Here is a 127059-nt window from a genome sequence, read left to right as displayed (position 1 = left end):
AATTCTATTGTGGCGAGCGTTTCAAGCTTTGCTAAACTCAAGCCCCGTGCAGCATCTGCAGCTAGCTTAAAAGGGAAAAAGTTTTAAGGGAAAAGCTGTACTGTTGTGCGAGATTATCGTAGGGCATATGCCGGCTTCTAGTAAGACGAAGGAAGAATTACAAATGCCATACAGAAGTAGGTTTCATTTTGAACGTTTCGAAGAAATCTTTATTCATTTTCAACGTAGTCCTGTGCTTTCAAGGCTTATTCGAAACGTTCAAAATGATACCTTCTTCTATATGGGCTTTAATATTCTTCTTACTACGTCTGCCGTTTAGCTTTGTAACATTTTGTCAATAAAATGTTTACAGTCCGCATCTGTTTTTTAACAGTTTGCAGGCGAGTTAGTTTCCGGGTAATGATCATTATGATAAAATCCTTTTTTTTTCACTACCGGTACATATCTTGTTTTATGATAAAATCATCGACTCGGATTTTATGTTTAAAGGAAAAGGGCGCCATCGCGCGGAATTACCCCAAGACACTGAGCAAGGTGCTCCCGGGGATTCCCCGCGATCTGGACGCCGCCTTCTCCGACCCTACCGACCCGGATCAAGCGGTCTACTTCCTAAAAGGCGAAACATGCTGGAGACTGAACGACCGCGATTTCACCGTTTCTGACATGACAATAGGGGAGAGGTGGTTCGGGTGCCCCCCTGTCAGCTCCGGGGGGCAACAGGGACCCAAGGGGGCCGGGAAATCCCCCCCAGCGCGCTCGGGGCCCCTTGTGTACGCATGCGCAGTTTTCGCCTGCCTTTTCTCCTTTGTTCAGCTCGCGATTTTTTCCGAAGCGGCGCCGTAGTGTTTACATTGTTGTTGCGTCGGTGGCGATTTGGGAATTTCCCTGATTTTAGGGGGCTCGAAATTGGGACAAGGGTGGAAAGAAACTTGACCCCTACTTCCTCCAGTCTCTGTAGAACATTTTTCATCATAATCCTCCCAAATTTCACCTGTTTGCATCAAAATGGATATTCAACAAAAAGTGGATTTAATTTTATCCCAATATTGAACAGAAAAATTCCACACATTTTTTTGACACTTTAAATTTTAAGAAAATGGAACAACCCAACCAAGTTTGATTTGCTTAAAATCTAATACATTGAAATGGAATCCCAATCGATTAACTTTGAAGCATATTGGTTGGATGTCGTTGTAACATCAAAGCCCATACATAAGTAGGTTGCTTTTTGTGAACGTTTCGAATATATTTTTATTTATTTTCAACATCTGTTACCAAACGCAACTGACTTAAAAAAGCAAACGTAGCTGACTTATTCAAAATTTGACGACGATAGCCAACAAATTTAACTGTTTAAAACCACACTAAAAATCACAAAAATGCCAACAAATATATGCTAAATCAGTGTTTCTAAACTATGGGTCGCGACCAAAATTGTGACGCCGTTTAATTTTATTAGGTCGCCGACTTCGCATGGTTACAATGATTGGGATTAGTGCAAAATTTCTCCAAAAATTTGAAAAAACTATGGAAAAATACCTGGCTCATACTAACCAAATTTGGGTTTGTTTATGCTTTGTTCTCTTACATAGCGTTTAGTGAAGAGAATTAGATCGCCAAAGATTCACTGTTACATTTACTCTGGGTCAAGGGTTCTTAAACTGGGGTCCATGGACCCCTTGGGGGTACGTGAACTAATTTCAGGGGGTCCATGAAGGCCAAATTGAAATATTAGTGTACGTTTAAAAAGTTATCAAATTAAAAAAAATAGTTTAATTAAAAATAAAACGATTTACCACTGAATGTATTTAGACTCCGTTTTACTTAAATCATCAGCATATTTCTGAAAGTATATTTGTATTGTGACAAAAATTTATGAAATATCAGCATATTTCTGAAGTCTATTTGATTGTGACGTCAATTCATGACGTCATTTTTGAAAATTTATTGCCTACCGGGGTCCACGCGAAGCAAAAAAAATTAGGGGTCCAAGGTAAAAAAGTTTAAGAACCCCGGCTCTAGGTATTCGGGTCATCGAGAAAAAAGTTTGCGACACACTGGGTTAATTAAAGAGAAAACTCCCAGAAGGTTTAACCTGTTAAAATTTTGACATGAAATAGAACAATCTTCCGTTTGAAGTTCCGACTATGGCGCAGCTGTTTTTTTCCAATTGCGATCGCAAGTATTTGTTGAATTATCCGCCACCTATCGTCGTTGGTTTCTTGCCGGGTTTTACCAACGTGAAACGTTTATTTATTATTCCTTGCGTTAAACTTTTGTAACGTTAAACACCTGAAAGCTTTCGGGTTCTTTTTTCGCCACACAAGTTTTCTTGTCACACGACTCACACCGATTGGGACGATTAAAATGTGGATGTGATAATTTCATTAGGAGCAAGTTTTGTTTTTAATGTTATCTGTTTGGTTGTCCAAGAAAGCTTTCGATCGGACTCAGTGCTTTTCCTGCAGCTTTACCAACGAAATAAAAAAACAAACGACAGCAAACCATGCTCTTATATTTCGTTTATTATTTCAGTTAAACAACGAAGATGGTTTCAGGTTATTTAAAGAATGTAATTTTTGCAACAAATAGAACTCTTTCAATAAGTCAATAAACGCAGCATTATAAACACAATAACCCGAAACGAAAAATAACACAGTGAACTTATATCGTACTTAAGGTTCACTAGAAAAATCCGAATCATTAAATTTTAAGAACGATAGTTTTATCAGCACAACATCAGGCCAAACTGATTTTGTTTAAAGCAGGAGTGTCCAACACGCGGCCTACTAAAAAATAGCACGCAAGCCCGAGCCAAAATACTTAATTTGTTATTTAGCCAATTGTCAAAATTTTCTAATATTATCAAAAAATTATATTAGAAACAAAAAAAAATAATACGCTTTTAATATTATAAATAAGTTACTAAACTTTGGCACGGGAAGAATTCATAAACTAAAAACTGGCACCTCGGCATGTTTGAGTTGGACATCCCTAGTTTAAAGCAACAATTTGACAAAATAGAGTTTAACACATTTTCCCCTCATTTTAACTGCGAACGAAATAGGATTGATTTTATAAGAAAAACACAAAAGTCGACTACAAGAGAACACTGAAGCAATTTTACAACAACATTAAACCATAGGTTGCTTCATGGCTTTTCATTTGTGGGAAAAACATAATTGAGTTTAGCAAAAAATCGTTTTCTGGCACAAAATTAACTATACAAAACGCTGCAGTAGTTCTTATAACAGACGGATATGCTAGCATAGGATTGCCATTCGTTCGGCCTCGACACCCCTTAAACATATAACGTACTCTAGTTATAAAACTGCATGGTATCGGTTATCGGCTACGATACACTATTATCGGACAAGCCTTGCACTTAAACAGTCTTGCTGAGAGCCGACAAAGAAAGGTAATAATCCCAATAAGTGCAGACATAATGTTATAGTTAAAACAACGATTATGAGAGACATTGTATTTCATGTGATAGATAAGATTTCACATTGCAAACTTTGGTAAAAATCATAAACTTAACCAGTAAAGCATATAAGGTTCAGCAAAATAAAATAATGGCTTAAAATAAATATTCAAAGCTAAAACAAAAGAAGACAGCATTTGTAACGTTATAAATTAATCTCATGATAATGAGTTGATGTTGTACTTAAGGCTTAGATGACTATGAAAGGTAATAGCATTTTGTCAACGTTTAAACAACTGTTCAATTCATTTCAACAAGTTCACAATATATTAGGCTACATAAGCAACTTCTGAATGGGCTATGATATTCAATTTACGTCTAACTACAACCTACATAGCGGCTAGCCATTATGCTCCAAAGAATAGGACTAAATCATATTTTTATAATTGTTAACACTATTTTTGCAATGCAAATTTGCGAGTTAAGAAAAAAGAAAAATAGCAGTTATTTATTAAACGTTCTTCATGCTTAGGGTACAATTGAGTGAGAGTAAAAACAATAAATACGCTGGGATTGCATTACATACAGGGACGCCGGAGAGGGGGGGGGGGCGCGGGGGGGGGGGGCAAGTGCCCCTCCTGCCCTTTGCTAAGGGGGGCAAGGGGGCGGGGTAAAAGTGCTCTTTTCATGAAAAATGATAAATGCTTCCACAACGTTAAATGGGAAAAAAATGCAAAAAAAATTCGTAAAATGCCATGGTTGACATTTGTTAAAACATTTTTGATACCATTTTAAGCCAATCTAGAGGGCGTGGCCGCAAATTGTTTCTCGGGGGAGTACCCCGGGACCCCCAAATATTTCGGCTGGCTACGCTCGCCTGCGGTCTATGCTGCCCTTACCAAATAAGTCGCCCCCCTTGCCCTTAAATCGCTCCGGCGTCCCTAATGACATAAGTAAACAAGAGGGAAGGTAAACAATTATTTTGCTAGTACGTCTTTAAGTTGGCTTTTAGAAAGCAATCAAGACAAGTAACGTTTTATAAGTAAACTTTTTAAAGTAAATCTCGCTCGTTTTTCGCAATGCGGAACGAATTGCTGTTAAACAATAAGTTTTGTGTAGGCAAACTGAAATGTTTTTAGGAAAATCAACTTTACAAATGCTCTTTAGCCAAGTATTTTATGTATCCAGCGGGGTACATAAAGAGGGCCACAGAATATATAAAAGAAAATATATTGATAAAGTTGTGACACAAATTAGGCTACACAAGGTTACGTAAAGAAAATAGGCAAACTTAAGACAACAAATTACAAAGTAAAATAGAAGTACGAAAGGTTTCTTGGATAAATAATGATAAAATTAGAATAGTCGAGTAAATTAAAAAAAACGTTTAATGTAGTTTTAATCGCATTTCAGTTCGTCGTTTAATCATTTACTACGCAATCAAAACGACGTCATTCGAGGAAAAGACCAAAAAATTAAAAAAGTTCTTGTTTAAATGTAAGCTCGGGCATGATGAGTTCAACAATATAGGTCAAAGGTAACGATCAAAGTTCAATAAGTAACTTCAAAAAAGTTCAGAAAAAAAAACAGAATCGGTAGCACGATACTTTGGAAGAAGGTAAAACAAGAAAAAATCATACCTTTGCATTTTACACCTTGTCTTGAATGCAATACCTTATATATCCGGCCGCCCGCGATTGCAACAAGAATTGGAAGTCGCCGGCCGGATATATAAGGTATTGTAATAGCAATTATAACATTTTCTGTCAAACTGCATTCATTTGATGATTGTTAAATGAAGGAAATATAAATAGCTATGAAAATAAAATTGTAGTGAGTTTAATAAAGTCATCGTTCAGTTTAAATTTCATAAAAAATAAAGGCCTACTTTATTTCCATTCGGGAAATATGTCACTAGCCGTGGTTTGGGGACCTCAGGTTTAAACCAAATAAATGATTATGTCCTGCATAGCAAACCGTAGAAGAAGAAACGACGTAAATAACAATTGTGGAATATCACTTGAAATGCGTTAGCGCAGGTTTCACGAAAGCGTAGTCTTAATTTTTCGACCCGCAGCACATTTACTAAAACACAACTAAATTTTGATTACCTTTAAAACTAATCGACAAATTTATAAAGCTAACTATTTTTTTATTTCATTTGTTTTGTTTGTATCGTTTGATAAAATTTATGACAACAATTTTTAGACACAATATTATATCCGTGCCGCCATTCCTTTTCCTTTACCAAAGTATAACCTGTGCGTTATCTTTTTTAAACTGAGTTTCTAGTCTTTTCGCGATTTGGATGTGAAATGCAGCAGATTGGGAAAAATTGTTCAATAGAAAAAGGGTAAAAAAAATGCCCTGAAATAAACCAAGCAGCCGAAACACTGAGAGAAATATGACCTTGACAACCAAGGGAACTACAAGATAAGTAGGAAGGAACAATTTAAATAACTTCCGACAAAAACTTTTCCCACTGGAAGATAATATGTGTTCGTTGTCCGCACCGCACTTTAATAAGTTGTTCGCAAGCTGCGCTGCACCGCAAATTATTTTCAAAATATAAGACTGCGCTGCCCCCGCTAAATTTGAGCACTAAGCAGTATATTCCAACACTTCAAAAAAACAACAACAAAAAAACACTATAAACCTATTTCAAATGTAAAAGTACGGACAACAGCCTACGTTTTAGGATGAAACATCCAAGTGTAAACTGCTATTTTATTTTTAAGTCAACTTTGACATGGCGCCCGCGGTATGCGGCACGGCGCGGCAAAATGTTTAGTTTTAGTTACGCTAAACTGTGCGGTAATTTGGCCAAACCTCGCAAGCGGAAGCAAACGCGCCATCTATACCACTGAGGTTATTGCTAAGTGCCCAACATTGCGTCACGTTGCAACGTACGTGACGTCATTCGTGTTACGTGCAAATGACGTCATCAGGGTAGATGTGACAGTGAAGCGAGAGCATCCTTGTGGGGTCAAAGGTCACGTTGAACCGAGGTCGAATCGGATCCAAGTTGAGAACATTTCCGCTTCTGTAGCTTAAGCAGATCTAAACATAGAGAATAGACAATTAAATGGCTTCGGGGGTTGTGACGTCATCATCAAGTGTTTGTGACGTTGATGTGGTAGGCATGTGACATCATTCTGCTAGGATTGTGACGCCAAGATCGCAAAGTTGTGGCGTTAGTGCGTTAGTGGTCGCTTATTGACCAACGATTACGGCTTACATATCATTAGTACACCGAAAGCCATCGTAGACTCTTCACCGAATCTGTCGATCCATGATGCAAGCATGGCAGGTTAGGAAAATAACTAGCCTGCAGTCAGGTTCGATCTCACGACCTCCGGTCATTCTAGAACCGTCGGGCTACCTAATGAGCTACACATTGTGGTAAAGCAAGGTAATAATTAACTATAGCACCACTGCCTTCTGCATCCTGTTCGTAAAACTAGCCTGCAGTGAGGTTCGAACTCACGACCTCGGTCATACCGGGACCGTCGCTCTACCAACTACACAGGCTTAGTTAGAGGGGAGCAAGTCGAGAAACAACCATGGCACCATTACTTGCATCCTGTTAATACAAACAATTCCGTATTGTAGGGGCTTGACAGTTTCGCGTTACGTCATTTTGTGAACGATTTTTTTTACTATTTTTCATTTTATTGACGTCACCAATAACCAGTAATTTACCAGGAAATACTCACTTGGTCTTTTAACGTTGTCGCGTCCAAGTCCGCCAGGTGCTCAATGTGAGAGTGGAAGAAAAGGGACTCGGTCATCGCAATCCGGAGCAGTGCAGTCACAATAAACCCGACAGTACAGTCGTCTGCGTAGTTGATCCAAGTGCACATTCGCGCCATGTGCTCACTGCAAAATAGAAATAACAGTTGGTACTTAACCTAGTGTTCAATTGTTGACAACATAGAACATAATTCTAAAAGAATATTTTTTTCATTGAAATGTTACTCTTAGTCAGGGTTTCTCAACCAGGGTTGCGAGAACTGTTCCATTTCTTTGCTCAGTCAAATGTAAAACTCACATTTTGGCATTGTGTTACTGTGTTGTTAGTTACTTGTACAAAAATAAAATTACAATGGTTTGGTTATTTAAGCAATTGTAGAAGGGGTTGCGAGAATTGGTTGGTGATTTGAAAGGCAAGCAAAAAGGTTAACAAACACCGAATTAGAAGAAGTGTTAGAATAATACATTCGACGTAAAATGTTTTATCGTAGTGTTAAGTCTTTATCAGTGTATATTTGTATTCTTCCTATTTGAACTGATTTTTGTAGATACCACGCATTTTGAACCTTAATTTCAACAAAAGTTCGACTTTTTACAAACTTACCCAGTCCATTCCTTCATCTTTTCCGCTAGAGGACGTGATATACACACTCCAGCGCCCCCAGTGGCAAAATTAAAGTTGTATTTTTGAAACTTGTACTGGCCCTGCCAAAAATAGTGATGAAATATTGGTGACTTGAATCCCTTGTGTAATAACTTGTGCTATTTTAAAAACAAATAGCAGCATTTTGCGGACTTGAAAATAAATAACAAGGACTTTACTGAATAAAAAATAAACTAAATACGTTGTTCGATTATCGCAGATTGCGAACGAAGATACTAGAAAAATACCAACGTGAAATTAAAAAATACAGAATATTCTTTAAACCATAAATTGAATAAATACTGTTTTAAATCTAAAAATAAGTAAATTAAGGGAGCCTACGAATGGAATCAATAAGTTCGTGGTTGAACGACAGTGTTGTAATGATTTATGTCAATGACTTGATGTGGAATTAAGTCAGTTTACAATTTTTTAATAGTTTAACGTTTTATTTCGTTTGAGTATGACTTGACTAGGACTTAACTGAAAATGTATTTAAAAATGACTTGACTTGGGCTTTAGTTTTTTACAAATGTCCTGACTTGGACTTCAGTTAGTTTAAAATGACTTATTTACAACACTGCTTTACGGATTTAAACCTAGATTCTACTGAACAAAAAATAAATAAATATTCAACACTCATTTTAGTGACCGGAAAATTGTTAGAGTAATTGTTAGTACTCTAATGAACATGGACTAATAAATTAACTTAATTGTTTACAAAATAATAAATAATTAAGGCTCTACTGACCTCGAAATGATCAACGAAATGACCATGGACTAATAAATTAACCTAATTGTTTACAAAATAATAAATTATAGCACTCTACCTGGAAATGATCAACACTTCTTCGTCCGATATAATGCGGAATTCTAGGGTCGAATTTATTCAAGAAGGTTACGAGATTTTCAACATTGACGTAATCGTCGTCGTCAAAATGACACCACCACCTGAAAAATATAAGGGCCTAGTTAGATGTGAATCGAACCCGAAACGTTATTTTTCTAACATTTAAAAAAAATTAAAATAATGTAAAGTCAATGTGACGTTGCTTCTACTAAAAGAATGTATCCAGCATTGGCGCATGGTTGTTTCTCGACTTGCTCCCCTCCGAGCCTGTGTAGCTCAGTTGGTAGGGCGACGGCCCCGGCTTGACCGGAGGTCGTGAGTTCGAACCTCACTGCAGGCTAGTTTAACGAACAGGATTCAGCAGGCCACAGGGCTATGGGTGTTTCTCGCCCCCCTCTGACCCAGTATAGCTCAGTTGGTAGAGCGACGATCCCGGTGCCATCTGACAATACCCGGTAACTACTTCATACAACCTTAAAACCCACTATGACGTTGATAATACACATTGTTTAATTGGAACGAATACACAATACTGTTTGTCCTATATTGAAAATATTTTGTACTTTGGAGGGAATATCAATACAAAAACATGGTAATTTGGATTTGGAAGAGCTATTATTGTGCTGAACCTAATTTAAATTTTGATCAAACATTCTGTCAGCAGCGTGTATACATTATTTATGTAACGTTGTAAGCCATAGTTTATCTTTTAATTGTTGACATATGTGTGAATATTGTTACTGGAAGACTGACTTGTGTTTTCTAGAGTTCTTACGTTTTCTTGGTCGCCATAAAAGTGTCAAATTCCATTCCATTCTTGCAGCAAAGCGCTCTCCTGTTGTAAAACGAAATATATTCAATGAAAAAAAGCATTATGAATCATAATAAGACAACAAATATTAGGTACAGATATAAAAGCGAGCAAGGCTAATCTTTAGATAACATTAAGTTATTCAGAAGATATTTTAAAAACTTTCTGGGACTACCAGTGTTGTAAATTGTAATGACTTAAGTCAGTACATTTAAGTCACTCTTTACAAAAGACTTGACGTTGAAATGAAATGCTTTCATTATAAAAATTCGGTTATTTATCTTAAATTTTGCATATAAAACGATTTGCTGGCTATAGGTTGCGTTTTGTGTTATTTTTGGTTAAATAGCTGCTTATAATCAGACTGGTTTGCCAATATTAATAGTTTAACGTTTACTTTTATGACAAAACTTGACTAAAAATTGACTTGCTCTAATTATGACTTGACTGGGACTTGACTTGAAAATTGACTAGTTATTTATTCAAAAAAACCTTGACTTAATTTCGTGCAAAAATGACTTGACATGGACTTAATTTTTTTACAAATAACTCGACTGCGACCTAAGTCATTTAATAATGACTTGTGTACAACATTGGGGTCTATAGATAGACATTTATGCGTATTTTTTACTTTCACCAGCACTCACAGTCCGTGGGTCTTGCCGCATTGTGAGACCACCATCTTGCCACCTGGAGTTGCAAAGCAAGTGTTAGGAGAACAAGTAATAACAATATAGATTCCTCTAGTAATAAACAAGGGTTATCAAAACGGCGACGGTACGCCCGGAGGTCGTGAGTTCGAACCTCACCACAAGCTAGATGTTTTTCTAGTCTTGCTTGCATGAATATTCCTAATTCATCGACTGATTCGGTTAATCCGTTAAAGAATTACGGCGAACAATTGTTATTACCAATATTATTGGTATTAGGGATGTGTGATACTTTGTGTTGCATTCCTGGTATCTTAAGTTTGCATATTTGAGGGCCATGGAATTATTTGCAGGTCACAAAGTTATTTGAACCACCGCGGGCCACAGAGCCTGGGTTTGGACCATCTTGTTCTGTGATTCAGCAAGAAGGGTGATGGTCCGATATAATAGTTTAGCAGCAAGACACTTTGTAAATCTTTCGTTGTTAAACTACTTGATACAAAAGCAATTACTTTTCAAAACGGATATCGGCCATGCGCCATGCGTCTCATCGCACCTTTGGAAAAATATTTTTTTTGGAAAGTTAAACTATTTAGCAGTTTTTTTGCTTTATGCAAAACGATAAAATTTAAGTAATGAACCTTAAACTAAAACAAATTACCAAAATAAACGATTTGTGTGGCGCTCTTAAAGTTACTTCTCTATGACGCCGCGTTTAGATACAACTTTGTGACGTCACATTAAGGCGAAGCTTTGTGACAGAATTTCTAAAAAAAGTATGACCCAAAAAATATGAGGTCCTCAAAATGTTTGTGAAAAATGTGCGGTCCCCCAAAAAGTAAAATTACCAGTGAAAACTAATTTGAGATAACAATACTACAAAGCTTTACAATAGCACAACGTTTAACGAAATGCTATTTTTACATTTTTTTCACATTTTACCTGTTTTTTGTTGATATTCTGCGTCGTCATCATCAGTGATAAAAAACACCTGGAAAAGTAAATATAAACACAAGCTGAAGAAACAGGAAACATATTGTCACGGTCTGTGCTAAACCAGCATTTATTTAAAGCGTAACGTTACATTATATATATGCGATTGAAAAGAATGCTTTCTATGTGTGAGACTTCAGGAAATTGCTTGATTTAGTTGTTTCTTTTAACCAACCAAACAAACGAATGGCTGCATTAGGGCGTGGATAAAGTTAGACGCCAATGACCGTAAACTGTAATTGGCTGTAGTAATGTCTTGAACTGTCATCATATCCTAAACAAGGGGTCGGCAACCTACAGCCCGCCAATCTAAATCATCGGGCTCGTCGCCTCTTTAACAAACTGGATACGATTCCATTTTAAATACTTTTTGACTATTTTAACTACGTAAACGCAAACAATTTTGGCGCTTCGCGCGAATAAGGTTTGTTTACGTTTTGATGCTGTCTGTTGAACTAGATCAGCGCTTTTTTACCGTTGCGCAGTCGAAAGCTGCCAAATGCGTCGCGGACAGTCGGAAAACTTATTCAAAAATATTGGACATATGATTTTTTACTATGTTATTTTTTTTATATTTGGTAATGTAATACCTTGCAAGAAACATAAAATAAATGCCATTATACTAAAAAATGCTCGCTTTGCTCGCCAGGTGCGCCCTGACATATAAGGTTAACAAACACTGAACTAGATTAACTATTGAAGTTATCGCGTTTTTTTAACACTTTTCATTGGTAGTATGGATGGCGACGTGTGAACTCGAATTTAAAACCAACAAACGCTTTTTTATCGCGTTTTGTGCCAATACTTCACTGCCTCCTTTAATGTAATTAAACCAGTTTTTAAGTGAAATAAAAGATTGCAGGCCCGCCTGATTCACAGTTTTTCTAACATTAATAACAAAATTCTTAGTTTTGCCGACCCCTATCCTAAACGATGAATGGTTATGTATAAGTTGATGACAGTAAAACTTTTTGGAAATGAGTTGTTACAACACTACTATAGAGCTTACTGCTTTTTATTAATATTAAACTCCTAAAGCGCCCATCTAAGCGCGATAAACAAACACTTGTTAACATAAATCAGTGGTTCTTAAACTTGGTTCCATGGACCCCTCGGGGGTCCGTGAACTAGTTTAAGGGGGTAAAAGTAAAAGGCCCAATAGAAATATTAGTGTATATTTAAGAAGTAATCACATTTTAAAGAAAACGCTTTGATTAGAAATAAAACGTTTTCGCACTGAATCCTATTTAGACACCGTATTTCACTTTCACATTTTTGGACAGAAATCTGCAGATTGACGAAGTCTGTTTGTACTGTGACGTCAACATATGACGTCATTTTTTTAATTTTTTGCTTACCGTGGAACACGCGAGACAAAATAAAATTTAGGGTGCGCGGTGAAAAAAGTTGAACAACCATTCTGCCTTAAATCAACTACAACAATCCAAACCTGTCCATTCGCTTTCTTAAACCAAGTCTTCAAAATCAAGTCAACCCTGTCAGTGTGAAACTTCTTGCTTGTTTTGATCGTTAAAGCCACGTCATCAACCGTGACGTTTACACCTCGCTTTGTGACGTCATCGGCCGGCACGAGATCACCGTTGATGACGTCAAGCGGTTCGATGACGTAGGTTGTCGGATGTGTGAGCTTGAAAACGACAATGCTTGAGAGTGTTGCTAGAGAAAGAACGATGATTGCTTTTTTTGGGGTGATTCTGGTCCAAGTGTGGATTCCAGAGGATTTTGAAGCTTTGAAAGTTGATAGCAAGGCATCGCTGTCCGATGGGGAATCCTTCATCACGAAATTACAAATATTTACAAGTTATTTTGTCCAACTTAAAACCTTTAACCTATATTTAAACCTACTCGAACATCTGTATACGAACAAGTTTTTTGGGGGGCGTCAAGTCGTTTTTTACCAGTTTTACCAATAATATGATAACTATTTGACCGACATTTGGTCTTATTTACCTCGTTTTGACTTTACTAGGTCGTTCATTAAAAATACGTACGCCCGTTTTGTGTTCCAGGACGTCAGGTCAACAATCTTGCTGCTGCTATCACTAAAGTTAAAGCTATAAGCAGTTTTGATCTTACAAGTACAACTTCGTCGTAAGATCAAACACGCCAATTAAATTAAAATCAGCAAAATACAGTCAAAGGCTAATCTTGTCTGCGGCAAAAGTTTTGTATCAGAAAATCGCAAAATATCGCGGTAACTTTGTATCTAATATATCACGGTTCTGTTTAACTCGTTCCACTATGTTATGCGTTTGTATAACTCGACCAGTTCAATCCCCATAATATTTTCATGATGTTTCTGAAGATGATTAACTATTTCCTATCACGTCTTTTAAACGATTAACAAAATGCTAACACGCCTTGTCCTTCTGCAATGAAAAGTTATTTTGTTTTGCAAAAAAGTGTTTAGAGTTGATTTTATCCCAATGCATATAATTGCTAATCGCTGAATTTCAAGGTTAAGGCATAATGACAAGGCGCGGATCAAGGAATTTTGTTTGGGGTGCATGAATTTTTTCATTCGTGACGTCACAAATTTACGTCATACGGTGACGTCACACAGTTACGTAAAACCGTCACGTCATAAAGAAGTAACTTTAAAAACACAATACAGTTCATTTTGTTAAAGTTTTAGGTTGTAGAGTTGCTACTTTAAATACAAAAGCTACAATATAAAGATTTTATCGATTCGCGCAAAGCGCAAATTTTCGGGGGGTCTACGACCACGTGCCCCCCTAGATCAGTCCCTGATAACCACAAAAAACTCAGTTTGTATGAAAATTACCAAAAAAAGTTAACCTTGCAGTAATAAAAGTACTGGTCTTGTTAGAATGTGGTACGTTTTTTAAAGATCTGTAATCAATATCGAAAGCACCGGAATTCAAAATTCAAACAGAAACGTCAAAAACTGATTTGTCCTTTCAACGCAAACGTAGATAGTATCGGCTTAAGGCGTTGCTCGCGAACATACTCGCTTTTTTCCAATGGATTAACCGACGTTAAAGCTAATTCGACTCGACTGATTGGTCTGCATTCTTACGTGACTTATAATAAAACCACGTGCTGTTTTACGTTTTTTTTTCACAAGGCGCGTTTCTTTAGTATTACATTTTTAATATTTAATCTTAACGGTCGAATTTTGTGGCAAATACAGCATCAAATATAAAAGTGACGCATCAAAATATTTCCTTGAAGATTTATATCTGTAGGTTAGTTCAAATATTTATAAACTTATTTCATGTTTTTCCATGGATTTTACGCCATTTTTTTACTTATGTTAAAACATTCCCCTCAACAAACCCAACAAACACTCTTATGCCAATGGCTCCCAAATTTTTTTACAGCGCAGAACCTTTTCAATAAAACGAACTCAAAAAAAAACCTCATTACACACATACTGATACAAAAAAGCAAAAAACAATATTTAAAGCAAATTAAAAAGTTTCGAAATGCTTTCAAACTTTTGCATGACTTGACTGTTTCAGCAAGTTAAGGCTAACTTAAAAAGCATACCTTATTTTATACTAATACTTGATTGTGTCTCTTGTTGTATATTTGTTTAGCTCATTTAAGGTCTTATAGTTTCTAGTTGCACGTTCTTAAATTTAGTTTAAGCCCACTCTTTTGCTGTTTTCTAAAATAAGTTTTGAATCACTCTAGCCTGTTGGTCAGTTTATGGCTAACTGAAAGGGACTGTCTTCTCTTTTAATAATACTTGTATCTTATGTGGTTATTTATTTAAGACCGCGTAGGTTCCCGTTGCTAGTCGTTTTCCAAATGAAAACACGCAGCTTGCGAAGCGTTTAATCCATGGCTTTGTCAACATTTCAGAACTAGTGTATCCTTAAACTAACACCATAAACTAATACTTAAGGTTTACTAACAAATAAAATAAAAATTGCATGTGAACTCCTGAAGGCTGCACGATGCCCCTTTCCTTGTTGACAAAAAAACAACGATTTAGAACTGTTCCAAGGGGGTGCGGGGATGCTGAATTAGACACAGAAAATATATTAGTGTAATTTATTTTGTGCTCAGTTCAATGTAAAACTTTATATTTTGGTATTGTGTCACAGTGTTATTAGTTAGCCTACTTGTATGAAAATTAAATTACAAATATTTTGTTATTGTAGAAATTCTAGAAGGGGGTGCGAGAATTAGTTGGTGATTTGAAAGGGGTGCAATGCAAAGGTTAAGAACCACTAATTTAAAAGTGTTGGGCCAATACATTAGACGTAACACGTTTTAGCTCATTGCTAAGGTATGCTATACTTGAATATCGTAGTAGAAAAGACGGCATTAGGAATTAACAGCACACAAACGACCTACATCACAACCCATGCCGTTTCATAATACAGCAGCACGACCAGCTACCCTTCTGCTTTACATGCATTATTTATAGGCGTCAAGGAAGCGCGTTGTTTATATGATAAACTATGGCAAAGGTTTTATACGGGTAGATTCAACAAAATATGCTGAAAATGCAAGCTCGAAATAACTTGAGACGTGTAAAATAAACCGCAGGGGCGGTAAACTAAACCTACTCTTTCCTGTGAAATAACACGGCTTTGCACTGCTTGCCTTACTAACCAAAACCAAACGGACAGAACTGTAATGACAGTTTACCTTATAAACTAGTAAACCTGTTCTTTAACGCAGTGGTTTTCGCCCTTATCTAAAATGTTCACATATGGCCGTCTATCTTTTTCGATGATTTACGGCCCATTTTAGGGCAACCACAACAACAAAAAGGTTATTTTAAAACCATAATTTGTTCCCAAAATCAGACAGTTGTAAGTATGTTCCTACTTCCTTCCATAAACTGCTGTTCCATATAGTCTGATATCGTTAAATCATTCGTTTGTCGTTCGTAAAAGTATTTATCTTTAAAAAAAAACCAACGCCATTATATTCGATAAAATCGACATTTCGGTGTTTACAAACATTTCCGCGATACCTCATGCCATCCTCAGTGTTAAAATTTAAGTAAAAATAAATGCGAAAAAAACACAAAACCGAACAAAAGTAACAAGGGAAGAAGGTTATGTTACAGGGAAAGGTCAATTTAGGTGAAGAAAACCTGTGTAATATGGTCCAAAATCTTCATCTGTGTTTATTGGACAGGCGTGGTTCTTTTTAAAGCGTTTTGGGGCGGCGAGTCCAAGGTTAAGAACCACTGCTGTAACACAATGGTCTGCCAACGCTCATCAACAGTTAAATATAATTTGTCAATCAGCGCCACTTGGGTTCAGTTTTCGAATAAGATAAATACTGCATGAGAAAGAATTGTAAAGCCAAAAAGACCGAGCAGATCGAAACCATCTTAATAAAGACCTTTCGATGATAACTTGTATCAGCTTCAGTTATTAGTTTTTACCTGATGATGATGATACAAGTGCGTATCGAAAAACGTCTTAATCAGGATGATGTCGATCTACTTAACCTTTTCGGCTTTATAATTCATTATTATCAAGCAACATTCCAGATCCGTGCATAACGTGCCTAAACAAATATAGCAACCAACGTAAAAAGGCCTGTTAGTTGGTATTGTCAGAACTAGCTTAAAACTGTAGCATTTATCATGTAATATAACTAGATATTGCCTAATTTGACGTCACTCTACACGTGACCGTTGTTCACTGACGCGTGACAAACGACGAACTGCGCGCTTTCAGCGGTTAGCCTATTTTTCTATTTTATACGTGTTATAGACTAGCGGATTGAATCCCCGCGTTACCTTATCGTATGTACTGCTGAGATTTGTGAATATACTCCACGGGCAATTATCTACTGAGTGGATTGTCTTTGCCTAGAGTACAAGAAGTTAAGGACAGGTATTCTAGCGGCCTGCTCATTTGGAGTCGGATTAAGAACTTGTGAGGGACTTAGGCAGCCGTCGACTCTCGTATACAGGGTCAGCGCCTGCTTACCCCTAGCTACACACCTCCTCTTCGCTACAACACAACCCATTACTTTCTGCTTATGAAACACGAAGTGTTACAAAACATGCGTTCCATTGGTGCGAAAATAAGCGAACGCTTCGACCAAACCGTTGCTTGCTTCCTGCCTGCCATAGGCTAAAATATAATTAATCAATATGACACCATCCGGCATATATCAACTCTTCGATACCAGTGCACTGCTGGTAAAAGGAACTATCTTGGAGCATAATAGATGGAGGTTGTAGTAAGACGTAGTAAGAATATCAAATCTATACAGAACGTTTCGCGAAACGTTGAAAACGCTACTTTCATCATTATCGGCTTTGATAATCTTAAAAGTACTTTTAACTATGATATGTTTTTTATATGTTTTTTTACTATGTTGAAAATGAATAAACAAACCTTCGAAACCTACTGCTTCCTACTTCTGTATGGCTCATTATTCTTACTACAACCTCAAGCCATTATGTGTCTTATGTTTTATCTTTCTCTATAGGCCCAGCTTGCCGATCTTGCAAAACTTTGAAATACGCAACTTTAAAACCTACACAGTAAACCCCGCAAGCAATTCAAGAGAAATACCGGAAAATATTTGCCATCAATTGGCTCACTAGGTGCGCCAACACGTTTATTGTGCGCCTGAAGTACAAAAAGGTTAGGAAATACTGCTATAACGGTTTAACAACTTTGCTTACCTGCGTGGTTTGCCTGTTATACGTCAACTGGTCAGCAGCTATCTTTAACCAATATAATTTACCTATTATTACCAGTACCTACCACTAATACTGGTCAACATTATTTATATTAATCCATTTGGTGTTACTTGTAACATTGCTGCTACAGTTATATATTTATCTTAACAAAAACATTTAACTATAACCCAATCACTAAAGTTTAGTGTTTATATTAACTCGTATTGTTAAACTCTCGCCTTAACTACTATGGGCTCTTTTAAGCTTTACACTTAGACTGAATAAACACAAATATGTCATATTTTATTTAACCCTAATCAATATATCAGTTTAGAAAGTAAAAGCTATGCCTAACAATAAGGCTGTTAGCTTAAAGCAGTGTTTCTCAACCTTTTTCACCCCAGGGCGCACTTGTAAACCTTTCAAAACGTGACGAGCGAGTCGACTGCAAACTTTGTTTGGATATTTTGTTTTTTGCTGGCAATTTTTATTACATCAGGCTCCCAATTCTATTATCTATTAAGCAGCTTGCGGAGTCGGTTAAAAATAACCCGACTCCAACTCCCGAGTCCGACTCCGGCCAAATGTGTGATTTCGTCAAATTCCGAGTGCTTCTGCCACCCTACAGCATTTAATTTTCCCATTTACGTAACTAAATTAAGGTGGATTTTCAACAATCCCCTCATAGTGGTGTCATATATCTCATCCAACCACAATACATTGCTGGAAAATATCCACCATATGCTATTTCGCCTTTTTAATTTGCATTTGGCGGCATAATTAATTTTAAAATTGGTACTGCGCACGTCGGACTCGGGACTCCATCAGTCCGATTTCAGCAAAATAAATCGATTACGGTACGCCGAGTCCCAAATATGACTCCCGACTCCACAGACCTGCTATAAAATACGATGTGCTCAATAAGACATGCCTAAACAGAAAGAAAATAAATGAAATAGGCCTTTCATGTTGTAAATTATGAAAACACACGGTATGTTAGCTAGAGTTCGATGGAAACACAGAATAAGCCCTAAGAGCAACAATATCTAACTCGGAATAAATCAAAAATGTAACGGAAAAAACCTAAATGGACTAAATAACGCCCAAAACTGTTAAAAAAGGGTATGGGACGATTAAAGGACATATTCTTGGCATCGGCCGGGGCTACGAATCCAGTCATATTGCTCAGTGTTTATTCACAGAAAATAGTGACTAGAGTTTATTCTAAAATTATTCGCAAATTCTACAAATAGGCCTAATACAGAATTTTTGCAACATTTTTTCCCCATTTTCTCGCGGCGCACCTGGCCACCTTCCACGGCGCGCAGGTTGAGAAACGCTGGCTTAAAGGCTCTTCAACCACATCCAATTGCTATTTTTTTATGATATTGATGCATAAATGTTACGTAGGGTAACGCAATAATTTCCGGATATAATAGAAAACTGCAACATTTAGAAACTCTTCGTGACCAAATGGTTGCGAAACGTGTGTTAAAATACATGAGCAAACACGCCATCAGCAGCGACGCTTAACGCATGTTTTGATATTCGTGCCAGACTGTGACGTCATTATCGCTAGCCTCCAGTTGTATCACGTGACCTGTGCGTAGTACTGGCTGGAACTCTCTGTTGAATTAAGAAAGTACACACATTTGCCCATATTTTACGTTGATTAAACACGTTGGTTACAAGCTAAGAGCTATCTGTAGACGACTAGCATCTTATACAAAAAGCGCTTTTTCGTTTACGCTTCTAAATGTATACAGAGCCTAATATCAATTAAAACTACGCCAACATTTGTTTTTATAAGCCGTAGAAATGTAAACGGAGCCAGCCTTCGACAATTCGGAAATACTACAGCAATGACGTGGAATGATAAAACAGAGCTCAGAATTAAATACGCACAGCTTGTAACTAACTAATCTCTACTAAAGGGTTGGCAGCTTAACTACAGCTCTTACTTACTAGCTTAATAAGTCCTTAGTCTATTTAGACAAAGTGATCTAAACTTTAACCTTAAAATGTCACTTAAAGTCCACAGACTAACAGCATTTAACTTACATTGTACAACAAGCCTTTTTGGCAGTTAACATATTTGGAAACACAAAGAAACGCTGTCCCTATTATTTTGCCGCAAAAATAATTTCGACAGTTGTAAGATGGCAGATACAGAACCAGCAGTAGGCCCCACTTCTGTACAAGTTCTGAAAATACTTTTACAGACAAAATATTTGGACAGTTAAAACCTATCAGTTACAGAAATAACAATGCAATTGTAAAAAACTCTGATGATATTTTCAAAGGAAAAGTACTTCGCAGTTCACCTTCAAAAATACAAGTAAACGGCACCAAAACGCCTGCTCTACTGACAACCAGTCAATTCCAGCCTTCAGAAAAACACGCAGGCGAGTAAACAGCCCAGACAAATCACATTTTGTGCGCTCAACCATATCGCTAGTATAGTGACTGATTTGTCAAGCAGATGTTCTCAAACAGTGATTTAAGACGTCCTGGTGCGTCGTTTTTACCTTTCCTAGTGCGTCGCATATTGATTCAGTTTGGCAACTCGATTTACAGTTTTAAAAACCTTTCAAATATTATTAACAACTAACACGTACATGCCTTTGCTAGCGAAATGTAGGCTATATTTATTTTTATGTATATTTATATTTTTTTGTATTTGAAATGTATAGTTACATTTTTTTAGTGTTTTAAAAGTGTCTGACCGGAATTGCTAGCTTTGCTAGAGTATTTTGACATGTATATTCGAGCTCTTCGTTACGAAGAACTGCAGAAATGCAATTATGAGTTTCATAAAACAAAAAATTCAGTTAATATTCGTAAATTTCTTTCTCTGGGTTCGTCGGAAGTCCAACTCAGAAGTGAGAACTATTGCACTAAGTCTTGCCTGTCCACTTCAAGTGAAAGGACCAAGACTGCCCGACTTAGGACCCACAACCGTGTGAAGTAGCCCGAGAAGCAATCATATTATTTTTCGAAGCCTGTGTGGGTTTTATCCACAATGGAAGATTATTATTTATTGCGTAAGACACGCGATAAATCAGTAATTACGATACGTTCAAAAATCAGGTACTTACGATGCGTTCAAAATTATACCTTCATAAGCGATCAGAGCTCCACGAGTGAATATGTGTATGTGAAAATGATTTTCACATAAACTGCCATCACTTTAATACTTTATACCCGACTGCTGTAATTAAATTTCGTGACAACATGCTTAAAACATCGATACAAAAATACAGCAAATTGTAAACTCTGACAAAGCGCTTTCAGCGACATACTGACAATTTGATAAACACCCACAGGCTGGCGTGACAATGCAACCGGCCAGACTGTTTGAATTGAATAACCGGGGTTTCGGTTATAAGGAAGTCGCTTTGAGAACGCTACACTTCTATTTTATTATTTTATTGTAATAAACGGGAATACTAGCTAACTAAATTTCACTTTGAAACGCCATTTATTTTTAACTTAACTGTAAACATAGCAAACCAGTGGTGCGCAAACGTTTAACAAACCAGATTTTTTCGCATCTTAATACAGAAAAATAATTTTGTTCTGTATTTGCAGCGCTATATTTAGTGGCCCTCTAATAAACAAAATCGTATTTTTGCAAGTAGAAAACATAAAACTAAGATAACATTTAACGATTGTTAAGCAGAACAGATAACTTTACTTTTTAATCTAAAATCCAACATTTTCATAGTTCATCTACACAAAGCCGATATTTCGCAAAAGGAAATGTAGCTTAAAATGTCCTTACATCGTTCAAGTACATCGGTAAGTTCAACTTGGTTACAGACCAACTAAACAAAGACGATTTTTTCACTGTAAGCAATACTAACTCCGCCCAACTGACTGTTATAAGCAAATCAAGTCAATGCAAGCCTTTACCAGCAGTAAGTAAGCCAATTAATCCCCGGGAAGCTAGTTAGGAAACGGATGAAAGCGTGAAAGCGTGGTATAACGTGGTCGAGATGCAATGTAGCTTAATAATTAATCTCAAAGCCAAAAAGGTCGAGTAAATCAACAACATCTTAATGTTTCACTGCTTTGAATTGCAAATGTTCCAGCATAGTAATCAAAGCTTCCGTGCTTTAACGTAATTGACACCATCATACCTATGGACACTATTCACGGATTTGTAATGTAACTTAATAATGAACAAAGCCAAAAAGGGGAAGTAAATCGACATCATCTTGAAGATGTTTCACAATTAAGCTACACTATCTACATAGTGTGAATGTAGGTTTCTATGTGTCTAACTATACTATGTTTTAAACCAGTGTTACTTAACCTATGAGTCGCATCCCGAAATTTGGTTGCTGTTAGATTTGGTTGGGTCGCCAATTGTAGTAGTTTTATGTGGTTAAATTTATTAATATTGGATCTGAACAATATTGTGTTAAAACACGGAAAAAATTGCGAAAGTATTATGAAAACATGGCCTATATCAAAATAAGCTATTGTTGCCAGGCATAATGTATAACCGGGTGTTGCCTGTCAAGCAGTTTTATTATAATCAATCGACGTCTCGACGTTCTATACAAGACGCCTTCATCAGGATAATATGGCATATCATGCAGGACAGAATCTGTCTTTGTTTATATCAAACTGCTGGATGAGCAACACTCGGTTGTATGGCTTATATTAATTAAATTCAAAGTTATTTATGCTACTGTCTTATTTGTGTTTTGATAACTTTCAGTTAAAAGAAATAGAGAGCTAAGGCTTCGATGTTACTCTTTGGCTGGCACTTCCTATTTGGGTCGCCACAAAAAAGGTTAAGAAACACCGCTTTGAAGCACGGTAAAGCATTTAAATAACTAGAACTTTCTAATCTAAACAACCATGAACTTTGACCAATTACCATATTTCTCGCCTTTATATTACATGGTAAACGATATACACAAACATGAATTGTTTATGAAAGGTAATGTGTTATACTATCAATTTTTGTTAAGGTTAATAAGCGCTATAGTCCAGCGGTTCTCAACCAGTGGGCCATGGCTCACTAGTGGGTCATGGGAACATTTTGAGTGGGCCACAGACCAATTTGATAAAGCTAGATTTAAAGAAGAATTAAGTTTTATTTATGTCACTACACTTAATTTTACAGAAATAATGGCTTGGGAAGGAATTTAGAAGGAATGTAAATTTATTTTTCAGCCGCAAGTATTTCACTAATGCACGGTTAAATAAATAATCTGTTTTGAAACATGTTGTGCTATTTTTGTTTTAAACCTATTTTACAGTTGTTTCTTTCATGAAAATTTATTGGGTCACAGAATTTTTGTGCAACGAAAATGGGCCACGAAAGAAAAAAAGGTTGAGAACCACTGCGCTAGTCACACAAATTACATAAAAATTTAAATTAAGGCACTTCAAAAATAAAATACTATCCCAATAACCATGAAACATAAAGTGGTTTAAGCGCATTGAAGACGGAAACCAGCAATCAGCTTTTCGGCGACTATTACTGTCTTGTAAACATCAGGAAAGCTTCTTGTTATGTATTTAAGCAATCCACTAAAGAACACAGCGGTTTCTTTGGTGCCGCATCGGCTCTGGTAAGCGGTGGAAATTTTGTCCATAATACCATTGAACAACCTTTAAAACATAATGGGTGAATACATTTAAGTAAAAGTATTTTAAAGCAGAGGTCACCAAGCTACGGAATAGGAGGTAAAGTCTGCAGGGTTAACCAAACCACAGCTTGGTAAATAAATATGCCAGCCTGCGTCATATTGTCCTAATCAACATAAAGTATGGTGCGTTTAGGCAGGTTATTAAAATAGAGGCTGGCGTTTTGTTATTTCTGTTACAGTTTGCTGGTTGAATCGTTGTGAACTTACGTGCACACTTGTTTTTGCGTTCTTGCCTTGAAGAACTGCTTGGCTGCTTGGAGAGACCACGTGTACACATCGTTCAACATATCCTTGTCGCACAGTTCAATGCCATAATCGCTTGGGACTGCAACAAAAATACTTGTTTAAAATGAAATATCAATGTATGACTATATGGTACCATCGATGCTGTTAAAAAAATCGAATTAATTGCTATATTGTTTGCAATCCAAAGGAAAATATATTTAAGAGCAAGTTTCTGAGAAAATATTACTAAAATAGAAGGTAAATTGAATTCCTAACGTTCCTAGCATTAGCATTACGCATTTTCATTTAATCAACTTTTTAATCTAATCAATTAAAATCATTTACTTTATTCACGTTAAATAAAAAAATTCGGACGCGAGACTTAACGGAATCGGTTTATTTTACTGCAGTCGGACTCGGGACTCGAGTAAGATTACGTAGAAAAAGAGTCCCGAGTCTGACAGGCGCATGTAAAGTACCAAATTTCAATAATGAGCAACCGAGGTTTAGTAAGCTGCAAAAATGCCGAAAATGTGAATTATACAGATAAAATAGCATGTGTACAATATTTTCCAACCACGTATTGTGGGGGGTTAATTATATGATGCATCTATGAGTGGTTTGCTGAATATCCACCTTAATTTATCTACGTAAATGTGTGAAATACAGGCTGTAGACTCGAAGCCGGGTTAAATGTTTTGGACAGAATCGGACGAGAGTTGTCATTAACCTACTACACAGCCCTGTTATTCAAGTACATGACATCCCTAGGTACCTACAAAAGGTAAAACTTGATGGTGCTTGATCCAGCATCTTTATGGCTTTCCGAGCCATATGACTATCTACAACTAGGCACAGGGACTCGGTCCAAGTCAGTGCCACGTAATAAGCTTCAGGTCCTCTATTGTAGTATTCCTCAAGAGCTGTTACGTTTGATGAAATCTTGAAGGCTGACACCAGATCCTGTAATAAACAACATTGGAATGTAGCATTGGCGTTTGGTTGTTTCTCGACTTCTGAGCCTGTGTAGCTCAATTGGTAGAGCGGCGGTCCCGGAAGGACCGGAGGTCGTGAGTTCGAACCTCACCACAGGCTAGTTTTCCAAACAGGATGCAGCAGGAAACGGTGCTATGGTTCTTTCTTAACTCGCTCACCTCTGAGCCTGAGTAGTTTAATTGTTAGAGCGACGTGCTGGCATAACCGGAGGTCATGAGTTCGAACCTCACCGCAGGATAGTTGTTTATTAGCCTGCCTTGCTTGCATCATTGACATCCCTAGATGCAATGTGTATTTTTATTACTTGTGTTACCGACTTTAGAAAACCGAACTTTAGAAAAACATATCACAGTTGTTCAATCATTAAGGCTGTGGTCGTTTTCTAACTAATAATGTCTCCTTAACACGTAAAGTTTTAAGTGTTTTTTAAGTCCCAAGCGCTGCGTTGTTTCAATAATTTTTGGGCAAAATTTCCAATACGAAAAAAAATATCACCAATGAATAAGATGCCAACATATGTAAAGCTGTTATTGGGAGCAAATACAAAGTAATACCCGGTAAACGTCATAAGTTGAATCTGAAGAACTGAATACATCCCAGCAATCAACCCTTGAGTAGCAGTCCAAGGCAATGTTGCGGACACAGTTAAAGGGCTCAGCCATTTTCGCCTTGCAAGTGTTCAAGTCAGAGAAGGGATAGGCTTGTAGCAGTGGTTTTACACAGGATAAAACTGCGTCGAGTTTGGACTCGAGAGTGCACATTGGTGTAATTTGGACTTCTGCAAATATCAAATGTTATTAGATTTAAATCTTAGCTTGACATTCGACAAAATAAAACTTAAAAATTTGATTCTTACAGAAATTCTCTCATCTCATAACATTGTCAATAAGGTATTTGAAAAAGTTGCTCGTTGGTTTTTAATAAATCAGATTTGTTAAATTTTTTTTATTTTTTTAGCTCATTGGCTGTGTTTACTTTTAAGCTAGGTTTACTTTTAAGCTAGGTTATATTAACCGAAACATTTAACAGTTACCAGTTTTTTTTTCAGATTTAAAATCATTTGAAGTTACCAGTAATGGTCGGGCCTCAACGTAGCAACAAGTTGTAAATTTTACATGTAAATAGCCTACATCATGAAAATCTTATTTGTTTAGCACGACAACAGTTCATTTTTCGTTTTTTTTTCATTAGAATGCAATACTTTTAACGTATCAGCGATAATTACTGCCCAATGGAAAGTTTTTTAATAGGAATTAATTAAATGTTTAAATTATATTGTGTTTGAATTCATTGAAGAAGCCTTTGCATATTGTTTTTCTTATAGTGATATTTCAAAGATCTTCTTATTAAAAGTTGTTTTTACAAAATCTGTTTGAGCACAGCGGTTCATATCTATTGTTTTACTACAATTTAACCCAAACAATACTTCAAAAACAAAAAATAAATTTTAGCCTAAACCTAAAGACCAAATTTTACCGTCAAGTAAAAAGACCAAATTTTACCATCGAGTAGAAAGAGAAAATTTTACCGTTAAGTAACACACCAAATTTTACCGTCAAGTTGAAAGACCAAATTTTACCATCGAGTAGAAAGAGTAAATTTTACCGTCAAGTAAAAGACCAAATTTCACCGCCAAGTTAAAAGACCAATTTCAACATCGAGTAGAAAGAGTAAATTTCACCGCCAAGTTAAAAGACCAATTTTACCATATAGTGAAAAGGGTAAATTTTACCCAAAAGGTAAAAGAGAAAATTTTAGCATCAAGTAAAAGACCAAATTTCACCGTAAACTGAAAACAGTAAATTTTACCATCAAGTGAAATGACCAATTTTTACCGTCTGGTTTAAGTAGGGGGCAGTCATAGTGACTTAGAGGTTGATTACACATTTCACGCGAGCAAGTGGTTGAAGTGCAATTGACCAAGTTGTTTCTGTTCCCTTTAGTGTTGGTCACGGGGATTGGACAGACGTCAATCATACGACCAGAGCTCACGCAACCTCGATGTGTGGTGGTGCCTGAGGAAAAATTAAACATGGATTTCATTTGGATTTATTCAAGAAGGGTTTTTTACTGTAAATTGGATAAAAAGGCAGTTTTGTTTAAACAAACAAAATAAGCCTCATGAATAAAAAAATTAGTGAAAGCTGTAGAAATGTTTTACTTTAACTTCTCACAAAAGCGATTTGAAACTTTTTTTTTCTGAATATAAACACGGCGGCTTTGAAAGCTCTAACAAGAACAGAAAATTAAGGTGTATTTAACGAGAAAAAAGTGTATCTTTGTCACAATAAAAGAAGATAAGTTTTATAAGTAAAACGCATCTATTTACCAGGAAAATAACGTATGTATCAGTTTATCAAACCAATACGTTTTCCACCAAAAACGTAAAAGTCTTCCACATACTTTGTAGATTGGACTCTTCATAGGCGACTCCACACTGGCCGTTTATAGGGCAATACTCTGCGCTGTGTCCTCCATATATTCTAATTTCGTCGGCCGTTATGGTTCCACTGAAACATATCTTGCTCTTCATGACTGGCGGGAGTTTTCCTGGGAAATATAAAGACCAAAAGGTCAATAATATCAATACCATCATCAGTCAGCAAGGTTTAAACTAGCGTTTATCAACCGTGGCCCTTGGCCCACATGGGGGTCCACGGAGTGGTCCTCGGGGGGCATAAACATGGCTTAGTTTACTAATAAGCCTTTCAAAACTATTTTTTGGTTTTCGCCATGTCTTTAGAGACCTCTTTTACAATGTTCTAAAAAGTGTTTTTCGAATTCGTGTACAAGGGGTACCACAGAGTGTTTAGTGCTAATGGAAAGGGCCCACGACTTTTGAAAGGTTGAGAACCACTGGATAAACCTTATATAGCAGTCAACATTAACCTTAAAGTTAAAAATAAAAGTTTAATTTCTATTAATAACCGTGTTTGATAATTCGAACTAAGCTTTATGGCAAAAGCATTTAAAAGTCTATTGATGTTTACATGTGGGTGGTAGTTTGCCTAGGAAGCAAACTGGGATCTGTGTAACGCTTGTAGGTCCGTGGACTATAGTTTTAGGGGATCCATAAAGGTTAAATGGAATGATAGTGTATTAGCTTCGGCGCCTTCTACTTGAATATATTTAGACTCCATTCCAATTACACAGTTTTTGACCGACCACTGAAGTTTTTTAACGTTTACTTGTTTGATGACGTCATCTCTAAGAACTTTATGCCGACCATGTTCCACCCGAACTAAAATATTATTTTGGGGGTCCTCGTTAGAAAAGATTTAGGATAACTTGATCCAACCTACAAAGTCTTTGCAATTTATAATTCTGAAAATCGGGGATATAAGATAAAGTAACATTAGGAGTAACCTAGTTGAACAAATCGTTTTAAGCAAAACAATCGTTTTTTCGTTGCTAATAGGTGCGCTGAATTATTAAATTATCGTTTTTTGACAATTCTAATTCACTGCAAACTAAAACAAATAAGAAGGAGAGACAATTATTCTTCGTACAATGATATTTGTATGTCTTTAATCCAGCCTTTTATAAATTTTTTCCTCGTCTTAAGGCCCGTTTTCACTTCAGCTGCGCTGGGCGTGAAATTGTTTTCACTTCAGCTGCACTGAGCGGAGCAGAGCTGCGCTTGGCGTAAAATTTGTAACAAAACGTAATGTGTTTCAATAGCTGCACTGGGCTTGAGTTTAGCAAAGCGTGAAAATCGCCCCAAAGCGTAACTTTAAGCTAGCTGCAGCTGCAGAACGGGGTTTGAGTTTAGCAAAGCGTGAAACGCTCGCCACAATAGAATTTAAATGCAAATAACGCCCAGCGCAGCTCAGTGCAGCTGTAGTGGAAACGGGCCTTTAGGGGATAAATCCAATGATATGTAGTAAAGACTGAATATTCTGGTTCCGTTTTCTTTAACTATAACCTATGTAAAACGGCTTCTCTGCATTGTTTACTATCAAATCTAAAACCGACTTAACATGTTGAATCTGATATTTTGTTGTGCATAATTTACTACTTTACCAGACATTGAACAACTTGTTTCCACAATTAAAGGGCAGCCGTCGCACTGAATATAACTGATGTAATTTGCTACTTTTGTTTTTTTAATGAATTAGGACTACTTTACATATTGGAGGTAAATTTGATATTTCATTTTTTTTTTAAACATACAAAAAAGGTTAAGAACCCCTGCTTTATTCCAAAAAACTAATAAATCTCAAAAAGGCTAAATTGTTAAATCATATGTAATATTTCGTTTTTTGTTTGACAATTTTCGTTTTAAAAAGGCTTTACCTTCCTTCTTTCCACACAAAACTGCTGGAATTGTGTTCCAATTTTTCTCCAGGAAGTCAACCCCCTTCATAACAGCTCCTGCCAAGCCTGGATCATATCTGTCCAAGATGGATCTCAAGAAGCCCGCCAGCGTTTTTTTACTGCACCGTGCATCCCAAGCGTGCATCGCGTATTCCATGCTGTCTTCAACAAACCTACAAGAGAGTCCTTTAATCAGCGCTAATAGTGGAGTACTATGTTACCGGAACACATGAAAATTTTAGAGATTACAAAAATTAAGTAACATTACAAAAAAAAGTCACAAAAATGAGTAACGTTCGGAATTCTGAGGTTATAGTACGATCTCGTGCGCAAATATAGGAAAATCTTTATCTAAATACATCTATTTAGTCCAGTATTCTCAATCTTGTATGGCTTACGGCACCCCTCAAAAATAAATAATAGATTTTCGGTACCCCGACTGGCCAAATTGGCAACTAAATAATTTAAAGTAAATGTAAAAAAACACTGTTTACAAGAAATAATTAGTTATCGGTACACTGTTACGGACGTTCCCGTCCTAAACAAATATTTACCTTTTTTCAGATTTTTGTACCACCATTAACTCTTTGCAAAAATCAAAAGTGCTAATAGCGGAAAATAAAACATAAGTACGATTTATTAGATAACCTGAGAACAACCGTACAGAGAATATTTCAGGAAAATCAACTACAAAAATCAATAATTCTGTCGTGTTTTTCCAAAATTCATTTCTATACACATAAAATCATTTTCTATAAACGAGTTAACTAAAAGCATTACAATTTATAAAAGAGCAGAAAGTCAATTAGCATTCAAGAAGCTGAAGTGCATAGAGTTTGATAGCACTTAAAAACCTAAAAAAATGTAGCGAAGAAAGGATTTCAAAATGACATGCACGCAGGTGCGTAATTACCAAAAAGCCTGACTTGCAAATTAACAATAAACTCGCAAATTAACAATAAACACTTACTCGCAAATTTCTTGTTGCGAAGTGAGCGTGAAGTATTTCTTCACCAAGTTGATTGCGACGTTTGTGATGTCATAAACAAATCTCGCGTCGCAAGCCGGAAAATATGTCCCCATACCGTAAAACATTTGGTCGCTGTACGCGCAGATCTCTATGGCATTCTTTATCTCCCTTTCTTCAGGACTCCCCTTAACATGACAAGCATAGCCGAGTATTTGTTGAATGTTGGCTTCTGTGAGTCCAAAGGCTTTCAACAAAGAAGTAACGTTTGTGTGTTGATTCGAAACGATCATCTGCGATCAAACAAAACAAGATACTGAGGTAAAATCAAGGTATTCATTAAAAAATGAAAGTCAGGGGGAATGTTGAACGACAAGTTGCATTGTTATCAGGTATGTCTGATACTTGGCATTTTATTCCGGTGCCGATACTAAATGACGTCATTACCATGCTTAAACAACTAAAATCAATAAAATTGCAACACTTGAAGGTAATTTTTACAGTTTCAAATTGTTAAACTATATATATTTTTTTTAAAGATAAAAAGTCATGAGTCTGATCGCAAAATATTACCAAAATTCCTACAATAATTTGTTTAAGAATCGGCACCGATACTACAACTTGGCATCAGGTATCGGCTGCGGACCGATATTACCGGACATGCCTTATTGTAATGTTGACAAGTTATCGGAAAACCGTATTTAATCAGGTCGAAGTAGCAGGTGGGTTGTCAACATTACAAACAATTTGTAGTTCAACAGTACCACCTGATTTCTAGGTTAAGAATAAGGCAGTGAACTAAGATTAATGAAAATATGTCAACAAGTGAAAATGCTAATTCACTACGCAAAATGGCGTGGATTATGTTAAAAAGCTATAAATTAAAAAAATGGATATTGAATTAAAATTTGAAGCACTATGTCTCAAATTAAGGGTCTACGTAAAACATAAAGGAAGGGAGTAAAAAACATGGTATTACATTACAAAATGTAAAGCGCTATTTTTTTTCCTGAACTTACTATAAGCTCATTAATAGCAGCTGATATACGTTGCATACAAACTTACCTTGTAATATTGTCGCAAACCAATACTTGTGAATATGTCAAGGCAGTTTCCCGCTAAACAGTGATCGGTGAAGTTACGAATGCAAGAATACACCTGATCAATGTTCGACCTGTGCAAATTAAAAATAAACACCTACAGTAAACCTTATAGTATTTTGTTCTTTGCAAAGAGCTATACTAGATTAATTCATGCACACATTTCGCAAAGCACAGTCCCATGTTTAATAATATTTGCCCTTTTACCCATTTTGCCGTTTTAAATACCCGCTTTAAAAACATTATATTTCAATCAGCGTACAATAAAGCCCCCAAACGATCGAAATCTCGCCAGCTTTTTTAAGTGCTGTTAAAATTTATTTATCGTATCAATTAATTTTTTTTTCAATAAATGCAGTTTATTTACATATAAGCAAGCGTCAACAAGGCGTGGGTCTAGGATTTTGTTTGGGGGGCGATGAAAATTAATTCAATGACGTAACAATTTTACGTAAAAACGTAACGTCATAAAGTTAATTCTAAACATTGAAAACACCACGCAGATCGTTTTGTTTAATTTCAAGGTTGGAGAGGTGTTGCTTTCAGTGCAATAAAAAAACTCCTTTGCCAAGATATTTTTGATTCACACTAATCGACAAAAGAACGCCTTTATATCGTTTAAGTTCCCGAAACTTTTATTCTCGATGCTGCGATGAAACGCACGATTGGGCTAAAAAAATTTATATATACATACTGGTAACAAAATTCAGATTAAAAAAATGACTGCATTTATGTGGTTAAAAGACAAAAATAATTTTTTTGATTTAATAATAAAAGTCAATACAGAGGGAAGTACCATTTTAAAAGTTTTGAATATCACTTTATTCATTTTCAACATAATGTGATGTTCGAAATTTCCACAAAACGTTACCTACTTTCTGTAGCCTAGGCTTTTTATTCTTACTACATCTTACTACAAACTCCAACTATTAGGCTCTTAAGATTTAATGATCTCCAATTTTATAAAGATTAACACCCTACATATTCTTGTTGAGTATTGTTTGGACTTACATGCAAGTGGATAGGCTTGTGTAGGGGTAACCAACTGCAAGAGGTGTCAAGCACCGCAAGATGGGCCAGGACTCTTTCATGCTGCATTTAGGCGACAGCTGGAAGTCTGCGTATAACCGTATATGTAGAAAAGATACAGTTACGAAGAGATATTGTTATGAAAACTGCAATATGCAGGGAAATTACAGTCAAGCCTGAAGCTATATTGTTTAGTTAAGGGTTATTTTAATTAAGTCTAGTATTTTATTATTATTCTAGAATGTTTATTAGCTTTCGTACTAGATTTAATAGGTCCAATTGTCCAGGAAACAAATATTTTGCGTAAGAAATACAAAATAATAGAAAGAGTTAAAGGAAATACTTGTATCTGATTAGACGGCTCATTTGTCTTGAGGTTTGTAAACGTCAAATAAACTCACAACAGTGTGAAAAACAATTGTTTTTTCTACTATAACCAAACAAATTCTGCTACCTTTTAAAAAAACTTGCAATTATCATATAGAGCTTAAACCCCTTGCTAAATATCTGGAAACAGACATCTTATGTTGCGCTTTTAAAGGCTACGCAATTAATTACTCAAAAATTAAGGAAAAAAATTATCGAAGAGCAAAATATTGTGCGTGAGAAATACCAAAAAATCCAAAGAATACAGGTTAAACTTTTATCTCATTAGACGGCAAATTTACTTTCGGACGATATAAGTTCACATAAACTTAATTACAACAGTGTGAAAAAGAATTGTCTGTTCTACTATAACCAAACTGTGCTACCTTTGATAAAAACGTGTAGCCCCACCACTTGGTAAATCTCTGAAAACTCTATTTGTATTATGAACTATCAATGTTCGCCATTTAATTTTGTCCACCATATATCCATATACAGCCCCTAATCCAGTGGTTCCCAAACTTTTTTTAGCTAGCTGCACACTAAAAAAATCTTAAAAATTTTGCGGCACACTTTTAACAGCACAAAGTAATTTTACAATCGCCGTCAACACGACAAACTGTATGTAAATATCTCAACATTATTACTTTTTAATGGAAAGTGCGTAAGTCTTAAATGCTTGCGTGTATGCTTATTGATGATACAAATTAACTTATTTTCCACAATTACAAAAAGGTTTCCAAAATTACAAAACGCGGCACACATTAGAATCTCTCGAGGAACACTAGTGTGCTGCGGAACACAGTTTGGGAATTACTGCCCTAATCCCTGTTATCTCACCGTCGGGATCAAGCTTGGGGCAGGTCTCGAGTTGTGAGAAGGAGTTGCAGTTTGAAGTGTTGCACTGGCTCATTGTACACTTGGCCCGCTCGTCCAGTCCATGTAACTTGGCCAGCGATAAACAATCCTGCATCGAGCTGTTCATGCACATCCGGTACTGAGACACGGCTGGAAAGAAATCAAGATTTAAATTACTTATAAAATTATGTTTATACACATTCGGTACTGGGTAATGGCTGAAAAACATTAAGATTAACTTAGTTAAACAAACTTGATTTATTTGCAGAATGGATAATACGTTGCTGCATATTCTGTATGGGACATGGCTCAAAAAAATCTACCATAAATAGGAGTTAACATTAAAAAAAGTTTTTTATATACATCATTTAATTTTCGAACGAAAACTTCTCTACTATAACTTTTCGTCGCGGCTTATGGTTTTCAAAACCAATTTCTTTGTATATCAAATTGTTAAATAAACATTGGCTAATTGGTTAAGCAATATCGGTATATAAATATTAAATTCATCAGCTAAAATTTTATTTCTCCAACCTGTTATTCACATAACTAAAACAGAAATGCTTGATTCGCTTTTAAGTAAGGTTTAACTCGCCTGCATAATGTATTTGTAATTTCTAAAAGTACATGTAACGCTGGTAAAAAAGCTTTTATTATTAAGCAAGATAGACATGAGATAAATAGGTTTTTTTTAAGAAGAAAGGATATTTTGTTGCTGCACATTCGGTAGCAAGACATGGCTATAAAATATCAAGATTTCAATACCACATAAATTTTGTTGCTGTACATTCGGTAATGAGACACGGCTATAAAGAAGGACCTAGTTTTAGTTACCTCTACACTAGTATATTTATACAATAGTATAACGACAAACTTAGTTGTATTTAACACCTATTTTACACACAATAGGCTACTAACCTGAAACTCCATTTTGTATTGGGAATTCCACGTCGAAAGACACACAAGTGCAGTTTGTAGTTTCATCGCAGTAAGAGGTCGCGATTTTCTCCTCCAAAATAACTCCGCCAATAGATAATCGCTTACCAGAGAGACATTGGTGCGACGAGCATGTGTGACGGTATGGGTCGTTGTCAGGAACGTAATACTGCAGGTAGTCGGGCGGGGGTGCGCCGCCCATCATTTCATAGTAATGGCCTTGGGAGGGAGCCACGCCTAAAAAGGACCAATGTTTTGTAAATGTGTGACCAAGGACTGGTCGAGTTTGTTAGTTAGACGGTCAGGAAATGTTTGATCTTGTATTTTATGGCGAATATCATTATTGAATAATAATATATTTTTTAATTCATAAAGTATAGGCCAGTGCAAGTGTGTTGGTATTTTTTGTTTTGAAAAAATATGTAAATTTTGTGGTTTAAATTGAGGAGATATAGTAGGTAGATTAGTTCTTGGTCTGAAAAGGTTTTCAGTTTATGTTATTGGTTGGTTTTTGTCGAAATTATTTAAATGGCGGCATTCTCACATAAAAACACTTGCATCTTGGACTTTTAAGAAATTCTAACCATCAACTTTAAAAAATGTGTGGCAAGGAAAGAAAACATTTTAAACTACTTCTTGTTTTAAATTGCTATCAGTAAATTTTTAATAATAATTTTGTTAAGGTTGGTAATAAAGATAAATTTAAGTGATGTATAACAAATTAAAATAAAACAGATTCGCATAAAACTTAATATAATGGTAATAGTTTTTTTGTCAAAAACATATTTCTTTGTAATCTTTTTTTTACAATCGTTTTTTTCAATTTCAGAAGGACTAGATCACAATTGTTGAACACTTATGTGTCACTTTCTATTGCAATTAAGAAACAGTTCAACTCACCAATCAAGCAAATGCATGCGGCGATCGCTAGGTTGATTGCAGAATACATGTTGAAGTTTGCTGAAGAACCTCTCGAATGTTTGCTCGTCTTAGAAGAGACGCATAAATATATTGCTTCGCTTAAACCCTACTAGCTTGGGGCGCATTCCTGACTTGGTATCAACTGTATATCTCGCTTATCTTCTTCAGTAGCTGCATGATGTGACTGCGTGCAAGTTGCATGACAAGGAACATTGCTAAGTACAGATCACTTTAAATATACAGCCGTGCATGCGAGTGTTTGGCATTGACTTTAGTTAATATAATAATATCTTTGCTAACCTTAACCGAATTGTTACATACATAGCAGCCCTTAAAATAATATTTCAAAACAATTTGACAATAAAAGAGTCAAACCAACTTTTTTTTTACTAATAAAAATTCCAATGAGAGTTTTACCAGAATGTAGTTATAACAAGGCACTTCTTTAAACGAATTTTATTTCAGGTACATCATGATTGAAGATATATTTATAGCGGTGTAACTTATTGTTCTTTTATTATAGACATGCTCTGGGATTATTCCGCTCTATTTTTAAAGTTTGTATTATATATTTCTTGCTTAAAATGTTCTTAAAGAAAAGTAGGCGTATTAGCCTTCTTTTGTTATCCTGGAAAGTTGGATTACAAATACATTTAACCAAAAAGCGTATGAAAGTAAATAATTATAATTAGGATTAATATATTTTAAGTTTTTTCGGGGACGGGTATTAATTATGAATTATTCAAATCGATCTGATAAGATTTAACCACACAGAACCTTTTAGTACAAACGCGGGTAAGCTATTGCGTGAGTTCCATAATTTTGCCTTCTTGTGTTTATTGAAGGAACGCACAATCAGCAACTTTGCCGAAATATTTAAGCGTGGAATTATGCTTGCGGTCAAAATTTCCTGGGCTTTTGATTCTTGTTTAAGATCCACAACCACGAGACAGCACAGCATGCGGTTTGGTGCCGTGCGCAAAATATCGTGCCGGGTGCAAAATTGAACTTTTTTTGACTTTTGAAAAACAACATTCGGTCAATTGCTTGTTAATTCCCGGGGTTTCTGTTGTAAAACGACAAAACAACATACTGAAAATTCACATCCCTACATATTCATAAAATACCAAAAATTTTTCAACAAAAACACTTATTCGCTGAGTGTGTTATTTCTGCAATATCTTTAAAAATTGAGGCGTTAAAGCAATGTTTTTTAAAAAAATAAAAAAGTAAGAACCATTAGTTTTTGATCGCTTTACTCAGATTGTTTGAAAGTAGCTGTATCTTGCTGCAAACTGAGATTATAAAAAGGTTATTAGATCTGCCGCAACATTCTTGCTAAAGCAGGGCGGTCTACAATTACAAGGAACTCAGTACAAAGAACACCTTTGTCGGTTTATCTCGTCACACATAACTTTGTTGCGTCACACTCTTCTTATTCCAATCGACAATGGCGATCTACCAAAAATGCTGCTAGCAACCCTTCTAGATAGATTCATCTCATGCAATCACATCACTAATGATGATAAATTAGGTTCGTTTTTCTTGTAAATATCTCGATGCACGATTTACTTTTTTAAATGATGATAAAACCTTTATTGCCTGCTTAAAATTTGGAATTAAAATACGGTTAGGCCACCAATTTTATTTAAACGTAACAGCAAACGCACCCTAGGCCAGTGGAGCTTAGACGTTTCTGGTTTCGAAACATCTTTTCGCTGCGTACCACCTCGTTACAAACGAAGCCACTTTGCTGGAAATTACGTGCAGTTTGAAAGCCTTCGCAGACTCACCGAATTTGTCGATCAATGATGCAAGCAGAGCAGACTAGAAAAACAACTTGCCTGCAGTGAGGTTCGAACTCACGACCTCGGTCATACCGACCGTCGCTTAACCAACTACGCTGGCTAAGAGGGTTGCAAGTCGAGAAACAACCGCAGCACCTTTGCCTGGTGCATCCTGTTAATACAAACAACTTCATATGAAGAAGATCTACAGTAGCATATCATCATTCAACAAAAGATACACAAATCTATGTGTTCAACAACTCTGATCTAGCCATTTCTGAACATGCTCTCGAGGAACCAGGTGTAGACAGGTTTAAAACCACTGCTGTATGCAAACGGGATGCGTATTGTTGATGAAAGATCTGTACTTTGGTATTTATCGTTTCAAGTGAACACATTTAATATTGACTTTAAAACAAACCTCATAAACACAAACACGAGGCAAAAATGACAGCGTTTGGTTTATTTTGACGAAAATGACGGCAGCACATTGCACGTTTGTTGACACAACTACAAGGATAAACCGATAATGCGTGAAGGAAAAGCAACAAGCTACATAAAGCAGAAATGCGGTTTATGTGAACGGTGGCCGTACTAAGCAATGTTAATCTAATATTAGGGCGTTAAATGCACTAGACGTCTTATAATAAACGTACATGAAAACCATAAATAATATAATTATGCATCAAATTGTGTGTGGAAGGTATTATCGGCAAGATAAACTAATGTTGTAATGTTAATTCTGCCATGCTGTTTTTTTTAGAAACTAATTACCAAGTTGATTTTAAATAAAATTATGACTTTAAAGTTTTAACAGCAAACATAATTTTAAATGCGGCTATTTTTCAAAATTCTGTTAAATTTCATGATCGGTTGTTCAATAATATAAAATATTGCAAACCCAAGCGAAAAGCTTACAAGTGTGTTCCTAGTTGAAGTTCGCTCTTGTGTTTCTATTAAAGTTCTAGCAAAGTTTATTGTGCATTCAGTGCTTAAACCTTGAGTCGTTAGTTCATTAATAAGTTCTGTTCAGTAAATAATTGGCAGACAACTCCTAGTAATAGTTGGTAGAAGTTTTGTGTAACTTGTTCGTAAATGCGGCGTTGTACAAAAAAGGGGTCTTCGATCGGATAGGAGACATTGCACATGTGCTGTACTTTTATATTTAACCCTAGTTATTACTTTAATAATGACTTCAACCTTTTCTACCGTTGTTATTACTTTCATAATGACTTTCAAATGTACTTTGTCTTACAGAAACTGATGATGTTACTTAAACAAACATTTCATGTTGTGGTATACCAGTGTTTTAAACGTTAGTTTGTACTGCACCAGCATTTCTCAACCTTTTTTCGTGGCGACCCAAAAAAGCTTGGTTATAACAGCAGAGCTTTGGCGAACCAATTATCTTCACTGAATTTTTTGCAGGTAAATAAAAAAAAGACAAAGCCTAAATAAATTCGAATTTAACAAAAATGAGCCATGCCTTCGCATTTGTCCCACAATTTGGAGAAATCTTTCTTATAACCAATCTCAATAAGTCTAACCATGTGAAACTATAGTAGCCGACCTTATCAAATCAAACTCATCCAATTTTGCGTCGCGACCACTATAGGTTAAGAAGTTCCGAGATAAACCAAATATAAACATTACTGAAACGATTTATAGCAACCTGGTGTGTGTTTTAGAGCAGCGGTCTCCAACCTTTTTATTAACCGACCAAAATTTATATAAAATGAAATCAGCATGTGCAATTGTACATGCAGCCCCAGTTTGTTTTGCGATAAGTAATTTTTAAACATATTACACTAGCGATTAAATATTACGCTTAAGATATATACCAGTTTAGAAAACAGTTGCTAGAAATGTGTATCGAAATGAGAAGTTTAAATTAACACGTGGATTTAACATTTCTGATGTACTTATTACGTTCGTTTAAACCACAAGCGAAATAAAACCACGAAAACTGCAGGAATTGATGAATGATGGGGTACCCATAAAATGTTTAGGCGACCCCACATGGGGTAGCGACCCATAGGCTGGAGACCACTGTTTTAGAGTTAACAAATCCACCAAAACGCAAACCCGACATAAACTACATCCACAACACCATACATATCTTGGTAAACGGCCGTATTTGTCTAATTCCAAATAGAGTAATCAAGTTCACTATATGAACAAAATTGTGTTGAAATCTCGACAAGCTTTTGCACAACTGTGCTTCACAACATAGCGGTTTATACACTGTTGCTGCCAGGCTTTGTATCTATTTTTGATGGCATTACGGATGAAAAATCTGTGGTTGAAAATTATTGTTTAGTTGTTGTAATTTTCGTTAAAAAAAATAATGTATACTAAAATAGCACAAAAAATAAATGAGGTTACGACCATGCGAAAAATTCATCCACTGCACTAAAACAACGAAAAAGGTTCTAATTCAATACAATTTGTCTTTATGTAAATGTCCGTATTTGTCTAATTCTAAATAGGGTAATCAGGTGGCTGATGAAGCACGGTTGTGCAAAAACTTGTTAAGATTTCAATAAAATTTATTTTTATATAGTGTTACCTGATTAACCTATTTAGAATTGGAAAAATACGGCCATTTACAAAGATCTCTGATGAAGCACGGCTATGTAAAATCGAGGTTTCAATACAAGTTGTTTTTATATAGTGGCACCTGATTACCCTGACACTCTACATATTCTCCACAAGTCGGTCAGTTCTTTCCTAGTGCTTCCTTGATTTGTTTGAACACGATCGAACACACGACCATCTTGTCGCAATTCACGCACAGCTGGGTATTCCCCTCGTCACCCACCTGTAGGGACACGAGGAGGTACGAGCCCCCGTGCGCTGTCTTGCCCGAAAACCTGGGTGAAAATAGGGGTAAATGTTTAATTACGTCACACTAACTTTACGTAATTACGCCACAGTAACTATACGTAATTACGTCACAATAACTATACGTAATTACGTCATACTAACTTTACGTAATTACGTCACACTAACTTTACGTAATTACGTCACATTAACTATACGTAATTACGTCACACTAACTTTACGTAATTACGTCACACTAACTTTACATAATTACGTCACACTAACTTTACGTAATTACGTCACATTAACTATACGTAATTACGTCACAATAACTATATATTCTGTGATTACACAAGAATACACATAGTGACAAACCTGTATAATACATAAGAACGTAATTAGCAACCGGTGATAATTTTGTAGTGCTAATTAAGCACGTAACACGAGTGCTAAAGTTAAGTTTTAAGAATTCTAAAAACGACTATACTTCTCAAATTACACCGCCCTACAATCACATACACACAGAGCCACAGAGCAACAAACCGCACTTTGCCGTTTGGACGCTTTGCTTTATAATGTTAACCTTAAAATGTTTCTGTATTCAGGCTAGCAAAACAACTATCCTGTAGTGAGGTTCGAACTCACGACTTTCGTCACACCGGGACCGTCGCACTACCAACTGAGCTACAAAGGCCCAGAGAGGAGCAATTCGAGAAACAACCTTAGAACCGTTGCCTGCTGCACCCTGTTCGTAAAACTAGTCTGTGGTGAGGTTCGAACTCTCGACCTCGATCATACCGTGACGTTCGCTCAACTGAAATACACAAGCTCAGAGAGGAGCAAGTCGAGAAACGACCACAGAACCATTGCCTGCTGCATCCTGTTCGTAAAACTAGCCTGCAGTGAGGTTCGAAATCGCGACCTCGATCATACCGGGGCCGTCGCTCTACCAACTGAGCTAAACAGGCTTAGAGAGGAACAAGTAGAAAAAGAATCATAACACCGTTACTTGTATCGTAGCCTAGCCTTGCCTATTTAAAAGTCTTAAATTGATCGACTGGTACGGTTAGTCAGTTAAAGGCCTCCAGTGCATTATAATATGTAAGTTACTATTTTATGACGTCAGTATCCATTGACGTCAGACGAAAAACAGGGGAATTCCCTAAGTTAATAATTCGGGACCCCCATTTTTGATTTTCTGAAAACGTCCCTGTTGTATACATATGTTTGTGTTTCTTTTATAGTTTAAAGCTATTCATACACATAGACATCTTATACCTGTAGGCATTGTCTTGTGTGGATGGAACACGTGCCACGTTCACCACCTCCGTGACCTTGGAACAAATGACCTTCACGCTTCGGTTGTCTTCCGGCAAAAGCACCTTGCCACGATTCTCGTTCATTCCTCCAAGTTTGCCTAAAAAACGATTTCTTTTACTATTTTACGATTTTGATAAATTGAGGGGAGGAATTTACCAAGCATTTTTTTATCCAAATTTATTGCAAAGAAAATAAAGATTTAGCTACAAACTTGTAAAGTTGTAGGAATCACGTTTTCGGTTTAAAAAACAAAATAATACGCTAAAACTCCACTGCCTGTATTTATCTACAAAGTAAGGTATTTCCAGCTTTATTTAATTTCGATTCTAACGAGAGAAAATAACCAACCAAAATCCCACAGTTAGCAACTGAAATATCCTTGGGGCATTACATGTATTTAGATTACAGTAATTATATTTACGGGTCGACGAAACAGTTTGGCCTGTTGTCAATTGAGTATATTCAGAATTGATTTGTTATCAACAAAGTCTAAATAAAATAGGAGTCATTTGGAAATATTCTTTGCAATTAGAAGTCTGTTGAAAGCTGCAGTAAGAATCCTTGGAAATCTGCAGATCCAAGAATATTCGGCAATTTAAATCGTTAAACTTTTGATTTCGGTGATGAGCAAACATAAATAGCCAAGATTTTAAATCATAACAAATGAAACAAAGGCTATTGTTTATTTGTTTGTTACCTTGTTGCTTCACAAACTCGTCTTGTGGCATCACAATGGGTTTTACGAGTTCGCCGACTGGAACCTTGACGCTCACGTTGAACTTGCGTTTCGTGGTGCTGTGTGGAAAAAAATAAAACATCGTATCAATGCTAATCGGCACAATTTTTACATGCAAGTGTGAACCAATTTCACAATAAAAAGTGTTTACTATAGAACACAAAGAAAAAAGAAACAAAAAAGAAGTTGTATTTTGTTATGGGGCACAAATCGTCGATCTTAATCTAAAAAATACTTAAAAACAATCAATATTCATGTTTTAATTGCCTGAAAAAATTAGGTTTTGTTTTACTACCCGCGTAACGTTTCCTAACTGCATTGCCATAAGTTCACAACTGGTAAAAAGTCTCACCGCAAATAAATATTTAGAATGCCAATTAGAATAAATTTAAAATTAAACAGTATTTGGTTGTAGTTCATTATATTGAAGACGATAACTGTGTGTCATATGAAACATAAAACCAACACTGTCAAATACCAACAATAACTCACAGGACAACTGCGTGCACAAAGCTGTTAAGCCGCATGGTGGCGACAAAGCATAGTAATTCGTATAACGTAAATTATTTATAATGTGCTAGGAAAAAGACCTTATAATGTGATACGAGATGAAATCATAAAGTGCTATATATATTTAGCATATAAAAGGTGGAAAACATGAAACAGTCTATAACAAACATGTACAGAGAAAAAGCGATAACAGAAAGTTAACACTAAAAACATAAAAAAAAATGTTTTTTTCTTTTTATGTTTCTTACGGCCCGCCGGGTAAATTAATGCGGCCCGCGTTTTTTTTTTGGATAAAGATAGTCTTTAATAAAGATAGATAGTCTTTAATATTTTTTTTAATAAAGATAGAGTGCAGTTGAAATATTGTCGCATACAATTTAAAACTAAATTTTTTGAAATTTTCAACTTTAAGAAAAGTTATTAAGGCCCGCTACAGTTCTTGTTGCTTAGTTATTTAGATTTCCTTCGTATAATGGTATTCATGTTCATAAAGTTCGAATGTAAATCCTAATAGTTATCCTGTCTTTTATGAAAAAAAATTGGTGGTTCCTGCAGGTTTATACCATAATTCTCCATATAAGCTTTTTAAATCAACTGACCAAAGATCGAACAGCAGAGGTTGTGTTGTGTCGCAGAAATCCACGCCCAGGTTCACGGTGCTTGCACAACCAGGCTCCAACACACCTGCACAAATAATAGCGGGTTAAGAAAGTTTGCAAACTAACTCCAACAAAGCAACGAACCATAAGGGCCACAATGGTGTGGAACATAAATATGAAAAAAATATTGAAGTTAGTAAAATTAGGTCACAAAATGTAAGAAGTACAAAAAAGCATTATTTTTCGAAATTAGATTAAAAAGAAGGTTTAGGGGATCTCGTTAGGGGAACCCCCGGTTAAATATCGGTTTCCTAGTTGGCGTTTAATAAACATAATGCATTTTTTTTAAAGTCAGAGTTATGTCTTTGAACTAAATGTAATCTGCGGGCAAAATAAAAACCCCCGTCAGAGAAGGGTTTTGCAAATTTGGTGTGCGCCAAACGCATTTTATTTGCCCATAAAAAATGAACATATTGTGTTTTTAATTAATATTTACTAATTTACAAAATAATCAAAAGTACGAAACAAAACAAAATTGGTCACGGCCACAAAAAAGTTTTCAAAACCGAGTTCAACTGTGGCGGTAGATAGCCACAAAAATAACACCTTCCACAGAATTATTCCAAGCAAGAAACCTATTCCCAAGGCAAGCTTAAATGCAGTTTAAGTGTAATGTTTACACAACTTACCGATAGGACTGAAGTCGTGGACCCTCAGGCCAGCTTGCAGTTTCTAGAAAAATGCAGGGACAGAATTAGTCGCGTGTCGCGTACCGCCTTGCACCGACGCCACAGGCTGCAAATGAAGCTACACCACATATAGCAAGCTTGCAGCAATGCAAAGCCCAAGGCATACGAAATTAGCGAAATTAGCAGCAAAAATGCGAACAACGAAAATGCCCGGCGGATATGATTAAGTCTCACAAAGCAACAGATATAGCAGCACAAGCTTAAGCCAATAAGCCATGCACATTTCAATGCAGCAACAGAAAGCGGCATTTGTAAAGCATTTTTGCACCACAGCAATCCAAATACGAAATATAAAGCGTTAAAATGCGCGATAGTTTTAAGATTTTAGTCTGGTGTATAATTTACTAAAAGAAGGTTATGCTGAACTTCGCTTAATTATTTATTATTATGACAACTTGCAAACTAAAAAGTAAAATTCTTCTACAAATAATTGTGCTATATTTTATTTTTTCTGAACTTTGAGGAGATGGTCGCTTCATAAAAATAGGTTTTATAAAGAATAAAACATATTTTTCGTTTTCCTAGTTAAACAGAATTTTCATACACGCTTCACTGATCGAAAAAGGCGAACTAGACAACGAGTAGAAATACTTTTAGCCAAAATTAGAGTAAATATTTATCGTTTAATTATAATGTGGGAAACAACGTTATCTTGCACAAGCAAAATGCAAGTTAATCGCAAAAGTCGCATTATTGTGGTAAAACATTACTTTCCACTAAACTAAAAAGGAGTATACGAGGTGTAATTTTTTCGGGTAAAAGGTGTAAGTAAGCAAAATATTACTCATTCAAAAAATAGTTGTCTTATATTGGGAAACGTTTTTTACTGTGAACAACGTTCGTTAATTTATTTATTTTGTTCACTAATTGACGAGATTAAAACAAAAAACGTGACCATTTATCTGCAAAAAAAAACGTTTTAAAAATATCTAAAAACTCAGGAGCTTTAACAGAAAAAAAAACGCATTTTCCTAAAACTTGGATCAATATACATTTCGCCCTAATAATAATAAAAATACATATTTAGTTTCTACAAAATGTATTTTCTATCGCGGGAAGCAGGAATTGGAAATGGAACTAAAATAAAAAGAGAGCGGTCGGAAGAAAGAGAACTAAAAGAGATTCATCGAATGGCCCCGGGCGGCCATGTTGGTCACGTTGAGAGGCCGGGCCTGTCCGTGTGTGACGTCACAGTTTGGCATAATGACGACATAGACAGAGATCGCGCGGTTTTTCATGCAACGGGAACTTACGTCCAAGTACTTGGTTTTGGTGGAAAAGCCCAAGAGATGCGAAAAGATAAGAAGTGAATAAAGTGGTTTTCGCGGTTCGAACTCGAACCAATTTAGCTCTGGTTTGGAAAGTTGCGGCTAAATTACATGAAAAGTGGTTTGTTTCGATTTTCTGGGTTTTTCTTGATTTAAATCTTGCGCGAGTAATTTTGGTTTTACGTTTCGAGAAAAACGTGGGGAACCACAGTAATGGGATAAAATTTTGGGACTTTTTTTCAGAAAATACCACACTGTGATAAATAAAAGCCATTGTAGTTGTAATTTGGGAAAGTTTGGTTCATTTTGAAGTTTGAAGTGCTGCTGTACTAAGTGCTATTATATTTTATTATAAAAATGTTGCTTACTCTAGAAGCGCGCACCAAATAAATCTGTATTTTATATAGGCTGATATCCATTTATGGGCATTGATTGAGGACACATTTAAAAACGAAAGATTGTGTTGGAAATGTACGCTTTAAATCTGCATTTTGTTTACCGTAATACAAAAACTCAAATAAGTAATCATTGGCGTCATTTAAAGATAAATCAAATCGTTTAGCTGGTTGAAACCGGTTCCGACCTGCCTATGACGCTACACAAGAATAGAATGAGGAACCAAAAGTCACGTGACTTTTGTGATACTCGCCGCGACGGCGGTTTCAGCCAATCACAAAGCAGCTTCGCTGTGACGCAATAAAGACGCACATAAGGCAAGTACCACGAAGGTCACGTGATTTTCAGCTCCTTGGGATTTTCCGTATGTTCAACTTTTAAATATTATTTTTCCAGATGTTTTTTTTGTTTTAATTTGGTAAAATGGATGAAATTGAATCAGGCCAGGACTGAATACTTAGGCAAAAACGGCTTTAGATGTGATTTGCTTCTTAAAAGCAACAAATTTCCTTCTAACTCACCTTATCTCCTATGTGGATGTTCTCAACTGGGGAATCCCCGGTGTTGTTAAACTCGATGGCGACGTTTACCATTCTGTCGTCATAAATGCAAGGCGAGCGCGGGAAGCTAAACAGGGGAGACATCGTTTTTAGAGTTGATTAAAATTAACACTTTTAGAACGGATAAAGCATTTCGCATTTTTTACCGCTGTTTATTGCATTAGGGGGATACATACTTTTTATAAAGAGACATATATCTAAATATTACTAATTTTATTAGTTTAATAAAAGGAGACCTAATTTAATAATATTACTATTTTAAACAATCTTAAAGAGAGTAGATTTACCTTTAATTAGTTTTTTTATTTTATTTTACGGTCAATGTCTAAAAGTTTTAATTTTTTTAACCGAAAGATACGATAAGTCGTTATATGATTTCACAAAACTCGCTTTAGGAGGGATTCTTAAACTGGGGTCCGTAGATTGCCGGGGGATAATTGGGCTAGTTTTAGGGGGTCCATGACGGCCTAACTGAAACTCAGTAGAAATTAAAAATACAATGGCTTTTTCAAAAAAAAAAAAAATTAATTAAATATACGCTTTGACCTCTTCTTAAATGTATTTAGACTTAATTTAATTTCTCGTGAATGTAACCGAAAACAGCAAGTCTACTTGTCTTATGTGTTATGACCTCATGAAATGAAAATGTTTTTTGGAGGTGCGCGAAATAACAGTTTAAGAAACCTTACTGTAGCGTCATTTTAGAGTCAAATGTGGGAAAAAATGCGAGCTGCTCACTACAGCAACTAGTAGTCTTTATACCAGGAAAATGGAAACGAAGATTTTTACACGGGGAGGGTTGTTTAAGGCAAGGTCGTTGTGGCCTCTTAAAATATAGCCTACTGGTGGAACTACAGCAGATAATTAGTCTTAGTAAGTGGGTTGTTGCGGTCTTTTGAAATTTCTCAGCGCTCACCAAGGTAAAACTAAAACAAAAAAAAAACCTTTGGGCATTCCCAATCCTATAGAACCCACTTATAGTAGTTAAATACTCCGATAAAAATACTTAAACCAACCTGTACTTGACCGCCAGTCCTCCGCCAGTAACGCGGTGCAACAGCTCGAATGACTGCGACGTCGGCACGCCCGTTGCCATGGAGAAGTCACCGGACTGCGTCTCGACCAATGAGAGGCCACGAAGGTCGGCGGCAAGCATCGGAGTCATGATCCCGACGCTGCCATTGGTCGGCGCTGCCGGTGACGTCATAGACGGGGTGGAGACTGTAAAAATCGGCGGCGTGAAAAAATGCGATGCATCAATAAGCAAAATATTAAAACACTCGACACATTTTTACAGTACAGTGATTGTACTGTTATCACGCGGCACACAAATACATGACGAAATTGAAATATTAAAAAAAAATAGCCAGCGGTTCACAGTTTGCCGACCATAATGTTAATAGATAAATTTACCATAATGTTAATAGATAAATTTCTCTTTCCTAACGCACCTGCGTCACCAATTTTTTACCCTTTGTGACCCAAACTTTGAGTAAGATATCGCGGAAAAAAAAATTACACACACTTAAAAGACTTTCAGTTTAACAGAAATCGTAGCAACTTACAGTCGTCTAAATCGAGCAGGTTTACTTCGTGTTTTTGAGTTTTCTTTTTCGTTGTTTTTTTGACAGGTTTAACCGGCTCCGGCTCCGACTCAGAGGAACTTTCTTCATCTTCAGAAGAAGAGTCCTCTTCACTCGAGGATTCTGATGCTGACGAAATAAATTAGGTTGTCTTGTTATTTATTTTAAATTACTTTTACCGCTTACCACAAAAACCTTTTTGAATTATTTTTCTTGTTCTGCTTACCACTTTCAGGTTCGTCCTTAACTTCGGGCGTCTTCACTTCGATCTTCTTCTTTCCTCTCTTGGGAGCTTGAACTTCATCTGATTCACTCACCCTTGAATCCGGACCCTCAGTGTCGGTCGTATCACCTTCAGATGAATCCGAGTCAGTTTCTGAATAAAAATATACAAAAATCACCGTTAGGTGTTTCTTAGTTGTGGTATGGCATGCAAGAGCTTCAAAAAGGTTCGTGAGTCGTGAAATGTGAAAGGGTTCGTGAGTCGAAAATGTGAAACGATTCGTGATTTGGAAATATAAAAGATATGTGAGTCGTGAAACGTGAAATATTTTCGAGTCGGAAATGTGAAAAGGTTCGTGAGTCGTGGAATGTGAAACGGTACGTGAGACGTGAAAAGTAGAAGGCTTCGTAAGTCGTGAAATGTGAAACGGTTCGTGAGTCCTGAAATGTGAAAAAGTTCGTGATTCATGAAAATAAGTAAATATAAGACGTAAATTTACAACCCTGTAAAGTGTGAGAGGCGTAACGTCACTGAATCGGTCACAGCCAGAGCATATAAATACAAAATAGAATAAACTACACAAACCTGAATCTTCGCTCCCTGAGGAGGACTCTTCTTCTCCGCTCCCATCCTCTTCACTTTCCTCTTCTTCCTCCGACTCCTCCTCATCCGAGTAAAAGGATTTCTTCACCGGAGGTTTCTTCTTTGACCTTGCTCCCTTTTTGCCATCCACCACCGAGTCGGTTTCTGGCAACTAAACTCAGGAAAGTGAAGAGTAAAAAATTAATTTGTCAAAAAGAAGGTTTTCCACTCCGCACATTATAGTCTATGCTGGGAATGTCCGATAATATCGGATCAGAGCCGATACCCGATACCAAGTGGTAGTATCGGTACTTGTCCGATAATATCGGATCGGAGCCGATACCCGATACCAAGTGGTAGTATCGGTACTTGTCCGATAATATCGGATCGGAGCCGATACCCGATACCAAGTGGTAGTATCGGTACTTGTCCGATAATATCGGATCGGAGCCGATACCCGATACCAAGTGGTAGTATCGGTACTTGTCCGATAATATCGGATCGGAGCCGATACCCGATACCAAGTGGTAGTATCGGTACTCGTCCGATAATATCGGATCGGAGCCGATACCTGATACCAAGTGGTACTATCGGTACTTGTCCGATAATATCGGAAATAAAATTATTGACGATCCGATACTAATGACGTCATTACCATATCGGCTTTTGGCAACAAGAGCAGGGAAAACGAAACGTGAGAGATGAATTTACAAGATAAGACGATTTTCCGCGCGCTAACATTCATGCTAAGGATGTCCGATAATTGGTAGTTTATTACGATTCCGATCCTCGATAACTTTGGCAAACAGTAAGCCAATCTCGATCCAATATGACGATATTATTATGATCAAAAAAGATTAGCCTTCTGATGAAATTTGAAACGCCGAGCCGGTTTTTGGCAACTAAAGCCGGGAAAGTGAAATGTGAGAGATGAATTTGTAAGACGAGAATGCTTTTTGTGGCTCCATACACCTTGTATTTTCCGATCGAATGTTAAATGACAACATTACTATGGTCAAATAAAACAAATTGATCAACTTGCAATGGGTAATGTTTTCAATTTTTTTAATTGATTAAAATGAAACGCTTTAGGTCTAGGATAATCATGCATTTATTTAACAAAAAAAGGTTTTATATTGTTAATTACCTTTAGTTTTCCGATATTATTGGACATTACAATGGTATAGGCCGGCATGATTTTTTAAGACACCGTTTTAATGCCATTTAGTTATTAGAATAATCTCTGAACAAAACATTTTACTTTTAAAATATTTGCTTTAAAACCTAAAAGGGGACAGTTTATTTTTGTTTTTATCTTAATTTTAGCGCAAGTTTTAGTCTGTTACCTTAATATTCCTGCAAGTGGGGTCAGGTTGTTCAGAGGGAAAGTCCGGTAATCGCTGGTACCCGGTCGCTTCGGCGCTGATGGAGTGCGACAGCGACCCCAACTGGTAGATGTCACGACCTTAAGAAATAATAGAAATATAATACAACGATCACAATGGCTACTTTTGTACCTGGCGACCGAAAGCGAGTGTTCGGGTTCCTGTTAAGGTGTTTAGCTTGGGTAACGGTAATAAAACAACTTTAAACAATAAAGTTCAAATTAAACTCAGCAAATCCATATTTGATATATTAAATCCGACTCTATTAGGTGTAAGGTAAACATACAGATACAGATCTTTGTTTATGTAAACTAGTTATTTTGCGATTCATAAAGGCAAGCAAAAAATTAATTAATTATTATAAAGTAAGTCAGTTGTGTGAAAAACTGTAAACCTTAAGGCTCGACCTTTTAATTAAGGAACCAAGCCTTTCATTTCAATATACTAAGATTTAATTAAAATCAATTTACAACCTCGTTTTAAATAGACTGTCTATAGCGCAAGTTTAGATACAGGGATGCCACAGTGTTCTATGAAATAAATTCAAAGACTTTTTCAAGAAAATTGACGGTTTTTAAAACTTAAATTTGAATATCCACTTGATTTTAATATAATTAGAAAACAAACAACATAAATGCCATGATCAACATACCAATTAATAGTTCAAAAAAGATGTTTTACTACACAATCTTCGAAATATATCACTTAAGGTGCATACAAAATTAAAAGATTATTCAATGGCATTTAGAAAAACATAGGGTTTTCCAAAAACTTTTATATGTAAATTATTCAGAAGACCACCAAAGAGATTTAAAGATTTAAGGACGCTGGAGACAAAAGCTTAAGAGGAAAATCTGCTTAGAACAGCAAGAAAGTAATGAGATAATAATCGCAACTGTCAAAGTTTCAGATTAACAGATCCACAATCGCGTGTGAAAAGTTCTACAAAACTGGTTTTGTAAACCTCAAAGATACGATAAGGAGATTATAAAAATTTAACGTCCGTCAATTTGCTTTCATCCCAAACAATCATCTATACATATTGGCCCCGAAGGCTTACGAATATACAACAGCTAATTGTGTTTCTGTGTAGCAACATCAAACAAAGACGCAGGATTTACTTTATTCTATAAAAAGGACGTATCTTTGTGGAATCCAAAACCACTGGCAGCAGGTTTCTGCTTGTCGATCACTGTTCCGCTGACGCGTATATTAACAATAAACCCAGGTAAAACCAGGATCAGACAATTGTTTAAACAATGTACACGTATATTACTTTATTTATAGAAACTGACGATGCCAGTATATGCGAAATATATATTCCTCTAAACAATGGCTGAATGTGGTTTTACTCAGTTTTTAAACTGTGAGATTAACAGATGCTTAATTGTACGAACGTCATGTCGCTTTGCCCTGTTTTATTCAGCTTTAGGCTATTTCAGTTCACTTTAAACTTGACCAAAAACCTGCACAGCCACTTTTAGTAGAATTTCGAGCTTCTGCAATGCTGCAAATAACAAACACCACTCCTGGTTTGAGATGCATTTATTGCAAATAATCTTATTAAGTTATGCTCTTACCATACCAATGACGATTAATTTGGGTTGGTGTCTAGACTTAAGGCTTGTTGGACGGTGTGTTATATACAAGCACGCTAATCGTTTTAAACGAATTCTTTCAGACAAGCCTGTGAAAACAGCTAATGCGGATAAATAGTGCTACCTTGTAAACAAGTCAAATACAAAATAATATCTCCATGCGAACTGGACTTTTAAGATCGGGAATTAAACTTCCATTTCGACTAAAGTTCAAAACGGTTCGGAGCTTGCCTTGAAAGACGGTTGTTTTATGAATTGACCTGCAACTCTATTTTTTTTGTATGTTTTTTTTCTAGTAGAGTTAAATTAAAGATAGCAGTGTTGACAAAAAAAAATAAACGGGAAACTATTTGTTGAAATACACTTTTGCCTTTAAATTGAAAACATCTGTTCACTCAAAAAATATCCAATATGGGAATATAAGGGATAACTAAGCAAAGTTGTCTACACCCTGTAAGTAAAACTAGTCTGAGGTGAGGTTCGAACTCACAACCTCGGTCATACCGGGACCGTCATTCTTTTAACTGGTTTATACGCAGGCTAACTTCAGAGATATTGGGACAATCGATCTACCAACTAAGCTGCGTAGGCTCAGTGAGAAAGCAAGCAGATGTCCAGCACAACCCAGATGCACCTATTGTAATTAAGCCCCAAAAATATAAAAGCCATACACATGTCATTTTAGGTCTCTGCTGTTTAAGTTTTTTCGGGGGTTCCCGGTGTAAGTAAGGTTTTAAATAGACCTACCTTTAAAGGGTGATTCTAGAACTGGGGCCGGTTTAGGGGCCAGTAGTATCTTCTTTGCGTGCTTTTGTAGGGCCCCAGGGGTTATGTTGGCACCAGGCATTATAAGATGACGTATAAAGCGAGCTCTGTCCCGGATGTCGTAGTTCTGGTCGTACTTTGCGAGTTGCAGGATGTACTGGGCAAGTAGCTTGGTCTGCGAAGGAACAAGGTTAAAATATTGCCGGTATTTAATTTTACTTGCAGCTATAGGTGAAATTACGCGCTCTGTGCGACGTAACTTATAAAGGCCTCGGCGGTATGATTTTTTACAGAAGCTTTTAGGCCAAAGGAAACCCAATAAGATATCAAAGAGTTTTTTGCTTTTATAGGTACACCTTTGAGTATGTTAAAACAGGTTGACTTTTTGCAAAGGGCTGCAGAGTCGGAGTCGGTCTATTTCGTTCGACTCGGACTCAAGTCAGACTACAGAGTCCCGAGTCCGACGTGCACATGCGAAGTACCAAATTTACAAACTGATGTGGCCGCAAACTTGAAATTGTAAAGATGGAATTTCAAACTGTGAAATATTTTCCAACAATGTATTGTGAACGGATGAGTTGTATTAACGGGTAGGATGCAGGCTTTAAATTTGGAACTGGCTTGAGACTCTAGGGATTGGTAAATTTGGCAGGAGTCTGACTCGGGACTCTAACCGAGCCCTGGTTTATTAATCTAAGTTTTTAAAGGTTTGGCATTGGCGCATAAATAAAAAAAAAATAAAAAAGAAAGAGTTTAAAACGACCAATTCCGCCGTAAAAATACCACCCCCTAATTTTAGTCAGTTCATTATCTCAGTCAAAAAAAGCCAGACGCTGGGATTGAATATTTATCGAGATAATTGAAACGTTCGAGTAACGATATTTAAACAGTTACTTGCCGGTACTTAGCAACAGCTGATGAACAAGACTTGAAAGAAAAATTGTGGCTCTGACAGGCGGCGGTTTACATAAACGAGAGAAAGGCCGTTTTCATAATGATTACGATCCAAAAATGACGATTTTAAACAGTATGGCTGATACTTGAATTCCAAAATAGGCTTCTATTCTTATTAGACTTGATTATACAGTTATACACTCTGTCAAATTTACGTTTTGTTTTCAGTACGCACTTGCTGGAAATATGAGCGAAGCTATGTATGAAGTTCACCAAAAGACAGATCACGCCGCAGATCCATTTTTATGTAAGTTAATGCACAACCCGAGTCCGAGTAGTAGGGTTCTCAAACCACCTCACAGCCAGCATTCTAACCCCACCTGCTTCGGGTTTGTGACGAACAGCTTTGCAGCGAGGCTTATGATCTGCATCTTAACGATATCTTCCTGGGATACGAAGCTCTTGGCAACTTTACGGAGCACGTCTGGGGCGATCCTGGGAACGAACTCGCTGTACTCGCCGATCAACCAAAGGATACTCGCACGCGCCATCGGAACCTGACGAGTAGAAAGGGTGAGTTAACAGTAAGGCGAGTAGAAAGGGTGAGTTAACAGTAGGGCTAGTAGAAAGGGTGAGTTAACAGTAGGGCTAGTAAATGTAGATTTCGCTCTACCAACTGAGCTACACAGGCTTAGAGCAGTGTTGTAAGTCAATTACTCAACAGTAGTAAGTAAACGTAGTACTGACGGGTAAATTATCGACTTAACACTATAGTACGGGTAGAAATGATGAGTTAGTATTAGTGCGAGTAATGTAGGACCGACGATTAAACTAGCGAGTTAACACTAGTACGAGTAGAAAGGGTGGGTTAACATTAGCAGTAGAGTAGCTGTAGCATTGTCGAGTAGCAGGACGAGTAAACAGGTTAATAACAGTGCGTATTACCGAGTAGAAAGAACGAGTATGCAGTTTTAAACGAGTAGAATGAACGAGTTTGCAGAAATGGCGAGTGTATTTTATTTCCCTTTTTTAAGTCAATTATCGTCTCATTCGTTTAATGACAAAATCGTTCAACTTCCCCTGTTTACGCACTTAGTAAAAAGGTAAGTTGAGTTTTTGTGCAGAGCATAGGGTTGTTTTGACAAAAATCGAGTAGCTCAGATGTTGTGTTAGCAAAAAACAAGGCCTAGAGAGTACAACAGTGAGTTAGCAGGATGGCGAGTAACTTTGGACTTCTGAGTACAACATATTTTCATAAAGTTGGGAAGAGTAACTCGTACCTCCCGAACAGAGAGTGTTTTAATTAACAACAGCGAACGCGAGTTAACACTAAGTAAAAGAAGGTAATGTTCTTTTAACTTCCACGTTGCCAAAATTTTAGAAGCAGAAGTACAAAAGTTGTACGAAGGTTTTACGCGTTGTTTTTGAAATGATATAAACCAAAGGTAGATGAGCCAATGAGAAGCAGAGTTATGCAAATAAGTCAATTTAGAAATAAGGTATGCACGGGAAATTCCCCAGACATTTAAACTCGCTCAAAAAATGTCACTAGCGTTTACTATTTGCGTTAATTGAGCCTGTGGCTAAAGATTGCGCGACATTAGGGGGGTATTTAATGGGGATTAGGGGATTATTTAGCTCTGTAGTTTTCGCCGTCCGGCAAATTAAAATACCTTTCTCACGACTGAATTGAAGTTCTGATGATACAGATTTAGGTTCGGCCAAGTAAGAAAAAGCGTGATACTGGTATTGCATTTTTTGTGCGTAGTGAAACCATTCGGTAGTGTGAAAATTATAATTAAATTTGATGTATAGCAAACTTAATGTGTAAAATAAGAAGATATCTCGTCGCCCTTAAAGGTAAAGGGCTTCAAATTGGAGCAAATAATTTGGACTTTTCTGCCTTAATCGAAGTAAAAATAAATAAAATGACTGACTTTGATTAAGACAGGACAGTCCAAAGAATATTTCCATTTGACGTAGTAAGAATATCATAACCCATAGAGAAGTAGGTGACATATTAAACGTTTCGAATATTTCCTTTTTTTACCTTCAAATGAAGACATATTCGGAACGTTCAAAAAATAATTACATTACTAAGTGATTCGTTACAAATTTCTTACCTCTTCAAGTTGGTGAATTCAACGGAAATGTTATTTAATCGCGTTATTTCACTTTCTTCGTTGATATCAATAATAATCGAAAAGTGAATTTCCCCACAGTTTTTAAAACTAGATTCAATTGCAATTTTTTCATTTTTTACTGATATCGGCAATCGGAAAGTTAATTGACTCTTCGTCAATAGTTTCCGTTAAAAGCAATGTTTTCAGACTGGTGTGGGCAGCTTGCCAGGGGAGAAAATAGCGCTTTAATCGTCTATACTTTGGCAGCCATTACGTCCAACTTCAGGCAATTTGAAGTTCTTCCCGCAACTAATCTGCTCCTGATTGCATTGAATGCCATTTAAACTCCGGCAACTTACTGGGAATCGAAAATGAGGGGTGCTGCCATAAGTGCCCATCGTAAAATTTTATTATTTAAATCACCTCGACTGAGTAGAGCACAAACGTGGATAAATATTAGGAATTCACGATACTTGAAAAATTAAATTACATAAACTGCAGATTGACAGCACATCACGAGATTTGAAATGCGAGGTAATTATTGCAAAGGCTTATAATGGCAAAATTAAACTAGCAATTTTAAATCATAATGGAAATAACAATATCGATTATATATTAACGGGTGTCATATTAAGGTAACGATACTTGAAAAATCGAATTACATCTAGAGATTAAGAACACATTACGAGATTTCAAACTTGGAGGTGAACATAGTCTTATAATGGCAAGACCAACAACTTGAAATCATAATAGAAATGACAATATTGATTTTATATTAACGAGTATTGTATTAAGGTAATATGGGTTAACCGCATCGACAAAAACCCCAAAGTATTACCTTTGTTATCGAATTGGAACCAACATTTACGAGGCATTAATATTAAAAGGTATCTTACTTAGATATCTGTCAAGGGTAACGCTGCAAATCCTCATACAGTTTGATTAGAAGGCAGACGATGATTTGGACAACATTTATCTAAACTATTTGGTTGTCAAAGATAGGCTGTGTTTCTTGCAAAATGAAACATCGATTCGAATCCAATTCACATTTTACGATTTTTTTTAATTAAAATTGAAAATTGTTTAAAGCAAGGTAGACAGGTTACGGCGGTGGGCTCTAACCTATGGGTCGCCAAAACCATTTATTGGTGTCGTCATTACTCACTAATTTCTGCAGTTTTAGATTTAAATCCAAGAGTTAATTTAAACTTCTCATTTCGTTACACATATGTCGTTACAGTTCTCTGGACTTGTATAATTTAAGCCAAACAATCACTGTGTTATTTATTTTAAGCATTACTTATCTGAAACAAACTGGGGTCGCATGTAAATGTCGATTTCAGTTTATTTAAATTGGGGTCGGGTGATAAAAGGTTGGAGACCCCTGGGTAACGGTGTACTACAGGTATGACAATGCACTACGACAGTGCATGCCAACCTTATTTCGGGAAATTTCCATCCGCATGAAACAAGAATTGGAAATTTGCAACCTTTAGTTTTCCCTGTTTGAGAAATAACAATGAAAGGATTTGTGTAATAAAACCGTGAATGATAGCTTGAACTCCAATGAACCACTGACAGACTATATTACTGTACCAGTATCGATTAAGTGGGCGCACCAGATTGGAATATTGTATTACACATAGTAAAAAATAGTAAAATTCCGCGCATTCATCCGCACGACGTTTGTCATCCGCATTACAATTTATTTCATTCACACAAGTGCGTACCCTCCCACCGGTTTAACAACACTGCACTACGCTATAAAAAAAATTGCTTATAATAGCGTTTTCCACTTAGCTAATACAATCTACTTACAATAAATCCTAATTATCAATTGTAATTTATTAAATCATTAAGTGCAATTTGGGTTAGAATTCTTGCGCAAATAGGATAATATCGTTTATTAGGGCGTGCCAAGCAACGTCAATCAAATTATGAACTTGTTATGCCTATCATCATGACTGGCTTTGTCTTGGGATTGAGCTTATTGCCCCTTGCGCACAAACAAAGTGCGCAGTTGTACTATGACGTCATCATACACGTTGCCTAGACGCGATCATTTTACCATTCATATAAAAGTGTAAGCTGCAGAATAATAATTTAGCTTTTTATGTAGTAATGTCCCACACTTGGTGTTTTTTCACGATACGCAATGTTCGGTAATTTACTTTAACCGTATCTTTCTGGTTCGGTATAGCCTTGTAATGTTATTGTAATGTTATTAATAAGCTTTACACCTATGCTAAGTTTATAAATTTTGCACTAATACCCAATACGTTGGGCAGAAATTACGGCTGTACGGTCCAACTAAATTTAATTCCATTTTAAAATTAGGGACATTTCATATATTTGACGCTATATATTTCAGGCAAATTCTAGATTAATAGTTATACGTCAAAAAATGCTGAGCCTATTTCTAGTTTAATAGTTACACGTCAGAAAACGTTGAGCATGTTTCTATAGTTTAATAGTTATATGTCAGAAAATGTTGAGTCTATTTCTAGTTTAATAGTTATACGTCAGAAAAATTTTAGCATGTTCGCAATTGGGAGTGAAGAAATAATTTTAGGATAGCAGAGAAAATCTCGCCAACGGACATAACCAAGCACTTAAGAGTTAATAATGTTGTAACTTCGCGGAAAATCAAGTTTCTAATCCCAGGTTAAGCACACGCGAGGAGGCGAGTGTGGACACCTTTCAAGTGAGACAACCAACACTTAAACCGCAATCATGTGATTAGCGGCTGCTAGAAGGTCGACGTGATTATCCACTACTGACCGATATTTGATTTTAAAGCAGCAAAATACTTTGCGATGACTCACACGTTTCCAAAGCGTCGTTTCAACACCCAATAAAGTAATATTTAAATACATTTTTAAAAGGCTTTCGTCTTGCGCAATTTTGATTTCACCAGAACTTAGTGAGGGTGACTGCCACATAAAAGTACAACCTCATAAAAAGATACCTTTAATTTTGAGCAATTTAAATTTCACCAGGTCTGAAGAGTGTAACTGTAGCATGCGAGGGAACACTCTCATAAAAAGATACCAAAATAGGCGACATGTGATTGTATTCTACGTGGATTTTTTGTAACCTTTGGTTTTGCGCAATTTAATTCCACCTGATCTTAGTGAGGGTGTCTGCCACATACATGGAAATTACATACTCATAAAAAGATCAAATAAGTACATGCGATTGTACAGCAGCGACTTTGCAAGTGAATGACATGTTTATGCATTTCCAACACCCATTAACGTTATGTGCAAAGCTATTTACTGTAACCTTTCGTTTTGAGCAATTCAAGTTCTATCAGATCTCAGTGAGGGTATAGCTGTAACAATCGAGCTCTCATAAAAAAATATCAAATAGGCGACACGTGATGGTTCAACAGCGAAATACTTTTCTGGTAGATCATGAGGTCTCAAACACCAACTACAATTGCGTTTTAGATCGGCCATTAAGCGATATGCGAAACGTTATTTTTCAAACTCGTTGTTTCAGCGTATCTTAAATTCCATGAGGTCACGGCATCGGCACCGGCCTAAAAACTAGAGTGGTACTCTCTCACTCTCTCGCTTTACTAATAAAGATGGAAGTAAATTGTCAAATTTAAAAACGAAATAAAGTTCAGAAACAGGTCTAGGGTTGTACCTGTCACGTAATATGGCGGTAAACTTATTAAAACGATCGCAGAATCGACTTTTGTCAATCCTGGGCGGATGGACGCGACATGGCCACAAGTTGGTATCAGGTCACTTGTGACGTAACACGCGACCATTCTTCCCCCTTTGTGTCGTAATTAACCGAGCGATTATTACCGACATTTTAAACAAGTTGGGAGGTTTATAATAGTAATTAATCGTTTTACCGAATCTGATAAAATGTGCGACTTGATTCGCTAAATGCGGTTACTAATAACAATGCGTCAAGGTTTGTATATATTGTTTAAGATTCCGGAAAATAAATTTTCCTCAAAAAAATTCTCAGCTATATATCGTCTACATGCACATTGATACAAGTGAAGTTAAAATCCTATAAATTCTAAAAAAAACGTTTTTTGTGATAGGAGATCTTGAAATTGACTTGCTATGTCAATGAATAGGTCTTGGGCTTGACTTAAGTTAGTTTGCAAATCATTGCCATTTAAAAATGGCTACTGTATATTTCTAAAAACGAGAACTACAAGACCAGAAATAGGCGTGATAGTCGTAATATTTATTGAATCCAACAATAAACCAGGCGTGTCTTAATCCTGGTATTTACCCACACCAAGGTGTGACTAGCCTTAACACAGTAAGTGTCACCACTCTTTACATGTAACAATAAAATCGTGTTCTGGGGCGTTTCTTTGCGTGGATAGCGCGTTATACGACTGACGCCAATTTATTGCGCCATATTTTCGCAGCTTTAGCTATTCCGGGAGCTCTAAAATGTCAACTTGAACGTCACTCGGATAATTTGAGCTTGATTGATTGAATAAATGCACAAGTCGTGCAATGGTATTCAATTAAAACTCCCTTTTTTAGAATGTCACAAGACATAAATAAACGAGCTTTAAACAATCAAACTGCCTTTTAAATCATAATTAAACGAAAATTAAATTAAAAGACAAACATTAAAGATATGAAAACTGTCTTGTTTTCAACACGCTAAAAAATAAAAAATTAAACGCTTTTAAACTTAATAAGCTACTTTTATTAGATGGTTACAAGACATATTGCTAAAAACGTAAAGAAAACTCAAACGTAAAATATGTGCTTCCACAATCGCATTCTGTCCTCCAACATAACAAAAAATGCCGACAAAAAAAAAAAATTTGTTAGTTTCTAATTTTTCTAAACGGAAAGAAAAGCACCTTTAAAGAAAGCCAATATTAAAGAAAAAGAAAAAAGTAGATGTAACAATAAACAACGTCATGAACATTGCCTTCTTAACTTATCCTTCGCAATAATAATAAAACCCTATTTATTTTTTCACTTAAATATTTCGCGACTACAATCGATTACTAGAAAGGGAAATCACCTGAATGTTGTCGACCAGCTTTGCCATGTGCTTTATGATGTCACTATGCTGTGACGGGTTCATCTGGAGAAGCTTCTTTATGACGACAACACTTTCGGCAACAACCTCCTCTGCAAGTCAGGGAATCACCGGATAAGGACAAAAACATTTGTATTTTTTAAAATATAGAAACAAAGTAGTTCGACGTAATAAGAATATCAAAGCCCATACAAGAAGTAGGTGTCTTAGATTTTGAAAATGAATAAAAATTCAAAATACTATCTATTCATATGGGCTTTGATATACTCTTTCTACAACTAACTACAACCTCCAGCCAATAGGCTCCAAAGTAGTTTGTAGAATTTACATAAAACCGTTAAGGTTTGATAATAATTGTAAAAGTTAAACCTTTTTTACGAGGCAATAAACACCAGATAGATAGTTCATAGTCTTTGGCGCCTTTAGGAATGGCGTTGGTAAAGTGAGCGGTCGGGAATTCTTTTTAATAAAAACCTAGCGGTTCATAAAAGAAGTAAACCAGCCAAATAAAAAAAAAAATTGGGTTAAAAAGTCAAAAATGTGTTTTCTTGTTCTTAGAACGTTCGATATAATCAAGTAGCAGCTATGGAGTGGCCATGCAAATAACGTCGGACGTGTAAGCAAAACGCCCATCGTTTAAAGAGGACGTAAAAAAGTGAAAAAAGTCACACGGCCTTTACAAAACGGCGATTTAAATTGATAAGATACAATTATTTAATGTGCTAAAAAAGGATGAAAAAGTTGTAGAAAGTGAACTTTATAAACAGCCAGTGTTCTGGGCGAAAAATAATATACAACAAATGGAAAAACGTTTGTAACGGCGTTTATAATGGTAACGAAAATCTTACCATCTCTGTTGGATAGTAGACTGACAAGTCCAGACAAACAAGTGTCAGTAACCTCCTTAATGTTGGTGGCGCATCGGGCGATTGCTTGGATAGTGTGGGCGACAAATTGCTTGTCTGAACTGCGAACGTATGTCTGTGGAATAAAGGCAAAAAGGTAATGTTCAGGGGAATGCATAAACAATGCAAGGCAAAAGATAAAATTTTTAAATCATAGCAATAGATGTATTTATTTGCAACTGAAATGTAAGTATAAACACTGTGTATTCTGTGATTAAGCCCTTCTAGAGTTGTGCTAGCCAGCAAAAACAGCATACACTATATCAGTGGTTCTCAACCGCCGGTCCGCGTCAACTTTCTTGCCGGTCCGCCAAATATATTATAAATTTATTTCTCAATTGCAAAAAGCAAGATGTTGAAATCTTGTCCATCAAATGTAGAACTTCGCCAGTTCCGTAATTTGCTGCATTGTGACGCAACATTGAGTTAATGGTCTACTTTGGACTTTATTCGTCACGATGGTGCAAGTGTTGTAGTAGGCTACAACTCGTTTAAGTCTTAAGCTTTAAAAACAGTTCTAGGTGAAAAACTTCAATGAACCACGCAAAACACGTATGACATCAAACAGACAGAAGCAAATTGCTTATTAAATTGACGTTTCCATTCTTTGCTTTTAAGTTGCATATACTTTTGTCGTAATAACATTTTGGGTTAATTTTGATTTTTGAAGGTCCACACGTCCGCAAAACTTGTTTTTAAATTTTACCGGTCCGTCTGTGACGTAACAGCGGTGTTTTGTTATTCACGGACTTTTCCTGGTCATTAGCAAACTACAAGAAACAGCACTACTGAGATGTGACACCACGCCCTCATTGTGAAATCGTTTCGTTTAGTTTAATTGTGTATGAAATAAAACGCTACAATATCGCTAAAAAGGTAGAGAACCACTGCATTATATAATACAAACGACCTCGAAACATTATACCATTACACTTTTCAATTTGATCGATTCGGCCTATTTGACTAACGGTGATAATGTGATTAGGTACCGTATAGGACAGGTATACATTTAGCTCAAACCACAGGGCCCACAATCACAGCAATAAATCGCCCAAACAATTTGCTAACATACGTATATTATGATAATAAAAAAATCTCCCATATGTTTAACATTCTTAACAAGTGTCATTTGAAGCAGTTTTGTAAACTGTAATATGTCAACTGTCGAGGTGGTTGTCAAAACTTCTTTAGCAATTCGGTCCTGTTTTTTAAAGCATTGTTGGGTCTTAGTGCTTTTTTGACTAATATGATCTGTTATGCAGTCAAATGATGTACTGCAAAGAATACAAAGTTATTATTGACATAACGAATTCTTGACAATTACGTTGTGCATAACTCCATAACGCTGAATATTGGCCTAAAGTTGAACTTAAGTAACCCTATAGCGCATTTTGTGGACGGTCAGCACTTGCAACTTAACGCATTGCCAACTCCATACCAGACATTACACGTTAGTCGCTCGCCCAATAACGCTTGATTGACATCTAATTATTAGACGAACGTTATCGCGAGACGCGGTAATTAGTCGCCCGAAAAAACGCTGACACTGCACTACATCGTTACATTTAAAGCAAGCGCCATAAATTGGTCGCCGCAGCGACATGCCAACTTACCACACACGTATCTACAATTAGGCGCAACAATCGGCGGTAAAACTTTAAATTATATCGGTTCCAATTACCCGAAATAAACGGCAGAATTGGATTCGAATCCCATCTGGATTCGAATCCAAGGATTCGATATTCTACTTTGAACATCCCTAATCCCTAATGTACGAAGGATTGAAAAAATAGAATTTTGATAGTCTGGAAAATTCACCTTCAATTTCTATAATTTAATGTTGGATGCTGTTTATTCGCGAGATGCCCTGAAATTTTGTTTATTCACATAGTAGGTACAATTTTAAACGTTTCGAATAATTATATATTTATTTTTAACATCCTTTTTAACAAACTATGAGTGACTATGACAGATGTTGAAAATGAATTAGGAGTTATTCCAAACTTTGACAATTCTCGCTATATACTTTTGTATGAGCTTTGATATTCTTATTACTTCTTACTACAACCTTCAACCATTATGCTCTAAAGTTTGTTTATACACTTTTGCAATAATCGACCATTAATTATAAACACAACACAATTTGACAGATTGTGGGCAAAATAGTCCACAATGCGAAAAAAAAGTAATATTCAATGGTAGTAATTTACATATAATTGCCCTTGGTCAAGGCTCTTATTGTTCTGAAACGTTTAAGGTATTACGACCTCAAATGATAAATAAGCACCTTTTCTAAAATATATTTGCGTGTGTTTAGGTTTGGTGATTTAAGTATTAATTATCTTCTTTTCAGTAAGCGCCGCTAAGTACTTCATTTAAGCAATCGCCATCCGTTCTTACAACTGCTGACCGCAACAATGTTAAACTATCAAGCAAAACTAGTTGTTAAATAGCTAACATTTAAGGCTTTCCGCGGAAGATAGACAGTGAGTCTCCAAGTCGGCAAATTATTTCTTGCTTTATCAAACTTTTATGAGACCAAAGAAAATCCTAACGAACGCACCAAAAAATGGTAACATTGTAGCAAAATAATAATATATATAGTACACAAGACCAGCCTATAAACAACTTTTAGGAAGATTTAACTTATAAAAAATATCATGCAAAAACGTACGATAAAAAAAAATACTTTAAATTTCATTGAAAATTTCTTAAAACAGTTGTAAAAATTGTTGTTCGCTATTTTTTTTTTGATTTATTAACCTAAAAATTCTTTTAAAAAATGTAAATAGTTTGTTTGACCATTAAGAGTTAAGCACCTTTCTTCTCAAACCGGATCCCTAAAACCACAAAAAACAAACAATACAGTTACTCAATCAAAACCCCAGAAACAAATAGGGCAAGTATTTACCTGGAATTCCCTCAGAATAACTGAGATGTTTGTCTCACAAGCGAGGTTGGTGAGAACTTCAAGCTTGAGAACTCTTATGTGGGTCGGGTCGGTTGAACGGACGTAGAAGGTCTTCAGGAAAGGTTCAAACACTCCCTGCAAATAACAAGGAAAGGTTTTTGAATAGGAATAATATATAGATCAGCGCTTTTAACCGATGCACCGCGGCATACTGGCGCGCCATGAAGGTAGTTAGTAAGCGTCGGGCAAACGGAAACGAAATTTAAATATATTAAACATTGTTTTATTTTTTTTAAGCTCAGCTCATTGTGCATAGAGTAGTATAAAAAAATGCAGCCTGTGAAATAAAAACTGGCAAGAGATCGAAAATAAATACAGGTATACCAAAAAAAAATTGCTCGCCAGGCAAATAACAAGAAAGGTTTTTAATTTCATAATAGAGTTTTTACTAAATTTACAGCAAATTTGGTCTTGATAAAGTCATACTTCGCCTAATAAGCAGCAGGATCAAAACGTTAAAATATTAAATTTGAATTCGGCTGACAATTGACATTAGGTTTTTAAGGAAATTATAGCATCCAGAACCAGGCACGTACATACTTTCGCAAAATCATGAATCAAAAAATAGAAATTGGCTAAAAATAAATATATATCACATAATTTTATAATAAAAAATTAATTTCTTCTTATAGGAATGGAAAGGTGAAACATAGTACACCAAGATTAGCACCTTTCGGGATTAGTAATTCTCCTGTATAGCTAAAAACCTGTCCCAAATGATAAACTGCATTCCGATAAAGTCGTAAACTAGATTGAAACTAGAAGGGAGCTCGAGCAATTTACAATTTCGAATTAAAATGAAATTAGCAGCAAATCAAATTATCTAGTTAACCATATCTGTTTAATAAAATCTAGTGACGCATTTAGGGCAAGTTTTTAAGGAAGGGTCTCCATTAATAGGCTAATAGTTCGGGTGGTGTCTGCTGAAAGACGCAGGCAAAATCGGTAAGTCTAAACAAGACGGCGACAATTATACTTTGACCTGGCACTCATTAATCGCTTGGTAGTGCTTGGTTAAAGCTTGCACCATCAGATACCACACACATAACATCCAGCAATTACAAGGGAACACCCACACAATAAGCGAGTATAAGCCCAGCGAGAGTGCGCTAAGTATTTGGCAATCTTATCCAGGTAAAGCGGAAACAGTTATGAAGTTATGACGGCTACTTGCGTTCCAATATAAAGGTCAGGGGAACTCAAAGGGGATGTTTAGACTCCCGGGAGGTCATCCTGTGAGTCCGAAGCTCAACTGGTCAATGTCCAGTGACCAACTTGCAAAACTTACGCAATAATTGGCGCGGTAAAGAGCGGTTATTGCGCGCTCAATCAAATTCGCTCGCTTATCGCTCACTTAAAACCAAGCCTTGTAACTATGTAGCTTCTTCAGGTAAAGCGACCTGACTTAAATTGGGGGCTGGTTAGGCGTTATTAAGCTGCCTTGCGTCCTGTGATTAGTGAAGGCTGCTTGGGCAAACGCCGCCTTGCTGTGGAGGTAATTAATGCCCGGTGGGAGTTAATTAAACGCTATGGTGGACACGGGATACGGATAAGGCAATATCCATGTATTTGAGGGCGATGAAGGAAAAACTACGGTTGTCGGTGACTTATAAAATCGACTGGATTCAGGTTTTCAATTATTAGGTTTAAGGGAAGTCGAGGCGAACATAGAGCAGATGGTCAGGTTTAAGATTTAAGCTTTATGTCGGAACATATTAGAAAGCACAAACCCACATGTGTCCTTTGGCATTACTGGAATGGCACACTTGAGAGAATCATATTTTAAAAGTGCTAATATTGTAGCATGAAGTGCTAACAGAAAAGAGTTCAAAGTTTGATGCAAAGATAAAGCATTTTAACGTAAAATACCACACATGTAGAAAATCAAATGTGCCAGGCCTGGGAATATTTATTTTATTCATATTGTGCGCGACATGACAAAGCAGGAATACTAAGAGTTTTAGCACTGGGCACCTTGTTTTAATTTTAGGTCCGATATTAAGCCTTACAATTTAGCAACGTATATTTATGAAAAATAGAGTAATAAGGTGGCATAGGGACAACTAAAAGATGGAACGAGGTTTTGCCAAAGTGCTAAAGCGTTCATCCCTTTGCGATAAGGGATCAACTGTGAAAAATATATGATTTGTGTTACTATCTTTGAGAACAAATGCGCTTTATAAAACCACGTGGCTTTTACAAAGCACTTAAAAGAGAGAATGAAAATGTTTTACACAGAAGAAGCTTATCATAACACATAGTTGTAACAAATCAGTTGCTGAGATTGTTGGGTAGCAAGTGTAACTTTTTCGAAAGAAAATCGCGAAAAGTATTTCTTCTGCGGCTTTCAAGCATAATAGCGCGCTGCGGTTTGTATTTCGTTACAAAATCTAGAAGATATCTTCATGTAGTCTATAATACTTGCTCAGCGCGGGGTTGATAGGTGAAGAAAATTACCTTTAAGTTAATCAAGTCGATATTAAAGCCAAAATGACAATTTACTAAACTGAAAGTATTCTATCCGGTCTAGATAATTTGACCAAAAAATACTACTGAAGTTTTTACCAATTCAAGTACGAAGTTATAAGATCAAAATCATAGAAACAGAAAATAGGTAAACAGTTTCCACGGCAAATTGTCCTACAAACCCGTCCGAATTGACTGGTATTTTACCTCGAGAATAGGTGTGTCTTTACTAATTGGTTTTCTGCTTTGTAATTAACCACGTTAAAATTGCGTTTTTTTAAGTTCAGGAATAGGTGCTTTGTTTGTTCTTTTAACATTGAAGCCCATAGTATAGACGTCTGCTATAATGGGGGTAAGTTAAGCACTGTTTCCTTATTATAAATTGAATGAAGTTTGTATACTGACGATTGTAAAACTATTTTTAAACCCCCGAGGAATGTTAACTTTATCAAGCAAAACAATTTTTCTATGCTTAACATAGTTACGTTTAAATAGACAATTCAAAAGGTCAATTGAAGTATGACATTATTTTAATTGCTTTTGAAATAAATATATTTATTGTACAATATGTCTTTGAACCAACAGTTATTTACCAGAATTTAAGTAAGACAAATAAAATTTGACCCCATACTCGTTATTTTAGACAAAACTGCAATTGCAATTAAACAATATTTTAAACTTGACAAAATTAGGAAACATTTAATCTTTGGGTGCACCCACGGGTCTGTAATGCAGCCTTATAATGAATTGCAAAGCCCAAAAGATCGAGTAGATCGACATCATCTTGATTAAGCGTTTCGATACGAACTTGTATCATCGTCAAATTAAATGAATATGGTACAAGTTCGTATCGAAACGAGATAATGTCGATTTACTACAGTACTATACCTTTTTGATTTGGAATTCATTATCATGTATTCTTTGAATTTACTAATTTCCTGCTTAATATATTATTTACAGCTGGGTTATCCAATTGGGATCGTGCTGCTTATTTGCGCCCCCTTGACATTGAGTTATCTTATTTTGGGGATTCCGACAGTATATTACGCCCACCAGTACACAACCTGGGGCATGTGCTCACTACAACCCATTTCTCAAGAGTGGTCGACTGACAATTACTGGCAGAAAGTCTCGCTGAGTTTGGACAGAATGGTGAGTAAGGTGTGTAAGTTATTTCCTGCACATATATTTCTTTAACCAACGTTTCGGCTTACTATAATGACGGATACATCCACAATTCTGCTTCATAGCATGTTTAATTGTTAGCGAAATAATTTATCTTTTAAAGGATATAATGCGAATAAGGTTGGAGAGAATTTGCCTAGTATGAGGTTTGAACTCACGACCTCGGAATAATCGGAATCAGTGTCTGTTATCGTTCATCAGTGTGACCAGATCACAGAAAACACAAATCTATAAATTTATCTTCAGAGATTGAACTCATTAAAAGGCAGTTTTAATGGAAAAATAAACTTTCAATAGATTAGGTATATCTGCCCAATAATTATTTTTTTAGCTGCCAGTTTTAGCAGCAAATTTAAATTTTATTATATCACCGCTGGAGTCAGCTAATAGTACACAAACTGTCATAAAAACAGCAAGTATGAATTACCGAAACTTAATATTTCTGCCCAAACAACTTAAAATCGCAACATCAAAAACAGCAAGAAAAGTTACAGAGCGAAATATAACAGCGTCTTATTTCTGCAGGAAATAAAACCCACTCTCAGTCAGGACTACTGTTCAACGGCCACCGGTATGAATACAAAAGCCTGCTTCCTAAAGGCATATTGCCCACAAATTTCACTCAACCTGGCAAAAACCCACAACCTGCAGCCATTCAAGGAGGCCATTGCCCCCTACAGAGCCCCCAGTAACTCTACGAGGAAGAAGCGAGCGGCCCCCGGCAACCCATGTTCTGTGGCAACACCCCGAAGTGTGGTTGTGAGCCATGCTATGAAGGTTGCTAATGGAGTGGTACATGAAGTCGTACAAGACCCGGGTAAGATGTTGTGATTCAGCATGTCGGGCAAATAGCCAATTATAACTTTTATTGTTGTTTACTTTTATTTTTTATACTGTTTACCACGAAGAATTTATTTTTTATGATTGTTTAACACAATTGTGTTACGTTAATAACACAGCAAGATTTTACAAACAGAAATTTGCAAAAATAAGATTTGTGATCGGGGTTGTGTACAGGGATGCCTGGGTTTTACAAACCGAAAATAAAAATGCCGAAATACGGAAGAAACTTACAGCAAAGATTGTAATATTATCTGACAAACGTAGAAAATATCGAATTATCTGACAAACGTAGAAAATATCGAATTATCGGACAAACGTAGAAAATATCGAATTATCGTCCAACCTTACAACCAACTTTGAAATAACCAACAACTCTACAACCAATTAGAATTTTAGTAGTTTCAAATAGATAATCTAAACCAATTGTTTCAGACTGGTAGAATAACATGACCTTCTTATTGCATTTTCAGCGAACGGTTATTATCAGTTGGTTATCACGCACGATTGTGCTTTGACGGCGTACGGCGGTGATCCTTGTACAATGCAGAACTTACAGTATTACCTTAACATCTTCGTGGGGCCAAACTATGAGGTGGAAAAGACGTTCGTTACGATTCCAACGAACTGTGAGATCAGTACGGGCGGTTAATAACTGGATTCTACACTTCTACACTCGTTCTTACCATTTGGTTGACTGCTTACTTGAAGATCAATTGGAAAATTGTTCTTTCGGAAATTTTTTAATAAAGTACCAACGTTTCGACCATCTATTCGCTTTTTTCTTGCTGTTTGTCTGGCATATATATTTTTTCGCCCATTATTACAAGAAGATTGCCCAAATAGGTGGTCGCAACGTTGGTATTTTAATAAAATTTTGCCGAAGAACAATTTTATCAACCTGAGAGCCTTAATCATTTAGTTCTGTCAATTGCTCGCTTAAAAACTCAATTGACAGATGTGTGTACCTTATTCGCAATCTCACAGTCAGTTCAAACTGACAATGCTGTTTTTCATTTTTTCTGTTGCACAGTTTAACAAAATTTGTCAATAACCAACCTACCAAGTACAATTCGTGTTTAACTGTGCCATCTGCTTTACAGTTAAATACTTGTGTAACAGTCAGTGGGTTTGAAAAACGTGTATTTTTTGCACTACCGTTCTTTGTGCTTCAGGTGGTACAATTAGTTTGTCTAGAAATGATTTAACCTCTACTTCAACTGACAAAAGACGGATCTTGTCTACTTGACTGCTTTTGAAGTTATTTTTACCGTCAAGAACAAAACAAATCGTACAGTTATCGAAATAAACAAAACCCATTCTTGACATTTCGCTATTCGCACCATAGTTTCTACTGCACATCCTTCTGTAATACTGTATATATGTTTTTCTTGTTTGAAAAATGTTTCTTTATAGTCAAACGTTTATCGTATGCATCATGATTTTCTTTAGGAAGATATCGTATTTATACTTTACCTTGACCAACGACTTATTTGTCGGACATTTTCATAAAAATGCTGTAAAGTAAGTTAATACCCACTGATCCAATTTTGTTTTGCACTGAGCGTGTCACGAAAATTTTTCGTCTCGCTAACAAGTTGTTTTAACCAATCGCCTTTAAGCCATTACGACCTAAAGGTCGAAATATTGATCTTTATGTGTTAATCATACGTGTGTTTGTATTTTAGGTTTCTGTTGATTAGGGTTATAGAATAGGCATTGCTCATCTGCAACTGTTCTGCACTCTGGAAAGATTTCAAATGGAGGTGAGTAACTACAACGTTCTAAGTTTGAGCTTAACACTGCTTATTTTCTCCATTTCAAAGAAATAAAGAAAATGGTTTAAAATATAGAATATTGTGGCTATGCATTGTTGTGTGTGTTTTTCCCAATAATATTTAGAAGTAAAAAATGAATTTCAAAGCAAAAAGATCGAGTAGATCAGCATCAATAAAGACATTTAGATACGCACTTGTAATATCATCGTTAATCTAAAGCTTTAGTTTAGCAAATACTTCGCGTCGAGCCCTTCTTGACATTCACAATCTGTGGCAAAAAAACTCATCCTTTTAAACAAACACATTAACTGGTGCTGAATTGATGATACAAGTTCGTATCGAAACGTCTTAATCAAGATAATGTCGATCTACTCGACTTTTTGATTTCGACATTCATTCTTAAACTGCATTTCAGATAGATAAATATAGTACCTAAAAAGTAAACAGCTGGGAAATATACCTTGACCTATAGTTTGGGAAATATGTCCTGTTCTATGTTTTGGTTTTACTGGGTACAATTAGTGGCAGACAAAAAAGACGAATAAACCAATTCAAAGCTTGATATTTTGTCCAGGTCAAGACTTTGGTATTTACGCTTGTTGCGTCGCTGCTTTGCAACATGAGTTCGTCACACAGCATTCGGAAGTTGGAGAAACAAGACGATTTCATGCTCGTAAGTTTCTACATAGATGGTGTGTGCTGATTAAAAAACAGGCTGAGTCAAACAATTATTAATAAACTTAATGGTAACTTGAGCACTTATAAAGTGATTTTTGCCGCATGAAACACCTTCAAATTGACCACTTTCAGTACTTTCCAAAGAAAGTACCAGCTAAGTTAAACAATAATTAGTTGTTTCTAAATGTGGACTTGAAACGAAAGGGGCGCCACAAGAGGAAGAATAAAAGCAGATTGAAACGCCTTTAAATTGGCTGTTTTTTATTTTGGAAAGAAAAATTAGAAAAGCCATATTCTACTAAAATTCAAAAATATATTTTTCAAGGACGTCGTTTATCAAAATGTGTTATTTGATATTAAAACAAATGTCAGAGATTGGCGCGGAAAAATGTAATCTTTCAAATAAACACATGTCATTTTTATAGGGCAATTGTATTTAAAAATTTACAATTGTATCGTTTGGTCATCGAAAATTCGGGTATTATCTTTTAAAATATGTCTTAATTTTTTTTTCGCTGTAAAAAAAATGGTATCCTTCATAACAGGATATTTTTCAGACGACAATGGGTGCTTTGCAATAGGAATGACAAATCCCATCAATATATATATTAATTTTTTTTTAAATAAACCCTCTTTAGTTTCTTCTCTTTTTACACATTCAGTCCGCCATTGACCATACGATAAGATATGCGCCTAAATATACATTTTAATGATGCCGCTAGTGTTGCTTTCCAGTTCTTTACATGTTGTATTGTTTTGTTTATTTCTAGACACTGATAATGCTCCATTTTGAGGCAAAATAAATTTTTCCTTTTAGAACTGATAAACGACAGACTTATTAATTAAAGGACATTTAGTGCTTGTATTTATCATCAGTTAAAAAAATGCCACTTAAATTAACGATGATACAAGTTCGTATCGAAACGTCTTTATCAAAATGATATCAACTTATTTCACTTATTTGGCTTTGACATTTTTTATTACCAACCCTTATTTTTATTTGTCTTATTTTTATTTGTCAAGGATATTTCGCGCGCCAAAGACCTTTGCATTCTCTACCCTGACCTTATTTCGTGCCAACTGGCGCGCAACGACCCCGAAATGTTGCGCAATATTTCGCGCAAGTTCAACCTCGCGCCCCTGCCGGAAGTGACGCGAGACTCGAGTGACGTCATGCGCAGTGACGTCAACGCGAGTTGGTTCGAGGGCGCACGGAATCGTCCGAAGCGTGCGATGCCTGACAATCCTTGCTCTCATCCGGTTGGAACGATTGTGCTTCTAACCCAAGCGACTGACAGCTTGACTGGGACCAACGTCGAAGTGGTTCAGGCGCCCCGTGAGTAAAAAACAATATGTTTTTTCGTTTTTTTTGTTATGTGGGGCTAATTTTGCTTCGATTGGAAGGGATAATTTACTTGTTTTAAGCCTTATGCGAGTAAAAAAATTGTTTTTCTTGGGTTGGCAAAGCTAATTTTTACTTGATATAAGCCTAATGTTTGAAAATAGCTTTTTTTGTTAAATTGGAGGACTAAGCCACTTGGTTTTGGCCTAATATGAGTAAGACAAAAACTGTTATGTTAAATTGGTGGGGCTAATTTGCTTTTAATCCTAATGTTTGAAAATAACTGTTTTGTTTTCGATTGGCAGTGTTAATTTACTTGGTTTAAGACTCATATGAGCAAAAACCATGTTCTTCTTGGGCTGGTAAAGCTAGTTCATTTGCTCTATTTGTAATGTTAGCAAAATCGTATTTTGTTGGATTGAGAGAAATAGTTTAACTGGTTTAAGCTTAATGTGAGTAAAAAATATGTTTTTTTGCTGTGTTGTTGGAACTAATTTTCTTGATTTAAGCCCATTGTTTGAAAATAGCTGTTTTGTGTTCAAAAGAAAGAGTTAGTTTACTTGATTTACGCCTAAACGTTTTCTTCTGTTTTATTGGCTGTACTGTACTTGGTTTAAGTAACATGAGTAAAAACAATTTTTTTTGCTGAATTGGTGAGGCTTATTTACTTGTTCAGGCGTAATATAAGTACAAAACAATGTTTTGTTGAACTTGCTGGGCTAATTTAGTGATTTATGTCAAATGCAAGTAAAAATCGTGTATTTGTTGGGTTGGCAAACCTAATTTACTTAATTCAAGCCAAATGTGAGTAAATTAAGAAGTGCTCCTAAATGCAATTACAAGCATCATGCGAAAAAGTCGAATTATTTAGAGTCATGTTTAAGTGTATTTTTTCAGCATTTAACATAAAGGCGTCTTCTAAACACGCTAAATTGTTCTTTTATATATTTTTGCAGCGTACGGCTACCAGTATTTCTCCTACTTCACGTGCCTCATGTCAGCGTTCAAGGGCAACCCTTGTACTCCTCAAACCCGGGAATTCTTCGCCTTTGTGTATATAGCCGGGGTGCCACAATACAGGCAGATTGGCTACTACGCTACTTGCGCAATCTCGGTGCCCGCCTGAGGCAGTTAAGCAAAGAAACGACGGAAATGAAAAAAATGAACAAGCACAGGAGGAAAGCCTGTTGAGCTGTTTTCCGCGTAAAAAAAAACACAAAAAACATTGTGTTATTTTTTACACAAAAACCCTTTTTTCTGATTTTTAGTGAATGAAAGACTTGCATCAAAGTCTTTAAATTTTTTAAATCTTGGAATTGATATGGGCAGTGGAAAATCTTCCAAACCCTAATGTTTTTTTTAAAGTTTTTGAATGTTTTGTTTAGCCTAAGTTAAGTGTTTAGAAATTGTCGTTGTAAAAGCGCTTTTTCAACTATTGGTTATTGTGCTAACCATGCCATTTATACTGCTTCCGATATATATCAAAAAAACGTCGATCGATCAATTTTTTATTTCCCGATGTTAGACAAACCTTTATAAGGCGATAGAGTGAATGTATTGCACGCGTAAATATATGCTTTATTGTACCACAAAAAGGCTTTGGATAAAATTTGTGTTGTTTTGTTGCCCCCTCAAACCCCATTTTGAGATCTGAACCTATTTCTGACAGGATTTAGTAAGGAGGGGATCTCAACGCGAAATACTTCATACGTACGTTTAAAGGAATTTACTGCAGTGATTCTTTACTGTTTTATCAATCTTATAGATTCAATTTATAAAATTTTGACAAAAGACTGTTCTTCTAAATCTATGATTAAGCATTAAGATGAACTTCCGTTTCTTAAGTTTGGCCAAATTTGAGTATTAACTAGTTACTAAATAATTAACTTTAGGAAGGCTATTAACATTTTTTAATGAACGACTCGTTAAGGTTTAAATAATAAAGTGGTGCTTTGCAAAGTTTTGAGTTGTCCTGCAAAAAAGCACAGTTTTACATCTTTGTCGACAAGTCTTTTACAATGAGATGCATATTTTTTATTTCTTTCAAATCAATAAAAAAGTTTTAACCGAAAAATTATGAATGTTTTTGTCTAGCGTACCAAAAAAATGTTTAATCATTTTATCATAAATTTATTCGTTTTTTAGTAAAGCCTTGTTTTACACAAAAAGACGCAGATTTGGTTTTTTTTGAGACGCAGAGTTTTTTGTTGTTTCCTTAACCAATAATGTATCAATAATTGATGCTGAACAGCAACCAATGAACATTACTTTAAGTTGTTTTAAAGGGGCCCTAGAAAATCATTCAATTGAAAGTGAGTGTTTGTTTCAACTACAAAGAGTATACATTACATGCCTGAAATAACGTGTACAGTATTGGTAATTTTTAGCATTCTATTTGAGGGTTACCAGTTAAACCTTAAGATCCACATTTCTTACTATTGGTCAACCACAAACAGTCATAACTTAAACATATGCAGAAACGAAAAAAACAACAATTTGTCTATTTGTCACTGGCACATAAACCTATACCCGTAGTTAATTGCGAGTCACGACCAGCAATAAACGGTGACCTAATCAAACGATATCTACAATGCACATTCTACGAAACTTAGCAATAAAACTTTAAGTTTAAAAAAACGGAGTAAAACCAGGATCAGACATTAAGGAATATATATTTCGCCTATACTGGCATCGCTAGTTAATTATTTCGAACACAATTAATTTGAGATATTTTAAACTCTGGGTTTTATTGTTTATATAGTATACGAGTCAGCAGAACAGTGATCGAAAAGCAGAAACCTGCTGTCAATGGTTTTGGATTCCATCAAGATACGCCCTTTTAAAAACCCTACGAACCTAAATACGATATGAAGATAAGGACCTCATACAGAATGTGTTGGTCATTTCTCCGCTGACACAGAAGTTAAAGCTTAGAATTTAGAAATCCATACCCTTATTGATTTACCTATACCGAAACTATAATGGCGTAACTTAATTAGACAAAGTACACATTTCTTAATACAACGACTGATTTTTTTATGGCTATTTTTACGTTATTGCAATTTCTAATTTGCAGCATTACGACCAACGACTGTTATATGATGTGATGCACGTTTTTTGCAACACGAGCAATTCAAAACGCCAATGGCCAATCAAAGTTTTTCCATCTTTAAATTAAAAACAGGTTTTATAAATTTAACAAATACAAAACTAAATGTTTTTGTTTTTTGAAGATGTTTTAAGTTCTGGCAGTACGTCATACAAACATCCAAGTTTAGGAAAAACAAACAAATATGTCAAATGTATTGAATAATGGCTTTTACGTCATGAAATTTCACTTAGTGATTAAGGATACGCCTCCTCGTTGGAATTACAACATTTTATGTCGACATAGGAACATGTGATGTCGTAATTTCTCCGCGGAACTAAACCCTGGCACGCCCTGTTTGGACAAGAATAAGACGCGCAATGGTTCGGTTCATGTTCAGTGCCATTCTAATTATAAAACAAATTAATCTGTGGATTGTCAACACATTACGGCAGACAAGGGTACTTAGACTATAAATGGACGGAACCAATTTAGAGAAAATGTCGAGCGAAGAAATGAAAGTAATAGTTCGGACCAAAATATGGCATTATGCTGTTTGCAGCCTCGGGCGGTTAAACACATTATAAAGCGCCTGACAAAATGCTGCTTGCTACTGCAGGACACAAAGCTGTAAAAATGACAGTGAGGTAAGTCATTGAAGGGATTAATTTACTTTTGTTGTGTGTATGTGATGCAAAAAAGACTGCAATTGCAGGTGATGCAATTGCAAACTTTCCTGCCGGTCCGCCAAATACATTACAATTTGATATCTTAGTTGCAGAATGCAAGATGTTAAAAGCTTGTCCATCAAATGTAGAATTTGCTGCATTGTGACGCAACATAGAGTTATGGTCTACTTTGGCTTTTATTGTTCGTCACAATGGTGCAAGTGTTGTAGTAGGCTCTTAAATCTTTAAAACCAGTTGGAGGTGGAAAACTTCAATGAACCACGTAAAACACGTATGACATCACACAGACCGAAGCAAATTGCTTATTAAATTGACGTTTCCATTCTTTACTTTTAAGTTGCATATTTTGTCGCAATTACATTTTGGGTTGATTTTGATTTTTGAAGGTCCACAGGTCCGCAAAACTTGTTTTGAAATTTTACCGGTCCGTAAGCTAAAAAGGCTGAGAACCACTGCTCTAGAAGAAAGGAATGCAATGTCCATGAATTACGCCATTTTTAATACTTCTTTCTAACATGATTTGTAAGTTTGTAAGAGCATTAGTTTAAAGCCGAAGTGATTTGAGAAAAGTGGGCTAGTTTTTAGCGGTGAACAATTTTGTTTTGATCAACTTTTAGCACGTGTTTTGATACAGTTGATCAAGCTGGGTCACAAAAGCCTAGGCGGTCGTTTGTAACTTGCTACCGATAATACACCGAAATCCATCGCAGACTCGATCAATGATGCAAGCAGGGCCGGCTGGAAAACAATTTGCCTGTGGTGAGGTTCGAACTCAGGACCTCCGGTCATACCGTAACATCGTGTGTGCATCTTTCATTGACTTGCTATCAAAAGTTAAGATGCATTTCTTCAAAAGTAATATCACATTGGTTCGATTTAATTAAAATTAGAGGAAGATGTTATCTCTTAATCTCTAAAAATAAGTTGTAGCTGTTGACGGTTGGAGGTGATTTTTAGCGTGAGAATACAAAAGGAAAGAGTGCAAATATAAAGGGGTACTCAAAAATATTTAAGCAACAAGAATTGGTCAAAAGTGTATTGGTTAAAGTCAGTCATTAAATATATATATATATTTTTTTTTGCTCGGAACTTATTTATGCCTGATTTTGACCAAGACGGAAAAGACTAATATTTGCTCCCATTTGAAGTCATTGTCATTTACGTGTAAGTGCGAGATGGCATCTTCTTATTTTACACATTCGGTTCGCTACAAGAAAAACACTTGCTTTCCTAAAAGATTAGAGTACAAACAAATGAAACGAAAATGGACATTTTTCATAATCTAACAACGACTAAAGTCAACTGAAAGTGAAAACCACGAGGACTATAATATAGAGCCAGCTCGAGTAAGCTTCACAATCCCGAATGTGTTTTAGCAGGACGACCCTTCAGGCCATTGTGCTACTGTCTTTCATCGCTTCAATCCAGTGTGCATGGTACCAGAGGAGAAACACAGCTGCAACAGCCACAAGAACAACAAGCCAACCTTTCAACGTTGGACGGTTCGAGATCCCCACACAAGACCCTTCCCTCGCTACCATTAACCCCCGGTTGTATTTGGCCAACCTCTACTACAACCACCCCTACTACACCACCCCGAGGACCCCATCGAGGGAAACCACCACAAGGCCTCCTCCAGCCAACCCGACATATGCACTTCCCTGGCATTGGTATGAGGAAGAACCGAAGTGGGAATTGAGATTGGCGCCACAGCACATTGTAAATATGCACGTTTAAGTTGGATTGTAGAATAAGATTAGGAGCATATTGGCTGGAAATTGTACTTAGACGAAGATTGAATATCATAATATAGCGAAAATCAACAAAGATTTCTTCAAAGCCTTCAAAATGTTACAACATGCTTCTGTATGGGCTTATATATTCATTCTACGTATAACAACAACCTCCAGTCATTATCTTAAGATTTAATCGAAACGCTCGCAAAATGCTGCCTACTTCTCATGGGCTTTGATAAGCATTCTAACTAGTCTGATATAATTGTTCGTAGCGGTACAAAAATGCACGTCTTTAAGATGGAATGCAGGATAAGTTTAGTGCGAAATTTAAATCATATTGGATGGAGGTTGTAGTTAGACATAGAATCAATATCAAAAGATGCTAAATATAAACATAAATTTATTCGATTGTTTTATGAATTTGTACCAAGCAATTCTAAGGGGGGCGCGAGCTCGACTTTAATATTTTAACTTTTTGCAGTGATTTAATGGTTTCCTTTGGGTTAGGCATAATTCCTACATACAAACTCTGTTTTTTTGCCAACTTTAACATTAAAACTGAAAAAATGTTTCGCGCTCCGCGCGAATCTTCTAATTCCTTTTAAGAAAATCAACTTATAGATAACCGATAAAAGCTATCGCCCTTTCGGACTAGTTTTCATCCATATTTTATAGATGGAAACAGGCTAAAAAAAAAAAAATGATACGAAAAATGATAAAAGTCTAGCAACAGCGGGAGTCGAACTTTTTTTGCGCGAAACTATATTGTTTTTGCAATATTGCCGCTGTATTGAGTGTCGTTACATCTTTTGCAACACGATAACGCATTGTTTAATATTTGCGCTTGACATTTTTTGCGCTCGACATCATAACTCTAACAACTGTGGAGTAAATGCCCTCACAACACGTTCGTCAAAATCAGCTCGATAAAATCAATGTGTCGAGCTCGCGCAATTTGTTGTGTGCCCAATGCGAAACGCCTCTTCGATTGCAGTTTAGCCAATTCGACCAAATAAAACTCAAAATTTTTCGCGCTTTGCGCTACCAACAACACCCTTCACTGTTTTTCATTTTCTTAGTGATATTTAATTGCAAAATGTTGAAGTATTTTCATAGGGGGGCGCAAGGCATGTAAAAATTTCCAAAGGGGGGCGCGGCTGAAAAAGAACCACTCCTGTACAGCCTTCTTCGCAATAAGCTTTGATATTTATTAACTACAGCCTCAAAACAAATCCACGTGTAAAGACGAACTAACGCTCCGCAACGTATCACATCAAATATCGTGATGTGCATTTTTCAAAATAGACTTCATAGTTGAAATTTTAAGTATCAATAAAATGGGTAGTTTTTCAAAATTTTAACCCAAACAGCAGATCAGCGCATGACTTTTGTTTTGTATAGCAATATGATGAAAATATTAGAAGTAATAATCTCAAAACATTACAAATTTTATCGCTTTCTTAAAAGCTTTTTATTGATATCTAAGTAACTTATACCAATCGGTTTAAGGGAGTCTCGTTGGTACTCGAATAAAATTCCATTACAGCTTAATGGACAAAAATAGAAACCCATGGCGAATAATCATAAACAAAAGTCAGTTTCGGAAATACTTTAATCATCATTGAGTTGATTTTAACGATGGTGGTACTACACGAGCAAAACGCTTGAAAATGACATTTTCAGAACTAAATTGTAAGGTTACTGAGAAATCGGCGTTTTATGCTTCCATTCTGTATTGTCCTGCAATGACCACTAAACTTAAAATTTTCGCTTTAATTAAATTTTAAAATGCGCCGAAAATATATTTATTAAAAGGTTCTTCAATCGATGAGCACCATCGTCATAATACGGGATTTCTCCCCTAACAGGCCTTCGTAAATAAGGGGCAAAAATTATTTTAAGATTTATTCCAAACGTTCAAAATGCTACTGTACTTACTTCTAAATGATCTTCATTCTACGTCTAACTACAACCTCAAGATCCAATATCTTAAGATTTATTCAAAACGTCCACAAAGTCCTGTCTACTTCTGTAGGGGCTTCGATAGTCATTCTAAGCAGAACAATAAAAATATTAAACCCCTGATGCTTTTTTCTTCTCGCAGTCGGAACCCCTAACCCCCGCCACATGCAGGTTGCCCAACTTCCGTCCCTTACGCGCGTGCCAAAGCATGCTATTCCCCAGCAAAAGCACAAGCAGCTTTGAGAAGCGGGAAAGCCGCAAGTACTTGTGTGCCAGCCAGCACAGATGGAGGCCTGCGAAGAAAGGAACGGGTAGAGGTGGTGGAGAGGATGTTGAGTTCAACAGACGCTCAGTGTTCGGAAGTAAGGTGAACCAGTGTAGAAGAGCTGCCGTGGAGAAGGCAATTATTTGGGCAGAGGAAGTCGGAAAACCCGGAGTTAGACGAGAACTCGTGATCGACGAAGGTGAGTGAAATGGTTCCAACGCGAGAAGGGAATTTAAGCAGTTCAACCTACACGAGCACCTTTGAAGCGCTTTTCAATAGGTTTGCGAAATAATTTTGTGGTTTAACAAGCGTGTGGAAAGTGAACCACATCATACGCAACAGCTATGACACAAGTACAAATTAAACGTTTGATGACGGTTACGCTAAATATAACTTATTTTCCAATTCAGTAGATCTGTCACAAAGAGTGTTTAGTTGTGGATAATTTTGGACCGGACATTGGATACCCAAGTATCGATACTAAGGTGATATCGGTGCCGATCCAACACGAAATTAATTTGTACATTAATAATATTTTACATGATCGGGGCGCCTATACGCAAGGGCTAAAGTATTGATATTAAGGTGGCAGCAGAAGCGGTCAGATAAATTAATTTGTGTATTACAGGTATATTTTTTTAAATATTGCAACAATATCAAAGACAGTAAAACGTTTTGAGGTTGTGGAGTCGGGGTGGACGATAATATTCGATCGGCCGCCGATAAGGTTAGAGTACCGATATTAAGGTAGCATCGGTGACGATCCATCGCGATATTAATCTGTACACCAATAACATCCGATAACCAAAGGTTATAGTATCGATAGGGTTCAGATAATACAATTTGTGTAATATACAGCCAGATTTTTGCAACTTAGAAAAAATATTACAAAAAAAACATCAAGATAAATAGGCTTTCTAATGTGCAAGCAGCTATCAGTGCTAATACGATAATACCCAAATTAATTTGTGCACTCAAGCCATACTTTGCGATCCAAAAGAAAGTTTTCTTCTTTAAAATGTTTGACAAAAAATGCTACCTACTTTTAGACGGGCTTTGATGTCAATTCAACGTCTAACTACAACCCCCAACCAATAAATGCTCCAAAGATCGATTTATTAATTTCTGTTTGCAGCCGACCACCTTTACCAGACGATATTCGTGGAGGATTGCGACACAAACCAGCCAGCACCACACCCGGCTCTCCAGTGCAGCATGCATCCCATACAAATCAAGGCTGCAGTTTGGAGGGATGTGAACAACACGATTGAAGTGATAAATGTGCTGACCGACGCCTACTGCGCATACCTGTCGCAATCGGGCTAAATCAGTTGTTCCACTCGCGATTTCTTTTGTGATTTTTGTGTGTTTGAAAATAAATGCTTACGATTCTTGAACCAAACTGTGTTTTTTTTTCAAACTTACTGGAAATAATATCTGAACATTAAATATTAAGCTATTAGAGAAGTTGGTGTTATTTTTACCAAAACGCAAATTGGATATATTTGTTTTTGTATAATAAAGCTCGTAAGAAGGCTTTACTTGATATTTGATCAAAATATTGAAAAAAATATATTTAAAACTGAAACAAAAACGGGGATTCAGTATAAGAATGTAATGTGTTTTTCACAAATGCAAATATGATATATTTATATTTGTATAGTTACGCTTTTAAGATGTTTCTACTTCAAAAATATTGTCAAAAAGGGTTTTCTATAAAATGTATACGCATTTCATAAAACCAGTAGAAAAGATGAACCGATAGAAAAACATAAATATTGCTTGAATTAGGCAAAATTCGGAATAAAACAACAACTGCCTTTTAGTAAAATGGTACCAAAGCTATGTACCAAAGTACAGGCACAAATCTAGCTTTACATTTTAGAAATAGAAAGAAGTCGAATGATAATTAACAGTCGTCATAAGAATATCAAAGCTAGTACAGAAGTAGGCATCATTTCACTTTCAACAACATGAATTTGTAATTATTTGAAACGTTAGAATGCAACTTCTGTATGGGCTTTGATATTCTTACTACGTCCAGCTACAACCTCCCGCTATTAGGCTCCTAAATTATCATTGAAATGATCAAAAATCGAAGGCGCAATAGCCTGTAGGCGAATTCCAACTCGAAACTATAAAAGAAACAAAAATAGACGCTGAATTTCCTACTTGACATTTAGAAATCGAAAAAGGCTAAACATAAGTTCAGTAAAGACACCTCAGGCAATTTACAGCATTCTTAAGTAGATAAAATTTCGGACAACATTGTATTGTGAAGAGATTTTCACAAGGATGGAGGGAAGGTGAGAAAATATTGTAAAAATTTCTAAGTTCTGTTTAATGCATGCGGAGAATGAGACACCTTGTTAGGATATGACAAATCTGTTGTGTTATGTATTTAAACCTTTGAAAAATGTTTAAAAGAAAGTATAGTTGAGTACACTATGCACGGATCTGTAATGTAGCTTGATAATAAATTGCAAAGTCAAAAAAGTTGAGTAAATCGACATTAACTGAAGATGATACTAGCTCGTATCGAAACGTCTTAATCAAGATGCTGTCGATCTACTCGACCTTTTTGCCTTTGCAATTTATTATCAAAGTATAGTCATTTGCAACTAGCTTGCAGTGAGGTTCAAACTCACGACCTCGGACCATACAAGATGTGTATAGTTTTGTGGTCAATATTTCTAAGTGATAACTTTCAACTGACTTCAAAAATATTCAAATGAAATATTGATTTTCAGGGCACTTCTTTTGATTCTTGTGTGTTTGCGAATCAGCAACGTCTGTTTGGGTCAAGTTCCTTATTTCAACGATACAGGTGAAGGTTTTGCCCCTGCTTTCCCATTCAGACCTCCAACGCCAAGTCCATTTGAAAACTCTGAAAACCCGAATCACACACTGGGTTTGTTTTTCCCTTCCGGGCCATGGTTGAAAAACGTTCCAAGTTACATTGTAAGTTATGTGGTATAAAAAAAACTTTGTAAGATCAGTTTAACATATTTTTTTTCTTTTTAATGTGATATGCTGCTTGCTACACTAGATAAACTTTATGTCGCTAGATAAACAGAATAAATGTAGAGAATAATCTAAATAAATGTTGAAGAAATGTGTTGAAATTGTAATGAGCATATTAATATATAATGTGAGCAATTTTATATTTAAAACTTTAATGTTAAAATTAAAACAGGTCAAAAAAATTACAGGTCATATCATTGTCTCTGAGTTTCGATTTGTTTGGTTAATATTTTAGATTACCATCTTTAATTTAATTGAAATAGGCAATTAAAAGTCTTGTATCAATACTTGCTTAATTCCGGAAGAAGTCATGCAACAAAACCTATTAATTTCTTGAAAACAAATTCAGTGTTTCTCAACCTATGGGTTGTGTCCTAAAAATGAGACGTTTGACTTTTGGTCGCTCACTGTAGTGGTTTTACAATATATGCTTAAAATTATATTGAGGTTTTGCGAACATTTTAAAAAAGTTATTTTTATAAATTTCAGAACAGACCGTTGACAAAAAAAATGTGCAGATTGTCGAGATTCAGACCTTTAAGAGCTTGCGAAATTCTTCTAAGACCCAAGTCAAGACTTAGTAGGATTTGGAGAAAAAGAGCAAAAAAGGTTTTGTGTCCTGAATTTTACAAATGGGACGGAAAACAATCTCTAACAGATTTTCCGAAGCGCACCAAACGAAGCGATAACCCTTGCAGACTCTCAGCCGTAGAAACGCCTATTATCAAGGCAGAAGAATGGGGAAAGCCTGGCGTTGAGAGACAACTGGTCATTGTACCAAGTAGGTATTTAAAAACTTAATCATAGTTTGTAAAGGTAAGTATAGCAAAAAAAAAAAAATTAAAAGCAAATGCGCACAATTTTTTGGGGGGGGCAAAACACAATTTTTTTAGCCTTTTGTTTAGCAGGCAATAATTAATTTTTTTGGCAATCCATAAAAATATTTTCAACAATTTAGTATTCCATTTTCAAAACATATTTTCATTTTCAACAATTTAGTATTCCCACACAAGTATGGTAGTAAACACATTGTGATTGTTCGCTTTTCAATTTCTTTAATGTTTTGTTTAACTTAAAAAATAAAGTGATATTTGAGATTAGACAATTTAAAGGGATAGTTTAGATTCTTTTTATTGCACGAAATGTAAAATGATAGATTGTCCGATGTGCTTCTTTTTTGCTTCAGTGTTTCCATTACGAAAAATACAATTCTAAAGCCAAGTGGGAGAGTAAGGGGATGGGGCATATATTTACTTATTTGGTATCGATTATTGGCAATAAATAGTTATACTGGTATGTATAATTATTTTTAAACCCTAGCAGGCCTAACTTTTCTAACTGAATTGACTATTCCTACGTTTGTAGAACTGTAGTTTTATATAAGTCCATTCAACTTCATAAAAACTTGGGAAGAAAATTTATGCCAGCAAAAAGTAATAAGACCATGGTGCTTTACAGAAACTTAACAGAGCATTGGAGGCATATGTAAGAATTAAGGTAAAGATTTTTTTAGGTGACCACCTGTATCAGAAGATTTTCCTTGAAAAATGTGACACGAACCAACCAAACTACCCAAGCATGAGTTGCACAATGCATCCGATCGTATTCAAAGCTGCCGTGTGGAACTCCAGCCCTGATCCTGATGTTATTTATGTGACAGTCAATGCTTACTGTGCATATTTAAAATCATAACTTGCTGCTGACTATAATTATATTTAAAGAAATGCTTTTTTTTGTCTTTTTATTTTAAAGCTTGTATATTTGTAATTGCGATGCTTTTTTTCTCTTAAAAAACACATAAAAAAAGTATTCACCGTCAAGCTACATTACAGATCCGTGCATAGTGTACACAAGTATATTGGCATCCATTACAAAAATAGCTTTACAGATACATAAAATACCTTAACAAAAAACTCCAGGAACTATAAAACTTTCAAATGGTTAACAGTTATCTTAAACATACATTCAGAGAATACCTAAAACTGCTTTGTCACACTCCTAAAAATTGAAACTTGTGAGATGGTGGGTTTTCATTAAAAGTAAATGTAAAACATAGTTAAGGGTCATGGTGACATGATACATTTATTCCCTACACAAAATTGTAACATTTTAAGATTTTGATGTATTATTTTTTGCACAATTGTAAATTTATCCTTGTAAAGTTTCCAAAAATAGCTTTTTACGAATGTACATTGAATACCAAATCAAAATTCTCTTTGCAAGTTTCACGATAGTTTAACAAGTCTTTTAAAGTTATTGAGTGCATAACTTGCAATAAATTACACAATGCTGTCAACCAGTAAATTCAACTTCTTGTATTTGTATTAATCTTGTGTTATTCTATAAAAAAGTGTTAAAACCAGTGCAAGTTTTGTTCTATCGGTTTTGTCAAAACTTGTAATTGCAATATTGTTATAAAGTTTAGTAAAGCATTGTATCAGAAAGAAATCTATAAATAAATATATATAAATAGTAAACTTATATGTCAGAAAAAAGCAGATTAAGTAGTAATCCTTGCCTAGGGCAACAAGAAGCCTATATAGCACAAGAAAGCCAATGGCATATGGCATTGTGAAGGCAAAAAATCTATTTAAATAGATCATATAAAGGTAAATTTTGTTGAATTATTTTCTAAATAAAGTATTTTAGGATGGTAAGGAAATTATATAAATGGCTAATGCACAGTGACAATTTTATAAAGGAGAGTACTTAAAATATTGACTCGAAGAATGCCAATTAGCAACAAAATAAAATCTTCTCAGACTTGGTTTACTACAAGCAGTTTCAAAACTCTGTTATATGTCCTTATAGCAATTATGGCCTCTTAAGCCACCTTTGACTATATTATAAGTAAAAAAAGGTTAGGCAAGTCTCATTCATCCTTTTGTGTTTGATTTGTGTCATACCAAGTAACATATATAATAAAAATATATTTTATTTCTTTTTAAAACTATTCAAGTTTTTGACAATAAAAAATTGAATTTATTTGCCTAAAATTATTTACTAGATATGCTATGTAACTACAACAATCAAAAAAACAACTTTTTTGTTCTCAAAACAGTGTGCCAGAAAAATTACAAACATATATATATATATTTTTAGGAAAATGCTACGGTTTGTTGTATTGTTGATCATTGGTGGAATTTGCACGGGTCAAACTGCAAATCAAACCGACTATGGGTATTTTACGGACAACTTGAATTCATCAATGCTCATTTCTCTCCTAGGATTTTTAGAAAGATGGAGAGAAGTACCCACCAGTATGGTAAGTTAACAGTATGAATTTTTTTAAACTTTTAATGTATTTACACTCGATTAAAAATAATTTTTTCAACTTAAAAAAAGGAACAAATTTTATTATGCATAAAAGTAACTTTCACAGAGGTCATTATAAGGGCAAATGTTTTGCAGAAACAACATGCTTTAGGTAGTTTTATTTCTAAAAAATGCTTTGAGTTTTATTTAAAATTTTTATTTTTTTGGAATTTTTTTGTTTTTGAATTTTTTTCAAGTAAATTAGATTAAGTTAAATTTCAATACAAGCAATATTTCATCAGCCCTCTTCCATAGGTTCTCAACAATCTGTAGCCCTCATGCTTGTGTTTTAAAAAATGCATAAACAAATGCATTTTTAAAGTCAAAATGAGAACAACAAATTTGAGTTTAGCAAAATAATCGTAAAATTACTGTATGCTTGTGCCCCCCTCCTAAAAAAAGTACACTGCGAGGGATAAAGTTGAGAAACTCTGGTTTGTTCTTAAATAGTATTTGTTTGCAAGAGCATAATATAGAATTTCAGCTTGCTCATTAAGTAAAATGTGTTTTTAATTATTAGAAACCATTTCCGCCACGGGATCTTACAAGATGGCTGAAGAACACAACTGGCCTGCGTAACCCTCGACCTTTCAGTGTAAGTTGAAAAAACAATGTTCCGGTGGTTTAATAAGTTACTGTATGCCTTACTTACATATGAATAGGTTGTAGGACAACATTGCTGGCCTTGCCCTTATATCATGATGAATTTCTGTTATAATTGATCAAAAGGCTGACTTCTGAAGAGCCAAGATCACAATTGTTTGTTTGTTTTGATACAGATGTATGCTTAAATGTGTCAGTAGCTGGCTTGGTTTAGCATTCAGCATGTTCAGCTCTGTTGGTTCAGTCATGAGTTTAAACATCACCACTGGCTATTTATTACCTAAAATTATTTATTACCCTAACCCTTATCTTGTCTTATATAGCCTGGACTGCAACAAAAATCCAAGAAGATTGACTAGTTTGGTTAATAACTTGAATGCTCCCTTTGTACTTTGATACATAAGTCATTATCGTTAGCTAGTGTGATTTTATAAGGGGCTAGGTCACATTTGTAAATATCTATGTATATCTTTATGTACACATGAAACCTGCAGTGTAGCCTTGAGTTAATATTGCTGTGTTTGGTACAAGAAAATAATTTTGGGAGAAAACAAACATAAGGAAATAAAAAACGCAACATTTAATGTAGGAGTATTTACAACCTAATAAATTTGCCAAATTAAGTAATTTAGCCTGTAATAGCAATGCTTTCAACATATGCAGTATTGCAGTATGCTAGTTCTTCAGAGCAAAATTGTTAAGAGGTTGTAGTAGGACATAGTAAGAATTTTAAAGCCCATACAGAAGTAGCTTGCATTTTGAACGTTTCGACTAGACCGTTGTTCATTTTAACATTGAGAGTTATTCGAAACGTTCAAAATGCTACCTACTTCTGCATGGGCTTTGATACACTTACTACATTAAACTCCAGGCATTATCTTAAGATTTATGCGAAACGCTCAATATGCTACAAATGTCTGTAGGGGCTTTGATGTTCTTACTACGTCTAATTGTTGTAGTTTGTTTGTGTTTGGTCAGTGGGTCAACCACAAGCTTGTGTAAAAAATGATCAAATCAAGAAATTGCATTGAAATCAACTAATATTTGTGGCAGGAAACTATTGCGATGAACACGTCGGAACGCTTTGCTTGGGGACAAAAACAACTCATAAGAAAAAAATTACCAAACTATGTTGTAAGTTAATAACTAAACATAGCATAGAAGTTTGTATAGCTTGTCATCAGGTTTTGTAAACGGTTTTAGGGACTGAAATGGTCTTTCAAATTTCTCCTTTGGCATCTCAATTTATAGCTTACTTTCATAACTATACCATAGAATTAGCATTAAGATAATAAGTTGTAATCCCTTAGCGGCCAAACCTCAAAAAACCTGCTTGTCAGATTTACAAAAGAAAGGTAAGTGAAATTAATGAGTACTAATGAAGATTTTCTTGTTTACAATGACCGTTGTCGAATATTCTTCACATGGTATTTATAAACTGGCCGAAGTTGTAATTTGTATATTGCTGTAGTTCAATTGGAACGGACCAGAACTGATTCGTCGATGGATAAAAGAAGAAAAAGATGAATTGATACAAAATCCATTATTTGTGGTAAGTAACACCTGACATTTCCAACACAAACAACTATAGAGTAAGTAAGGATCTCTATAAAGTTATCTATTTTCACCAGTAAAGCCTAAATTTAACTGTCTATGAATTTTACATTTTTTTTTAAATGGTAGGTAATTTAGAAATAACATGTTTCATTTTGACAAAATTGTAACCCAGTGCCTCTCAACCTTTTTCCTAAACGGTAAGTATAAAAACAAAGCCTTGGCGTCAGAAGCATCTTTCCCTAAACCCTAAACTTTTTTTTTGTAAGTTTAAACTAAACTCTTAATGAAACAGTAACACAAACAAGTTAAAATATGAGTTATACAAGTCCAACAATATAACTCTGTATATGTATTTTAAAATTTTATCTTGTTTTGTGAATATTCACTCCTGACTGCAACTTTAAATATTTCAAACAATAAACTCCCCGGAATTTGAAAAAAGAGACTAAAACAATTAAAACAAAAACAGCAAATGTAAGCACAAACCTCTGCTGTCAACGATTTCTCATATTATAGAATTATAATTTATTGCTTCAGATATGGTCTCATTGCTTTGGTAATGATCTTTTTAGACAAAACAAATCTTTATAAATGACACCATGTAAACTGCTGCAGTCGAGAAATTTCAAGTACTGCTTTAAATATATGCAGTTACAACAAAACACAACAAATATGCTTGACTGGGCTCTGGAAGACAAATGGTGGACTCCAATAGGAAATGCAGTAAGTAATACAATATTACCAATACAAAAGAAACATTTTAGTGGTAAAGCATCTCCAACAAACAAAAAATAAAGCAAAAAAATTCTTGCCTTAAATCAGAAAAGTGTATGTGACTAAGTAGGTAAAAATGCTAATTTTCCTAGAATAAACGGAAACAGTTTTAGTTTCATAAAACTTTACCTATACCATTTTAGGCAATTCACAATTATATTTTAATACTTGCATTTTCTATTAATAGTAAAAGCCATATTATTTTGATTTTGAATATTGGTTAATAGGAAAAAATGTCTACAATGTTGTGTTGAGCAGAATTTATTTTTAGAAAAAAATCTGCCTGAATCTGAATGGTGAAAAATAAACCATTCTGTTTGCACATCAATGATATATAACAAACTAATCTAGGACAGTGGTTTAAGTTTTTTTTTAGTTGTGAAAAATTTGGCTTATATTGTGTTGTGTGTACATAGTGATGATGCTTGTAGCAGCTGAATATATTTATCGCAAAACACCTTAACAAGCTAACTTGGATTTTTCAAGTTTCATAGTTAGCTTTTGTATAACAGTTTGGTATTAGTTAGTCACTAATACCACAAAATTGCAAACTCAGCAAGATGCAAGGCATGCTAGAAAAACAACTAGCTTGCAGTGAGGTTCGAACTCATGACCTCCGGTCCGGCCATACCGGGACCGTCACTCTACCAACTTAGCTAGGGGAAGAGTTGAGAAACAATCATGACGCCAATGCTGGCGACGTTCTGTTAGTACAAGGAACTTCAGAGCGATGGGTACATCACAAATTGGACCCAAATTTAAAACATCATTAAACTGTGTTTCTTGTTAGATCCCACCCCAAAAATCTTCACTGCCGAGTGTTTCACAACTGATGGACAACCTACAAACTTTGGTGGCAAACTTGGTGTCAAGGCCAAATCGTTACCCTCAAAGATTTGTAAGTTACGGGGGTTGGTAGCAATTGGTCTTAACTGATAATGAGAATCACATGTTAAACAATAAATTGCATTGTAATGTTGAATGTTTAAAGCAACTTTTGAATCAACAGTGCCATCTGATTCACAGATTTAAAATTAGGCAAATACTATCAATCGAAATTAAAGTTGATGTTTTCTAAATTCTTAAATCAAAATTTGGAAAAAAAAACTTTCTTTGTTTAAATTAATAATTCACTAAAATTGAAGTTAGACAAATAGTTCCCAACACATTGTTGCAGTTTAAAAATAGAAGAAAACCAGAATTGGTCACATGGTTACAAGATGAAAAGGGAAGGCTAACACAAGATCCCATGTATATTGTAAGTAAATCCATTTTTGTATTTTGAGAAATGCCTATCGGTATTACAAATAGTCATGCATTCAAATACATAAGACTTACATGGACACTATTGTAAGAACTATTGACAAATAATTTCTTTTATTGCGCTATTGTGTAATAAGGGATAATTGACTTGTTTTGTTGAAAGTGTTCTCAACATTTCCTTTGTGCACTACAGGTTAAAATGTTTTTAAAATGTTTGTTTTGAGATGTGTTGAGCTAGGAAGCTCATTGCATGGCTTTTGATAAATTCGCTATCTTATCACTTCAGCTAAAAAACAAACAATCCTCTTTACATATGTATAATAGTTTCTTTTTTTTAAACTCAAAAAGGGCATTTGTTTAAGTACAATCTGACATTATTAATGCAACCAAAAAAAAACTTGTGTTCTTGTTATGCGCAAAATATAAGTACTTTACCCTTTTAATTCAGAATCTCACTGCCAGAAAAATTAAAAACACAAATGAGTTAAATCATCGGTAATATAAAATTCGGTATACTGGATTATTTTGAGTGAAGCAAAAATGAAGATTATAATAGATACAGAAGCTAGAGAATCAAAAAACAAAAGCTGAATATAACGGTGCACTTTTATCCTTTAAACTTTTCCGAAATTGCCACATTAACTTAATTAAATCGTTTTGAATGCAGACTGTGTTTTAATGACAAAAAATATTTAGTTTCATACATTTTTTTTAAAATCGCATTAATCCAACTAACCTAGCTTTTTAGGGCAAAAAAACTGGCCTCGGGAGTTAATGTCTGACTATTGTTGGTAAATTCATTAAACCTATTTCAGTTTCACCAAAAGTCTTTGTATTTATTGCCAGTTCTTTCCTAACACATCAAGAACACTTCGCTGGATGAATAAACAAATTCAAGATGGAGATATAGTTGTAAGTTACAGTTACTTTGTATTTATAAAAAGTATTTATAAATGTCATAAACATAAATGATAACTAATAAATACTAAACAGTGATATAAACTAAATGTACTCAGGCTTGTTTAAACCTATATTAAAATATATACATAGGGATGGCTGATGTTAGATATTTTATTGTGATAACTGATATTTTGTGTCAAAAGTGTGGTAATCTGATTCAATACTAAATTGATGATGTCATTGTGATGTTCAAATAAAAAAATTTATGCATTGTTCAACAGTAATTATTTTCAGTGTTTTACAAAAAAATTTCTTTTGTGTTCAGTAGAGTATTTATTTTTAATTTTTATGGTAATATTTTTTCAGGAATTTACATTTAAATAGCAAAATCACAAAACATGACTATAATAAAAAATCAAATTTGCCATCGTGTTGGCACCGATACTAAATTGTTATTGAACAACTTTTAATACTTTGTTGGTATCGCAATCGTTTAAGATCTGATATTGTTGTACAGCCCTTATATATCAATATTATACACATTGTGTATGTTTTGTGGTCTAACTGACTGACAACAAGAACACACATTTTACCTATATGTTACGTACAGTATAAAATTGCTTGCATGGCACATTTACTTATTTGTTTGCAGTTTCCTTCAATGAGAGTTCCACCGGTTTACACCGAAACAGAAATCAACCTTTTTACAAACGAAACAGAAATGTTGAAACCAGTGCCCGCAATAATTGTAAGTTAAACTTTTTTCTTAAAAAGATACAGACAAATATGTGTCCACAACTGTGATCTAGCCCTTCTGAAGCCGCTTTTTGATGAACGATTACGGCCAAAAGTCATCGCAAACTAACTGGATTTGCAAGAAAGGCTAGAAAAGAACTAGTCTGCAGTAAGACTAAACAAAAATATAGCATACCTAAAATGCACTAAATAAACAATAAACTCTGGGAGAACCTTTTCAACTAAACACAAAACAACAAATCAGCATCCTGGGAGTTTATACCTTTCAAGCAAATTATTTACCTCTGTTTTTTTGTTTTTTAATATACGATAATTATCCTAAAAAGAAGTTGTAAAACTTAGCTACAAACCCCAATTTAGGAACCAATGCTTAAGGATTAAATGAGATTGTCAGAATCATTTTTTACTGATTGTTTCCTAGAAGGGCAGAATTAAACGTGGTCGGTTATTATATAAAGCAGTTTGGACAAACACTAGTGCTCAGGTTGAGCACTACTGCCATCATTGATAATATAAACCATTCCTTTCTACTGTGTTACCTACAGAAATTGGAATTTAAATTTTTAGATGGCATTAAAGTCAAATACATCTATCTAAAAAAAACAATTTTGTTTTAAAACTGATTTCAATTTTAGGATAGTGGCCTGACAACAAATATGTGCGGCCTTTAAAACACTTTTAGATCCAGATGGACTGCCGAATTAAAAAATATTATAGTATATTTTTAAATATGTTTTTTTGTTAGGACACCAGTTTGACAACCCGTATGTGTGAAACCAACTTCAGCCCTTTGAAAGCTTGCGACATGCTATTAAATCCAAATACGCCGAAAAATATCAAGTTAAGAAAGCTGGCAAAAAGCTTTTTGTGCTCGCCGATGTACAACATTCAAAAGAAACGACAAGCAAGAAAACGAAGATCAACCAATCCGTGCCGTCGAGTGGCCATACTTAAACCAATAACACATGCCACACAGATTGGCTACCCCACAATACAACGGGAACTTGTAATCGAAGCAGGTTAGAGCCTTATTTTATTTAAGAAATATCAGTTGGTTTTACTCAGTCAGTTCGCCTTTAGGTTTAAAGATGAAACTTTAATTTTCAGCAAATGTTAAAAAAAATATCTCAGTAAATTTGCCCTTAGGTATACAGAATAAAAAGTTGTATTTTTTTCTTGCCTAATTTTATTAAAAAGGGTAACAGAATATTGATTTCTAAACACATTATTGCATGGGTGCTGAATATTTTTGCCTAAATTTTACAATGATTGTGCGGTTGTTTAAAATTGACATCAGGAGCTTTTTCACTTGTGTTACTACTGGAAAACTTTCCACAGTTTAAAACATAGTCACTAAATTTTTCAACAATTTTTTTTTTTTTACTTGTTTTTTAGTTTATTTATTTATGAAGCCACCTTTATCCCATTTTATCAAAGAAAAAAAAAGATATAAAAATACATATATATATAGTATGTGTAGGCTGTAAGCTAGTATCAAAATGCATTAGTAAACAATTAATTGTGAAAAGAGTGGTGGCTACATAATGCCTAATCTAAATCAGCTTTTATATTTTTAGAAAGTTTAGATGAAATCCATGGGATATTCTCCATAAAAAATATCAACATACCTATATATTTATTTGATCTGTTAAATGCCAGCAAATTTATTAAGCAGGTCCTTTGTTCAAGTAAACATTTTGTTTTACAGCTGATCACTTGTACCAGGAAATATTCATCGAACAATGCGACACAGATCAAGTAAGCAAGGCCCTGATGACATGTGGGATGTATCCGATCGAATTTAAAGCTGCGGTTTGGAAAGAAGATTCAATCGAAGTTATATACGTTACTGTAGATGCCTATTGCGCCTACTTGGAGAACTGAATTGTCTGTGTTTATTGCGACGCTGTTTATCAATTGCTTCTTGTAAAAAAATAACTTCTTAATTGCAAACAACAGTGATTTAAAATGTCGGCACTTAGGTAGCAATTAGGCAATGAAGTTAGTATTAGGTAGCATATTTTTTAACATTTTAAATAAATCCAAATAAATTTTGAAAATATTTTACCTACTTATGTATGGGTTGTGATGTACATGGCATGTCTATGCCACAAATGCTCTAAAAATAATAATTAGTTGTCAGCCACCACCACTATATCAATTTTCTGTAAAGCTTGAAATCCAAGCAAAGCTACATGGAGTAAATTAAACAAAGTTTTGAGTAAAAAAAAAACATTTGCAGGATGTCAGTTTTGTATAGATGATGTTTAGTTATATTGGATTTATAAAGACTATCCGGTCTGATTATTGTTCCTCAACAAAAGCTATTTGGAGTATTTAGCAGACAAGGGAAGGTATTTAACATAAATCTTGCTTCTATACCAATCAAAAATAGAATTTACACAACAAAATGATAATTGGACGATCACACCAAGACTAAAATGTCACAGCTGTAATAATACACAAAATTTTTCTAAACATTTCACATTGGTCAGAAGAAAATTTACAAACCCTTTAAAGGGATGAAAAATACCAACATGCCAGACACTACATTATTTTTGTGAAACGATAATACTTTTGCTGACAACTTTATAGTTACCAAAATGCATCTCTGTTTCTCTGCCTATCATCAACTAGTGTTGTTTGTTGCACACATTTATCTACTTTACAAAACAACGGAGCTCATTGACTACTTGCTCTTACAAAGAACCTGATAATAAATCTCAGGTGCTAATTATTACACAAGTTTTCTTTAGTTTACTCAAATTAGATACACACTTTTGAGCATATAACAAATAAACAAACATGGTTCACCAGTCACATTGAAACATTCCATGCATCACAGCATCACAGTTGCCTTTTTGACAAGAACAATACAATATTTGTTGATAGAATAATTATAAATTTGTGCAAAAATGTAAACTGGTACTATTAAAGGCAAAGTAAAGACACAAGTATCACTTAACTCAGGAGTTCAAGTCACATCATAGAAGGACTCAAAAACCAATGGTTTGCAAGCCACAAATGCCTCTTACGATAAAGGATTCTGACCCACAAACATATCTAAGCTCAAACTGCATGTGGCCATGACCCCGTTTCAACCCGTATTTTTACTTAAAACACAAAATAGCAAAGATCAAATTCCGTTTGTCTATTTTTTAAAAGATTCTTTTTCGAACCAAAAAGCCCTGTGCATACTATGGTACTCCGTAATCAAAGTTTTTCGAACTTAACCAATGCCCTTATCTTTGCTTAATATGTTCTTCAAAGGCCGTATTCAAATCATTATTTTTGCCAACCTAAAATAGATGTTGAAAAAATTGTAATAATGGCGCTGATTGACATAGAACCAAAAATATTTGCTTTTTTGGCTCCCTTAGCTGAAAAGGTTCCCTACCCCTGCCTCACACAATGTTTTTACTTTTTAGCCTAATCCTTTGCATACCAATAGATCGCAAAGGACTTTTTTTGTGAACTACACGTTCCACAAAAACAAAGAGAATCAACTGACCTTTCCCTTCAAGGTCATAGAGGCTACATTCTGCAGAACAATCGCCTGAACCTCCCTTCTTCCGCGAAGCAAGCGCACCAAGGCTTTGGCGACCACCGAGACTTCACGACGAGGGGCCAAATGATAATAGAGCTGAGACACTGCCATTACAACCTGAAATAATAGAGCATGGTTTAGATAACTTATATCAAACTTTTATGTACTGCAGTTTAAGAAGAGAGTTTCATGGTATGCCTCTGTCAGCCAACTATCTTTTTATTATTTTTCATTATGATTTTTAACATTTTACATTGGTACTTTTATAATAAAGTCACTTTTTTCACTTTAAAAGTCTGTGGATAAACTGTTTAGGATTTAAGTTTAAAAGGTTTGTTTTGCGAACAAATTATTGAGTGTATTACCATTGCCTGCGAATTATTGAGGTAAATTCAAAAGTGGCTGGTAATCAGTTTAATGGTTTGAATAAATTAATAAGCATTTCATAAAATTTAACTGTTGCCTTTCAAAAAAGACTCATATATCCATAAATCTGAATTTCACATTTGGTTAAGCTTGAATATCATGTAAATTCATGCGGGTTTCATCTGAATACTCACAGCAGCATTTCTGCTTTGCAAGAGTGGTTTTGCACTTTTCAGTAGGAGTCTGTGGTCGTGGTCCATGACGTAAGTCGGCTTCTTCGATTTGCTTTTTTCTTCTTCTTCACTATTTTCCTCGTCCTCGTAAAATGGTTTGTCTTCAACACCGTCATCCTTTAAACAATAATTATTTTAGTTAAATTAACGTTCTGATGTTTATAATCTTCACACATAAACCATTTATCATCAGTTTAATGAACAAATAGCATATCTATAGTTTACTTCTTTTTACTAATAGGCAACCAGACTTAAAACTGAGCAGGTCAACTCGAAAAAAGGATTTCTTTGTAAGTCAAATAATACAAAAAAAGCAATGTTGGTTATGGTGAAACCCTGATTCGAAAACAACATGAAAAAAAAATAATTATTTCAAATTGATATTTTGCTTTGAGCACAGTATGTTAAAAAAAACAGAACAGCTTACAGTTTTTAGCAATTATACAGTGAGATAAACATTATCAACAGTACATTTATGGTTTATTTATGTATACATCCAATAAGCAACGCATTATACAAAAAACTTTCAAAAATCAATGAAAAAACAGTGTTTTTGCTATATTTTTTAACTTTTTTGCCCATAAACCATTTGAATTTTGTTCAGTATGATTTATTTATTTTTTACTAATTAATTGCCTGCAAAATCAGCCACAAAAGCAAAGAATGTATCGCCATAATTTGTTAAAGAGGGGATTTGAAAAACATATGTACAACTTACATATTTATTTGGATCAAGGAACTGGGTGCGGGCATATCGTGTAAGCATCGAAAGTATTGCGATTTGACCCCATTCATCAACATCAACAAGTAGTGAGCACAACTTGCGATAGTGCCGGTGAACTAGATCAATACGCTCAGGACAAACTTCTTGAAATGCCATCACGACGCTACCAGCTACCAACTGCAATTAAAGCATCTAGGTTAAAATTATGAGGATTTAATTTTAATTTGCAAATTGAAGAATTATTGGACAGGATTAATTGGTGTGGCAGCAGCATTAAATTAGGATTAGCTTGCAAGATTTGCCCAATGCAAGTTTACTTTTTGTATTTGTTATAATGCCAAATTTCCCCTTTTTTATGTTGAATGCAAACAGAAAGTTAGGATGTTTTTGCATTTTGTCTTTATTCTTTTGAAGATACGGGATTAGTAAGTATGAAGTACTATATTTGCAAGTCTATATTCAATAAAATATGCAACATAAACTTTCTTTTAATTAAAATGGTGCCAACAAACCAAACTGAGATGTTTTAATTAGTGAAATTTAAGAAAGAATTCAAATTTATAGTGATTAGTAGCTGTCCGTATTTGTTAAAATGTCAAATTTTAACTCATTATTCCTTTAAGGTTTAAAGTGATGCCAAAACAACAAAGATACATATGTTTTAAACTTATATCTTATCTAACATGGTCAATTTATTTTGCAGCTGCATAATTAAATGAAGAGTGTGTTAGATTCTTCCATTGCAAGTTAGCTGCCTTTATTTTCCATGATGCACAATTTTAATGGGATAGTTGGACAGATTACTTTTATAAGGAAATGTTAATCCATGATTAAAACTTCCTTCTTAAGTATTTCGATGCAATATGCTTAAAGTATTTGCCACCACTTGTAATATTTAATACTTACAGTTGTTCTGTCATTCAAAAGCTTCTCTATTATTTCAATAAGATTCTCTTTCTGGTCAGCATCCAAACTACAAAAAAGTATATTTAAATAAATGTTTGGTGAAATTTTTACCTTAAATATTGGAGAATTAAACACCTAATGCTTGGTTGTGTTAAACACTAAAGAGAAAAATTAGCTAAAGAGCTTTAGATGCTAGATCTATATACCAAAAAAAAATATTAAATCGTTATCAAATCCTTATCACTGACAAAACAAGATTTGACAAATTAAGCATGATAAAATGAAAATACATTAAAACAATTAATAAAAGAAAACCAAAGATAAACTTATAAACTTTAATAAAGCGTTAATCTTTTTTTTTATATTAGTTATTTTATGAGTTTAGAATCAAAACATTACATTCTAAAAATAAATCCTGAGACATTGAAATCATAGAAACCCAACTGTTTAAAATTAAGTTCATTAGAAAATAGTTTTTTGCCTATATCAACGAGAGCATTAACCTAATTAAGCAATTGGAATAAAAGTTTGTTTATTCACCTGTAGAGCTTTGGAATGGCATGGGCTGCCGTTTTTCTTACGAAAGGAGACATGTCATTAGCACATTCTTTGATTGACAGCATCATAATGGGGACAATTATTGTAACGCGAATACTCGACAAAACACGAAGGGCACTTGCTCTGATCAACTGGTTCGGGTCCTGAAAGAAGTCATAAAAATTGTATATATTATACAGAACTTCAAAATTATCACTTAAATCTTTAAATTTAAACACTAAAGCCAATTCATTTTATTTCTGTGTTACAATTTAGCAATTTTGCAAACACTGCCATTGTTTTTTAAATCAACTATTTTAATGTATTAATGATCTATTATGGTATTAGAATAAGTGTGTATTTTACCGCAAAACATATAAACAAAGACTTTTTGTTTTATTTACTTCTCATAAAACATAAATGATTGATCGCAATTTAACATATATATAACTGAAATTTGTTAATTTAATTTGTTAATAAAATTTTTATTATTGGAATGTAGTGGAGGTGCAAAACGACACCAAGGAATATGGCCTGGAAAAATGTAAACGCCGCACCAGGACATCGCAATACACAGTTTGAGAACCTCACAACTAAATTATTCAATTATTAATTACTCTTTACTTTATTAAGTTAAAAACTAAGGTTATTTAACTCAGAATATGCCAAAATAGCTTGTAACTAGATCTTGAGTTTTTATTTTAAGACAATTAAATTGAAATTCATGTTACTTCACTATTAATATTGAATTTAAAGCGCATGGTAAAATGCCCAAAAAAATGATGTTACGGGTGTAGTATATTTTAAGTAGACTAACTTTTTCATGGACGGTCCAAAATATTGTGATAGCAGAATAAATATGTTAAATGCAGACACCCAAATACAATAGTCAACCACAAATGAACAGAAACATAATTGAAATCTATTTTTGTGAATGTATTTCTAATGTGTAAATGTAAAACAGCCCATTTTTGTAAATTAAAAAACGGAAAAAAAAAAGAATAACATACATAAAGAAGTTCATTGCAACATTTTCACTGTACAAGGGACCACATTTTGAAATATGGTAGGTTTTTCTGTGGCAACCTGTTTTTTATTTAGGCCACTTGAATTCAAATTGATGTTACACATAAATAAATGAAGAACACAACACCTTCAAGCCTCGTTGAAATGTTGATATGGAGAGCAGGGCAAGGTCCTGTTGTTCTTCTGCATAGCGCTCCAGATAAACATATACTAGTTTCTTGACCTCAATGTTTTTGCTCACAACATTTTTGACGACGGCTGGAAAGAGCATTGATGCATTCTTCCCTTTTGCAATCATCTGCATTTTAAAGATTAGTTGCTGTTTAGGTAAAAAAAGTTTGGTTTGTCTAAAATGGCTGGATATTATCAATCAAAAATAGCATACTAGTTTTCTAACAACAAAATACTTAATCTTAGCATGGAATTTTAAAGTCCAACTCCATCTATCAGTTGTTCCCAGTATGTAATAAGTTATGCGGTTATGGTATCAGTAAATCAATTTAGCTCCAATATAGTTCTGTCATTAACTAAACTCTAGTGGTGAACTGAAACATAAAATGGATTTGGACAAATGCGAGAATAAACACTTTAAATGATCTTGTAATCCACCAAAACTGCTTGTACATAGAAAAATAATTGTGTATGTACAAACTTAAATGGAAGGAATTAAACAGTCCATTTCTTGGCAGATTTAAATCTTTCTTGGCCACCCATTTAACTAAATTGCAACCCATTATTGGGGTTGGACCCATACTTTGGAAACCACTGCTATACAGAATAGGTAGAAATTTAAAACATTTATTAATCCTATTTCATTATGAACCTACCCACATCTGCATGTGCTTTGATATTCATTATATGTCAAATACAACCTCTAAACATTACCTTAAGATTTATTCGATATGTTTAAAAAGCTATTTACTCCTGTATAGGCTTAAAAATTCATTCTAATTCAAGTGCAACCTCCAAAATTATTTTTTTTTTAACATTTATTTTTGTATTTACCCCAATTATTCTTTTCATTGCTTCCAACTTGAGTGAATCTTTGTTTTGATCGAGCATTTGTTTCAGGTCATCATGTCTAGAAATGATATTTGAAGTGTATTAAAAATATACTCTTAAAACCTTTGCAGCCATGTGTATTCATTTTACACACTTTTAAGATTTATGCACTGCTAGCTATTGTAGAACTTGTTTTTTTAATAATAAATTAAAATTATTATTTTCTTTTAATCTTGGGGAAAAAAATATATATGTAGATTTTTTTATATTACCTTGTATTTAAAAGGTTTTGTTTATAATATTTCTTTCATGATTTTTTAAGATAAAAAAAACTTAAAATTTTTTATATATTTTATAATAATCACAAGATTCATGTAACATACTTTTTGTAGTTGATGTTGAAAAGGGCCCCACTTGAGGGGTCCTGACCCCTCTCGTCGCCCCCTCCACCACCGCTGGCTGTCGATCGGTCCTCGTTGTACGACATAATGCAGTTATTGAAACTTTATCCAAAGGTTACACAGGTTTTAGTTACTAAAGTTGCCAAAATTATTTTTTTTACAATCTAAACAAAATGCATAATGAATAAAAAAAAAGTTACAAGAGGTTTTTCATGGAACCAATATTTCATAAAACAATTTTTTGAATAATAAAATTTATAAGTTTCTAATGAAAAAAAAATAATGATAAGGTCTTTTCCAAAGAAGTTATGTATATAAAAGATAATGGGTTTCCGTTATTATTTTCTAATGAAAAAAATATGCAAGTTCAAAGTTCTTTAAACTAACATTGTAACTAAACTATGCACACACAAAAAGTTTTTTTTAACATTTGTAAAGAAATTGTGAACATTAGAAAAATCACCCTTTCTCAAGATAAATGCACTAGAAGATTTATTTTTCTTGTTAGAAAAACAAAAAAGCTTAGGTAGTTTTGTCCAGGGGTTTATAGTGCTAACATTATTTGGGTTAGGGTTAAAATTAACATCTGGATGGGTCAAGGAATATTATTATATTTATTCTCTCTTATTTATTTATTTCTTGTAATTTTGACAACTTGTTGTGTTACGGTGAAAAAGTGGTAGGATTCTAGATCAGCGACAAATACTGTATATAAATTTGGGTTATTATCACAGCTTAATATTAAGCACAAGTTGGGCATTGGCTAAAGTACGATTATCACACGATCTTAAGTCTTCGAAGACTTTACATTAAACCCCTTCGGTACTGCTCCCTGTTTAAGAGGTTTCTGCTGAGAGCGATGAGGTTTCCAGCCAATCATAAACAAGAGTTGAAAAGTGGCAGGGACGCCTCTTTCCGTTGAGTTGGAGTACATCGCTTGGTAAACCGATGCAGCTGCAAGTAGCGTAGTTCTGTGCAGCGGTTGTGCATGAATTATTGCATTGTTTTCCCCCATTCCTTTTAAATCTTCCAGCAATTCAAACATGCTTGGGTAATGTACAACAAGTTGATCAAAGTCAAGGGTTACAAGGTTAAAACCAGCTGACGATAGCAAATTGGAGAGTTGGTGACCTTGAATCATCGGTGAAACGTGCGGGGAAATCCCACCTTGTCTTTCAGTTTCGGCCAATTGCAAAGAGCATCGCAGCTCAAACAAGGTGTCAGCCCCACACATGACCCCAATAAAGCAACCATCGTCCTTCAAAACCCGTTTAATTTCAGAAAAGCATCCGGGAAGATCATTGGCCCAATGTAACCCCATTGAGCTGACGACCATATCGAAAATATTATCTCGGTAGGGTAATTTTTCCTCATCAAACACAACAGAGTCACACGGAAGTTCCGACTTATATCTCTTCTGTAAATATTCTTCGCACATGTCGCCTTGTACAATGTAATTAACTCCTTCTTGCGCCATCAGTTCCTTTGAGACAAAACCTCGGCCGCTGCTAATATCAAGCACCGATGGGAAGTTGTGCTTAACATCTGCCACTCTATCGCAAATCAAACTGGCTACCTCTTTCTTTAAATATTCATAAATTGATAGTTCGGGAGATAATGCTGCGACTTGCCTCTGAAGTTTTTTGTTTCTTCTGCTAAACACTTGTGGTTTTGATGAACTGACAGAAGACAAATGTGTCAATTGAATACCACAACATCTTGATACAGTATTTGTGAACTTCTTGAGTTTAAACGACATTTTAAAAATGTGCCGTACGAAGCTGCATTATATACCCAGTAAAAACAACCCTTTGGAAAGTAACAACTTTATTTTAGGCAAGGATGTGACTAATTAAGTTCACAACATATTTTATTTCACAACTTTTTTATTTGTTAAAAAGCTGCAGTTGTATGCAAATAATGCAATCAATACAACGCCATATGTACCTATTATGGTAGAACAAAAATTTAGTGGTTAAAGTGGACAAATTCAATCTAAATACTTTACTTAAGATCAAACGCTATTTTACGCTATAAACTGAAAACTACTTCAGATAAATAAAAATAAAACTTAGGCAAGTTGAAAACAATAAGCTAAACATTTAATTGGTGTCATTAAATATATTCTGCACTACTAAGTCGAAAAAATATTAAATGTTAAAGTTTCTAAAAATCAGCTGACTGTCAATCACTCAAGCATCACAATTGATGATATAATCATAAAATACTATATAAATTTTCTATTTAGGTTTAACCAAACAGATTATAATGGTTATAATCTCTTTGGGTTTAACGTTCGTTGCCTACACACGAGTCGGAATTTTATGGGCCGATTCTATTTGAATAAGGTAAGTTTCTCCGGATGACCTTATTTTTATAGGATCGCGATCGCCGAACCGAACAGCTATACCTTTTGTGTTATTACGTGTGACGTTACGAGGTGTTAGACCTCCTTGTCAAGGCAGGGTGCAGATTGTTGCATATCTATATCTTTGTATATATGGTAGTCGTGGCCTTTCTCCGCACGTTAACCATATAAACTTATAACATCTAGCTGCGCCGTCTTTACTGCAAAGCTTTATTACTTGAAACAAAACCCCACCCGGTGTTCGCACCTCTTATACATATTAGCTTGTTACTTTGTGCTTGTGTTGTACATTTTTTTTCACAAGTGACGTAGTTAATTGGACTTGATTACCTCGCCGCAGTTGGCAAACCGATTAAGGGCGAAGCCCTGGCCAACTTTTTGTTGATATAGCGCCCTCTAACGGTGACCGTCCTTGTCTCATTTATTTGATTAGTTATTCCTCGTACACTACCTATGTAAATCGTATCCAATCATGGTTTTTGACTTCAAGAGAACTGTCTATATACACCTACTGGGCAACAATGTATCGTTGACTATTGAAGAATTTATGGACTTCTTTGTAACATTATATCCTTTAGATGGTATACTAGGATGCAGAACAATTAACAAAAAACGTCAAATTTTTTAAATTGCCACATTCAAAGAGAGTTTAAACAGCAAATCTTTGATGATTTTAGAGAATGTCTCTACTTTCAGTTCAAAGAACACAAATTTACAGTATATTCTCAAGACCCGCACCCACCATGGGAGCTAATAACACTACATCCCATTCCTTGCGAATGGGATAACAAACACATTATGAAAATGCTGGACGAATATAAAATGGGAAAGATAAAACTAACAAACCGATGTGCGCACCAAAAATATCCAAACATCAGAAACGCATTCGTCAAAATTTATCTTGAAAAAGCAAACCGCCAAAATATTCCCAAGGAAATCACTATACACGGGCAAAAAATTACTATTCTCCCATCCTGGGAACAAGAAGCCAATAAGAATTGCTGGAAGTGCAACAAGCCAGGCCACTGGGCCACAGTATGTCCAAACTCAAAAACACCGGAAAATCAAAACAGGCAACTTAACAGCAACGACTTCCCACCACTCAATGAAAATAGCATCGGCGACACACAAGATGAAACCACCTACGACATTCCAGGACCTGAGAACAAAACAATAGAAGAAGGATCACAAGACAAGGAAAAACCCTCTCCCATTCCACACCAAGGCCACAGTAAAGAACCGGAACATCCATCACATTCAAGGAACCACTTCAATCGACATCAAAGAAACACGCCGGATAGATCTGAAGCCACCAAAAGACACCATGTAAGCCCACAGGAAAACGAGAAAAATTCACAAGAAGCCACACACAAACCAAAACCAAAGCACCACAAATCAAGAAATAATGGAACATCAAAGCCCCCAGACGACCCCGGCTAGCTCTGGTGAGAATTGTGAGGGAGAGATCGTGCAGAACGATACTGCTCCTTCTTCTTTCTCACCAGCCCTTAACAATCACGTAACCGTTAACCGCTTAATTCGTTTGTTACCCTTTTCGCTGTAAACTTTGTTATATCCGTTGTATTTTCTGTTCTTAACCAATAAATAATACAAAAAAAGAAAAAAAAAAAAGAATTTTATGGGCTGCTTTGGAAAGAACTTTGGTCGACCCGGGGATAAACCGTAACTTTTAACTTGATCCTAACCAGAACTGCTTCGGATTTTGAAAAATCTTTGAATCCGAACCTTAACGAGATAAGTCAAGTTCGACTGGACCTGATTAAAATCAATTAAAGTGATTCAAACTCTTTGAACCAACTAATCGTATTTCGCCATTCGCGCGATTCGGCTAGCCCACAGCAAACTTTAGTTGCATATTTGCGCACATGCTAGCTCGGGAACAGCAGGTGTTTTAAGATTATTTGTTCTGTGACGTCATGTTATGACGTGACTCTGTGACATCATCTTTGAACAGTTTTTTTAAAAAACTCAAATCCTTTAAATCAAGTATAAAATGAATCATCAATTTAAGACTTTAAGTAAAATGAAGTCTATTTATGAATCTTGTATAGCTACTTATATGTTTGTTTACCTAATTTGGAAAACTTTTTTAAATTTACCCAATTTGGAAAATTTTTTTTTTTTTTTTTTTTTAAATGCAAAATGTGCTTTTTAGCGCTTGGGTCGAATGTTTAGTTCTGTTAAATAACAGCGTAACATGAGTTCGTAAGCCCAATTATAATCAATTTTTTTGCTTACCAAGTGAATATATAAACTACAAGTTACTATAAGTTCCAGAAATTTGTTGATTACAGGCCATAACCAAGTAGAGTAAAAACGGCTAATTGTGCAAAATTAATCTTGTTAATGTAGTGTTTGGGCGCTTTGCAAGACTTCAAAATGGGCTGTATATCGTAATCAATTCAATTGTTTACCTCGAAAGTTTAACCAGATATAGGCTTATAACTTATAGGCCTACGACGTTTTTATGGAACCGTAAAGCTGTTGGGAATAGTTCACAAACTTCAGGGAATCACTCAACTACGGCCCGCGGGCCATATCCAGCCGACAGGATTCATTCTATCGACCCGACTGATTGTTCCTTATTTAATATAAGTACAGTTAAAATGTTGTCGATTTCAATCCCAAAATAAAATTGAAAGAAATTTTTAATTAACTGAATTTGTCAAGGCACGCTACACTTTTGTTGCATTGCGATATATATTTCGTTTGTTTAATCGAAACATTTTATCCGGCCGACATGAGTTTTTATGGCCGCCCAAAACAAAAAGTGTGTACCCACCACTGGTAATGAGGAACGATAATAAAATAGAAAACAGTTGACCCAAAATGTACACAAATGAGAAACATAAAGAACTTACCAGTTTTTTTTTTCAATTTAAACAAGTACATTTGAAAAAGAAAGGCGTTTGAAAGATATAAAGTGAGGAAAACTCTTGATAACAATAGTCAAAAAATATACATACTCCAAATTGGGCAATTACCTGTGTTAATCCATTAAAGCTTAATACATATCTTCATATTAGGAAGAAAAGTTAATCAAATGGTAAATGCTCGCGAAACAAGATACGCAAATGTCACGTGACAAGATCGAGGTCTATGATTGGTCAACAGCTTAGTTGGCAGCTGAGTGGTTGATGAAACAAGAGGCCATTTTCTATTCGTTGTGCTGGAAATCACCGATCCAATCAGAGAGGCCTTTAAAATAGTAAGTTGATTTCAATCATTTGTCATAACAAATGCACGTTGTACTTGATGAAAGTTGTTTACAGGTGTCTTTGCGCTTATTTTTAATTGACCTGACCTGTCGCCCACGCTAGGTTAACTTTGCTAAAGATGATGCTAAACGTTTTGTCAAGGTTAGATACACTCTTAAGTTTTTTCTTGTGTATTTCTTGTTTATTTTGATATTGCTATACTAGATTAACACTCAATCGTACTATAACTAATTCCTGCCTAATCCCCCAAATACCATTTTTGACTTCTACTTTGGAGTTTATGGTTATCTAAATCACTTTATTTTTTGTTTGCACTGAGTAAATATTTGTGTTTCAAGTTTATAAGATCAGCCATTAAAAGTTTGCGCTTAATGTACAATAAATAATTACCATTCCAAGTTCTGTTTTTAAACCATAATATGTCTTTCAGAAATACTTCACAAAATGGAGGGACAAACGACCCTAAACATTGGAGGCACAGGTGCTGGTTCAATACAGGCGCAGTTGGTTCAAACGACTGGACCTAATGGCCAACCCACTTATTCGGTAAACATTTTTCCATAGACAGATTTTTTAACCTTCTCTATACTTCATTTACTTATTTGAAAGAATAGAATTAAAAAAAAAAAATTCTTTACTTGACAAAAGTTCTATGTAAGTTAATAAACAGCGTATTTATACACCAGTTTGACTCATGTACAACTTCGGAAGCTGAGTTTTTTTTCGACTAACCAAACCTGCTCCCTAAAAAATCAAATTTGCACCTCGATTTCCTATTGTGTTACACTTGCAGTGTGCACTTTAAACCTTTGGTACACCAGGTCACAATGATTTCTTCGACTGGCACCTGAATGATCTCAGCGATACTTGCCATATTTTTTATATGGGCTGAAATATGGTTTTATCATGTTGTTAACTTCTCAGTGACATTTATGGAGTTTAGATTGCTCTATAGCAATTATTTTAGTTTATTAGATTATTTGGAAGCATAGTTTTAAGACCGCAAACAAACGTTACCACTAGAAATCTTCTGGCGCCTATATATCGCTATTCTGCAGGGATATAAATCTAATACCTTTGATACCCAATGATTACTTAACCAAAGTTTTCAAAAAGCCTCAAAATGGCAGTCCCTGTACCTTTTGTGCACATTTTTGCTTGTAACAAGTTAAACTATATTTTTATAGCTTGTTGCCCTAAATGGAAATGCAATCCAACAAACGAATCAACAGCCTTCAGTTATGGTGCAACAAACCAACACCACCAATGTTTCTGCTGTACAGGTATTTTAAACCTTTAAAATAATACACCAATAACACATTTAATCATTTTTTTTAACTTTTAATTCTTTAAATTTTATTAATTTTTCAACTATAGTTCAATTTAAAATATAGGTAGTTTTTTCTATACATGTAAATTATTAGCCATGTGTACGAATTTAAAGACTGGTTGATTTCCATTTTTTTACTTATGCCTAATATTAATAATTGATATATATTATTGAATATATAATGCAAGCTTTGATATTCTATTTAAAATTAGCGAAATGTTATGTTTAAATAGATCAACTGAAATTGTAATTAAAGCAAAGACTAATTTGAAAGTTATAACAACTGGCTATATTACATTAAATGAAATACTGGCAAAAATATATGCCAAAAATTACATGTACCATGAATTACTTTAAAGGAAACAGCTAATTAACCGATATAAAAGTAATATTATTTTGTTAATCAAAGCCTGTACCCTGAATTCATAACCAATAATTTTACCATGTTTTTACAGAATATTACAGTTAACACGAACGTTGCTTCTGTGACACCGAATTCTGCGAACACGTTGCAGCTTGTTCAAGCACCAACCGGCCTCCAACTACAAGGAGCTAACGTTGGTACACAGCTTGTAATCCAACAACCACAGCAGCCAACCACTGTTCAACAACAGGTAAGCTGCAACACTTTATTAAGCTACTTGAAGTAGAATTTGAACTTAAATGGCATATTTGTTGATAATGACTCTTGGACCAGGGAAGAGTCAAACTTGTGATTACAGTGAGTCGGCGTTAAACTATCTGAGTCTGACAGTACTGAATTTTAAAACTAATGAGGCTAAAAATGTAGGTTGCAAAGATAGAATAGCATGACATAGTAGAATATTTTTAACACCTAATGCATGTTGCTGAGTTATATGACGCCCCTACCAGTGGATTGCCAAATATCTAACTTATTTTAGTTTTGTAAAATGATAGAATACAGGCTGTAGAATCATAGTCGGACCTAAGACATTACAAAATCTGCAAGTCTGGCAGAAGTCAGATTCAGAACGGTGGAGTTGGCTTGGGTTAATTTTTTCCAGAGTCCGACTCTGATTGTTTTTAACCGACTCTGTTAGCAAAAAGGACATAACAAAAGAAGGTGTGCACAGATATATACACCACACACACATATTTATTCCGTTTATATTGCTTTTATGTTTTATTGTTAACAACATAAGCCATCATTATCATTGTCTTAAACAGAGGTAAAAAACTGCACGACAAACCAAACCTTGCAAGTATGATTATAAGCATTTTATTATTATAACCCATAATCAGGTGCGGACAATAGACTTTCATGCAGCTGAAAATATTCTAATTCTCTTTAAGTCTAGCAATGTGCGATCGCATTTTTGTGTAGTTAAAATAACGAAAAACTAAGGGTATGACTCCAGATTCAGTTTGTAAGGGATTGGTAACCATATAATTTACATTGGCCTGTGGTAGGTTGCCTTGGTATAAAATATGTGTCTGTGGCAGCTTACAGGGAAATACTGATCATTAGTGAATAAATATGTCATAATATTAATCAACTTCTCAGATACTAGGTAATTTATTTGTTACCAATTCCTTTCATTGTAAGCAATACTATTTTTACTACGCCAAAGCAAAACATCATGTTATCTATATGAAAAATTAAAACGTTTGATTTTTATTCAGCAAAATGGAGTCTCCCAAGTTATAATTCAAGATGGTGGAAATACCAATGGTGCCAATATTATTCAGGTATGCAATGTTTAACATTTTGTCATTGGGTTTTACCCTGATGTTATTACCAAAAGGGGTAATGTAACATCTTTTATAAATTCGGATATCATTGTGTTGTAGTGCATTGATAAATTTTTGTGGGTGGTAACATGTTGGTTTTAGAAATTGTTTAAGCAATAAGAAAATCAAGATATAGTTAATCGCTGAGCATTAACTATTTAGTATGCCTAATGATTTTGCGTTGCTTAAATTTAAAATATATTTGATTTATTTACAATTTTTTTTTAATACTTATAGACTTCAATTTGAAATCCAATAATGTTCATCAGACTTTTTAGGTAACTACACTTAAAAAGGTTAATAACCACTGAGTATTATCACACTTTGTAATAGCCTCAGTTGGAATCTATCAGTCTTTTTAAGGGTATAACACTAACAAAGAACTGCCAAGTTCCTATTTTTTTAAAAGGCAAATATATGTTTAGATTGGAAACCCCAGTCAGGCAGCACCCCAAGGAGCCATTGTACTGCAGCAGATGCCTTCAGCCACCAACAATACAGCTACTGTTGTTCAACCCACCAATGCTGTTAACTTAGGGGCAAACCTCGGTGCCCTGCAGAATGGCAGTGGCGATAGTATTATTGTGGTATGTGATTGTTAGCATTACTGCTTAGGGAATTTTCAGTAGTGCATTGTATTGCTATTAAACACCAATATTCTGTTTAGGTTTTTAAACACATAAAATCAAAACATTTTGCATACCACTGTGATACATGACACCATAAATCATTCCAATATTGTTTCATTGCCTTCAATAAGTTCACATTCAAACCCTTATATATCTACGGACAGTATAATACTTTTAATAAGATTGGCAAACATAAAAGCCAAAGCCTAGATAATAACTATTGACTAATGATGTACATAGTTTTTTGTCCTAATTGTACACTATTACATTATTTCAATTGCTCACATTCGATATTTTTTTTGCCCATATATTTTCATTAATATTATTTGCTGATCATTGTAAGTTTTTCTAGTCTTAGTTTTTAATTTTTTTTCCAGTGAGTTTGCAGATTTATTTTTCTTTCTTTTGTTTCTAAGTTTTATTAAATAGGCAAAAGTGGTTTGATTGACAGCTCATGCAATCTTTTTACACCTACAGACCGATAAACTGAGTATTTTTGGCCTGAATATTTAGCCATTTTTTTGCTTATGGTAAGTGTTTTGTACACTAGGCTTCATATTTTTATAAGCTTTTTTGTAAACAGTGGCGAATTCACAGACTTTTCCCAGTTAAAGCCTTTACGCCCTTTAAACCAGCCAAAGTTGTAGCGCACATGTCATGCAACCCTCGTACACTTACAGATGATCCCAAACTCTAGCGGTGGATTCCAGACGCAGAGGTTGCAACTTGCCCAGTCAGGCAACAGTGATTCGATGGAGGAGGAACCGTTGTATGTAAACGCCAAGCAGTATCATCGCATCTTGAAGCGAAGGCAAGCAAGAGCAAAACTCGAAGCTGAAGGAAGGTTGCCGAAAGAAAGAAAGGTGAATATTTTTTACCAATTATCTTAAACATTTTTTTTTTAAACATTTTCATCATTTTTCCACTTTGATTACTTTTTATTTACCTTTTATTTTATTTTTTATTCTTGAGTAGAGCAACAACAAAAGTCAGCAAGTTGTTAAAACTTGTTAAAAGGTTAGAACTTTTATTGTCAACTTAATATGTTCACTTGGAGGGCAACAATCTGTTGTTAAGATACATACTAATTGTAGCAGAGTATTAATAGTTTTTATTTTAAGGATATTGGACATTTTTCCACTTCTAATTACATTTTGTTTAACTTTTTTATACTGAATTTCGTTCCAGCTTTTTTTTAAATGAACTTAAATGAGTTCCAAAAATGTTCATTCACTACTATAATGGATTTTTTTTATCATATTAAATTACTATAATGTATACTTGCTGCATGTTTTTTATGAGAAATACATATTTTACCGTAGCACTAAACCACGCTTACTTCGAGCAGAAATACCTCCACGAATCCCGCCACAAGCACGCAATGATGCGGAACAGAGGGAATGGAGGAAGGTTCAACTCGGGAGTCGCTAAAGTAAGTCGCTCATTTGTTCTACTTTAGATTCGTTACATGCCACCATATTTTGAGCGAAATTAAAAACATTGTCTAACTTTAAAACACTTTTAACAGTGGTAAACAGCTCCACTTTATTGTATGAAAAATTGAAAAAGTTTGGTCTGTTTTGTTCCATCAAAGCGGTTTTCCATATTCGGTAATTGTTTGAAGCACAATTGCTGGAGGTTGTAGTTAGACGTAGTATATCAAAGCCCATATACTAGTAGGTAGCGTCTTTAAAGTTTCGCATAAATCTTTATCTGAAACGTTCAAAATGCAACCTAACATTTAGCATTTGTATTCATGTGCCAGGATATTAAAAAAACGTGTTCGTGGTATTGAATTTCCTAAAAAACACTACCAGGGCTAAAAGTTAAAAAAAATTGACATAAAAGTATTTTTTACATGGGCGCTTTCACTAGAAAACAAAGACACGTTGTATTTCAGAAAAAATGTAACTTTTAAAGTATTTTAATTGAACAAAAATATAACTTAGTGGTAAACTTATCAAATTTAGATTTACACAATCCCCCCCGCCGTTGTTTCTTGATAACGTGCTCATGCCAACAAGGTAACCACGGTAACGCAGCAGCAACTAACCAACCGGTGTGCGCATGCGCAGGACGGAGAGCCGGAAAGTTTCGACGAAGCGCGACTCAACAGCCCCTCCAGCGGTGGCGGGCTGGTCGAGTTCGAAGTCGAAAGAGCTCAACAGGAACAACTGGTAGTGGAACAGCAACATCTGGTAGAGCAGAGGCTAGGCGCTGTAACTTGCGGGGAAGGAGGCGAAAACGACATCATACAGTTCACTAGCACCGGAGCCGCCAACGAGAACCTGCTACTGAACAACTTGCTAGAGGCTAGCGCGCGAACTAACCTTGTCAAGGTGACCTTGCCACAGCGGGCGGGGGGTGCAGCGGTTGCGCTTAAGGCTGTTCACTCGCAACCCGCTGTAGTCACCCCTGTCAGCGCGTTCTACAGCACAGCTGAAAACCACTAGCGCAGTGATTTCCCTGTCTGCGCGTTTTATCACTTGGAAGTTGCTGTGGTGTAGAACTGTCCGTATCAACTTTTCACAAGTCGTTTCTTTCTTCCACTGACTATCAAACAGTTGTTAAACCCCTTTGCTTGTGTTTTAAAGGAAAAGACCCTAATCTACTCCCCCAAAAGACCGTTTCTGTAAGAAAAAGGGACCGTTGGAAACTGGCAAGGCTATGTTTGTCGAATGTTACGTCGCGTCTACCAGTTTCAAACATTTTTTTTTGTTTTCACTCTGTTTTCATTGCTTTAAATTTTTTTTTTAATTTCTTTCGTCAACCGTAATTTACCCCATCCCTGTCCACTAGGATGGCGATGTCAGCGCTTTGTAGCACTAGGAAGGTGCTTTGGTGTACACAAGTGCTTATCAACTTTCCACGAGTCCTGTCTTCCTTCAATGACTATCGGCAACTTGTACACCCCTTGCTAACATTATAGCAGTAAGACCCAAACAAAGTCATCATAAACCCCAAAGACTGTTTTTGTGCCCCTGTTAGTTCCCGAGTTTCAAACCAATGTTTGTGTCGTTTTTGTTTTCATCATCTTTATATATGGGTTGGAATATCCAACACTTTATATTTTAAAGAGAGTTCTTCTGACAAATATTTATTCTGTGCCGACGTTTCGATCACCTATACAGGCAATCAGGGCAAATTAACTTGTAACCTTGCAGAGGTATATATACAGTGAGTCAAAAGACGAATAACAAGGTGGCAAAACGAGGCGAAAAAAGGAAACAAGGCGCGAATACCGTGAAAACATGAAAACCGGCTGCAGCCTTCTAATGGCCCCACTGAAACGTCGGCACATAATCGATATTTGTCAGAAGAACGCTCTTTAAAATTGATATAATGCCTGGCAGCAACAGTATATTCACTTTGCATTTTAATGCGATAACGATATTTGGACAAAATTAATCGGATCCCATACCAAGTGACGTCATTTACCATGCTTAAACAAGCTTATATACAGTGGTATGGACGACGCACTTTAATTATATTTAATTTGTGCCTGCCATAGGTTCACAAAATTGCTGTTTCGTCCATAATAACTCCTGTGGCTTGCTTTTATCTCTGCCCCAAAATTCAACTGCAGGAGAAATGTTTGCTTAAAAAAAATTAGCCTGATTTCCAATTTATTATTCTTTAATGTGTTACTTTTTTAGACCCAATTTAAAACTTTACAATTTTTACCTACAGTAGATTATATAGAAAGTGGTGATATGTAGCGTTGCTAATAGAGTTTGGTTCATTGTTATTTCTGCCTCCCAAAAGGTAAAAATGATAGTTTCGTTCCAAATTTCAATACTTATCAATTCATGCAACAGTCAAAAGTGATTGGCCACTTTAAAATCATTGGTTCACACTTTTCCGCGTGTTTGCATGCGATATTTTCATCCATTTTGACATGACTCAACCCCGTTTCATTTACCCTTTGACTTTTAGTTTAAATCTGCTCAATTTAGTGACTCGTTCGATTCTGTTCACCTTCCACACTTTTTGTTTCTGCATTGGTTTCATGTTCAAAGTGCCAACATGCCACTTGAAGATAAACGCTATTTCTGTTGGATTTTGGCTGCGATGCTTCATTTGATCTGTAAGGTTTCTGTCGCATTCAGTTATCCTATGCTCGTGACTGTATGAATCTCTTTTGTTTGAAACAATAGCTGTCGAAATATTTATTGCATTGCCAAACCTGATTCAGCGTTTAGTTGTCTACGTTTGTACATGCGAAAAAACATGTGATGGTAATTGTGTATATAGATACAGGCCTTTTGCGCACCTTGAAATTTTCCTGCCCCTTTTCGTCTCTTCACCACGAAAGCTTTTTATATTAAAACATTAAAACTTATTACGTTTCTAGGCTCTTTGTACAGCTCATGACTAGGGGTCTCCTGTAATATCGACAGGAACCGATACTCAAATGCCGATACTAGGGCTCTATCGGTGCCGGTTCGATACTAAATTGATTATAAATTTAGGTTTTCAATTTGCAATCCAACAATGCAATTTCCACCTTGAAAGGTGAGTTTATCTAAAAGTGTTGCTTTTCAATTCGAGGCAACTGAACTTAAAGCAAAGTTTGAACTTATTTTGCTTGTTTGAGCACATCATCGGTATCCGAATAAATAGTCCCAAGTGCCGGGCAACGCGTATGTCGTTGCAGTCAATTGAGCAGGATGTGTTATCAACTTGTGGACCGAAAACGCTGTTCTTTAGATCAGTGATGGGCAAACTGTGGGCCTTCTAGTCATTTTTAGCTGGCCGCGAGCTATTTTATTTCTAGCAACATTCGAATCTCTATATGTGTCCGTTGCGTCACGCATCCTTTTAATTGATGTTTTGTCAATTAAAATAAATAAACGCATTTTTTGCGCGACGCCCGATTAAAATAGAAGTTGCATATTTGACAACAAGGCCGGTCACAAACACCGAGGGCTGCCTGATTCTCTTAATCGTTCCTTATTACACGAGACTCCGTTAAGCAGCAGGCCGCTGAAATGCCTGTCCTTAACTTGTTGAACTCTAGACAGAATCACTTCACGCAGTTGATATTGCTCGTTGAGTATATTCACAAATCTCAAAAGTACACAAAATTAAGTACCACGGTGTTTTAAGCCTCTATGAAACGTATCAAGTAGAATTAATCGCAAAACGCCAATTATGCTTTGTTCGGCTCTTGGTCACACCTCAGTGAACACCAGGTGACGCCAAATTAAGCACCACAGAGTAATTAATGCTTGATAAAGGCTAAACTATACAGCCTCACCAATAAACAAGTCAGACACGTAAGAGGTCGGTTATTAAAGAAAAACAGATCTTAAAGATCGATATTAAGTCCTGGCGTCGGTGCGCTAAAAAAATGTGGGACAGAAAGAAAAATTGAGTGCAAAAAGCGACGAGCGAAATGCATATATAGCGTGTTAAGAAAACAATATATTTACAACTCAACAGGGCAACGTTTTATGGGTGTTTTTATAATTTTTTTAGGGGCGAAATTGTTAAAATATTTCTCTCTACGATATATATGTACAAGCGATTTAAAAATGCAATACAGAAAGCAATAAATTGTCGGCTGTGGATTCTATGATCAGAAACTCAAATGGACAGCTAAAGGCTGTCTGTTTTCTAAATCATGTATAATTTTTGGTTGATTGAACCCTTTTCAAAGCGGATTAAATTCACACATACATTGATAAAATGCGATACATCGATATAAGTGGATACATGGCGATAAATTTCGTGCACGATAAGATAAACTAGGATTTTGCTTTAAGGTTATTTAGCGAAGATTTAATTTAGGCCTCTCTGACGCCATATTAGCGTTGTAAAACACTAACTCTGTCAGGCATTGCCGCGGACCCTGGTGTGTTAGAAGGGCTATAATAGAGTTTTTTGGTTCGTTAGAGGCAAGTAGGAGATGTAGAAATGTGTCGTCTAGCAAATATGCGTAGTCGAATGCTCCTTACTAATGGTTTATTTCCGAAGAATCTTCATAGTTAGCAGGCTGTCTAACGTAGCGTTAGAATTATGCAAACAGCATGTTTGTAGGGCCGTTTGAGATGTGAGTTCACAAAGGGTAGGGTGAAAAGGTGAAGGGACAAGTTTGTAAGGTGCGACCGAGATTCGAACTCCGTTCGCGAACAATATAAGTCAACTATTTAATAGAGCTGAAATGTGATCCTGGTCCCACAGCGCGCAATGTTATACAAGCGTGTTACTGCACCAGAAACGTTTTAACGATTTGTTGCATGGTTATAGCATTTTTCGTGAAATTTAAACGGTTAAACATTTTAGTTACTGTATAGCGTTAAACACCTTATATGTCTTTTACTTGGGTGTTGGCTGAGCATCTCCGGGGCTGTTCTTGCAAGGTATTCGATCCTTTGGCTGATAGGAGAGCTATCTGGCATCTTCGAGGAGAAACGATTGGCTGTCGATTGTCTGGTTTATTGTGGGTCAACTTCCATGGAATTTTTTCTTTCATATTAGAAATGTCCAGTCACGTGCATAGTGACGTCAAGTTAGGCAAAGCAGTGGGTTAAGATGGAGAAATAAATGTCAAGCGCTATATTTTAAACTCTCCTGGAGCGTTAGGTATTTTGTTTAACAAAAACCTCATAGCTGCCGAAAACAGCTACGTCTAAAATTTTAATTCTGTAAGATGGAACTTAGCAAAACAAGGCGAACTTTCAACGGCGGTTTGAACGTTTTTCGAACATATTTGAGAACATTTTATCGCTTTTCTGAAAAAAAATTGTTACACACAGGTTACAAAACAAATATACAATACTACGTAAACAGGCTACAATGGAACAGATTAGGACGGTAAAATACTTGAAGAGAAGGGGATTATATTAGTGGAAACATCTTGGAAGCGATATAGTTACATTGGAGAAGGTTTACAGATGGTAGTTTTACTGCATTGGGGAACAGGAGTTGTAGTTTTGAAGCAACATCTTGTATCTGTACATAATGTGTTTCCAGGAATCGAAATCCTTCTTGTAGACGGTCATCATGAAGCCCGGGTCTGGGAAATCAAACAGGAAACAAGCTAATATACAAACGTCTTAACTGGGATTTTAGTTATTTCAAAATGACCTGTTTACAACACTGTTGAACACATACAACGTGCGTTTTTCTAAGGTTTTAAAAAAGCCGAAACGTATTTCAAATATCCTCAACAGTCTCTCAATGAATCTATAACAGTCTGACTTGTCTAACTACAGTGTAGAATTAGTCGTTATTACTTTTTTTAAATCTTGTTTTTCTTCAATTTTTTAGTGGCCACAACGTCATACATTCAAAACGGTGCACATAGACCCTTTGTATATTCCTTAATGTAAACCAGTGGTTTTCTACCGGGCTGTCGCAGCACCCTGGGGTGCTATTTCTAATGCTCGGGGTGTCGCGAAATATTTGAGAATTTCTAAGAATCTGATTTTTGCTCAACTCTTTCAACTTTTTGTGTAAGATTAGAGTTGAATGAATTCAATTACAACATCCTACGTTGCTTAGGGTTGATGTGTGTTGTTCCAGTTCCGCTTATTGTGAGATTGTAGTGATTTACCAACGGAAAAATCTTCTAGGGGTACTCCAATCTATTTATTTTTTTGGTGCCGCTGTAGCCATAAAAGGTTGAGTTCTACTCATATAAACAATAATAGAAAACACGTTATACAATTATAAAAAAAACGAAATTCAAACCCCAAAACCCACTTGTGAAGGTACATTTGACAATTCACAATAAGAGGATGAAATTTAGTGAAAATATAAGAGTCGATATAGAAGTAGGTAGCATTTTAAACGTTTTAAATATCTCTTCAACAATTTTTAACATTCGAAACGTTAAAATGCTATACCTTCTTCTGTATGGACTTTAATATTCTTTCTACGTCTTACTACAACCTCCAACCATTATGCTCTAGAGTCAAGGGCATTGCGTTTCAACCGGTGTTCACGGTCCACCCTAGTGTACACCTAAATATGCATGGCGTTCACCAGTACGATGAGGTATAAAAGGGTGCATCACAAACTTTTAAAGAACCATTATTATTTGACTTCTTAAGTTTGTTTGAATGCTGTTTTATGACATGCAACAGTGCTGGCAAGCAGCCTGCATGCAGCCAAGTCGAACTTTCACCGACAGTCTGTAAAACTTCAGCAGCTCTGCTCGGTTTAATTGATAGGATGATATTGATATGCATAATGATTTTTCATATCGCTTTTTACATCAGTTTACCTTTTAAGTAAACAGGGTGCCTGAGTTCACCACAACACCTGTAAGGGTTAACCACACAAAAAAGGTTAAATCGGACTGATCTAGAAGACAAAGCCGCATAGGCCTACTTTCCTAAGAATAGAAGAAGAAAACAAACACTGCTCACTTGTAAATTCCATGTCCCCGCAGAGACAGTAATTGCAAGAGGATGGGTCCGTAACGCAGTGCATTTCGCCCTTGTGAGCGCAGAAGTTCTCCGGGTATTCAAAGCACTGCTGAGGCTCGATTCCGTGTTCGACTCCGTTCGCTTCAGCCCAGGCAAACAGGCCCATGAGGTTGGAGTGAACCGCGTTGAGACGCCAGTCGATCAACGAGCATATCCAGGCTTTCCTCTGGTCACAACCGCGAGGAGAATTGTAGAAGCGCTCGCAGTGGAGATCCATTGGAGCTGTAAGGGGAAATAGGTGTGCTATGGTTTGCTTTTGTACGTTTTAGAATTTAGTTGAAACTTTATAAAAAAAGTAGACATCGTAGAATATTAAATCGTTTAGACATGCCGTAGAGTGGTATGTAGGTGCGTATAAGAGGTTTATGAGTCGCTCATCAAGGGGCCTTTGATTGGGGAACATAAAACCTAAAATAGTGACGTCATTGTTTTAGTTCTCTGTTGCTATCGTCCTATCTAGCGGTAGAAAACACTCCAATATAGAATTCGTTCATATTCGATTGCTTTGAAGCAAAGAAGAAGCGATTGGCATGCTGTTCCAACCAAACATATCAACACCAGGCCTGCACAATCTAAATTTGTACAAGGGCCGCAGCAAGCAAAATCTATTTTGCGGGTCGCATAATGAAGTTGAATGCATTTTTAAGAATGACGTCACAAGTTACGTCATATCATGGCGTCAAACTTTCGATTTAAAAAGTAAGGAATTAAGCACATATAAGAGTTTTGCATATTGCTCGGAACAACAGATTTAAGTCTGTATTAAGATTGATTGAGCGGACCAAGGCATGGTAAAGTTTACCGGGTAAAAGTTAGCTACTGAAATGAAATAAGAAACGAAACTAAAAAAACATAACAAAATAAACGAAAACGAAGATTTTTTAGTACGACTAACCAGGCTGGGTTGTATTGTCGTGTGGAGTAGTAGGAGTTGTTGGTGGTGAGGTGATCGTATTTGTTGCTACATTGAGAAAAAAATCATAAAAAACGAAGTACTTTTTAAAAATCATCGCTAGAACAATCGCATGTTAAGTTTCACCTCCATAAATATCGATAAAAATTTAACGTTTTGTAAAAACAGACACTGATTTATGTTTTGATACCATCTAAATTACTGTGAACTTAATTACCGCAATTTAAGCTTACATTCATGTTTAAACGCTTACACTATAACATGGCGTCTTGCAAAAATAAATCTTAAAAACACTGCGTTTATTTGGTTAAAATTTGCAAAATTTTTGATATAAAAAGTGGCGGCACATAAAGAGGTTTCGCGAATCAAAGAGTATTTCGAAGGGAAGTGAAATCGTCCAGCTGCCCAATATTAAAACACCCTTTAAAGCAAATTTTGATTTTTAATACGACTTACCAGGCTGGGTTGTGTTGTCTTGTGGAGTAGTAGGAGTTGTTGGTGGTGAGGTGGTCGTATTTGTTGCTACATTGAGAAAAGAAAAAACGGAGCACTTTTTAAAAAACATCGCTAGAACAATCGCATGTTAAGTTTCACTTCCATAAAATTTTCAATATTACCTAAACCTTTTTGCAAAAAACTGATTAATGTTTTCATTCCACCTAAATTACTGTAAACTCAATTACCGCAATTTTAGCTTACATTTATGTTTAAACGCTTTACTATAACATGGCGTCTTGCAAAAATAAATCTGAAAAACAATGCCTTTTTTTGTATAAATTGACAAAACTTTTGATGTAAAAGGTTGCGTATTAGGCACATAAAAGAGTGTTACATGTTGCTCGAAACAACAGATTTAAAGTCTGTTATAACATTGATTTCATGGACCAAGGCAATGCAGATTTACCAAGTAAAAGTTAGCAAATGAAATGAAATAAGAAACGAAACTAAAAAGAAGATTTTTTAGTACGACTTACCAGGCTGGGTCATTGCAGCCTGAGCTATCTATTTTAAATCGGTCAAGACTTAGTTACACAGTTTTTTTTGTCCTGTGGAGTAGTGGGAGTTGTGGTTGATGGGGTGGTCGTATTTGGCATAAATGCTACAATCAGAAAAAGAATATAAAAAACGGAGTCATTTTTAATAAACATCACAAGAACATTTATCGCAGGAGGATATTATTTTGGCTTGTTTTAAAGAAACTGATTTGTGTTTATACCAACTAAATTACTGTGAACTATATTTTGCCGCAATGTGATCGTCCATTCATATCGAGCATAATCTTAAACACACTGGTGATATTAAAACAGTGACCAACGATTGAGCGTTTTTGAGATCTAATAAATTTTAGTAATGTGATAATTTTTGATATTGACAATTAAATTTTTATATAAGAGAATAGCTGATTTACAATAAATACTTTGGTTTGGTAATACTAGTAATACTTTACTTTTCATTTATAGAGAGGACAAAAAAATTAAATAAATTCTAAAGCAGACAAAAATATAATTTTCAGCGCTTATTGCAATACAAACCTACTACGAAATTGAAACGAGTTCTGTTTGCGAGATATTGCTACCGCTCGATAAGGATACAGAGCTTAAAGCTCTTATATGTTGATGCCACACTTAAATTACGATTTTTGTTTCCCACTTGAAGGCACCTATAAGGAACCAAATAAAGCATTATTTTGGATGTTAGGAAATATGGTTTCGTGTTCCTTATAGTTGCCTTTAATTGGGAAAACTCGTAATTTAAGTGTGGCATCAACATATAAGAGCTTTAAGCTCTGTATCCCTATCGAGCGGTAGCAATATCTCGTAAACAAAACTCGATTTTCAATTTTGTAGTAGTGTAGTGGGTTTTTATTCCAATAAGCGCTGAAAATAATATTATTTTGTTAAGTATTTTTATTATTACAAGTTCGTATTTATGCTTAGTTTTTTAGCTGAAGACGTTTACTGAGCTTTTTGCTTGTTATCCCTATCAAACGTATTAACACAAGGCCTGCAGAACCTGAAATTGTACAAAAGCCGCAGCAAACAAAAAAACAATTACGCAGGCCGCATACTGAAGTTGCATTTTAAGGGATAACGTTACAAAGTTACGTCATAACATGGCTCCGTGGAAAAATAAAGGACCGTTTCGGTCCCCAAATTTCTCCAGTGGTTTCCCAAATTTTGGACTTTTTGTTATTTAAATGAAACACTTGCGGTCTCTTAAAACTACTTAGCGGTCACCCAAACCAAACCTTAAAAAAAAAATATTTTAAGAAAAAGTTTCTATTGAAAAGTCAGTTTCAAGACAATCGTGTTATGCAAATCAATGCAGTTTGAAAATCTTACCGATGAAATTTCCTGTAAAACCGTATCCGGTAATGGTAGCATCCGAGTAAAAGCCCAAATGAAGATGTCCAGAAGTCGAAACCAACACGAGGTTGCTGACGTTGCCTTGAACATAGATGTCGAGTCTGGCGTAGTCAGTAACCTGTGGAAAATTGTTTTACATAGCGATGCGAATTGATGGAAAACTATGGAGGCCACAGTTAAACAACTTCGTTTGCAAAATTACGAAGGTGTAGTAAGTTTTTTAGCGAAACAGAATGACGAATATCACGAAAGTTTGCCATCACAAGAGACTTAGCAAAGCAGCTCCGCGAGGTTATGGGACGTTTTTGGAAAACATGATGCTTTTCCACTTCGGTTCTATCTCACTCCATTTACCATGAGATTGATTGTATATTCAATTTAAGTTAATCAATTCATTTTTAATTCGTTTTATTTCAGTTGTGTATTAACTGCACTAATTGTTTGATTTAAGTCTAGAGGCCCATACTCACCAAGGGCGACACCAAATGGCTATTTGTAAAATAAATAACTTCATGGTCATACGGTACATTGGCTAAACTGCACATGGGTCTGTTTGTTTTCCGTGTAATATACATATCGAACTCACCGTCACGTAAAGTAAGTAAAAGTCAACGTGAAGAATACAGGTTAACCCCAAACGATGGGTTATCTAAGTACTCTATCAACGGCCAAGTGGGGTTATCGTTAAACTAACCGATGTCGTCGAGGTCAACTATGGTTCAGTTGACAACAGTTCGTTTAGTTTGAGTACTCTATATTTAGTCTATTACCATGCTGAATACGCACCGGCCCAACACATGTTCCTATGGCGCAGTTATTGTTTGGGTAACGTTGAATGGGAATTGCAATATGCGCCCTTTTTAATCCTGCAGTGTCTTTGTTGAGCACAACTTTTTTGCGTGTACACATTTTCTTTCATAAAGCTTGCCTTATTAGACACTCCCACTCATAAAAATAATACTACGACAAACTGAAGTACCGTTCAATTGACCACTGCAGCAGCCTGTTGATTTGAAACTTAATTTCGTCGTCAAAACCTTTATAGGCTTTTCAACAAACATGCTTAAAAACAAATTCTATAAATTTCAAGTAAAGTATGCATTTTCGCCTTGCATTCTTGTCTATTAGCAATTCGAATATGTTATTTTCCTAGTTTCGCGGAACCTTTACACATTTTTTCTACAGGAGAACTGGCATTTTGAGGCACAATGTTTAGGAGAGAAAAGCTACACTCATTCAACTGTAAAAAAATAGAGCAACACTCGTGTGAAATATTGTAACTCGACAAAAAAAAAGTAACTTTGTTCGAAAGCAACCTTACCCATAAACTATCGCAGCAGGGCTCTGTGTCCAATTTCGTGATGGTAAACTTTATCTGAAAACCCACTGGGGCGGTAAGATCCCAATAACACTCAGCAAAGTTGGGGTAAGGTTGCGACCCGCCAGGATAGTTGAGCGACTGTGGAGTGTTGGTTGCCGTAGCCCCGAATCCGCACAGAGCTGAAAAAGTATACGGAGATTCAACCGAAAAGAATCCGATAGTGAGATTATATGACGTATTTATAAACATTTTAATACGTACGAAAATGCCCGAAATAAAACGAGGTGACGCCGTTGACGCAACTAATGAAGTAAAATAACTGTTGCACATAAGCGTTTCAGGTCTGATAAGATGTACTCTGTAGTTATCTACATATTGGGGAGCTTTTATGTTTACTTGCGGCTTAAGACTATACTGTAGAATTGGTGTTTTGCGTTTTTATGTTGCATCTTATGGGTTCGTAATGAACCAAAATAATTCTGGCATAGGTCATACTGTCACTTAAATTATGGGCGAAACCTGGTAATGATGTTTGAATTCATTGATGTTCTAAACCGACTGAATCTCTGTGAACCAGCCGTCCAGCTGGTTGCAATAACCTATAGTTTAAACTATATTTTGATTTTTAGTACGACTTACCTGGTGGGGTTGTGTTGTTGTGTGGAGTAGTTGGAGATGTGGTCGGTGGGGTGGTCGTACTTTGCATCATTTCTACATTGAGAAAAAGAATATAAAAACGGAGTAGTTTTACTAAACATTCAAATTATTGGGACATCATTGTTTCAATTTTCTGGAGCTTGCGAAGCAACGAAGCGACAGCACCAAAAGAGTTTTGTATATTGGTCGAAAGAACAGAATTAAGGTCTGTTTTAACTTTGATTGGTAAAACTTTACCGAGTAAAAGTTGGCGAAAGTAGAAAAACCATACGCGTTAAACCATTATAAGAGAATGGGTATTAATCAAATGCCAGTTTTCACTGCCTCTGGGAATGGGATTTTTGTTTTGAAACGGCAAAAATAAAAATAAATAACTTAATAAAATATTTTAATTGTAAAATAATTCTAAAATTAATTTTGCATAATCTTTACCAAACTAACGTATAAAAAATGAATTCCTGGCAACTAACGCTTTCGCATCTGAAACATAAGTTAACGAAGGAAGTTTTCGGCCCATATATGTTTTTGCTTGCAGAAACAAGTTAACAAAACTATAGGACATGCAACTTATATATTAAACCTCGAACCAAAGTGAGATTGATAATAATAATTAAGTGTAACCCTGGTACGTAATACTATTTATAAAGCCCCACGAACAATTGAAGAGAATAAAAATAAATAAATAAAAATAACGAGAAAAAACATAAAATAAAATAAAAAAATAAAAATAATGTTTGTAGATGTTACATTTGGCCTTGGTAAGATTTTCAGCTTAGTAGTTTGTGATTGGGAATGCCTTTTTTAGCGGCCACGCTTTGAAGTGTGTTTTAAAGATTACCAGCAGATGCTGTGCCTGTGAATCCAGTTCTGGTTTCGGTTCCGGTTCGGAAGTGAACCGCTAAATAGTTGTGAAGAAACTTCTTCACAAAAGCGCTGGCTCCAGAACTTTGAAGATCACCGCTCATCGTCCCGATTGGCATTTCAAAAATATCTATTGCTGAAGTATTGCTATCATAAACACACGTTTGACGCAGTTTAGCACGGGGGTTACGTATTTGCTTAACTCTAATCGTGGGGAAGCATTTCGTTAACTTATTTTAGGGATATTCAGAGAATGATGTTTTGCCGGAAATATGTATTTGTTCAGGCTGGCATCGCCTTCTCTCAATCGCAATGCTGTTGCCACTACAACACTGGCCGTATCCCTAAAAAGTTTTATTTTAAATGTGTAATTCGGCGACCTATTTATACAGAATAAGGAACATTACCTTTCGGTCACATGTAACATTGCCACAACTAATTTTTAAATCATCGGTTATAAAGCGAGATATGAGCACACTGACACGTTATTGGTGAACATAATATGTAATGGTGATTAACAGGCAACAACTTGGTGTCCACCCGAGAACGATTTGTCACCAGGATTACATATTTGCTTTAAATATGACGCTAATCGATTGATTGTCGGTTTCATTCGGCCGTTTGCATATAAAGTTTTACTGGTTTTGTGGAAAAATATGTTTTATTTTACACACACTAAGCTACTAAAAACATTGGGACAACCAGTTGCCAGTGCCATTTCTGTTTTACTATTATAAGCTTCTTTTTTTCTTTGCCAATATGTACAAGACAACAATATCTAAAGCAGAATAATCTGTAATACCATAGGACAACTTGATGGCCACCCGAGAACGATTTGGCACCGGGATTACATATTTGTTTTACATATTGCGCTAATCGATTAATTGCCGCTTTCACACAGTTGTTTCCATACAAGGTTTTATTAATGGTATTGTAGAAAAATATTTTTCATTTTTAAACCCGGTTACATAGCGAATTTGCGGTTTCGGGGTGGCTGAGCGCCACGTCTGCACTCAACCATGAAATCCGGGTGCCTGAAATACTGTTGAGCGCCAATTAAGGTCGTGCATATTTGCCATAGCGTGCCAAGATGCGCTGCTGGCCTACCATGGAACAACAGGTAAAAAGGTCAGTAGATTACATTGTGTGACCTTTTGGCAGGAAACTTGAACAGCGGCTAATTCGAAAGGTTTTAACAATGTTACCTTCTTCTTGGCTTTCGTCATCGTTTTTTTTTCCAAATACGCTTTAAAAGGAGATATATAAGTGAATTGTAATTCACGCTTTTGCATCAATATTAATATATAGAATTGGGAACATTCCATCCCGCCTAATACAATTAAAAAGCTGTTTTTGTTCCGTATTTAAATTAAACAGTTAAAAAACTGTTTGTTTTAAAATTACTCTGCAGTTAACAACGAGAACTGTGTTGCATTAAAAACGACAAAACCAACTAAATTTACAACGGGCAACTGACAAAAGGCTCCTACATAAACAGTACGATATTTTTCATATAACATCAAGCCATGTCTATTCATGTTGGTCATACAGTTTGTTTATGGGAACTTAGACATAACACAGCGAACTGCGCGCCTAGATTCTAAAAAAGCAACCTCTTCAAATAGTTGAGATGTTACAGATTTGAAATTTTCACACAGTCTTTGCATTCGCTACACCTTTCCAGCAAACACATCTTTTAGCAACAATATTGAACAAAAATATAAACATAATATTCAGCGCTATTGACCCTTAACTGTTGAGCCAATAAGTTCAAACTTTAACGATATAAACTAGGAGACATGAACTTCAAAAATAGCCATAGAGCATGTTCAAATTAATTCGAAAGGTGTTTAAAATTCCTGCGAAAATTCATCACTGATCTAGTTCAAAAAATGGCCTTTAGCAATTAAAGTAGAATTCAAACCACATAAAATTGTTTTCCACTGCATTTTACGGCGTTCACTAAACCAAAAAGAAAGGTTAGCAGGACAAATTAAATCTTGTGGAAAGCACTTCACTGGTTGTCAAAATTTCACTTTTTTAAACGAGAATGTAAATATTTTATCTTAGATGAGTATACCTTTAGTTTTTCTCTAGCACAGGGGCGGGCAACATACGGCTCGCGGGGGGTCCGGACGGGATTTTGAGCGGCCCGCAGATAGTTGCCGGTCTTACATGATAATTTGGCCTGTAGCAACAGTCTGCCGCAAACCCCCACTACTTGCTTACTTCGTCAAAT

The 127059-nt window shown here is 35.4% G+C and overlaps 8 protein-coding genes and 1 non-coding gene across 9 annotated transcripts in view; 5 read left to right on the top strand and 4 right to left on the bottom strand.

The window, feature by feature from the left end:
* Window positions 1-843, top strand: part of LOC146166490 (stromelysin-1-like) — a 16585-nt gene extending 15742 nt beyond the window's left edge. The window contains exon 10 of the mRNA XM_083386257.1: window positions 490-843. Coding sequence (XP_083242383.1) covers window positions 490-843 — 354 coding nt within the window. The remainder of the gene's footprint in view (window positions 1-489) is intronic.
* A 5306-nt stretch (window positions 844-6149) lies between these two features.
* On the bottom strand, window positions 6150-12991 carry LOC146166489 (beta-1,3-N-acetylglucosaminyltransferase radical fringe-like). Its single transcript, XM_083389298.1, has 8 exons — window positions 12575-12991; window positions 11074-11122; window positions 10129-10171; window positions 9446-9505; window positions 8651-8771; window positions 7782-7882; window positions 7141-7303; window positions 6150-6484 (listed from the first exon to the last, which is right to left on the bottom strand). The coding sequence occupies exons 1-8, from the start codon at window positions 12920-12922 to the stop codon at window positions 6350-6352; spliced, it is 1020 nt and encodes a 339-aa protein (XP_083245424.1). The 5' UTR covers window positions 12923-12991; the 3' UTR covers window positions 6150-6349.
* A 9677-nt stretch (window positions 12992-22668) lies between these two features.
* LOC146166487 (uncharacterized) lies at window positions 22669-35257 on the bottom strand. Its single transcript, XM_083388821.1, has 12 exons — window positions 35143-35257; window positions 34225-34479; window positions 33289-33456; window positions 32065-32170; window positions 31019-31127; window positions 29957-30246; window positions 28966-29159; window positions 27073-27219; window positions 26505-26684; window positions 25224-25447; window positions 23656-24636; window positions 22669-23410 (listed from the first exon to the last, which is right to left on the bottom strand). Exons 1-11 carry the CDS (start codon window positions 35189-35191, stop codon window positions 24424-24426), a joined length of 1935 nt encoding a protein of 644 aa, XP_083244947.1. The 5' UTR covers window positions 35192-35257; the 3' UTR covers window positions 22669-23410; window positions 23656-24423.
* On the top strand, window positions 24694-24768 carry Trnas-gga (transfer RNA serine (anticodon GGA)). Its single transcript has one exon. It is a non-coding gene; the product is annotated as a tRNA-Ser (tRNA).
* A 2265-nt stretch (window positions 35258-37522) lies between the features above and the next one.
* Window positions 37523-101106, bottom strand: LOC146166484 (AP-3 complex subunit beta-2-like). The gene is made up of 24 exons (XM_083390868.1): window positions 100929-101106; window positions 100549-100624; window positions 99671-99841; window positions 98521-98681; window positions 97981-98047; window positions 97069-97251; window positions 96312-96467; window positions 95716-95868; window positions 63924-64058; window positions 60956-61088; window positions 60090-60199; window positions 53322-53498; window positions 52030-52222; window positions 49646-49764; window positions 48303-48471; window positions 47721-47870; window positions 47477-47623; window positions 46928-47132; window positions 45873-45978; window positions 43628-43670; window positions 42939-43023; window positions 41791-41888; window positions 41052-41190; window positions 37523-39823 (listed from the first exon to the last, which is right to left on the bottom strand). Exons 1-24 carry the CDS (start codon window positions 101030-101032, stop codon window positions 39670-39672), a joined length of 3234 nt encoding a protein of 1077 aa, XP_083246994.1. The 5' UTR covers window positions 101033-101106; the 3' UTR covers window positions 37523-39669.
* On the top strand, window positions 77415-81401 carry LOC146166486 (uncharacterized). Its single transcript, XM_083391047.1, has 3 exons — window positions 77415-77768; window positions 79890-80211; window positions 81148-81401. Exons 1-3 carry the CDS (start codon window positions 77415-77417, stop codon window positions 81336-81338), a joined length of 867 nt encoding a protein of 288 aa, XP_083247173.1. The 3' UTR covers window positions 81339-81401.
* On the top strand, window positions 82298-94088 carry LOC146166485 (uncharacterized). Its single transcript, XM_083389252.1, has 10 exons — window positions 82298-82318; window positions 82763-82973; window positions 83526-83817; window positions 84550-84689; window positions 90076-90183; window positions 90463-90543; window positions 91395-91460; window positions 92101-92196; window positions 92950-93223; window positions 93913-94088. Exons 1-10 carry the CDS (start codon window positions 82308-82310, stop codon window positions 94086-94088), a joined length of 1455 nt encoding a protein of 484 aa, XP_083245378.1. The 5' UTR covers window positions 82298-82307.
* A 366-nt stretch (window positions 101107-101472) lies between the features above and the next one.
* Window positions 101473-102842, bottom strand: LOC146166483 (arginine-hydroxylase NDUFAF5, mitochondrial-like). Its single transcript, XM_083389135.1, has one exon. It carries the CDS (start codon window positions 102703-102705, stop codon window positions 101734-101736), a length of 972 nt encoding a protein of 323 aa, XP_083245261.1. The 5' UTR covers window positions 102706-102842; the 3' UTR covers window positions 101473-101733.
* Window positions 102843-106576: 3734 nt separating this feature from the next.
* Window positions 106577-112717, top strand: LOC146166482 (uncharacterized). The gene is made up of 9 exons (XM_083386234.1): window positions 106577-106694; window positions 106984-107099; window positions 107741-107836; window positions 108339-108497; window positions 109528-109593; window positions 110061-110222; window positions 110945-111127; window positions 111613-111696; window positions 112340-112717. The coding sequence occupies exons 2-9, from the start codon at window positions 106998-107000 to the stop codon at window positions 112715-112717; spliced, it is 1230 nt and encodes a 409-aa protein (XP_083242360.1). The 5' UTR covers window positions 106577-106694; window positions 106984-106997.
* Window positions 112718-127059: the final 14342 nt, after the last annotated feature.

The sequence above is a fragment of the Ascidiella aspersa genome, chromosome 1 (genome assembly GCF_963924565.1).
Source record: "Ascidiella aspersa chromosome 1, kaAscAspe10.2, whole genome shotgun sequence".
Classification (NCBI taxonomy): domain Eukaryota; kingdom Metazoa; phylum Chordata; class Ascidiacea; order Phlebobranchia; family Ascidiidae; genus Ascidiella; species Ascidiella aspersa.
This window is presented reverse-complemented; position numbering and strand designations above follow the sequence as displayed.

What these genes read in the sequence shown, in the direction of transcription:
- LOC146166489 (XM_083389298.1), bottom strand. Translation starts at nt 12,922, where the DNA reads ATGAAGGATTCCCCATCGGACAGCGATGCCTTGCTATCAACTTTCAAA. An exon ending in AGAATATCAACAAAAAACAG is followed by an intron (nt 10,172 to 11,073) that starts GTAAAATGTGAA and finishes TTGCAACTCCAG; the next exon opens with GTGGCAAGATGGTGGTCTCA. An exon ending in CGACAACGTTAAAAGACCAA is followed by an intron (nt 6,485 to 7,140) that starts GTGAGTATTTCC and finishes CTCTATGTTTAG; the next exon opens with ATCTGCTTAAGCTACAGAAG.
- LOC146166487 (XM_083388821.1), bottom strand. Translation starts at nt 35,191, where the DNA reads ATGTATTCTGCAATCAACCTAGCGATCGCCGCATGCATTTGCTTGATT. An exon ending in CGCATGCATTTGCTTGATTG is followed by an intron (nt 34,480 to 35,142) that starts GTGAGTTGAACT and finishes GGTCCTTTTTAG; the next exon opens with GCGTGGCTCCCTCCCAAGGC. An exon ending in CCCCCTACTTAAACCAGACG is followed by an intron (nt 25,448 to 26,504) that starts GTAAAAATTGGT and finishes TGATATTTGCAG; the next exon opens with AAGTCCAAATTACACCAATG.
- LOC146166486 (XM_083391047.1), top strand. Translation starts at nt 77,415, where the DNA reads ATGTGTTTTAGCAGGACGACCCTTCAGGCCATTGTGCTACTGTCTTTC. An exon ending in GATTGGCGCCACAGCACATT is followed by an intron (nt 77,769 to 79,889) that starts GTAAATATGCAC and finishes TTCTTCTCGCAG; the next exon opens with TCGGAACCCCTAACCCCCGC. An exon ending in AGAACTCGTGATCGACGAAG is followed by an intron (nt 80,212 to 81,147) that starts GTGAGTGAAATG and finishes TTCTGTTTGCAG; the next exon opens with CCGACCACCTTTACCAGACG.
- LOC146166485 (XM_083389252.1), top strand. An exon ending in AAAACGTTCCAAGTTACATT is followed by an intron (nt 82,974 to 83,525) that starts GTAAGTTATGTG and finishes TATAAATTTCAG; the next exon opens with AACAGACCGTTGACAAAAAA. An exon ending in AACCAGTGCCCGCAATAATT is followed by an intron (nt 92,197 to 92,949) that starts GTAAGTTAAACT and finishes TTTTTTTGTTAG; the next exon opens with GACACCAGTTTGACAACCCG.
- LOC146166484 (XM_083390868.1), bottom strand. Translation starts at nt 101,032, where the DNA reads ATGTCGTACAACGAGGACCGATCGACAGCCAGCGGTGGTGGAGGGGGC. An exon ending in TTCAACATCAACTACAAAAA is followed by an intron (nt 100,625 to 100,928) that starts GTATGTTACATG and finishes TATCATTTCTAG; the next exon opens with ACATGATGACCTGAAACAAA. An exon ending in TTATTCTGAGGGAATTCCAG is followed by an intron (nt 61,089 to 63,923) that starts GTAAATACTTGC and finishes TTTATTCCACAG; the next exon opens with ACATACGTTCGCAGTTCAGA.
- LOC146166483 (XM_083389135.1), bottom strand. Translation starts at nt 102,705, where the DNA reads ATGTCGTTTAAACTCAAGAAGTTCACAAATACTGTATCAAGATGTTGT.
- LOC146166482 (XM_083386234.1), top strand. Translation starts at nt 106,998, where the DNA reads ATGGAGGGACAAACGACCCTAAACATTGGAGGCACAGGTGCTGGTTCA. An exon ending in GTGGCGATAGTATTATTGTG is followed by an intron (nt 110,223 to 110,944) that starts GTATGTGATTGT and finishes GTACACTTACAG; the next exon opens with ATGATCCCAAACTCTAGCGG. An exon ending in GGTTGCCGAAAGAAAGAAAG is followed by an intron (nt 111,128 to 111,612) that starts GTGAATATTTTT and finishes TACTTCGAGCAG; the next exon opens with AAATACCTCCACGAATCCCG.